General features: G+C 50.0%; 7 protein-coding genes and 1 long non-coding RNA gene across 21 annotated transcripts in view; 4 read left to right on the forward strand and 4 right to left on the reverse strand.

Moving 5' to 3' along the window:
* The first annotated feature begins 7,581 nt into the window (after positions 1-7,581).
* HYI (hydroxypyruvate isomerase (putative)) lies at positions 7,582-10,661 on the forward strand. Of its 2 annotated transcripts, XM_014867474.3 has the most exons (8): positions 7,582-8,126; positions 8,204-8,315; positions 9,410-9,524; positions 9,722-9,800; positions 9,889-9,938; positions 10,021-10,090; positions 10,250-10,384; positions 10,498-10,661. In XM_014867474.3, exons 1-8 carry the CDS (start codon positions 7,928-7,930, stop codon positions 10,569-10,571), a joined length of 834 nt encoding a protein of 277 aa, XP_014722960.1. In that variant the 5' UTR covers positions 7,582-7,927; the 3' UTR covers positions 10,572-10,661. The 2 variants fall into 2 exon arrangements, with proteins under 2 accessions (XP_014722960.1, XP_070366229.1); XM_070510128.1 differs by lacking the exon at positions 8,204-8,315 and having other exon boundaries at positions 7,787-8,126; positions 9,394-9,524.
* SZT2 (SZT2 subunit of KICSTOR complex) lies at positions 10,651-62,009 on the reverse strand. 5 transcript variants are annotated; one of them, XM_044770588.2, is made up of 72 exons: positions 61,879-62,009; positions 52,432-52,557; positions 51,943-52,116; positions 51,480-51,650; positions 46,875-47,006; positions 45,990-46,131; positions 45,498-45,604; positions 41,893-42,103; positions 41,525-41,695; positions 40,837-41,071; positions 40,517-40,646; positions 39,595-39,737; positions 39,198-39,350; positions 38,942-39,056; positions 38,510-38,727; positions 38,204-38,419; positions 37,729-37,807; positions 37,392-37,486; positions 36,952-37,120; positions 36,636-36,750; positions 36,407-36,520; positions 36,019-36,189; positions 35,760-35,854; positions 35,394-35,517; positions 35,126-35,290; positions 34,831-35,035; positions 34,422-34,537; positions 34,043-34,289; positions 33,115-33,256; positions 32,869-32,961; positions 32,635-32,713; positions 32,238-32,531; positions 31,936-32,077; positions 31,658-31,765; positions 31,507-31,570; positions 31,099-31,284; positions 30,579-30,746; positions 30,418-30,490; positions 30,210-30,281; positions 29,827-30,028; positions 28,624-28,723; positions 27,767-27,896; positions 25,810-25,962; positions 25,622-25,724; positions 25,427-25,532; positions 25,229-25,340; positions 24,469-24,587; positions 24,191-24,355; positions 23,841-23,925; positions 23,514-23,678; positions 23,258-23,425; positions 22,744-22,877; positions 22,130-22,296; positions 21,910-22,007; positions 21,695-21,827; positions 21,443-21,573; positions 21,211-21,311; positions 20,961-21,137; positions 20,506-20,773; positions 20,324-20,403; positions 20,112-20,237; positions 19,786-19,985; positions 17,857-17,947; positions 17,543-17,623; positions 17,388-17,462; positions 14,648-14,861; positions 14,087-14,240; positions 13,812-13,934; positions 13,299-13,704; positions 13,051-13,167; positions 11,668-11,736; positions 10,651-11,532 (listed from the first exon to the last, which is right to left on the reverse strand). In XM_044770588.2, the coding sequence occupies exons 1-72, from the start codon at positions 61,906-61,908 to the stop codon at positions 11,389-11,391; spliced, it is 10,287 nt and encodes a 3,428-aa protein (XP_044626523.2). In that variant the 5' UTR covers positions 61,909-62,009; the 3' UTR covers positions 10,651-11,388. The 5 variants fall into 5 exon arrangements, with proteins under 5 accessions (XP_044626523.2, XP_070366224.1, XP_070366223.1 ...); XM_070510123.1 differs by lacking the exon at positions 61,879-62,009 and adding an exon at positions 61,642-61,818; XM_070510122.1 differs by lacking the exon at positions 61,879-62,009 and adding an exon at positions 61,623-61,818.
* MED8 (mediator complex subunit 8) lies at positions 62,000-67,413 on the forward strand. 4 transcript variants are annotated; one of them, XM_014867467.3, is made up of 7 exons: positions 62,000-62,101; positions 63,399-63,580; positions 64,237-64,381; positions 64,914-65,054; positions 65,255-65,336; positions 65,686-65,934; positions 67,032-67,413. In XM_014867467.3, exons 1-7 carry the CDS (start codon positions 62,096-62,098, stop codon positions 67,094-67,096), a joined length of 870 nt encoding a protein of 289 aa, XP_014722953.1. In that variant the 5' UTR covers positions 62,000-62,095; the 3' UTR covers positions 67,097-67,413. The 4 variants fall into 4 exon arrangements, with proteins under 4 accessions (XP_014722953.1, XP_014722955.1, XP_070366228.1 ...); XM_014867469.3 differs by having other exon boundaries at positions 62,003-62,101; positions 63,462-63,580; XM_070510127.1 differs by having other exon boundaries at positions 62,087-62,559; positions 63,462-63,580.
* Positions 67,414-80,126: 12,713 nt separating this feature from the next.
* ELOVL1 (ELOVL fatty acid elongase 1) lies at positions 80,127-85,091 on the forward strand. 2 transcript variants are annotated; one of them, XM_014867470.3, is made up of 8 exons: positions 80,127-80,282; positions 82,871-82,930; positions 83,123-83,313; positions 83,489-83,569; positions 83,705-83,761; positions 83,843-83,948; positions 84,038-84,174; positions 84,354-85,091. In XM_014867470.3, exons 2-8 carry the CDS (start codon positions 82,885-82,887, stop codon positions 84,573-84,575), a joined length of 840 nt encoding a protein of 279 aa, XP_014722956.1. In that variant the 5' UTR covers positions 80,127-80,282; positions 82,871-82,884; the 3' UTR covers positions 84,576-85,091. The 2 variants fall into 2 exon arrangements, with proteins under 2 accessions (XP_014722956.1, XP_014722957.1); XM_014867471.3 differs by lacking the exon at positions 80,127-80,282 and adding an exon at positions 82,172-82,267.
* A 115-nt stretch (positions 85,092-85,206) lies between these two features.
* On the reverse strand, positions 85,207-89,479 carry CDC20 (cell division cycle 20). 2 transcript variants are annotated; one of them, XM_014867463.3, is made up of 11 exons: positions 89,165-89,304; positions 88,808-89,036; positions 88,552-88,700; positions 88,379-88,475; positions 88,070-88,198; positions 87,776-87,972; positions 87,569-87,663; positions 87,193-87,421; positions 86,912-87,037; positions 85,901-86,018; positions 85,207-85,521 (listed from the first exon to the last, which is right to left on the reverse strand). In XM_014867463.3, exons 2-11 carry the CDS (start codon positions 88,986-88,988, stop codon positions 85,343-85,345), a joined length of 1,500 nt encoding a protein of 499 aa, XP_014722949.1. In that variant the 5' UTR covers positions 88,989-89,036; positions 89,165-89,304; the 3' UTR covers positions 85,207-85,342. The 2 variants fall into 2 exon arrangements, with proteins under 2 accessions (XP_014722949.1, XP_044626525.1); XM_044770590.2 differs by having other exon boundaries at positions 88,808-89,479.
* Positions 89,480-93,175: 3,696 nt separating this feature from the next.
* Positions 93,176-107,079, reverse strand: MPL (MPL proto-oncogene, thrombopoietin receptor). Its single transcript, XM_014867507.3, has 12 exons — positions 106,508-107,079; positions 106,227-106,359; positions 105,725-105,903; positions 104,872-105,170; positions 104,307-104,469; positions 103,924-104,050; positions 99,598-99,779; positions 99,310-99,452; positions 97,083-97,242; positions 96,773-96,869; positions 94,586-94,673; positions 93,176-94,379 (listed from the first exon to the last, which is right to left on the reverse strand). Exons 1-12 carry the CDS (start codon positions 106,584-106,586, stop codon positions 94,092-94,094), a joined length of 1,938 nt encoding a protein of 645 aa, XP_014722993.1. The 5' UTR covers positions 106,587-107,079; the 3' UTR covers positions 93,176-94,091.
* Positions 97,205-121,176, forward strand: LOC106847923 (uncharacterized). Of its 3 annotated transcripts, XR_011503442.1 has the most exons (6): positions 97,205-97,969; positions 102,533-102,560; positions 103,872-104,004; positions 104,319-104,612; positions 107,022-107,084; positions 113,713-121,176. It is a non-coding gene; the product is annotated as an uncharacterized lncRNA (long non-coding RNA). The 3 variants fall into 3 exon arrangements; XR_011503439.1 differs by lacking the exon at positions 102,533-102,560; XR_011503440.1 differs by lacking the exons at positions 102,533-102,560; positions 107,022-107,084.
* Positions 121,177-121,349: 173 nt separating this feature from the next.
* TIE1 (tyrosine kinase with immunoglobulin like and EGF like domains 1) overlaps positions 121,350-137,306 on the reverse strand; it is a 19,102-nt gene continuing 3,145 nt past the window's right edge. Inside the window, exons 3-24 of one of the 2 annotated variants that reach the window (XM_014867502.3) lie at positions 136,931-137,248; positions 136,745-136,855; positions 135,137-135,292; positions 134,843-134,974; positions 134,557-134,697; positions 134,209-134,337; positions 133,294-133,439; positions 132,900-133,044; positions 130,545-130,703; positions 130,221-130,358; positions 129,726-130,022; positions 128,931-129,221; positions 128,417-128,607; positions 126,043-126,253; positions 125,771-125,881; positions 125,366-125,556; positions 124,255-124,368; positions 124,072-124,142; positions 123,077-123,117; positions 122,893-122,989; positions 122,709-122,808; positions 121,350-121,805 (exon numbers count right to left, since the gene is read on the reverse strand). In XM_014867502.3, coding sequence (XP_014722988.3) covers positions 121,734-121,805; positions 122,709-122,808; positions 122,893-122,989; positions 123,077-123,117; positions 124,072-124,142; positions 124,255-124,368; positions 125,366-125,556; positions 125,771-125,881; positions 126,043-126,253; positions 128,417-128,607; positions 128,931-129,221; positions 129,726-130,022; positions 130,221-130,358; positions 130,545-130,703; positions 132,900-133,044; positions 133,294-133,439; positions 134,209-134,337; positions 134,557-134,697; positions 134,843-134,974; positions 135,137-135,292; positions 136,745-136,855; positions 136,931-137,248 — 3,362 coding nt within the window. In that variant the 3' untranslated portion in view covers positions 121,350-121,733. The remainder of the gene's footprint in view (positions 121,806-122,708; positions 122,809-122,892; positions 122,990-123,076; positions 123,118-124,071; positions 124,143-124,254; positions 124,369-125,365; positions 125,557-125,770; positions 125,882-126,042; positions 126,254-128,416; positions 128,608-128,930; positions 129,222-129,725; positions 130,023-130,220; positions 130,359-130,544; positions 130,704-132,899; positions 133,045-133,293; positions 133,440-134,208; positions 134,338-134,556; positions 134,698-134,842; positions 134,975-135,136; positions 135,293-136,744; positions 136,856-136,930; positions 137,249-137,306) is intronic. The other variant, XM_070510125.1, reaches the window with a different exon arrangement.

The following is a 137,306-nucleotide window of genomic DNA, read 5'->3' on the forward strand; positions in this document are numbered from 1 at the left end:
CTGATTAGGTCAGGCTCACCCAGGACAACCTCCCTTTCATAACTGATTTGGGATCTTAATTACATCTGCAAAATCCCTTCATAGCAGTACCTAGATTAGTGGTTGGTTGAATAACTGAGAGAAGGTGTGTGTACACCACGGAGCAGGAATTTGGGGAGGCCAACTCTGAATTCTGCCTACCACACCTCTTCTCACTTTTACCTGATTCCTTATTTGAAGAACACCAGTGGGAGTAATGCTTAAGATTTCAGGAGGGATTATGCTGGATTGAGATGGCCTCATGATAAAACCATGGGACTTCATGCATCTCATTGATGGGGATGTGAATTTCTTGCCCAGATGAAGGGTAAGAGTGTACACCGAGGGAGAAAAGAGGTGAACTGTGCCAGATAAGTTTTGTTTGTCCCTCCAGATCTCTTTCCCTCCTTGTTCTCTATCCAAGTACATGGATGGATGCTGATTACATCAGACAGATCTGTGTTGGTTGCATCAGTAGGTTCCTTTGCCCTCTGGGTCTGGTTGGCTTACCTTGTGAACAGGCCCAGCAGGAGATTCGAGGGCAGAGGAGAAAGACTAAGCTCAGGGTATTTATTTTGCAGTCTTCCTCCCTGCAGGCTGCCTCAAGCTGCCTGTGTCCTTCACCTGAGGGCTTCTGCTCCTCTGAGGGCAGCTATCTCTACTGGCCTTCTCCTCCTGGATGTCCGTAAGCACACCTCCATCCCCTTCACCCTTTTAGGCCTAGGAGTGGTAAGAGAGCTGCTGTTACTAGCCCCAGGTTGCTGTGCTATCCCACGTGTCTCCCTTACACCCTGCCTACTCCTTCATAAATAGTCCCTTTATTAAATCTCCTGAATTATCCTAATTTGAATGTGCCATCTGTTTTCTGTTTGGACTCTGACTGATACAAGAACCTATTAAGAGACAGACACAGGAGTGTGGCAGATGGAGATACAAATATTACTTTTATTACCACCACAACTGATACTGGACAATATGGCTGAGGTCTGCCAGGCAAGCAGGTTTGCTAATATTTCACCCCTGAGGTCAGCCCTGGGCGGGCTCGCCCCTGTAACACTTACGCACGGAGGAGCAGAGGAGGAAGTGTGCTTTTTCACAGAGAGCAGGGAGGATGGCACTGAGCTGAGTGTTTTGGCTCCTCCTTTCTGCCAAACTTACCAGCCAGGTGAGTCACTCCCCTTCCCCTGGGGAAGACCATGCAGATGGGGCAGGAGGCCAGGAACCTTCCACACGGGAGGGCAGGCCTCCTTCCACACAGCTTGAGAGAAGGGCAGCGTTCCTCCAACACTTTGAACAGCAAATAACATTTTAAATAAAGTCAAAGATAAGCAAAAAACAGCCAAAGACTTAATATCCAGAGTTTCCATAAAGAACACCTACAAACTGATTAATTAAAACACTAAGACTCCAGTTGAAATGTGGACACAGGTTACAAAGCAGCAGTTCACAGAAGAGGGAATGTCAATGGCAAAGAAACATCTGGAACGACGTTCAACCTTAGTGATAATCAAGAACTTGATTTTTTAAAACGTTTTCCCCCCCATCATATTGGCAAAAATATTAAAAACTGACATTATCTGGTGTTGGTGAAGACGAAGGGAAACAGGCACTCTTACAGGCTGTTAGGAGGAGTGTAAACTGACAAAGCCTCTTGAAGGGCAATTTAGTGATGAATTACAACTTTAAAGATGTAAATCCTTTGACCCAGCAAGTCCACTCATAGGGATAGATAGTGAAGAAATACTTACATTTGTATACCCCAAAAAGGGCACATACAAGGATGCTTATTGTTTGTAACAGCAATGAATTGGAAGCAATCTTGTCCATCAACAGGGGAATAATAAAGTCTTCATATTTTGGAATAAAATGCAGTTAAAAGAATGGCCAAAGAGAGAGAACAGTAACGTAGATTGAGTTTATGTATTTTTTTCCCCAAGGAAAGGCTTTCTATATATATCTGATATATAATGGAAAAAAACAAGTCGCAAAAAATATATACATAACACCACGGGCAGAATTCACGAGTGTAAAAATTAAACAAGGGAAGGATAGGATTCTGTGGTCGGGGCTACTGAGATTTTTCAAAATTCCAAATTAAAAAAAAAAACTTTTTGAACATTCACACCTGTGCCCTTTGAGTCATACGTACACTGGCCGTATTCAACTAAGTTTAAAGTTTGCATGTGGCTGGGTGTGTAATTAGCTAACATTCCATTAGTTAAGACTGCCAAGAGCCTTCGTGTGTTCCTGATAGCATGCATGTGTAAGGCAGGTGGGGGGGGGGGTGGCACGGAAAGAGTTTCTGGATGGGATTCAAGCACCAAGTAATAGAACAGCAACCAAGGATAAAGGGCCAGTTACAGGAATCTCCTTTTAACGATAAGGGTGTAGAATATGGAACAGCAAATATTATCACATTCTTCCAAGAATATAGATAATCGGTCATGCAGGCACAATTCAATGCTGTTTTGTATAATGATGTTATTCAATGTACTGTGTGTGAGACAATTCCGTTTAAATGTGCTGAAATTTCAGTTATAGAGTCCTAATGCAGACAGACCATGGATACGCTGCTAGGACATGCTTGGAGACAAGAGAAAGCTACGAGAGAGAAATTTTATCAAGATTTAGTTTCCTTTTTGACACGGTTACAAGCTATCATGAATGCATGTGCTATGGACTATCACTGGCAAAATTGAGTAAAGTAGGAAAGTTAAATTCCGAAGCCTTAGAAATGCAGGCTCAATGGCTCAAAGAAAAATAGTAATAATAGAGTGACACTTGAATGTTGATATTCTTAAGTCTAGGCAGCAGTAACTGAACACATGGTTGGATATGAAAATATATAACATGGTATATGGGGTCTGATTTGAGCATGCTACATAAAAGTGATAAAAAGACTGGTAGCTCAAATAGGAAGTTAAATAGAAATGAAGATGGTTTTGCATTACAGCATGGTAGGAAAGAGCTTAATGAAGATTGGGTGAAATAAAACACATAGCATAAACACATGACTTTGAAAGATAAAGATTCCCTCTTAGCCACTGAAATACCTAAGTTGCTGTGTGGTCATCCAGCATACCACTATAAGCTTTATGAAATTATATAAATTCGTGAAATGGTATAAATACATAGCCCCAGTGGCCAGTGTTCAGGACTTTAAATTAAATAAATTAAATTTTACCAAGAGAACCAATTATTTCCTGAAATGTGCACAATGCTGGATCTTGGGATGGGAAAAGCAAGTTAGTCGTAGGAGGTCTTGTCTTTGGAAAGAGTTAAGATGAAGTGAGAAGACCACCCTGGTTGACTCCCTTACAGAGGTTCCAAGCGCTGAACACAATGCCCTTCTTGGTTTTTCTTTGCTACTTTGCTCTGTACATTAGCCTTATTCTCTCTGGCTGACTGTCTCCTTGAGGTATGGTTCTCTTAGGAAGGAGAAAAGAGGGAACAGATGTTGGGTATGCAAACTACAATGTCTGGAGGAGTTACTACGGTTGGCCCAGCTTGGGTCAGGTGCCCACTCATGGACCAATGACTGTGCCTTGGAAGAGAGAATCATATAAGATGGCAGCACCCATTGACACCTTAAGGTGAAGAAGTGGTGAAAGAGATCTAGTTCCCACAAACAAGGGAACTGTTCCCAGAACAAGAGATCCTCTACAAGTTATCAATTGCTGCTAACAAATTACCCCCAACCTCAGTGGCTGAAAACAACAAATACTATTTAAGAGTTTCTGTAGGTCAGGAATCAGGGTGTGGCTTAGCTGGGTGTCTCTGACTCAAACCTTGTCTGTCACGAGGTTGCAATCAAGGTATCGGCCAAGGTACAGTCATCTTGAGGCTCAACGACACGACAGCAGATCTGCTTCCAAGTTCACTTATGTGCCTGTTGGCAGGCCTCAGGTCCTTGCTGACTATTGGCCAGAGACATCAGTCCCTTGACACGTAGATCTTTCCATAGGACAGCTCATAATATGGCAGCTGGTTTTCCTCAGAGCAAGTGAAAGAACAGGAGAGGGCACCCAAGACAGAAGCCACAGTCTTTTTGTAACCTAATCTCTGAGGTGACATTGCATCACTTTTGCTGTTTTCTGTTTGTAAGAAGTGAGTTGCTGGGTCCAGCCTGCATTCAAGGGGAGGGGGTGTGAAGACCAGGAGGTAGAGATCATTGGGGACCATTTTACAGGCTGTCTACCATAGGTTCTGAGCCGGCAACGCAATAAAAGACCACTACACTGAGCAGTGACACCTCGAATCTAAAAGGTGGTAATTATAGTCTAATACAAACGAGCCGAGTCTGCAGAAAAACCTTGAGATTAGCATGATACTACGTGGCGGTAGTGCATATAGAAGGTTTTAAAAGTTTGTTTTTATTCAAAATGAAACAGACGCAAAGTGATATTTATAAAATACATGTAAGATATAAAGAATATTGCTAAAATGAAGATACGTGACCACACCATCCAGTGCAAGAGAAACAGGATGACCATTACTTTTGAAGTTTTCGATGCTACCCTGTGCCCTCCCCCTCCAGAGGTCACCATCACCCTGAACTTGGTGCTCATTATTCGTTTGCTCTTCTTCCTCATTATGCCACAGATGTTTGTATCCTAACGCAAAATATTGTTTGGTTTTTCCCTGCTTCTGATACTATATAAAGAGAATCATAATGTATGTATTTCTCTGATTTGCTTCTTTCACTCAAGATGATGTGTCTGAGACTTATCCACTTGATATGTTCACACTAATAGTCAATTTGACCCAAACTTCACTAAGCTCTTCATAGATTACTCTAATGCGAGAGCAAACTTAATTTCATCATTGGAGCTGCCACTTTTCTCTTCCTTTTTATATACAACACTGATGGCTATTCCACAACTCATCTATAAATGTATTGATGGACATTTGGGTCAGTTCTGTATTTCTGCTACATAAATCGTGCTGCTATGAACATCACTGAACGTGCTTCCTGATGTACTGGGCACCAGTTTCTCCAGGGATACACCTGGGAAAGGAGCTGCTGGATCAATGGCATACGAACGTTCAGCTTTAAGAGATGATGCCAAATTGTCTTCCAGAGTGGTTGTAGTGATTTACACTCCTATCAGCAGCGGTTAAACATTCCAGTTGTTCCAAATTCTCTTCAATATTTGATATTGTCTGACTTTTAAATTGTTGCCAATCTGGAAGGTATAAAATGGAATTTCACTGAGGTTTTGATTTGCAGTCCACACATGAGTTGTTGTTGTTGTTGTTTTTGCCACATCAGCAAGTGTAATCCCGTTATAGAATGAGACTGAATTCTATACTCAAGTTTTAGCCATCATTTGTGTTATTATTTGCAAATCGTTGTTACCTTAACTATTTGTCACACCTGTGCAAATTCTTTGATTAAAAGTTGAACGCATGGGCCAGCCCCGGGGCTGAGTGGTTAAGTATGCGCTTCGCTGGCCTGGGATTTTGTGGGTTCGGATCCTGGGCACGCGCCTAGCACCACTCATCAAGCCATGCTGAGGCGGTGTCCCACATAGCAGAGCCAGGAGGACCTACAACTAAAATACACAACTATGTACTGGGGGCTTTGGGGAGAAAAAGAAAAAAAAAGTTAAATGCAAAGAATCAAGATTTGTAGTAATAACTTAGTGTAATGCCTCCGTTGCAAAGTGGCATAAGGTGTAGACATTCAAATGGGTGAATAAAGACAATAACTCTCATGGGCATTGTTCGCCTTCTGTATTTATTTTGATATATTAAGTGAAGGCAAGGGGAAAAGTGAGTCAAGCACATCTAGTTTATACACCATCTCTGCTGCCCAAAAGGATATAGAAGCAAAAAGAGGAGTAGGGCAAATCTTGTTCCTGGTACAGACCCCAGCAGATGGTGGTGCTTTTAAAGTCTTAAATAAGATTTGCATACTCAGAGATTTTCAGCGAAGTGTTAATAAAGGAATTACTTCCCTTAGATATTACTCAGTGCGATCAACATTGGACTACAAACATGCTGAAGTTGGAACTGATTTAATTGCTAAATTTAGTGAGGTCACATCCTGATCAGACTACACCCAAGAGACACGTTCCAGGGCAAGTCAAAGTTCCAAGTATAATGCCAGCTGCAAATGGGCAAAAAATCAGGTGATCTGTAATAGCTGAGGCAGCCTGTTCTTAGAGGCAGAGCTGAAGAAATGGCAGCTGCCAGGCACTTGGGTTAACCATGGGATCAGCCTGGACCGCAGGCAAGGAGTGGGCCTGCCTTGGTATGGAGACAAGCAGCCAGAGAACAGACAGTGGAAGTCAGGTGCTCCTAATGTTGCCCTTCCAGCTTCCTTCCATCAAAGCCATCACAGAAAACACATCAGGATGACTTCTACTCAGGTATTGCTGGAATATAAACCTACATTTTTGAAAAGCAATTGAGCACAGTCACCAAGAACTTAAACACGTTCCTATTTTTTCATCATGTAATTCCAACCTTAGGAACCTGCCCAGTTAGTTTGGTTATTGTGGGTGAAATTAATTCATTGAATTACCTCAAGAAACACTAAGACGCTGCAGACGCAGAAATCCAGGAAGGTCTAAACATCCCAGCCCCGGGAAGCGCAGACCTGGCAGCAGCTGTGGGCTTGGCCAGCCCTGGAAACTCAACAGCACCGTTTTCGCAACGTGCTGCCTCTACTCATAGAACGCAGTTACCTCCTCTTTCCTCTGAGTTTTCTTTACCACCTGGCTCCTGCTTTGGTTTCTACTGCCACAGTCACCTTCCGGCAAGACCACCTCTTACTGGACTCTCCCACCGTTTCCTTGTTTGAACTCCTGAGACCGGGAACCTGATTGGCTAGATCTTCTTTCCAGACTAGGGAAGGAATCGGTCCTCGGCCAGTCAATGGATTGGCTGCCCTTGGGTCAGATGTCCTTCCGTGGTCCAATCAGCTTGGGTAAGAGGGGACAGCCAGCCCACTGCCGCTCAGCGTGAAGAGCAGGGGTGGGGGCAGTTTTCCTTGTCAAGGACTTTGGACAGGTGAACTCTGTGATGGACAGCTTTACAAAAGGAACCCAAGAAAACGAGTCAGAGATGGGGCTAGACGTGCACTAAAGTGCTTTCATAGCACACACACATACACACACACAAATGCTGAAAAACCCTAATGTTCACCCACAGGGTAGTGTGATAAATTCTGGGCTGCCTAGGTAAGGAACAATGAGCAGCTAATGCAATGACTTTGCAGAATATTGAAGAACACGGGGAAATGTTCACAAAATAATAGTAAGTGAAAAAGCAGGCCATAAAACCGCATATACAGTATGATGAGAATTTTCGAAGAAAAAACTGCATGTTTATTTTTCAATTGTAAGGGAAAGTTAACGGGCGAGGGGTGGGATAACCGGTGGTTTGTATGTTCCTTATTTTGTCATACGGCTTTCAAATGTTCCATAATGAGCAGATATTTTTATAATGAGGGAAAATACCAAGTATTTCTTAAAGCCCACGTCCCTTCATTTTAATTGGGCCCTCGAGACGGCCCGGCCCTCTCTTGCCCCCTCCCCCGGCTCTCAGTCCCAGGACGCGGGGCTCCGCCGCGCCGCCCTCTCCCCGCCCGCTCGCCTCCGCCCGCGCCTCTCTTCCGCCTGCCTTGAGACACTCCACTTTTCTGGACCGTCCACGGTTTTTACAACACACTGCTTTCCTAATCAAAAAAGGCCGGCACAGAGAGCTCTTGGCCCGGCTCGCGGCGGCAGCGCGCCCCCGCTCGGGCGGGGCCGGGCTCCTCCGCGGGCCCTCCTGGGACGAACCCCGCCCGACGCGCCCCCCCGGACCCGCCCTCCCGGACCCGCCCTCTCCGACGCGCCCTGCCAGGCGCCCCGCCGCTTCCGCCCCGGACTCTGCCCCGTGCTTGTGCTCCCGGCCGGCCATGGCGCCGCTGCGTTTCTCGGCCAATGTGTCGTGGCTGTTCCCCGAGCTCCCCGGCCTCCCCGCCCGGCTCCGGGCCGCAGGCAGCTCGGGCTTCCGGGCGGCCGAGGTCGGCTGGCCGTACGCGGAGCCGCCGGAGGCGCTGGCGCGCGCGGCGCGAGAAGCGGGGCTGCAGCTGGTGCTGATCAACACGCCCCCGGGTGCGCCGCGGGGCCCGGGGCTGGGGCGGGGAGGGCCGGGTGCCCGAGCTTGGGGCTGAGGCCCGTTCTCTCCGCAGGAGACCGAGAGAAGGGGGAGATGGGGCTGGGGGCCGTTCCCGGGAGGCAGGCGGCCTTCCGAGAGGGGCTGGAGCAGGCTGTGCTGTACGCCAAGGCTCTGGGCTGTCCCAGGTATCCTACCCTCCTCCCCCTCTGTGCCCCAAGACCCTGCCGCACGTTCGTTCGGGGTCTGGGAGGAGAGGACGCCAGGTCTGAGAGGCTCGGGAGTCTGAGCGCACTGGCCCTTCTCCACGCCTCCAGTCGTGGTCGTTTGTAAAATTGCCTTTTGTAGTTTGTCTGTCAGTGTGTCATTCTCACAGTTTGCACCTCTTTCATGCTAATCTCAAACTGGTGTCATTCTCAGTTTGCAACTCTTTCATGCTCATCCCACGCTGGGATCCCATGCTGGGAGCTCAGCCTGACGGGGAGATAGCAAAGTAAACATACGGAGGGATCCGTTTGAGGACAGGTCAATTAAAGGAGGCTGTGGGAGCAGAGCAGTAACTCTGGGATCACGGAAAGCTTCTCACAGGTAGTGATGTTGAACTGGATCTTGAAGGAGTGGACATTTTCTTCCATCCTTCTAGGCAAGGATGCAGTAACCAGAGGCAAGAGGAGGCTGGGTGTGTCCAGCGGTTTGTGAAGCCGGAGATATTGGATGTGGCTGAGAAAGATTGGGTGGTGACAGGAGAAGGTGGAAGGCTTCAAGTGCAGCTGATCAAATAAATGTCAAATTGTGCAGAGGGAAAATCTGCTGAGAAGGAACCAGCAACAAGGGGTCATTACTGGTGGGGGTGGGGGGAGCGAGGAAAACAGATGCAAGGAGTAGAGACAAGCAGCCTGGAATTCTTGAGAAGGGGAAGGGACACATAATTTTTAAAAGGTGAGACTTAGACATGTCTTAGGCTGAGAAGGGCCATGGAAAAGGAGAGGCTGAAAGTACAGGAGGAGCTAAGTGAGGGACTGAGGTCTGCGAGGCAGGAGGATGGGTTGACCTCCGAAGGGATCTGGGAAAGGGCCTGGCCTTGGGCTGACGCAGAAGTGTCTGAGGGCACTGGGAAGCCTGAGCATTAGGGCCAGGTGGTAGGGACTTGAGCCCTGGGAGAGGGCAGGGCTGGCATGGCCAGAGGGCAGCTGGAGGAGGGGCACAGAGGGAGCAGAGAGAGTGAAGGCCCAGGCTTCTAAGGATGGACTCCACAGCCCCCTCCAGTCCCATTTCCCCACAGGATTCACCTGATGGCCGGCCGAGTACCCCAGGGGGCTGACCGAGCAGCAGTCAGGGGTGAAATGGAGACAGTTTTTCTGGAGAACCTGAGGCATGCAGCTGGGGTTTTGGCTCAGGTGAGGCAGCGAAAACACATCTAGACACACACTTAGATGAATGTGTGTGTGCAAAAAGGGTACACAGTGGGGAGAGCAACGAAGCACAAGGCTGGGTGCTGGGCCTAGGTCAGAGGGACTGGTGAGCCACTTGACCAGTGACTAATGGGGGACAAGCCTGGGGAAGAGCTGTACTCACAGATGCACCATGGTGCTAGGAGAACCTCGTGGGACTGCTGGAGCCCATTAACACCCGCCTCACTGACCCCCAGTACTTCCTGGATACGCCCCAGCAGGGTAGGACCCTCAGCCCGTGCTCCTCCTGTCCCTTTGATTCTTGCGCTCTCCTTGAATCTTATGGCCCCCTCCCCGGTTTCTCTCCCAGCGGCAGCCATCTTGCAGAAGGTGGGAAGACCCAACCTCCAGTTACAAATGGTAAGTGGAAGAAAGGGAGTTCTCAAACCTGGGGAGAAAGGTGGGGCCTGAGGGTCTCTGACTGTGGCAGTCTCTGCCCCAGGACGTATTCCACTGGCAGATCATGGATGGGAACCTGACAGGAAACATCCGGGAGTTCCTGCCCATCGTTGGTGAGAGGGGTCCTTTCTTTGCTCCTTCCCAGCCTGCTGTGCTACTTCCTCTGTCCTCCCACTCTTTCGCCGCAACCACCCCCCCCACCCCCCCCCCGCATCTGTCCCTCAGGCCTCAGCAGGAGCCTGGGCCCCACACCCACCCCAATCTGTTCCCAGGGCATGTGCAGGTGGCACAGGTCCCGGGCCGGGGGGAGCCTAGCAGCCCCGGAGAGCTGAACTTCCCGTATCTATTCCAACTGCTGGAAGATGAAGGTTACAAAGGCTTTGTAGGCTGCGAGTACCAGCCTCAAGGTGAGGGGTGGGCTGAGGCTCCAGGCTTGCCCCTGGGGAAGGGAGCTCTGGAGGGACAGGGGCTGTTTTTCTCCTCATGGGTTGAGATGCCGATGCCTTCCCCCTCCCCTCAGGAGACACGGTAGAAGGCTTGAGTTGGCTCCGTTCCTACTGGGATAGGCGGGGCCACCCCCAGGCTGGCCAGTAAGGGCCCGCACTCCACCCACATGCCTCTCTGGGACAGTGAGTGAGCATCCTGAGTCTCCTCTGAATTAAAGACAGCCTGCTGAACATTTCATATGTGTATGTTATTGGGGGTGGGGACACACAGTGTCTAAACCTTCAGTTTCTCTGGGTCACTTCCCTCCTGTTGAGAAGGGACATACAGCTCATGCTCAAGTCCTCCAGTCTGTGCCAGTGTTGCTGTGGAGAGGGGACAGCTTTTGAGCCCACCTCCTCAGGTACAGATGAGGAACGAAAAGTGTGAGAGCAAAGGGATTTGCCTGTGGTCACAGGTGCTTCAGAAGCAGGGCTGGGATTGGAACCAAGGTGTCTCATCTCAATGGCAATGTCCAGCAGTGATGTCCCAGTGGGAAATGAAGACTAGAGGGCTCAAGATGGGGAGTGGAAGGAGGCAGGTGGCTGACAGCAATCAAAGATGTGGAGGCAGGATTCAGGCAGAGGAGCTTTAAGGGGTGAGTGCTTGCCACCTGGGACAAAGAATTCCTGGACTCCACCAGGTGAGCAGGAAGGAGGAGCCCCCTTCTGGAAGGGCCCAGGGGCCTGACAGGAGACGGGCACCTCAAGGAGTTGGGCTGGTCAGTGGCTGTGAGTGTTTAGGGAGCGCAGCCCCTGCTTCCAGGCTGGGGCTACAGACTCCCAAGATATATGCACAAAACCTCTGGTGTCTCTCGGTGTCCGGGCTTGCCCTGGGGCCCAGAAGGGCTGGTCAGTCCTGCTTCAAGTAGGCAATTTTATAGATCCATGATTTGAGGAACAGTGACATTCAGTGGTCTGTCTGTCCCTCAGAGGAGCCGGGTCCACAGGGTGAAACAGGCTGTGTTGATGACGGACTCAAGGTGGTGGTAGGTGGAGACCAGCTGGGCAGGTGGGCTCTCGCTGTCCTGGGGCTGTACCGGGAAGGGCTCTCGGAAAACCACTGTCAGAGACTGTGGGCAACACAGTGGGGGTGCAGTGGTAAGAGGAGGGAGGGTAGGCACCCCAACCTCAGCAGGCTCTGGAGTGAGCATTTCGGGTACAGCCTCCCACTATGCTGACACCAAGCCCCTTACCCCCATTCTCACCGTCTTTCCCAAGTGGGAATCCAGAAACACTAGCACGAAACAGTCAGTGAACTTCTGATTCAGCACAACCTGCAGAAAAGACAAAATGAGACAGGGAGTGAGGTTTGTCTCACCTGAGGAGGCATGGTCCCTCCTTGAGGGCATCCTGGAAGTGGGACCAGTCTGAGGAACGCCAGCTTCCATCACCACACCTGACCCCACCTGCACTCCACGGTCACCCAGAACTTCATCTCCAAATCGAACCTCGGTCCTCATCCTTGCTGGCTCCTGGTCGGCCTGTCCAGCCTCATCAGAATGAGGGGTTGGGGCTTGATTGGAAGGTTCCTGAGATTCATCTAGAGGGCCCACACAAAGCTGGCACTCTGAAGCCCATCAATGGAGAGTTCTCTACCTTTGACACGGCCTGTCCTGTCCTGGGTGTTGTAGCTCTCTGACCTCCCCTGGGACTGTCCCCTTGTCTGTCTGTCCTGATGCTCAGCTCTGTGATCTCTCCCTGGGCGATTTCTTCTCCCAGGGCCTTCAGTGACCACCTGTTCATATAGATGCTGCCTAAATCTCTCTCCTGAGCTCCAATCTTGATGGCCATCTACATTCTAGACCGTGGCCCTGGAAGGTCCTCATGGACCTCAGACTCAACTCATCGCCCTTCCCCCAAACCACTCCTGCTTTAGCATTCCCACTGCCCACAGAGCACCCCCATCTGCTCCCACCCGCCTACAGCTTGACCCTTGAAAAACCTTGAAACTGACTGTCCCCACAAGCACTATGTTGCAGGACCCCTCACCACGGACCAACTCCTACTTCTTCCTCTGAAGTCTTCTCTTGGATGACTCCTCTCCTGAACTCCCGTTCTCCCTGGGCCCACCTCTGTAGTCTCTTAATCCCCACATTCATGCCCAGCAGTGCTTTCAACCTCTAATCTGCTGGGGAATCTGGCTAAAGGCAGGTTCTGCGACTGTAGGTCGAGTGGGGCCTGAGAGTCTGCATTTGGCAAGCTCCCAGGTGGGAGGCTGATGCTGCTGGTGTGAGGACCACACTTTGGATAACAAGGCTTTAAAGCCCAAGAGGTCCTTTCTGGGACTGCAGCCTCTAAGCCAGCTACTGATGAGGTTCTGGAGGTTGGCCCTCAGATCTCTAGCCAAGGTTCGTGTTTCTGTGAGCCTCTGAGGGCACAGTCTAGGTTGTTCTCAGTGAATCACACACTGTGCTTGGTGCTCAGTGCTCAGAGGGTTTCGCATGTACTGTAGGCCTGTTTCATCTAGGCCTCCCTCCAGAGCAGAGCCTGTTTGGACAGGCTAGATTCCTTGAGGGAGACACCTGTCTTCTTTCTGATGAGACTTTCTGCTGGGTCTCCCCTTTCAGAGGAGGGTCAAGGGTACTTACCAGGTACTGAGTTCCCAAGTCTGGGCTCTGGAAATGGCGACAGCTCTGGGGAAAGCGGCTTAGGAGAACCTTGATCAGGCTCTGGTACCAGGAGACCGTCATAGACAGGAAGCAGTCCTGGGGGAGGGTCCACAGGCTTGGATCTGCTGTCCCAGAGCCACCTCTGAGACCCCTGCATCCTCTACCCTGGCTGCTCACAGAATTCCTAGCATCCATCCCAGCCCCTTCTGGAACGCACAGGCCCTTACCAGCTGGGGGTCAATGTCCCCAATGGATTTGGCATGGACTGCTTCCAGGAGCTCCTCCAGCTCGGCCAGGGCCAAGCGACCCCCTAGTCGCAGCCGGTCAGGCCCTGGCGGCTCTAGCAAGAAGAGGCGCTTCCAGAGGGTGTCCCGACGGCAGTGCCCTCCAGCCAGCCTCACCAGCTGAGCCAGCCGTGCCCGTGCCACGCCCACCTCTGCAGCCAGTGGGGGGAATTGGGGAGCTGGTCCAGGGGCCAGAACAACCCCTGAAGCCTCCCCATGGCTACCAGCTGAGCTCCCAGGAGTCTCTGGCTCCGGGGGCAGTCTGGGTGGCTTCCGGAACCGGCGCAGGTCAGCAGTGAGTCTGGGGAAGAGCTCTCGTTGGCTAGTGAGCACCACAAAGAACTGCAGCCTGGGGTGAGGAGGCAGACACAGATGTGGTCACAGCAGGAGAGACACGTGGCCAGAGCAGGGGGGAGGCTGGGCAATGGGCACAGTCAAGGCAGGGGATCTGCTGACCGTAGAACATGCCGCTCGGCCTCTCCTTGCTCCTCAAAAGGTGCAGCACAGTGACAGACGAGCAGAGAGACATCAAAATCATCCTGGTGACGAAGTCCCTCAGAGTCCAGGTAGGAGCCAGAGCTATGCAGTGGGGATGGGAGAGATGTCAACCCTGAGGTTCTAATGAAGCCAACCCATCCTTTCTGGCCAAGAAAACATGGCTCTCCCCACTGCAAGGATGTGAGGCCCTGACCTCAGCTTCACCAGAGTGCACGCTGACCTCTGTGCCTTACCTGTGCCATGCTGACACCAGTGCATATTCATTATGTTCCGGGCCCCCTGGCCGGGCCATCCTCAATGGTTTCATGTGGTAGGAGCTGGCATGGTCAGCCACGTAGTTGTACAGCTGGTGGGCAGCAATGAGTGGTGTGGGGAGCTCCAGTGTCCCTGAGGGGCAAGTTACAGGAGACACTGAGCCCGGGATAGACACACTGATCTGGTGGGTGGGGGGATAGAAGTCCTTAAGGCTCTGAGTGACAGGCAGACTGGCTCAGCCTTTCTGGGGAGCTCCTGTGTTCCTGTGGAACATCGAGATGGGACAAAAATGGCTCAGGACAGACAGAGGGCGGAGTCCACATGACATAGGATCTAAATTCTGAAATGAAACAACTGTGAAGAACTTAAGACAGAGACATGGGGACAGGGTCCAAGTGACATGAAGTGACTTGATAATATGGGACAGGAGATGCAGGGGTAAGATCTGGGCCCAGGAAAGTGGGCCCACCAGCCGTGGCTTGGAGACACTGTGTGGCCTGTTCTTTTTCTGGTTCACTGGCTTGCCCCTGGGCACCAACCTTGGTAAATGTGATTGCGGCCGAAGTGGGGCCCATCAGGGTGGTGGGCCAGGAAGTGTCGCAGGAAGGTGGTGAGGTGGTAGCCGTGCCGCAGCACCAGGTGGGCGCCCAGCACGTGCTGGTGCACCAGGCGCAGGTGGAAGTCATAGCTGAATGAGTGCACGTGCATCAGGTCCCGCACCCTGTCACACTCCTCCGTGAAGAGCATGGACAGCTGGGGAGGTGGCAGCAGGGGACTGGGTTAGGAACTAGCAGCACATTCCTATTTCCCTCCCTCCTGTATGGGAAAAGGCAGCTCAAGATCCACCCTGTTGCTGTGGGCCCCCTCTGCCAGGATAGCTTGTGTGGAAGCCTTCATCATTATATATATATATATATTTTTTTTTTTTTTTGAGGAAGATTAGCCCTGAGCTAACTACTGCCAATCCTCCTCTTTTTGCTGAGGAAGACTGGCCCTGAGCTGACATCCATGCCCATCTTCCTCTACCTTATACATGGGACGCCTACCACAGCGTGGCTTTTGCCAAGTGGTGCCATGTCCGCACCCGGGATCCGAACCAGCGAACCCTGGGCCGCCGAGAAGCAGAACGTGCGAACTTAACCGCTGCACCACCGGGCCGGCCCCTATATTCTTTTTTTATACTGTACTGTAACTCTCTGTTTACATGAAACTGACCATCTTCAGAGATGGGCCTTGTTATTCTGTATCCCAGACTGCACTAAAGTCTGGCACAGATTCATCGATGCCACAGATACTTGCTGAGTGCCTACCACGTGCCTACCTGGTGCTGTTCTAGATGCTGGGATACACTGGGAAGAGAAATGAACCCCTTACATTCTAGTGGTGGGGAGATGAGACAACAAACATTAGAGTAACTGAGTACATAGTATGTTAGGAGATGGTGTTATGGCAAATCCAGGAATAAAGCAGATGTAGTTTTAAACAGGTGGTCAGGGTAGGCCAGGTGTGTAATTACTTCTATAGAAAGTTTTTCCTGGCCCCTCCCCATCTCTCCAACTTATCTTCCCATCAAGCTGCTCACTCTTCCAAGTATATCACATATTCTCTCTATGCTTTCGTACCTGCTCTTCTCTTTGCCTGGAACACTGCTCTTCCTGATCCCTAAACCTGGCTAACTCCTACTCTTGTGTAAAGCTTCATCTGCCAAGGCTAGGCCAGCGTGGGCCTCCTCTAACTGATCTGTGAGTGAATGCCTGAATGAACCACTGATGGAGAAAGAAGGGAAGGCAGAGACACAGAGCTGGTGCTTCTCTTGGTGGAAATGACCATTTCTGAAACTGTGTTAACATTGGATCTGTGGTGCTGAATGGCAGAATATACATGCACTGGGGATTGGGGTTAATAGGAAAAGTAATAAATGACTGGAGAAGAAGTGATAGCCTAGGAGGCAGAATAGCTGCATGACCTTGGGTAAGTCACAATCCTGCAGCTTCAGTTTCCTCATCTACCAGGAGATCAAGTAAAGGTCTTCAGAAAGTTTGAGGCAGTGTGATAAACTGCAGTGACCAAGGAGGAGCTCAGACTCAGAGCCCAGTACTGCCACCGACTTGCTGTGTGGCCTGGGGCAAATTACTTAACCTCCATGAACCTCTGTTTCCTTATCTGAACAAGAGGAGAACTCTCCTCTTTGTTTGGTATATATACTAAGGACTTAATAAACAATAGCAATAATGAAGCCATTTAGAAATCTAAGTCGGGTTAGAGATTAGATAAGCAGGGGCAGAGAGAGCCACACTGGATGGAGATCAGGGGGCAGGGAAGCCAGGACTTCAGGAAGCTCAAGAGAGTAGTTGGGGTGGGTCCTTCCCTCCCTTCTGAGCACTCTGGCCCAGGAAGGTTCCTGCACATAATGTCACCAAGCTTTTCTGGATCACATTATCCTGTGATGACTAGACTAGGTATCGAGACGCAAGTCAAAGGCAACCATCTGTGGGCTGAGTATGAGCTGTCTAGATGAGAGGAGTCTGTGTTGTCTGTACTGGAGGGCGACACACGAGGCCCAGGCAGATCCTGATCTTTCAGAAACTAAATGTGAGGCACAAGGAAGACACAGGCCCCTGCTTAACATGCCTGCAACCTGAAGGAGTGGAACTACCTCAACACAGGGGGCCACAGGTCCCTGACCTCACTTGGTCCTCTGACCCATCCTGAGCACTCTGAGTGCTGAGCCCTCACAGGGTACAGAGGCCCTGCCTTGAGGCAGACAGTGAGGGACACAAATAACAATGAAGTGACCGCAGTGTGCTGTGTGGGTGGGAACCCTAGTCCACGTTCTCTAAGTGTTAGTGACTATGCTGACAATGCCAGGCTGTCCACAGCTCTAGATTAGGCCAGGACTCCCCAGGGCACCGACCTACCCATGTGTCAGATTACCCACTACACTCAAATCTCCTCACTGTCTAACATCTACAGTTCTGAATCGACCACAGCACCAGGCTGTCAGCGCCAGAATGACCACAGGCCAGACCAGTCACTGCGCTGGACTGCCTTCTGCCCTCTTGCTACAGTTGAATATAGTTCTGGATCACCTGCAGAGTGAATACAGCTCTGGACTGCCTGCAGAGTGAGTCTGGTGGATGGTCCAGTCACGGCACCTAGCCAGCCCAGAGCATCAGATCATCACTGGGCCAGACTGCCCATGCATTACTCTTACTGGCCATAGCACACTGGGGATGCACTATGCCTGAGGCCCCATATTCCTCTGTCCCTACCACATACCTGAGAGTTGACAGCTTGCCCCATGGGGATTCGGGAACATTCCAGGGCAAACTGTTTGACACAGAAGTAACAGCCCTAGAGAGAGCATGAAGATGAGGTCAGGAAGGCAAGAGACAGATGGGTCTGGCTCCCCACCCAGTATTCCTCCTGCTCACCTGGAAAGCGAGCTCCATGAGGATGATGCCCCCAGGCAGTGCCCGCTGAAGGTGGTAGGTGGTGACTGGGGAGCCAGTGCTCTGAAGAAAGGAAAAAGACTGGGGTTCAGGGGCAAGGACTGGGGGTTCACCCAGCCTCAGACCAGCAGGGAAGCAGTCCCTTGGGTCAGTGACTTTAATGGTGTCAGGGTGGGATCAACAACTTCAGTCATTACCCAGGGTAATAACTCAGGAAAATCATTCAGGCTCAGTGACACTGGTGTCTGGGGCATCATTGATTTCACTGTCAGGGAAGGTACATGACAACATGTTACCTTGGGGCTCCCATCAGTCTTGGTTTTAGGACAGGAGAAGGAGCCCCGACCATCTGTTCCAAGGATAGCCATGGCCCGCAGCCGGCTGGTGCTGCAGAAAAGAAAGAGGGGCAAGAGGATGAGGCAGGCCAGTGGAGTGGAGGATTACGGCTATCAGACCCAGAATCCATTGCACGTGAAATTGTTTTGCACAAGAAGAGACAGGCTCGGAGAGGGGAAGGACCTGCTCGGGGTCCCAGGGTGAGTAGATGGCAAGGCTAGGACTAGAGTCCAGGTCCAGACTGCAGGGCAGGGCTCTCTTCACAGCAGCTGCTGCTTTAAGGGGAAGTGGGCAATGCCAGGCCTCTCCACCAGTGAGAGGATGAGGGCGGGGCTGGAGAGGCTGCTGTGACTATGGGGAGATACCCACGAGGGGACGGGAGAGGTCTGCTTACTGGGGGCAGTGGGGAGGGAGAGGGGGATGGATGTCTAAAATTTCATTAGGAAAACTGAAGGAGGTGCCTAATGTCCTGCACAGGTACTTTCCTCTTTGGCCTGGGGGATGGCAGTCGCAGCATTCCACAGGCCCCTGCTCTTCATTTCTCGACTCAGAGCCCAGGGGAGAAGAGAGCAGGGAGGGCACTGTGACCAAGGACGAAACAGAAAGGGCCAGTGAGCCCCACTCCTTACACTCAGGAGCTGTAACCGCCAGGACGCTTGCTGGTGGTTCAGAGCCTCTGTGACAAGAAATGTCTCATTTAATCCTCAAGGAAAATGGGAGGAGACCTGACTAGTGATTGGTGATAGTTAATGCTGGTGAGAAAGGAAGGCTCCACTTTAAGTTTTGCTCTAGAAACAAACTTTTTAACCTAGTGTCTTTTGTTTTAAAAAGGAATTCAGATTTCTGGGAAGAATATAACTGAATGGCAAGTATGGAAACTAAGTCTCTCAGAGGAGCTCCTACAGCTTGGGGTCTGTCCCTGAGAAATGAGAGGGGTGGGGTCCTGGAAATGGAGGCCTGTCCTCTCTTCCTAAGGCCTGGAAAAGGTGGAGAGATGGTGACAAAAATGTTATGGAGTTGGAACTGACTTTCGGGGCCAAGGTGGTGTCTTGAGTAAGGAAGTACAATTCACAATTACTAGCTTGAAAAGGTATCAAACTGAAAATAGAGAGGAGGGAGAAAATTAACTCACAAATCTGGAGACATGAAAGTAACTGTAGACTGTGAACCAATATTTTCCCATACAGTCGCTGGGAAGGGGCTGGGAACACAGAATCTGGAGGCTCAGGGGTTGAGAGGAGCACAGAGCAGAGGCCACAGAGAAGGGACTTTGGGGTTTGACACAGGATGGGAAGGGTGGCTGTGTAGTTCTCACAGGCTCTGGAGAGATGGAAGGTAGTGACAGAGGGGCTGTCTACTTCCCAAGACTCAGACCTCTCATCACTGGCCAGCAACTGAACATGACCAAGAACAGGCTGGAGGACAGTGACGCAAGTAGGCCCAGTGCAGGGGGCCTTGGTAAGAAAAGAGACTAACCTTGGCAAGAAAAGGACTTTCCGGGCCAGGAACCGTGTAAAATCTCAGGAGAGGTCAGTGGGGTGGCCAGGACAGCAATCATTAAGAGCCAGGTCCAGAAGCTTAGGAGCACGTACAAGATTCACGTGTGTGGAGGTATACCAGCATGTAAGCACAGATGTACGTGGGCATGAGCTCTGTGAAAATGTCCATAGTTCCATGTGTGAATGTGGCCATGAGTTCTACAAGCTGTGTGAGGTTTATAGGACATGTGTGAAGGCTGCCTGAAAGTGTCCAAGATCCTCCTGTATGCATGCTGGCCCAGTGGGAAGAAGAGGCACAAGGCTCGAGTTGTCCAAATGGGCCAAAGGAAGGGTGTGTGGGGCCGCAAATGCAGTGGAGGAGAAGATGAGGCAAGGACGAGGTGGGCTCACCTGCGGGCGGGTGAGGGGGGCCGCAATGGCACCAGCACGAAGCCCATGCTCTGCAGATACTGCACATACTGCTGCAGGAAAGCCAAGCTCAGCTCCTTCAGCCAAGGCTCCTCACGGGCGCTGGGCGGAGGCACATCCGAGGATTCACAGCTTGCCGGTGCCTCACGGCTCCCAGACCCTGACTCGGGGCGATGGCGCCGCTGTGGGAGTGGAGATTAAGGAAGGCTCTACCCACTGTCATCCACTCTACTGGGGGTGGAGGAACAGAGGTCACTGTGGGGTAAAGGGAGGTCCCATGGGAGAAATCCTGGAGTCTTGAGCCTCACCTGCCCCTCAGGGGGCCCAGAGGTCTCTGGGGGCCCATGCAGCCAGGCAGCCGGGTCGAAGAGCAGGGCTGTTGCGCAGTAATGCACCAGACGAGAGGACTGCTTCAGGGTCTCCAGCTCCCCGGCCTGGGGAAATGGGCAGTGAGGACTAGAGTGGTGGCCAGGGAAGGGTCACAGGATGCTCCTGGAGAACATGGATTTGGGTCACTCACACTGATGGGCATACTGGCTGGGGTGGAACGCTGCTGCCAGGTTACAAACAAGTTCTCCATCTTCATCTGGCGCTCCAGCTCTGGGGGTTGGAGACATTAGTAGAGGCCCCAGGAGCTGCCACCCCTCTCCCTCCCAGACTCCACAGATTGCCCCTGCCCACTGCCTGGCTCGGTGCCCTCACCTCTGCGCTCTGTCATCTTGATCTCTAGGAACTGTTGTCCATGATAGGTGACAGGATCGGGGGGTCTTGGTACAGGGCCGAGCGAGGAGCTGGGGCGTGCAGCCGTGATATCCCTCAGGGCCTCATCAAAGGGGAATGTGTCCAGAGGATGGGGACCCCCACCCCGAGACGATCCACTCAGCCGGCCCTGCTCACGGCTTAGTGGGGGGCTTGCACTCCGGATGAGGGTCTCTGCTTCCATGGTTGGCAGTAGGAATGGGTTTGGCTCCTGAGAGAGATGGAGCCTCACAATGTGTTCATGGCCTTTGCCCTCAGACCCTCTCTCCCACCCTCTGGCCTCCTCTCTGACTCTCCCTCCCCACTACCTCTGCCCTCAGTCTGTGCCTTTCCCCTGCTTCTGAGCTGATACTTCCTTTAACTGACCCCTCAGGAGCCAGAACTAGAGGAGGGAGCACCTTTTCATCCCGCACTGGGAAGTCCAACTGGCCATAATGATGGAAAAGTCCAAGCTTCTGACTGAGGAGGCAGAAGATGAGATGGGCACGCGCATTCTGCCACTGCACGAGGCGAACCAGCGCTCGGCCCAATGCCGCCCCCAGGTCTGGAGCCCAGTTGTAGGTCAGCAGCTGAAGCTGGAAGTCAGGGGCCAGAGTCAGTGGGATGACAGAATCCCTTCTCCCACCCAGCCTCTGGCCCCACATCTACCTTCTTGTCCAAGACCTCCAGCAGCAAGAACCTCTGCCGGGGAGCATTTCGGCCTGAACTCCCATCGCCTCCTGGCTCGAAGCGCTGCACGGCTTTGGCAGCTACAGGGTGGAAGAGGGGCAAAACGGGGGTGTGGGGGCAGATCCCGCTCCATCCCACCCTCCCCCCTGCAGGGTCAGAGACTGCATTATCAGTCACTCTGAACACACCCTCCCCGAGGCCATGCCCTCACCCTGCTGGGTTGGTCTCCTCCACTGCAAGAAATTCCTTCCCAGAAGCAGCAGATGCCGCTCAACCGCTGGGCGGGGACTTGGGCCCAGTTGTCCAAGGGAACAAGGACTAAAGTTCTCTGGCTCTGAACCCCTAGTGGGAGGGAAGGACAGACAGAAAGTAGACCACCCATGGTCCCACTCCTTGGCCATCACCTCCCTGGGCCTAGGCCCCCACCTTTCCTAGCTCAGTCTCCATGAGACCCCAAACTCACAAATGCTGCTCAAAGACACGGACACTGGTGTCTCCAGCCATTGAGGTGACCAGAGTAGTGAACTCAGACAGGATGGATGGAAGGAGGAACCGGGACACCATGTGGGTAGAGATCCTGGACACTGAGGCACAACCTGGATCCAGGGCAGAGACGTCACAGTGGGACAGAGACCAGGCCATGGGACTGAGGATGGGAGAGAGGGGCTGAGGTCTCACCAATCTGAGCCATAAACTCCATCCAGCGCTGAGTGACACGAGCAAACACAGGCTGCAGTGTCCCCACCTCGCCCTCCTCTAGCTGTGTGGTCCGGCGCCTGAAGACACAGGAGTAAGAACCTCACACCCGTACGTGACATGTCTGTTTACACAAGCCCAATATCAACCTGTGACTTCACATCACAACCCCCCACGACACAATACCACAAGACACACACACCTTTGCCTCTGGGCTCCAGGATCCGTGCCTGGTGCCCGCTCAGTTCCACCAGGAGTCCGAACACTTTCAGTTTTGTGACGCCTCCGGCCTCGAGTGTCTTCTGGCCGATCCAGGACAATGTCATCAGTTGTTTTGGGGGAACCCAAGTCCCCACATTCTGTTTTACTCTGGGGGCAATGCAGTGAATGAGGAGAGGCTACTGGGAAGGGAGAAGGGGTGGAAGATGGAGGCATCGTGGAACGGCAACAAGAGCCTGGAGGATTTTGGAGGCCCGGGTTCATGCCCTGGCTTCACTGGAGGCTGACTACTCAGGTTTGGGCAGGCTATTTAACCTTCCCGAGCCTCAGCTGCCTCACTGGTAAAAGCCCTGTTTAACTTGTGGGCTGCTATGAGGATGCAACGAGAAAAGGGGACGTGAAGGTGCTTAATAAGCTGACGCTTTCTCTACATCAGTGAGAACTTGCCACATTCTGACAACTCCTATCCAAGGGACAGAGTAGTTTTATGTAACACAAGATCTGGGGCAAGGCCTGTAGGGGAGAGTGTAGGGGGAGCTGGGAGGCAGGCAAGAAGGTAGAGGCCAACTTCACCACTTCCTCCCATTCTCCCATTACCAGCATATCCCAGAAGCTACGCCGGCCAGCTTTGCTGGGGGGAGTCACAGGTTCCCCAGGGCCAGGGCCAGGGGGAAAGGTGCTAGCTCGGCCTGCAGGGCTCTTGGTTTCCAGCGACCCGCTTCTGAGACTTCCTGTAAGCACCAGACATCACAGACTCCCATCACTAACCATCAATCCCCATTCCAGACAACCTAGCCCCAAGACTGGTATGAGAGTGACCTGCCACCTAACTCCACCTGTTAGTGAATGACAGTATATGCAATTGATAGTGCATGGCTGCATGTGTGTGTGTGAAGTTAGTTTCTGAGGATATATCCCTCTCAAGCGGGTGACCAACTGCATGTGCACATTTCTGCTGGCTGTCACCTTGCTGAGGCAGGGAAGGTAATGGACAGTCGTGAATGTGTATGTCAGATGGGGACTCTGTGATATATTCCTAGACCCCTACCTCTACACCCTCAGTTGAAAGAAAAACTGTCTTGCCTGGATGTGTGACCTGGACCCCGCATACCTGGTGAGGTGTCCTCTGTACACAGCGAGGCTGGCAGCAGCTGCAGCTCCATGATGGCATCAGCCAGGGCCTGGCGAGCTGCCCCCCGGAGCTTCTCCTCCAGCTGCACAATACTGATGTTCCCCTTTTCCCACACATCTAATCGAAGCCGTGGGGCCCCATTCTGAGCTGGAGGAAAGAATGGGGGTCACTTGGGGGTGCCCCTAGTTCCCACAGCATTAACTAAACACCCCCTCATCTGACCAAGCTGTCCTACCTGAAGAACTGTCCAGCACAACTGGGCAGCGAGTAACCTGAGTCAGCTGCTCAAATTCCTCCTCTTGCAGTAGGTCTGGGGGCCCCGGAGAAGGGGGGGGCCATGATGCCAGTGAGATGGGAGCCCCACCCTCGTCCACAAAGGCTAGAGTGATGCAGGCAACCCCTGGGTAGAAATCCACAGGAACGCTCAGGTCTGAGACTTCCAGACCCCTACCCCGCCCAAATCCCCCTCAGCTGCAAGGCTAGGAAAGGCCCTTTCAGCCACGAGGCAGGAAAAGGCTTTCCCACACTTGGCAGTGCCATAGGCCTGGGCCCTTCACCATACCTTTACCCCCTGTGCCCTGTCCACCAGGCTTGTTATACAAGTAGATGTCCAAGTCGGGGAGGCCACTGTGTGGTGGGAGTGGATGCTGGGGAGAGAACAGCCACAGGGCACTAAGACCATGAAAATGAACAAAAGGCATCAGGGGATGGGTGTCCACTGTTGGGAGGGGGGATAAGCACACAGAGAGCACAGGAGACCCAGGTAGATTATCAAGGTGGGGGGCATGAGTGTACACAGGGCCACAGGCAGAGGTACACATGGGGCACCTGTAGAAAACAGTCACACTGTAAGGTGTCTGTGGGGGGGGCATGGGTGCACCTGGGTGTGGAGAGAGGTGGGTGAGATCCCACCTGGAAGTGGTTCTGGCTGTTGCTGTCTGTGTACTTGGGAGAGTGTAGGAAGATGAGCAGGTTCTGCCGCAGGTACCAGGCCAGGGCAGGAAGCCAGGGCCTGCAGGAGGCGGGTAAGGCCAGATGCAGCACCTCTGAGGGGAGACTTCCCGGGGGCTGGATGAACTGCAGAGAGTGGGAAGGGGAGTTAAGAGCTGAACTGAGAGGTTCCAGCCAAGACTGTCCATGCACCTGCGGCTGAGCCATGGAGGGATGGTGGAGTCTAGGAGGGAGCTGACCTCCACATCAGCTGGTGTCAGCTTGCAGTTCCGAACAAGCATGACTGTGATGACGTCCAGCGTGGCCTCATCCAGGCGCCGACGCAGAACCCGCACTAGCTCATCTGTGATCTCAGGACCTTGACACAGCCATGGTAGGAAGGTGGAGACACTGGCAGAGAATCCAGCTACCCCTATATCAGTCCTTAAACCCTAGACTCAAACATTCTCCTACACACTGGAGGCAGCCAGCACTAGGTACTAGTTCTGCCAAGCAACTCATTGTGTGACTGTGGACAAGTCAGTCAACTCTCAAAGCCTTGGTGCCCTCATCCATACAATGGGAATAATAATAGGAGCTACCTCATATGTAAAAGTCTTAGCCCAACATCTGGTACACGTTAACTGAGCCAGAAATATTAGCTGGAGAGTCTGGTTGCCTACTGGACACCCCAGGCTCAACAACTCCCAAACTGAACCCAGTATCTTCACCCCAAACCCACCGCCAGTATCCAGCTAGTGGGACACCTTCTATTCACACAGTCACCCAGACTGGATACCTGGGTGTCAACTTTTAACGTCTCCTCTTCCCCAGGCTGCATTTCAATCAGCTACAGGTACTAGCCCCTAAACCCCACGGGAGCCTGTCCTTTCCCATCCAGCTCCTGCTTGAGGGAAGCCGAGAGCACAACATGAGCTGGAGTTGGAAGGCTCCAAGGAAGTCCCAGAGGATTCTGGAACCTCATCAGGTCACTCTTCTACCCTCTCCTTGAGTCCTCACCGGCCTGCCCTACGCCATGCACCAGCAGCTGGATATGTCTGTCCACTTGGCCCACAGGACGAGCAGCATCTGAACCACGGCTGGAAGCCATGTCCAGGGGAGAACGAGGACCCTGCAGGGTAACTGCAGTCAGGGCCCAGGTCCACTGAGCCAAGTATCAGGGGAGCACAGGGGCATCAGTGTGGGGGTGATACATACCAAGGGTTCCTCAGAGTAGATGGGCTCCTGGCTTCGGGACAGAGCTAGGGAAGGGGGCTGAGCATCGCCTTCCCATGGCCGCTCACTGCAGGATGTCTCCAGGAGCCTGAGAAAGAGTGGCAAGGTCTTTGAACATACCTCCTCCTGCGCCATCCTTGACCCATGCTTTATCCCATCTTCCCAGGGCCCACATACCGAAGATAGTACACAGCCTTCGTTGCTCGCTCCTGATAAACAAACATATTCTTCCGGTTCACCACAGAGAAGGCATTGAGCACCGAGCGCAGGGCCTGGATGGCTGTGAGAGTAATATGGGCTCTGGAGACCCTCTTTGCCAGATTCCCCCCCAACACTTCATCCACCCTCTCAGGCCAATCACATACCCCGAGAGACCCCCATGCTGGGCCCCATTTTGAGGCGTGAATGGACTCGAATCACGGTTCCCCACACAACGTCACAGGAGAAATGACCAGGGACAAACTGCATTGTGGCTGCTAGGTACCCTCGCGGTGCACAGCTCTCATCAGCAGCATAATCTGGGGTAAGGGACACAGTGGCTCAGCAAAGGGGCACCACCCTCCACCTCCACAGTCTTCTCACCTGTGAACTGACCTACTTGTCCTCATTCCCCTGATTCCTCAGTCCTGTCTGTTACCCTGCAGGGGGAAGATGGTCATTTGGGGTAAGAAGGCAGGACCACACTCTAAGGAAGACAGGTCATAACATGAAGGTTTTCAGAACTATCTCAGGGAGATGTGGAGAAGGACCTAAGAAGAGGTGTCAGGAAAGGCAAAGCATGAGAAAATACTGAAGATAATGCCAAGACACTGACCCTGTCATAGTATAATATATACCCCATCTGTGTACTCACTAAGAGTTGCAACAATAACCCCATTAAAACAAAAGGGGTGTAACTGCTTACACACACTTGCTGCAGAGTCGGGGAAAACTATGTTCTGTGCTTTGCAGGACAGCTACCCCAAAGAACCCAAAGGGCGATATGGCAGCAAGCAAGAGCCCATGGCCACAGTCCAGTGCCTTTGTTTGACCGTTTCCAGGTTTCCAGGTTGACAAAGAAGCTTCCTGTAGGTCAAAGGTGGCAATTTGGTTTCCCAGAGAAGCTGCTGTCAGATGTGAGCTGTATATAGGACACCCAGGAGGCTGCAAAGTCTGGAATGGAATGCTGTTGCTAAGGGTTTCGGCCAAACCATATGGAGAGACTAAAAATGAGGAAGGGCCGTATCTGGGTTCTGACTGGTCTTACATCTCAGGCTGCCGGAAGTCATTTTGAAGTGAAAGTGCTTGGCTGTCCTAGCTCATGCTCAATTTGCAGAAGATGCCTTCAAAACCCTGGGAAGTCCACTAACTGCGGGGATTCTGCTTTGATATGGAGTACATCCCAGGACACAGTTTCCTAGAGCTGTTAGGAATGTTCATCTACAGACTTGCTGAGAATATTAAAAATAAGGAGTGGTCTGATTTTACTTCTAACCAGAAGGGAAAACTGCAAAGGAATGGCATGATTTGGCTTTCCTCTGAGTTCGGGGTGAGAGGTCATCAGGAGTAAGAGAAGGGAGAAGTGTGGAGACTTAACTACCATCTCGAGTAGATTCATGTGTTTCCTAACCATTACCAGACATCTCAGAAAACTCAAAAGGGTCTGGAGGGACAGGCAATCACAAGGCAAGTCCTTCTACCAGACCTCAGGCTCTGCCCCTCTGGTCTTCTCTCACCAGTGAACTGGCCTACTTGTCCACACTGCCCCCTGACTCCTCGGCCCGGTCTATTATCCTGCAGGGGAAAGATGGTCATTTTGGAAAACAAAGTAGGGCTGGGCAGAGGCATGCCCTTAGAAAGACAGGTCACAGCCGGTGCCCCTCCCATGACCCCTTCCCGCCTGTATTCTTCAACCTCTCCCTTTACTGGCTCCTTCCCTGTGCAACATAAACGTGCTCAAGTCTCCACCTTATTTAAAAATTCCAGCCTTGCCCACCATCTTCCTTTAGTTCCTGCCATATCTAGTTTGTCCCTCCCTTCACTGCCAAGCTACTTGAAAGAGCAGTTACTCTGCTCCACCTACCTAACATCCCTTTACTTTTCAGTTTCCTCTGGTTTCTATTCCCATCTCTCCACTGAAAGAACTCTCACTAAAGTCACTAACGAACTCGCAACAGCCTAATCCAGCGATCCTTTTCTGTCCTCTCCTCCTCACTCTCCCTGTATTACTTGGCACCAATGACTAAGTAATGGTGACTCTGCCCTCAGCTCCTCACCAAAGTCTGGGATAAAGGAAAGGTTAATAGCACCCGCTGTGAGAGAGGCTCCTGTGTGGGACCTCACCATCACTGGGCAGGAGTAGCCGCTGACGGGAGTGGAAGGGAGTCTCACTGCGCCATAGATCTTCTTCACTCTCAGCCACCAGAAGAGAGTTACACACGTGACTGTCATGAAGGTCCTGAAGGAGCAGCCGCTGGGGAAGAAGGAGCAAGTTATCAGGGAGCCGAAATAGTCCCTCGTAAATTGGTGGTGATGGTGAGGGGTGATCAGAGGTGAAGAGGGAATGCCCATTATCACTGGGGATCAGAGGTCAAAAAGAGCATCAGTAATCACAGGGAGGTCAGAGATGGTGGCTGACAGTCACTGGGCTCAGGGCTCTAAGCGCTGAACCTCAATTAGGAACACTCATCCCTCCCCTTTGCCAGAATCTGTTCACTGTCCTTCAGGTCTCAGCTTCTTCCTAGAAGCTTTCCCTGACATTTCAGACAGTCAGATTCCTGTTATGTGCTCTCATAGCAGTCTCTACTTTTCTTCTGTAGAAGTCTTCACAATTGTAATGGAAATAATGTGTGTAATTTAGTTGTTCAATGTCTATCTCCCCCACTCAACACAAGCTCCAGAGACTCAGGGTTTCCCTGTGTCTTAGCCACTGTTACATCCCTAATGCTAGCACACTCTAACGAGAGGAACATCTCACAGTCACTGGGAAGGTAAGAGAGAATAACCCACAGTACTGGGGTAGGTTAGGAGAGTTCCCCAGTTTGAAGGGAATCCGGGGAGTAATAGCATCCCTCTAACTAGAGGTGAAAGAATATGTCCAATATGGATGAATAACCTATGAAGGTCAAGTTCCTGGAAACTCCTTCCTCATCTGGGCTGTGTCCCATGCCTAGAGAACCCTGCCCCAGGCTGCCCGTTACCTGGTTGACCTCCCTGCAGATCTCCCCAACTCGCCTCACCAGGAGCTGCTGCAGGTGGCGACACTCAGTGCCTGGCCCCCCATCCTCCCGCATCAGGCTCCTAGGAGGGAGGGATGGATCAGACACAGAACTGCAGTGGGGAGGGAGTTCAGGGGGGAAGTTATGGGAGCTGGGGCCAAGAGGAACCATGAAAAGGAAGTAGGACTGGACAAAGGAAAGTAAACCTGCTGGGAAATGGTAAACATGGAATTCTCAATAACAATTCTGGAAGCCTGGGCCCCATGCTGGCCTCACCAGCTCCCATGTGGGCACCACACTGAGGCTTCCATCATGCAGCTTACCTCTTCTTTATTCTCAGACCTTCTTTATAAGAATGGTGGTCTTCCCTTCTCTTAATCCCACCCACCCCTGTGATTAGAGCAATATTTAATAACCAGACGCCTACGTATGAATCCTAGCTCTGCCACTTACTAACTGTAACTTGGGCAAGTATTTAACTTATCTGCGCTTGAGTTTCTTCACCCATACTATAAGGATAATAATACTTTGTAGGGCTGTTATATAGATTAAATCAGTTGATCCAGGTAAAATACTTAGAACAGTGCCTGCTGCATAGTAAGCACTTGTTAAATATTACCTATTATTCCTTACTTTTTTTTTTTTGACAAAGATTAGCCCTGAGCTAACATCTGCTGCCAATCCTCCTCTTTGTGCTGGGGAAGATTGGTCCTGAGCTAATATTTGTGTCCATCTTCCTCTATTTTATATGTGGGACACCTACCACAGCATGGCTTGATAAGTGGCATGTAGGTCAGCACCCAGGATCCAAACCGGCGAACCCCAGGCTGCTGAAGTGGAGCGTGAGAACTCAACCGCTGCACCACCAGGCCAACCTCTGTTATTCCTTACTTGTGTATATCAACTCCTGAAGCTGCTCTGAATTGTGCATGCTATTAATGCTCAGCTAGGAGCCAAAGTCCCCATCCGTTTTTCAACTCCATCAGGAAAACAGCGAGTGACATGCTTTGCTACGAGCTGTGGGAAGTGGTCAGGAGCCCCCCAATCTTAGAATACAAGTCAAACCCCTACCCAAACCCTCAGCCCCAAGAGTTACTTTTTAACAACACTGAAGAGGAACATTATGGGACCAGGGAAAAGAAGGTGACATCAGAGTCAGGGTGCAGAGCCCCGGCTTCTACTTACTGTGCATGTGCATACACTTCTACACGATCCTGCAGTACCCGGACGATGAGCCAGAAGTCAGGCAGGCAGGACCCAGGGAGGCCTGACAGTGAGGGCTGTGGAGGTGCTGGCCCAGGTGGGGTCCGCAATGTGAAGGGGGCCTTCTCACCGACGGTGTCATTGGGACCCTCACTGTCTGAGCCACTGCTGCCACCATCATAACCTGTGTCAAATGTGCTGAAGTTCAACCCCATCCTTAGGCTCATCTGAGCCCCCAAGTGCATCAGGCTCGATGGGCCCCTCGAGGTTCGTCCCTTCTGATGCCTGCTGCTCAGACCTTCCCCTGTGCAGCCCTAAGTCCACTTCCCATCAGTGTAAAGTCCTCCACCTCCTGCTCAGCTTACCTAGGTGGTCAGAGTCCACACTGCCCTGACTGGACATAAGGCTTAGTCCCCGGCTGGGCCCAGGCTGACTCCCTGAGAAGAGAAGGGAAATGCCTGGAGCCTCTCTCAAATCCTGCCTAGGACCACTCTCTGAAAATGGAAGGAGAGCCAGGGACCCACAAGTCCCAGGTCCTGGCCTCCAGACCCTGCTGCCCAAGTCCTCTCTTACCTCCTGGTGGCAGGCTGGGCAGACCCTCAGAATCCTCAGGGGAGCCAGGGGCTTGGGGGCTGGTTGTCAGGGCCTAAGGGGTAGGAAGTCAGGACTGAGTACAGGCCCCACACACCAGCCAGTACCCTCAACATTCCCAGGCCAGCCCAGGAAAGACTCACCTCCCCTTCGATGCCTTCAGCCTTGTCCTCGTGGCTGTGCCAGGCCCAGGCTGCTGAAGGGGACTCCCCGTGGGACCCACCTGGCTGTTGGCCAGCTGCCACAAAGAAGAAGCCACTGTCAGGGTCCTCAAGAAGAAGATGGCCAGGGAGGTGGAGGCGGCGGAACTCCTGGGGAGCAGGAGCCAAGGTCACAGTTTAGGCAAGAGCAGCCCTCCCTACTTCCTCATAAGACCCCCACAACTACCTGGTGAAGCAGACACTAGCATCCCCATTGCTGAGGTATGAGAAGATTCAGTGACTTGTTTAAGGTTCAACAGGCCAGAGGCAAGGTTGGGAGCTGGGTCTTTTCCCACTGAGTTGGGCTGGCGGGCGTGGGGTGAGGGACAAACAATGTGGTGAGAAGCTGGACAGGAGGGGAATTTTAGGGACTCAAACCAAGACAGGGCTTCCCCTTTTGTATCTGAACTCCAGGAAAGGACAGGCCCCAAAGTGAGTAGGCAGTGTTCTGAGGGCAGCATACCTCCTTGAACTGCGTGAGGGAACGCTCTGGTCCAAACACAAAACTCAGTGGCAGAGTTTGGCGAAGGCAGGTGGAGCGTCCAGGAGAGCTATGGATGTGGGCAGCTGCACGGTGCAGGGCAGGGCTCTGGGGGATGCCCCCTCTTCGGAGTGCCCCCACCATCTCATCCTCCAGCAACCAGCGGATCTATAGTCAGAGAGCAATCCAGAAAGGGCGCCTCCCTTGCTGACTGGGGTATCACCTTACTCTTAGACTGAAACATACTAGAAGATACTCTGCCTCAGACTGAGGGAGGCCTCTCTTTGATCCCAGAATACAGGGGGTACTTTACCTCACTTATATATGGAAAGGGCATCTGTTACAGTGCTGAGGGGCTGTCACCCAGCAAGGGGGAGGGAAGGTCCTCACCTCACTCACAGTGGTCTCAACAGCCAGTCTGTGGGGTGCGGCCAAATTGGACAGTCCTGGGTGCCTAATTGGAAGGAAGGTTTACATACCGGTTTCCTGAAAACACAACCGAGGAGGAAGAAGGAACTCTGAGAGGGAGATAAGAAAGTACCTGTCTTCTCCTGGGGGTGGCAGTGGAGGCCCCAGGCCATCATCTGATCTTAAAGAAGATGGTTGCCCTGGGGATCGTGGGAATGAAGCACTGCTCTCAGAAGTTGACCTGAACAGGGTGGGAGCAAAAGTCAAAGGTCAGCAGCTACTGGCCTCTCAGAGCCTCCTCAGCACTCCTTTCTTGGAATCCTTAAGGCCCCCTTAGTCCCCAAGTGCCCCTAGAGTCCTTGATGGTCCCCAACAAGGCCTCAGATCTCCCCACCAAACTTGCTGCCACACCGGTGGTGCTGAGGGTCCGAGGTCGGAGGGAGCTCTACTTCCAGGGGCAAGGTCAGCACGAAGACGTCCAGAGTGACACTGAGGTCCCTCAGGGGCACTCGGCCTCCAATGGGGGGGCCCTCCAGAATGGAAAGCACTTGGCCTGGGAGAGGGAGAGAGTTAGGTGTTGCTGGGAGCCCTGGGGAAAGTACAGATTCCAAGTTCTCAGCGTTAGAGTTATACCCGTAGGCTCTCTGTTCCCCCATACATGCAGGCAGGCTGTACTGGGATCTGTGCCCCTCCCTGGGCACCCCCAAACTCACCCAGGCAGGTGGGCAGGCTGCATACAGGTACTGAGCTGTGCTGTCCACGCAGCCGCACGGAGCACGTGAGGTGTAGGAAGAGTGGTGGCAGGTCATGCACGAGGCTCTCAGGTCCAGTGGGTGAGTCACCCCCCAGGATACTAAAGGAGTCTTCATCAGGGTTTACAGTGTCTGCATCTGACAGTGAGGCGGAGTCTAGCCCAGCAGGCCCCAGGTCTGGTTCACGGCTCTCGCGGTATTCCACCTCCAGTTCTGGGTCACTCTCAGTGACCACACAGCAGGCTGATGTGTCTCCTAGAGATACATGTCGTGTGGTCAGTGGGAGAGGCTGGCAGTGGAGGCCCCTGAATCCTGGCTTGAAGCCAGTGTTCCCACCTCTACCCACTTGCCCACACACCTTCTTCTCCCATGAGCTCAGCCTCTGAAAACTCCAAGTCACTGACTTTTCTGTCTACTGTGTCCCGGGGGCCCTCATCCTGGGCAAAAGAAAGACACAGCTTGATCCAAGGCAGGACAAGAGTCACATCCAGGTCTTAGGGAACCAAGAGTCAGGAGGATCCGGGTGGGCCAATTGGGGCCTCTGGGGCTACAGGTCAGTGGTATGAGGGAGGTAAGGAAGAAAGCTACTCACCTCTCGCCTGCTGGATGGAGGGCAATAGAAGAAGTAGTGGGGATTGGAGGGCACCGTGCGGAAGTGGAGACCACTGATCTCCAAGAACTTCTCCTGTGTTGGGGTTAGAAGAAGACTATCATGTCAGCCACTCCTGAGCAGCACTCTCCCCCTACTCTAGAACAGACATGAACACGTCCCTAAACCAGAAGAGAATGCTGACCCACTGTGCAGCCACCTCTCTTCTACCCTCATCAAGCTTCCCACCTGGATGAGGCTGTGAAGGGCATCATGTGCTTCTCCTCTCAGCTGGCAGACATCTGTTAGAGAGATCTCCAGGCCAGGGTCTGGATTGCCAGGGACACGGGTGCTCTGAAACTCAGGCTCGCTTAGGTCCTCGGTCTCTATGCTGAGTGGTCAGGGTTGGGGGTAGAGGTGTTGAAGTGTTAAGAACCACCAAGTCCTAGAGGAGCCTGCTTTGCAAATGGGAGCAGCACACGTCTGTCTGTCTCTAGGAAGGGTGCTCAGCACACCAGCAGGGGCAGTAGAAGAGGCAAGGAGAACCAACCCACCCATTTTGGCTCTAACCTCCACATTTCTTAATGGCCAGACATTTCTGTGAAACAGAGGAATGAGTAAGGATGACTCCCAGTTTTCTGACTTGGACCACTGGGCGGAGGGTGATATCATTCACCATGGATGAAAAACCCAGGTGGAGAAGTGAGGTTTGGTAGGAAGAAAATGCATTCATTTTGGGGCCATGAAAGGTGGGGATCTAGAGCTGCAGGCAGGGACCTGGACTGGGCATCGTTAGCATGCTCTTCCCTCTGCTGCCTCTGTTTCCCCAGTGCTAATACACTGCAGATGCCAGACACAGAGCTGTCTGCCAGCCTGCCTTTCTTCCCACCTGCTGGGTCCCTAAAGTGAGCTGCGGACTGATGGCAACTGGCAACTCCCTCCCCCTAATCCAGCTCAGCGCTCCACACCAGAAGAGGAGAGCCAGGAAGGGAGACTGCTGCCCACGCCAAATGGGAGAAAGAAGTCTGGGTGGGAGGCAGAAGCTGGTGACAAGCACTACGGCCTCTCTGGTGTGTGGGTGCTACCTTGCACAGCCATCCTCACAGCTCAGAAGGTCCCTCTGTATAGGGACTTGGTCTGTGTGCCCCCATACACATCACTCCAGGACAATCCTAACCTGGACTCAGAAGCCAGGACAGTTCGTTCCCGAGGCTCAGGGCCCTCCTCGATGCTGCTGCTGAAGGGCCCAGGGCTGAGAGGACCAGGGCTTGGGGGTGCATGAGGCAAACCCCGAGTGTGGCCACACAGTGCAAGCAGAAAAGGGGTGATGTCTACTTCTTGCAGCAGCTCCTCACAGGCATCTACTGCTATCAGCAAGTCCTGGGAGGTCACACTCTGTGCTTGCTGCAAGCTCCGGAACAGCCCTGATGGAAGTGGAAAGAGCCATGAGGGTCAAGCTCTGGAACGAGCTCTCCAGTCCCCATCCCTGTAATCTCTATATCTCTCCCTGCTTTGTTCCTCCTCCCTGATGCTCCCGCACACGGCCTCCTGCTCACCACGGACGTAGCATCGCTGGGCATGCTCCTGCAGCAAGGCACAATGGTTGGCTGCCTCCTTGTGCCTGGGCTCCATCCAGGCTGAGGATGGGGATGGTTGGTCAAGGAACTGAGTCCTACGAATGTGAGGAAAGAGAGAGCTTGGTCAACTCCCCTAAGTGACACGCAAAACTTGCCATCAACCTACACGCCAACGGATTGTCAGTAGGTCCCTATCAATTGTATTCATGGCCCAGCAAATTCAACTGACTTGCCAAAAGAAGCCCAACAAGGAGCTAGCAGGAGATGACTGAGAAGCTAAGTTCCTGCCATTGACCATCAACCTGTCTGTCATATCCAAGTGTGTACCTGAGCCTTGGCTAGGGGCCATGGTTCAGGGAGGACCTAGGTCAATACTGGGGGCACTCACCGGAAGAAGAGGTCTCGGGGTGCCTGAGGGGGCTGCATGCCAAGCATTTGCTCCCTCAGCGCTTCCAGGGCACAGCTGTAGATGTAGACAGGACACCGGGTTCGGGGTGCATCTGTACTCTCCGTCTGTGGAGCCTGACGCCCACTGTAAGCCTGGAAGTCCTGACGGAAGGGTGGGCTCAGCTCTCCTGGATTCTGGGCACTATCTGTGGGAAGAGGTGTCACATGGTCTTCCAGCCCTCTATTTGTTCCCATTCCCACTCCTGCTTAACTGACTTTAGAGTCAGCAGCCTTACCGCCAGCTGGGGTGACACTGAGGATGGGGACCTGGGACTTTGTGGCCTTGACTCCAGTTCCTCCCAGATCTTTGAGGCTGGAGGCCCCACTCCATTCCCCAAACTTAGGCTTTGTCTCCTCTTGAGAGGGTCCCTCTAGGCCATAGGCAGACAGATGCTGGACATCTGAAGAGGAAAAAAGATACAAATCAGAGCCGCCAGGTGGGCGGGTGAGGGAGCTCCAGAGTTTGAACCTGAGGGGTTAGTGAGGAAGGTCAGCAGTTGGTACCTGAGAAGGTAGCTGGGAGGAAAGTCAGAAACACATGCTGGGGTGTCACAAGCCTTGCATAGCAGCGCCACTGAGGGGGCTGGGCAGAGATGACAGGCTTGAGGGGTTCAGGAGGGCCTACACTCTGTAAGAGAAAGACAAAATTAGAGCAATCTATAAGGGACTATGCAACCCCTGCTCCTTCCTCCACCCTGGAGTCCGACCTAAGGCACAGTTTGCAAGATCCAGGACAAAGGGGAATGATGCTATTTTGTCATTGGGAGGAGACCTTCAGTACCCAGGGAGATGGAAAGCTGGGGTACGACTATGTGGTGACAGAAGGAGGTCACTATGAGAAAGGGCTCAAGGGGATGAGTCAGTGCTGACCTGGTTAGGAAGAGCTGAGTCTCCAGGGGCCTGGGTGCTGCTTACTGCTTGAGCCTTCAGGATCCCGGGGCCCCTCGCTGGTGGCCTCTCTGCATCTACAGTCGGGGTAGAGATGGGTGAAGAGGGCCAGGCCAGCAGAGAGGCAGGGCTCTGAGGTAAAGACAGCGGGAGGCGAAAAGCCAAAGACAGAGACTACCTTGTGGGTGGGGGAAAAGGGCTGGGCCAGAGTCTAGTATGAGGACAGAGGTGGGGAGCTCACCTGGACCGTGGCAGGTCCGCCGCAGCACCTCACTCAAGAAGGCAGCCTGGTCAGTGGTAGTCAGCGGGATTTCCCGGTCACTCAGCTCCTGCCCCAGGCAGCTGTGCAGCAGGCACAGCACCATGTCGTTGGTGGGACAGGGCCCCTCGGCGAGAGGGACGCCCTCTGGCTCTGCCCGACACACACTCCACTCAGCACCAAAAGCCTCCTGCTGCCCAATGCCCCCGACTCAGCCCTGACCAGCACAGCCCCACCTTCAGCCTCCAAGCCTCCTCCTGCCCCCAGCACTCATCTGCTCATTTGCAGACTCATCTGCTCTCTGTTCTCTAATACTCCCAGGCTTGCTGGCCCTCTAGGTGTGGGGTGAGTGAGTACAAAGTTCACCCACCTCTGGAAAGCAGAAGGAAGAACATCTGGAGCTGCTGGCACTGAGGCAACAGTCCCATTAGGTCAAAACAGAAGGGGATCTCATGGACACAGGTGTCTCCTCCCTGGTCCAATCCTAGCAGGGAGGCAAGGAAGACAAGACTCACGGTGAGACTCAGATTCCCTGTTTGTGGTTGCTTTCTGCCCACCCACTCCCCTGCTCCAACCCTGGGGGCCCCTTCCCCGCTGACCATCAGAGACTCTCAGCTCTGGGGGCAGGGGACTCCATTCCTTGCTCTGGCACAGCTGTATCAGGTATTCAAAGCTCAGCATGGAGCCTATGCAGGCAGCGTCCCGAGGGTGGAGCTAGGGGAGGAATAGCAAAGGTCAGGGGTCAGCCCCTTCTGGCCCAGAGTACCCAGCCTCCAGCTCTCAAGGAAGCCCATACAGTTGCAGACATTCAGAACCCAGAGGTTCAGAGGGACCAGGAAGCCCACAGGCTGTGGTACTCCCAAGGGGATAGTACCCAATCTGGTAAGGGGTGGGGGTCCTTCTGAGGTCACTCACAGCTTGAGGGATCTCAGAGTATGTCAAGTCCTGCAGGTGCTTCCAGCTCTCAGGGCCAGGTCCCACTCGCCCGTACTGCGGCTCCACCCACACCTCAGTGACCAGATTGAGCTCTGAGTCTCCTTCCAGGGCCTCCACTTCCACATCGTTGTCATCATCTGTTGAGAAGCTAAGGAAGAAGGGCCCTGAGCCTGGGAGAGAGCAGAATCTAATCCACAACCCCATGGCAGGCAGTCACTCCATGGAGGGGGGCAAGGTGGTGGCACACAGGACAGCCACAGTTGCACGTGGCCTTCCTGGACCTGACTGCCTTATGAGGCATCTAAAAATAGCATCTCCTACCCCGACACTCTCCAGGCATGGGAGACAGAACTTCAGGGGACAGTAGGGAGAAGGGGGAACGTGGAGAGAGGCAGCTCTCAGAGAGGGCTCAGTCTCACCTGTCTTTGGTGGAGGTAGAGTGTGGGGGGAAGAGGATGTACTGGACAACGCATGTGTGCCTCTCTTCAACTGCAGCCTGCCCTGGGGGCTCGTTCTGTGGGTAGATTGGGAGATTTTGGGCAGATTTCAGCCAAGGCAGAGATCGCGCCCCACCCAGCTCTGGCCTTCAGAACTTTAGTCCCCTCCCCACATTGTCCTGGGACTGGACATGGCCTTGGGTCTTCTGGCCACAGGGTCCCTGTGAGGCAGTTTCCTGCAGTCACAAACGAGCCCAGAGGCAAGCGTCCCTCTGATGACGGACCTTGGTGGGGAGGTGTCATGAGGTATGGCACATACCTGAATTGGAAGCTCCAGGACCATGTTGATGATTCCTTCTCCACTGCAGGCGAAGTGGAACCCTTCAGAGAGTCGGACTCTGAAGCCCCATAAAGGAGGAGTGGGGACAAGATGAGATGGGGGAAGAGACACTCAGACTACATTCCCCTGGCCCCCACACCACTTCCATATCTACCTTCCAACAGCCATCCAGAAAGACCTGTCTGCAGGAGGCCCTGCTCAGACTACTGGTCCCTCAAGAGTGAACAGGTCCAATTAGGACCTGAGGTCAAAATAAACAGAGGAGGGGGAGAGGAGGAAGGAGAGGGCAGCAGCATGCACTGTTCTATGCTGGACACTCTGCAGAACAGCAGCAGCAAAGGGAGGGCTTAGAGAGGGGCGCTCTCTGGCTTAGGCTTCCTGTCAGCATCCAGACTCAGGGCCTACACTTGCTTTCTCCCTGCCCCAAGTTTCCTGGCAGACTAGGGCGACGTACTCAGTGAGAATGGAGAGGAGCTGGGCAATGGCACTGAGCGGCAGGGCAGGGGCCAGTCCTGATGGGACACTCCAGAGCCAGCGTTGATGGTAGAGGTAGCGGGACAGCGACGCTAGGCTAGAAGAGGCTGAGCGGCCTGACACCAAGGGCAGTGGCCCTGGTGGCTCCAGTGTCAGCAAGAAGGGTGCCCGGTAGTCTAGAGGTAACTTCTCATACCTGGGAAACGGAGGCAATGCTCTACTCATACCAAGCTAAGCCACAGCCCTCCCACATGCTCCTGGCCCCATCCCCACCCTCTGTACCAACCTGATGAGTAGCTTGTCCAGTGGCTTATGCAGGACCACAAGGCAGGGCCGGTCAGATAGGGCTTGCTGTGGCCCCAGCATAGGCGGGGACTTGGAGGGAGAGTTACCCCCACCAATGCCCCCCAGCCCTTTTCGTTTCACCTTGGGTGTTGGCTCCTTGCTTTGCACCCGGTGGGGGAAACGCAGTCGCAGGATCTCTTCCCGTAGGCCCGACACAATCTAAGAGAAAAATGTGGTCAGACCCTCCTCCTTCCATCTCCTTTAGGTCTGGGAGAGGGTCCACAGACAAGGTGAGAGAGGCCTTGGTCTTCGGGCCTTACTTGGTCTAGGGCCTCATCTCTCTACTGGCCCTGCCCCTCTGGGGTTTAGGGAGGAGGAGCTAGTCTACACTCCAGGGTTCCTTGGTCTGGAACTCAGTCAGGGCCCAGCTCACCTTGTGCCGGGCCTGTGCTGGTGTGCCGATGGGAAAACCCAGGCGAAGAACCATGCATGGCGCCTTGGAAATGATGCGGACCATGTAGAACGAGGAGGGGGGCTGGTCTGGGGCACTGGGAAGAAATGGGAGTCAGTGAGCAGCTCTAGGCTGGGAGTAAATAGATTCAGGAGGAAGTAGGGATGACGTATAGGGTTAGAGGAAGAGACATGGGATGAGGCGGCAGGGAGGAGTGAAGGGACTTCACTCTGCCCACCTGGAGAGCAGCTTCACGTAGGAATAGCCCTCGACTAGCACGAAGCTGCTCCAGTCGCGAAGCAGAGAAGTCAGCGAGGAGTGCGAGATCCTGCACTGGACAGTGCTGTAGCGCCCATTGCTGCCTGGGGTGTGCAAGTGCTTGGGGATTGGTCTGGGGAGAGGGGTGTGGAGTGAGGTCAGACCTCCCAGTCCCAATCTTGGGGGAAAAGAACAGTTGCTACCTCTCTCTTCTAGGCCCTGTCTGAGGATATGCGGGCTGATGAGCAGGAAGACTAGGAAAGGGTCATAGTTTTTCTTAGTCAAGATTGGTAATGGCTCATCTGCTGCTTCCCCATCACTCCCTACCCCCTCACCCCTGCTCCCCACCCCAACTATGGCCCTAGGAGGATACCCACGTGTCATGCTCCAAGATTAGCACTAGGCGATGCATGTGCAGCCAACGCTGCCATGAATTAGCATCCATGGACAGCACTGGCTTCCAGTAGGCAGCAAACTGGGCGTGAGATGAGTCGGACCCACCGTGTTGAAGGGAGAGCACCTGGGGACAGGAATGACAGGTTATAGGAGCACTCATGGAGAAGGAGGGTACAACCTCCAAACAGCAAATAGAATCACGGGGTTCAGGGGGTCGGAGATGGTAGTGGTTTAAGGCTGAAGGAACCTATAGCCCAGCCTGGGATGGCAGCAAAAACTGTCTCCAATACAAAGGCTAGATTAGGATGAATGAGTCCAGGGACAGGCTGTGTGGCCTTTTAAAGTTGAATCCAGACAAAGGACGGGACTTGCCATGTTTCTATCACTGACTTTGGAGGAAAGCCTTTGAGTGACGGCAGGACCTCAGAATGAAGCATCTGCACAATGGCATAAACTCCCTGCCAGTCAGTGCTAACCTGATAGCCATGGGCTGAGTGTGAAGAAAGCAGGGCCAAGAAAGCAATGCTCTTCAGGAAGTGCACAGTTCACGGTGGTCAGCCATAGTGGGAAATGGGCGAAGGTGGTGGGGAGGCCAGAGTGTGCCATGTGGAGATGGGGCGAGGGGCTCGCAGTTGGCTGGGATACCACTACCTAGCTATACTGTAGGTCTTTGCCTCTGACACCCGGGATCTGCTGAGGACAGCCTGTCTCTATAGATTCTTCTCCTCCCCCAGGGGCTTGAAAGGAGGGAGAATTGCTCTCAAGGCTAAAGCTCAGGGTTCTGGTTTGGGTGCCTCAGACTTGAGAGGGAAGGACAAAGAGGGTGGTTCTGGGCTCCAGTGCGTCACTATTCCAAGTTCGGGTGGGCACAAAATGGGAATAATGAGTACCAGAGCCACTCACCGGGGTGGTGGAGCCGGGAGGGATGTAGAAGAGGGGCACTCCACTCTTGGTGCTATCAGGAAGCGTGAAATGTTCTGGGACTGAAGAGAAGGACTGAAGGTGGGCTAGCATCTGGTCCGTCTGGTTAATGCTGCAGAAAGAGGGCCAACCCTAAGCCATACCTGACTTTGGTGGATGCAGAGGAGGGGAGCTCCAGGGGGACATGGGACCCTGGACATGAGCCTGGTGCTCAGGGTGACTCTCTCCAGGTCCCAGCTTCACACATCTGTCCCTCCATGCAACAAATGGGGCCTCACTCACTGAGCGGTGACCTGCCTCACCTCTGCAGCGTGTTCCAGAACCGCCGGATAACGTGGGTGCGATACAGCGAGCGAATGGGTTGCCTTAGTGCACAGGACACATCATGCAGAATGTCATAGCCACCTTCCATTGTCACTTCCACCCGTGTTCCTCGAGGGCCCTCGAGCTCCAGGGGCCAGGGCGCCACAGCCACGTACTCGATGCGCATGTTGTGTTTCCACAGCAGCACCAGCTTTACTTCCAGCTGGGACCCTCCTTCAGCGGAAGCAGGAGGGCTAGTTAGGGGCAGAAGGCATAGGACTCCAGGCCTGGGACTGAGTCCTATCTGAAACCCCCATCTGCCTTATGGAACTCTAGCCTGGCCAAAGGTTTGAAGCATGGTGCCATAGATTTCAGGCTCAAAGCCTACCAACTGTCACAAAGAGAAGTTTAGGAGTAATCTGAAAACAAAGCCAAGATCAGGACACCACACAACCATCAGCTGACTCACCTCAGGCAACAGAGGATGAAATTGGGAAGCTAAATGCTAAGAGAACTAAGCCCTGAAGGCAACTTGGAACTCACTTGTCTCAAATGACAAGCAGAATCTTTCACATTGTGACACCCTTTCATGTGTGCTACAGGTGTGTCTTTTACTTCTTTCAACAGGTCCTCCCCACACAAAATCTGAGAGACTTGTGGGATACAGCAAGGTCTAGTGACCCTTACCTTTGGCCAGTGTGACTTCTCGGACACTATAGCCCTCTCGAAGCCGTACAGACACGGTGCTGACCAAGTCAGCTGGCACCTCCTTCTCAGTGTGCTTCTTCCGGCGCAGGGCCAAGGCAGGGTTGCTGCTGGCGGAGACCAGGTGCTCATTAAACAGGCGGTGCTGGGAGCCTAGAAGACCAGTGAGGATGGGGAAGGGGAAAGTGGTTATCTGTTGGCTGATAGGGATACAGCGGGGGAGGCTACACTGAAATTACGGGAAGAGAGCAGTGCCAGAGTAGAGAGCCCCAGTCATCCTTTCAGTCCCCATCACCTCAGGGTCCATTCTCCACTCCCTGTTCCCACACCTGCCCCAGCCTGCCCCTCACCGCAATAATATTCAGGGTTCAGGGCTTCCCCACTGCGCAGGAAGGAGTAGAGGAGGAATGCCCGGTGGTAGACAGTCAGACCCAGGTTGCCTGGCTCGGGCTCAGGACAAGTGGACAGGTAGGAGCCAAATGTTGCCATTGCGATGAACTTCATCAATTCCACATTGGGCACGTGGCCAAAACTGCAGTCATAAGAGTAAACTCCACCCACCTGGAGAAAGTGAGCAATTAGAGACCTGGCTCCAAAAGAGGCATCAGAGTAGGAAGTACAAGAGAGGAAGAGATGGGGCTGGGTGGCCGCTCCCATCCCCTGGACCACAGAGTGGGAAGTGGGCCAGTGCTCTCCCAGGACAGACCACTGCTCTGCAACTTTCCTTCCCTGAGCCCTTCTGTCTGAAGCCCATGCCACTGGCCACACCCTTCTTCCTTAACGTCAAATACCAGCCTGCTCCCATTCACTTAAGACTCTGGCAACTGGTTCACTGGCTTCATGTCATCATCCCAAGAGATGTCAGTGTCTCTCTTACAAAGTGCTTCTCAAACTTTAGGATGCATACAAAACACCTGAGGATTTTGTTAAAAATGCAGTAGGTGTGGTGTGGGGCTTGAGATCTTGCATTTCTAACAAGGTCCCTGGTGATGCCAACGCTGCTGGTCTGTGGACCAGATTTTGAGTACAAAGGCAAACTACATACGACCTGTGAGCCAAATCCAGCCTATCACCTATTTTTGTAAATAAAGTTTTATTGGAACACAGCCATGCTTATTCATTTTCACATTGTCTATGGCTGTTTTCACACTACAAGAGCACAGCTGAGTAGCTGTGACAACTGTGTGGCCCTCAAAGATTAAAATAATTACTAGCTGGCCCTTCACAGAAAATGTTTGCAGACCTATTCTAGATGGTTCCTTCAATTTCCTGGCCTCTCAGTTCCTTAACCTGAGAACTCCAGGTTAAGTCCTCCAGGTTAAGAACAATCTCCGGGAACTTTCTCTATTCCACTCACCTGCCCACTGGCTACACGCTGGCTCTTGGCTCCACCTGGAACTACTTCATCTTTGCAGTTTCAACTGCCACATCCCACTGATTACATACAACGTACTCCTTTAGGTTTCGTCTATCCTCCTTCTCCTGCTGCTCTTTGATCTCATTAAGACTGCCAGGGCTTGAACCTCTGCTCTCTTCAAGTTTATCCACATCCTCCTGGCTCTCCGTCCTCAATCCAGCCTGCACCCTACGTTCAAGCAACTTCATAGGCATCATTCTCAACTCCCTCGTCCTCTTCGCTTTTTTCTGCTTCCATCCCAAAACCCCAACTAGGATCAGAGCCTCTCTACTCGGATCCCCAATGGGATCCCAATGGATCCCAAATGGAGAACACTGCACAGCTGTGTAGGTTGGTACCACACCAAAACATATGACACCCAACCCAGCTAGTTTTTCAGGGCGGTCCCAGTACTGTGTCTTCTTCCCAACTCTGGCCTCCCTCCCTTACAGTACTCATCTTCACCCTTTACTTCAGAGAGAAATCAGAGGCCCTTGGCAGAATTTATTGACATCTTCACTTCTACCTTCTAGTCTGAAAGAGTGACACTCCTGCTCTAGAGTCCCCCAATCTGTTTCTTGAGCCCATGGCCTCCTGTCAATTTAGGGACTTCATCACACTTCCTTTTCTTTCCCTTATTTTCAAACTCTGCTTCTCCATGGCTCCTTAGAAACATGCTTAAGTCTCTAGCTTAAAAAAAAAAACAACGGGCCAGCCCAGTGACACAATGGTTAGGTTTGCACACTCCGCTTCGGCGGCCCAGGGGTTCACCAGTTCGGATCCTGGGCATGGACCTACACTGCTTATCAAGCCATGCTGAGGCAGGTGCCCCACATATGAAGTAGAAGAAGAAAAAGAGGAGGATTGGTGGCAGATGTTAGCTCAGGGCTAATCTTCCTAAAAAAAAAGAAAAGAAAAAAACAAACCAAAACAAAACACCCCTCTCCTTCCACCCTGTATTTCCCTCTGGCCACCATTCTCTCTCTCACTCCCCACTTGACCTGAACAGCCAAATTCCTTGTGTCAACACTTGTCTCTACTTCCTTCTCTTCTACCCACTCTTCAATCCACTGCAGTCATTTCCCTTGCCATCTCTTCACTGAAAAAGATCCCCATGACCTCCTAATCACCAAATCCAAAGGGCACTTTTCATTCCTCATTTTACACGATCTTTCTGCTGCATCTCACATTGTTAACTACTCTTTTCTTCCCAAAACTCTGACTTCTGACACCAGAATCTCCTGGTTCTTGTCTGATTATTTTCCTTCTTTCTCTGCTGGGCCCTCTTCCTATGAAAGATCTTTAAACACCGGTGTTCCCCAGGTTCTTTGAGGACCCTCTTCTCTTTTCAATTACCATCTGTAGGCTGACAAATCCTAACTCTCTCTCTCTTAACTGGTGCTGTCTTCTGAGTACCAGATCTGCATCTCCAACTGCTAACTGCTATGAATGGTAGCCATTTATTACCTGATTATGTAGTATGCTAAGCACTTTAAATGCATCATCTCATCCAATGAGGTGGGTACTATTATAATCTCCATTTACAAATGAATCCAATCAAGATGTGAAGTAATGTGCCCAATGTCACACAGAAAATAAGTGTAGCCAGGATTGAGGCCAGGCATGCCTAACTCCAAAGGCAATATTTTAACTGCTCTCCTTTTGACCCACAGTCATCTCAAACTCAATAGGCACAAACCTGGATTCATCATCCTGTCCTCACTCCACTGAAGCTGTTTCTGTTCCTGTTTGCTCCAACAGATACCCAGTAATCACTGAAGTCAGAAACTTAGAGACATCCTTAACTCCTCCTTCTCCCTTACTCCTCTCATTTTGCTAATCATAAGTCATGTTGACGCTACCTCTTCATTTTCTCCATCCTATCACCTTCCCTCTTACTCTTAATTCCCCTAATTTAAACCTTGATCCCCTCTCACCTGACTATTGCAATTAATAGCTTCCCTGCCTCCACTCCTTCCCTTCACCCAGCAGCAAGAATGACCTTTGTAAAACATAAACCCAATAGGTGATTTTCCTTCTATATATCTGCATCACTCAGAATTATGCTGAAACTCCTTAATATAGCAGAGCCAGCTTTTCATACTGTGCCCTATGCCTACCCTCCAGTCTTATTTCCCATAGCTCTTTGCCTGCTACCCGATTATCCATCAATCCAAATTGGCTGTAGTTCCCAGAATATGCCTATTCCCTCCTTTACTTAAGCTAGTTTGAGCTGGATTTTCTGACCCTTGCAACCAAAACAGTAATAACTAATCTAATGGAGGAGGTGGGACTGGAACTGATGGCTGGACTTCAAATTCTGCATTCTCTTTACTATAACATGCTATCTCTCATATCCTAAAGAAAGAGGACAAAGATGAGAGTCCTCTCCCACCACCACCACCACCACTTACTCTGTTCTAGACAGGACACCTCCCCCTCATCATGTAACTGCCATTGGCTTTACTTGGGAAATCATCACCCGCAAGAAAGTAACCAGCCATATCCCACTTTGTGAGATACCACACTTTCCTCTCCTCCTTTCTAGAAAATCCTCACCTGCACAAAGGAACAAGCCACAGTGCCACTGCGAAGCTGGTTCAGCAACGTCTCACAGACAGCAACATCAGGGACGCTGGTCACTCCATCTGTGATGACAATGATACCTGGAGGAGGAAACATCCGACTCAGACCCGGAGACACTGACCAGATCAAAGTCATAGGGAGGTACCCAACTGATGGGGCTCTGAAGACCTCAGTGTCTGCCAACCATTGTGTTTTATCATCTTCAAACACTTCCCCCCTCCCACTTCTTCCTTTTTAGTGTGGAATCCCAGTCTCTTCCTAAGTGATGTCCTTGGAGCTCCACCTTCCACTAGGGTCCCTGATATACACTAATACACACTTACCTTTTACAAACAAGGAAACAGATCCTCTTCCCTGGGGCCCACCAATCCCCTGGAACCTCTACTTTTGCTGATAACCCCCTCCCCACACAACTTTCATGAATATTCCTATTTCCCCAATCCCACCAATATTCCATCTACTAACCTGCACTAGAGTTTGAGGGCAGCAACTGCAGTGCCAAGATGCCCTGACGAATCATACTGACCAGCCCAAGATCAGCTGTCACCATGGAGACTCCTACCTTCCGGCCCGGGGGCTCCCCTGTGTCTGGGGACTGGTCGTCTACCTGGCCCAAGTTATAGAAAAGATAGAATGGGACAGACGGCATTGCTGCCTGATCCATAGCAAAGCCAGAATTTACAGCCCAGCACTGCCCAGGCCAGACAAGCCTAATCCTGTGAGGACCTCAATCCCCCTACTATGCAGCCAAGGCCTGACTATGCTCCCTCCCCCAATGAGCGCTTGAATACTGACCCTCAGATGGGCCAGGAGTCCAGAACCAGACGAAGCACAGATGGTCTTGGAGCAGGGCTTCCCCACCTTTTGTCAATAGGGCCCCTTTTCCATATTTTTCTATTACTATTATGAAATATTTTATACTTAAATTAAGTCTTCAGACACATAGAAATGAATTTGCCTGGCTACTTCTAGGATACCCAAAAGAATGAGAGAGTGCATTCTAGCAAGCCAAGCAGTTTTATCCCTGATTGAACAAAATACTAGAGATCCACACCACCCAAGATCACCTTCTCAGATCCATTGAGGGAGTAGATCCAGGACTGAAAAAACACAAGCAAATGGCCTTCACATTTTCTCCCAGCAAGAATTTGTCTTGAGGAGTGTATCTGAGCCCTCCTCCCACAGGGAACCTGCTGTGTGCACTCACTAGCACTTCTATCCTTAGCTCACTCTGGCCCCAGCTCTTAGCCCTTCTTTCCCTCTGTACTTGGCTTGTCTTCCCTCTCTCTCCTCCATCCCTTAAGAGTTCCTCTTTCTAAGCGGGCTCTACCCACTTTCTCTCCCACATACCTTGCTCTGGGGGTCATACTGCTGCTGCAACATGGTGGCCACCTTATCCTCAAAGAGACAGAGTTGCTCATATACCTGCTGCAGGAACATGTCCCGCTGGGAAGGGTCCAAAAGGCAGCCCTGTACCAGCACCTGAGAAGCATAAAGGAAAGACTAAGACATGAAGGTCGGGGGACACTGGGCAGTACCCCGCTGGTCCCCCTATTTATTCTCCACAGCTCCCTCTAGGCGATCCTGAGTTCCCACCCACGCAGGCTCTAAGGTAGGCTTATTCCACAGCCAGTTCCTCTCTTATCAGATCATCTAGTCTATCAGTCCTCAGCCCAGGTATGCCATATCCCTGCTCAGGGTCCCTAGGTCATTAGTTACCTTAATCTGGGTTCACAGCCTTCCTCTGCTTATAGTCCTCCACACTGGGCTTCCCCAAGCCCCCGCATGGGGGCGCCATAAACTCGTCTAGCTCCTTCCATCTTGGGCTACCAGATGGCTATAGACATTGTCTATAAGCTGCCCTACCTCAGCCTGGCAAAGCCTTTTTCATTCTGACTCATATTGTTTTACTCTGGTTGATTTTTAAGCACTGCACACAGGGGCTGTTCTGGACCTTTTCTCTTTTTTGAGCTCAAAATCTTCTTATTCTCCCTAAGAAGGCTCCTTCCTTCCTTTTACCCTCAGCAGATAACTCCCACGCCCCTCTTCACAGAGAAAGGCAACCAATCAACAGGAACTCCCTGCGTACCCTACCCCTGAGGGTGTACTCTCTCCAACCCACTGAAGATGCCCTCAGTGCTTGCTAGATGTTTATGTCTCTCTGTGTTCTTGTTCCTCCTTCTAAGCTCTGAAGAAAACATTCCTCTTCCTCCTCTTTTTCCCTAAAGCTAATCTCTCCATCTAATCTTGGAACTTTCGTCTCTCTAATATCTTCATTCTCTCTCCTTGGGGTTCCTTTCCTTCTACTTCCAACATAAATAAGTGGCCCCATCCTGAAAATTTTACACAGGCCTGGTAGCCATTGTGGTAACCCTCGGGATCTCTCCTCTCTCTCCCTCAGACTTCTACAACCTGTCTCAATGCCTACTTCTCACCAACCCCTGCCCTCCTGTACAACAACTACTTCTTCACTCCCTATTGAGAACTGGGGGAGGGGGAGGGGACAGCCAGAAGAGGGGACAGGGGGACTCTGTACCACTCTACAGACCTGATTGTAACAAGAAAAACAGAATCAGAGGAAGAGTAGGAGCTGGGGCTATAAAAAGGTGAGAAAGATGTTCACAGGTGTATTATTTAGAAGAGTGAAAATTGCCTTGCCAACCTAAGTGTCCAATAATAAGGGTTTGGCTAAATGTATGATGATAAAATATGATAAATATTAAGTCAAGCAGCCATTAAAAATAACATTTTCAAAGAACATTTAGTGACATGGAAAAACGCCTACATTATACATTAAAAAAGCAGGATGTAAAACTGTGTGCCTGGAATGGTCCTGATGTTTCTCCTCACTTTGGATGGAGGGGTGGTGGTGAATATGACAAAGGCATACCCAGAGACAAGAAGGAAATTCCAGAAAATGTTAATAGTAGTTATTTCTGGGTGGTGTATTATCAGTAGGTTTTGCTTTTCTTTATATTTTATGTATTTTTCTTTTCTTTTCTTTTTTGAGGAAGATTAGCCCTGAGGTAACATCTGCTGCCAATCCTCCTCTTTTTGCTGAGGAAGGCTGACCCTGAGCAAACATCTGTGCCCATCTTCCTCTACTTTATATGTGGGATGCCTACCACAGCATGGCTTGCCAAGCGGTGCCATGTCCGCACCTGGGATCTGAACTGGTGAACCCTGGGCTGCCGAAGCGGAATGTGTGCACTTAACTGCTGTGCTGGCCCCTTTATGTACTTTTCAAATCTCCTTCAATGGACATGTATTATGAATGTGATTTAATTTTTTTTTAAAGAGCAGCAGGATACATCTTGAGGGAGCTATGGAGACAGTGGGAAGCTGGCTCAGGGCTAGCAAGTGGCCCTGGGGGCTTAAGCGACTAAGTCCTCTCCTCTACGGCTGCTGTCCTTGTTCAGGCCTCATCTCCCCTCTCATACTATAATAATCTTCTGCCTCTTCTTCCCCATCCAGACTTTGTCCCTCAATCCATCTTCCATACCGGCCACAAACAAGTGTGATCTTCCTAATGTACAAATCTGATCTAGTTACATTCATTTAAAATCTTCAATGGTTCCCTACTACCTATGGCTAATAGTTTTAACAGCTAACATTTGCATGTTTTCTATGTGGCTGGCACTGTTAAGTGCTTGACATGTACCAATTCAATCACCATATAATATTGGTACTGATAATATCCCCATTTTGAAGAAAAGACACAGATGCACAGAGAGGTTAAGTAACTTGCATAAGGGCAGAGCCAGTAAGCAAAAGCAGGCTATATGATTCCAGAACCAGTGCTCTTCACTACCACACTAAATTCCCTTATACTGTAGTCCCCCCTTATCCACGGTTTTAGTTACCCATGGTCAACCATGGTCCAAAAATATTAAATGGAAAATTCTAGGAATAAACAATTCACACATTTTAAATTGCGCACGGTTCTGTAGCGTGATGAAACCTGGCGCTGTCCTGTTCTGTCCTGCCTGGGACATGAATCATCCCCAGCACATCCATGCCATACGTGTTACCTGCTCATCAGCCACTTAGTAGTCTCGGTTATCAGATTGATTATCACAGTATCACAGTGCTTGTGTTCAAGTAACCCTTATTTTACTTAATAGTGGCCCCAAAGCACAAGACTTGTGATGCTGGCAATTTGGGTATGCCAAAGAGAAGCCAGCCATAAAGTGCTTCCTTTAAGTGAAAAGGTGAACATTCTCCACTTAATAAGAAAAGAAAACAAGTCGTATGCTGAGGTTGCTAAGATCTATGGTAACTTTTACTACAGTATATTGTTATAATTGTTCTATTTTATTATTAGTTATTGTTAATCTCTTGCTGTGCCTAATTGATAAATTAAACCTTATCATAAGTGTGTAGGTACAGGAAAAAACATAGTATATATAGAGTTTGGTATGATCCGCCATTTCAGGTATCTACTGGGGGCCTTGGAACATATTCCCCAGGGATAAGGGGGGACTATTGTAGAATAAAGTACAGGTCCTTATCCAGGACATTCAAGGCCTTTCATAATCCTGCTCCCTCTTATCTCTCCAGTCTCCTCTTTACCACCATCCCATCCTCATTCAAACTTTACTGGGTCAAACTGAGTAACACGTAGTTCCCTAGAACACCTGTGACTGAGAGCAGTTTCACAGCTCTGTGTCTTTGCTTTTGCTCACCCCTCTGACTGGAAAGCCCACTACCCCTTCTTTGAATGGTTAAACTCAATTCTTCTTTCAAGACTCAGTTCAAATGCCTCTTTGTCCAAAAGTCTGCCCTGTCACTGCCCCAGGCTTGGCTGGGTGCTCCCTCTCGGTGCTCCTATAGTGCCTGAGTCATAACTTATCAGTGTCCTTAGCACATTCAACTGAAATTACCTCCTTTGATATCTATCTTTCCCACTAAACTCTCAACTCCCCCCATCAGGATAGGGACAGTGTCTGATTCATCTGTGTCTCCAGGACATGGCCCAGGCCGGGCATAGATCAGGCTTCAGTAAGTGTTTGCCAAACTGAACCAAGTCAACACTATGATTACCTAATACCCATGCCTTTCCTGCCTTGGCTACCAGTACCTGCAAAGCCTGGCCTATCGGGGGATGTAGCCCACAACCAGCAGTCCCAACAGTTACACCAGGAGAGTACTTTAACCAAGGCTGAGGCTGGGATCTAGGCATGCACCAATTGCTTGTGGTATATTTCACACCCTCAGGTGCTATTCCTTGCATCCCTGTCTCTCAAAGGAAGCTTGATAGCTAATGAGACAAGGTAGCTATCAGGGACCATTTCAGCGTAAGCCCCTACCAATGAGTTGAGGTTAGTTAAGAGCAGATGAAGGGAAATTGGGCCAATGCTTATCTAAGCCAAAAACAGATATTCCAGTAACAGACTTGGCCATTCTTCAAAAGGAGTGTCTGGTAATAGCTTGCTTGGGTGTTGGATAAACCCTATAATTATCTGTATGGTCAGCCTTACACCCAACAGTTCACAAGGCCCTCAGAGAAAATGACCCTCCTCTGTCACTGGAAGAAATTATGTTTCCAGGTATTTGTTATATTTCAAAATCATAAACCTATTCTAAGAGACCACCACCTGGGGGTAGCACCAGGAATCCAGACACCAGCAAATCTTCTGATGGAACTAAAGGAGGAGGGGGGAGTAAAGAAAACAAATGCCCAGTAGCTAGAACCACAGACTTACAGGAGGAGTGACAGAGGTATTTGTCCAATCATGCCAACTCACCTAAAGCTTATGGGAAGGCCCTTTAAGACCAGAGCAACTGATACTTCTCAAGAGGAGAGAGACTCATGGAGATGACTAGGAAACAGGTTCAAGAAGCCAGCAGAGCTGGGGACTTTGGGCATGGATAGTAGAGATAGGATAAGGACCTGGTCAGCGGACAATCAGAAACTAGGTTTGAAGGTATAAACTTGGAAAAAGGATGCAATACCTGGTGAGACTGCAGGCCAATGATTGAGGAGTAGGCCTGGATAGTTACATAGATCTCAGGTTGGAAGTCGATGCAAGATCCAGGCACTCGGAAGGGCCGAAGCAGCCCACCTAGGCAGCGGGAGAGGGCATGGAAAACTTCATCAAACAAGATCTCCCCTGTGGAATCATCCTGAGGGCAATGGAGAAAAAGAACTCTTAAGGGTAACCAAAGGCAGCCCTGAGCAGAGGGCAGAAATAAACAGCTTCCATGGGTCAGCAGAACTCTTAAGTTTGATTGCACCCCCAAACACAACGCCACAGATGGGATGGGAGCTGTCTTAAAACATTCACCATTCCTTTACACACCTGTCTGCTTTCCACAATGGTAGGCTGAGATCATTTTTTACTCTTCCCAGGCCTCTCCCGCTCCTCCTTACCTCCCTTCCATCTTTGCTTCCCACTGTCTCCCTCCAACTCCTTACCACAATGCCAGTAGACGGGCTAAGGTCCAGCTCAATGACAAATCGATACTGCCAAGCCAGGAAGGTGACCCGGGTGGAAGGTACAAGGAGGAATGGTCTTGGGACCACTGGTTCATCTGGCTGCCACCCAGGGGGCAGGACACTGAGGACTTCCAACTCCTGTTCAGACTGAAGCTGATGATTAGGATGGAGAGAAAAGGAAAAAAGTCAGGGAAGAGTGACCCTTTCTTTCCAGGATCTGACTCCCGTATCCAAAATGACACACCATTGATTCCATCTCCAACAGCCCAATCATATACTCTCCCTATCTGAAAAAATTATTAAACAAAATTTCCCCTGTGGAAGCATCTTGTGGGCAAAGTCACTTGCCCTTCCCAGAATTAGACCCCTCAGAGTTAGTCTCCCCTGCTGTCTGTTTCCAGCACCCTCCTACATAAAACAGATGCTTCTGGGCCAGCCCCTCACATCCTGTGTGGCGCTGGGCCTCACCAGCATCTCCTGGGGTGTGGCCTGCACAGTTTGATGCAGGTGGTTGAGGAACCAAGCCAGGCGAACATTTCGGGAGATTCGATAATCCTTTTTCATCAACAGGAACACCTGCCCAGCTTCTTCTACCTGGGGACAAAGAGACATTAATAAATCCATAAAAATTCACTGAGTTCCCAGTACATACAGATCATGGTGCAAGTAACTTGTCCAAGGAGCTCATGATCCCTAAGTGAGAGGCAAGGCAGCAGAGGTGAAAAGCTTACCCCCACCTCGGCGCAAGGCGTTTCCAAGGATTAATTCTCCAATCTCTGCTCCCATTCCCCCTACATAGACCTCAATGTAGGTGAACTGACTTTTGTATATTTCAAATGTTTACGTGAGTTTCTCCTATGAACTATAAGCTCCTTGAGGGCAGGGATCGTGTCTTGCTCTATTTTTGTGTCCCCGTGCTTGGTAAATTGCTTACAATAGAGCACTCACTCACTAATGTCAGACAGTTCTCCCTAATAAGCCTGGACAACAGCAGGCACTGAAGGAATCTTCACTGGGTGAAAGGCAAGCCTGACGAATACCTCAAAATCAAACTTCCATACTTCTCAGTTGTCAATATTCTAGCTCCTTTCCTACACTGCCTCATGTGCAGTCAGTTTGACAACAGCTTAATAAGTATCAGTTCCCTTGCCTGTGTCCTTGTCCTTCCACTATACAAGCCCTGCCAAATCTTGACTCAGGATGAATTCGACATCCTCCCTTATCCACACACATACCATGCCAGCTGCACTTTGACAGAAAGAAACTTGTTACCTGGCCAGTGGTGCCACCTCTAGCAGGTCTTTACCAATCCTTTTGCCTCTCTCTGGTCAGCAATCTCTCCTACTCCCCTCAGAAGGTTTTCCAATCTCTCAACCCCTGCAGTCCTGGGAGATAAACTTGCCTACTGTCTCACAGAGACAAGAAGGATCAACCAGTCTGAACTTTCCCAGTGTTTCTTCCACGTTAACCCTTATCTGTAACATTCCTTTACTCCCTTACTCTGGCCTCAAATGAAAAGATTACACTCCTCCTATTCTGGGCAAACTGCAAATTTCTCCTCCTGTGTTCCTAGTGAGAGGGAAACGCTAGGTTGCGAGGACGGAAGAGAGTGGTAGAGGAGAAATGAACAGAAGGCAATGATTGCCTCTTGAGAAATGCAGTGCTGGAAGGAAGTGAAGTTTGCTTGTTTTTGTTTTTAAATGGGGAAATACGCATTGAGAAGAGAAGGAAAAAGCCCTGGAAAAGCAACAGTGAAGGGTGCATGATCTCAGAGAAGAGTGTGGCGAACAGAGATGTAACAACTCAAGATGAAGAAAGTCTTTCTTCTTTTCTAAGACAGAAGGCAAGCATAAAAAGATACAGAAACAGATACTGGGAAACGGCAGGGACGAAAGTGGAGGCAGGAAGAGGGAGGGAACTCCTATTTATTGAGCATCTCAAATACGTTCAGTAGTACAATGTGGAGGTTAAGTGCAAGAATTTCAGATTCAGACAGCCTAGGTCTGAATCCCAATTTGGCCTCTTATTAGCTGTGAGATTGTGGAAAAGGTACCTACTTAATCTCTTTAAGCCTCAGTGTTCTCCCTAAAATGGAGATAATCCTAGTACCAATCTACTAGCGCTGTTATGTGGATTAAGTGAAAGTATGCATATGAAGCACTCAGCACAGTGCCTGGCACTTAGTAAGAATATAATAAAAGTTAACTGTTACAGGTTATTAACAGGCACAATACTAGGACCTTTACACAAGTAAGTTCATTCAGTCTTCACACAAAACACTTAGCAGAGGAAAACTGAGGTTCAAAAAAGTTAAGTGACTTAACATAATTAGTAGGAATAGGGTCAGAAGTCAAACCCGGGCCCAATGAGCTACAAAGCCCATCTACTGAGTGTGACAAATGGATAAAACTGGGGACTTTGGAGCAGAAAAGATTTAAAGTTGTCACAAGAAGGAACATGACGGGGGTTTACAAGCAGAAAGGATGCTCTGAGATAATCAGAAAGACAAAGACAATTGAAACATCGATCTGATGTGAGTCAGCATTATTTGGTTATGTCTCTATGCCTCTCAAATCACAGGCTGGGAAACACTACTCTCTATTATACTGCTTCCCTATGCTGTGCTGAGGTAGGCCCTGGTGACGATTTTTGATTTTACCCTAAGAGTTAGGTCAAGCTACCGAACTCTTTTTCCAGCAGGGCAGTAATACATCCGCATTTTTAAAAATTCCTGCTCTGTTAGCTCAGTGACAATCTTCCTCAAGCAAAAAAAAAAAGAAGGAAAACTGGCAACAAATGTTAGCTCAGGGCCAATCTTCCTCTCACACACACACACAATATCCCTCTGGCTACCATATGATTCAGAAAGATCCCCTAATGACCAGGGGAGATGATAGTGGCCTAGATCAGAGCTACTCAAAGTAGCCATTCTGTGAACTGTTTGAGACTGGTCCCCGATGAGACAAGGTGTTGTGCTGGAATGTAAAATCACCACTGCCTTTTGTTGAGAAAGTCTTGCTATGAAGAAAAAAAACAGTCAGCTTGAACTAACCTTTGAGACAAGTGAGCTTGGTTGCATTTTAAGGGATCTTTAGAAAAAGACAGACAAGAACTGGTGATTAACTGGAAGTGGAGAGGAAAGTAAAAAAAGAAAGGTGTCGAGAATGTCTAAGGTAGCATCAGTAAGTTGCAGAATGATTAACAAGTTAGCTAGAAAAATTTGATATAGTTATTTACCATCATTTCTAACCACCATCCCCCTCAAAAGGTCCCATGGAACTGTATACTCTTACTGCCAAGCTCCTAAAAACAGAAAAGGGGTCTATTTATTGGCAAAGAAGGAAATCGCAGCAATTATTCGTCCTCTTTCTCTGATCCTTGGTCTCAGAGAGGGATACTCATAAACTGGCAACTTCTCCCTCTGGATTGACTGAGCTGGTGTGGGGCGATATTAGTGACTGCTCTTGTTTATGAGTTGACTGTGCTGGATCCCTGCCAAGGTGCTTATCTAAAAAAGGATGGGTTGGAGCTCAGAGTATTATCAGAATAGGAAGGATATCCCAATTCAGCAGTCCTTTCTGTTTATCACTCTATCCCCAGAGCCTAGCGCACTGCCTGCCACATAGAATGCTCAATACAATTTTGCCGAATAGGTGAATTCACTCTGTTTTAAGCAAAGCAAATGTGGCATTTAAAACTAATCATAATCAGTACAACTCTTCTCAAGGTGAGATCATCTTAACACTAGTCTCAATATTATTTTCCTTTTGTTATTCTTTGTAGTTAGTAAAGACTTTTAAAAAATGTCAGCCTGTTTCAGCTATGCAAGGAGACCACCAAGGAAAGGAGTTTGGGCCCATACTGAGCCACGGTTAAAGGGGGAGAGCAAAGGTCCACGGGTCAGCACCATAAGGACACTTGGGGACACTTGGTCACTCCATCTTCTAAGACTAAAATCTTGGCAATTCTGGCTTTAGTAAGTAAACTGGTCCATGATTCCCTGCATTAAGTTAGGTAACCCTGCTAGGCATTCTCAAAGCAGCCTATACTTCTTCAGAGCACCTACCTAGTTTATAATGAAGAATTTGTGTTCTTTTGAATGTTTGTTTGCTTCCCCTACAAGTCTAGAAGCTCCAGGGAAGTAGGAGCTGTGTCCATCTATTGTTCTTTGCTGTATCCCTAGCAACTAGCACAGTGCCAAGAATTTGCTGAACGAATGTATGAGTGAGGGAAATTGCTCTCATAAGTTATACTCATTCTCTTCTCTGTTTCAAGCTATGTTGTTAGTTTCTTACCAGTGATTCCTAATTTTTCATTTATCAACATGTTTTTTTTTTTTGTTCAAAAGTCCCCATCCTTCCTCATCCACTTTATGGAAAAACTAGCTTATTCTATTGTTTGGATTTTTCCTTTGCTTCCCTGAAAGTTGTTTTTACCAGATTTTCACTAGTATATTCTTTCACGGTATTATCTTTTTGTTGACTGTTCCTGGAATCGGGGGAGGGGGATTCTGGTGTGACTTCTAATAGATTTGTTTTAGAAGGAAGAATGGTGTTATGGAAAGAAAGTGTGATCTGACAGCTGAGACTCTGGGTTGAGCTTTAGTTTCCTTCTCTATAAAATATCATCTCCTACCCCAATGTGTGAAAGCACTTTGTAAAGTTAAAAGTGCTCATAAACGCACACATTAGTAATAACAAGGTGAAGTCCTGCACAGCCATTCACTTCAGCTTTTTGTGCTCATGCCCATTTAGTTGGCATAGTTGGAAATTTCCTCAAACTGTGCCAGAATCTCTCTTCTTGATATTATCTTGACCTGTTCTTGAAATGTGTTCTCCTGAAAAACTCTAACCCACTTTTAGTTTTACCTCCTTTTTCCACAAAGGGAAAGTCTGACCCTTTGCCAAAGGAGAATCTATCAAACATCTGCTATCAGCTCTGAGTCTTTGCTTCTCCATAATAAACATCTCCAGGTTCTTTAAGTGTCTCAAACAGCATGGTTTCAAGTTTCCTTACTATTTTACAGCTTAGATCACGTGCCTTCGAATGAATTCTGGCTGGTCTACTTTTAACCTTAAAATGTGTGGGCCAGAACGGAAGACAACACCCAGGTGAGGTCACAGACTCAAGAGTCTCCTTGGTTCCCTTTACCTTTTTGGAAGCTTTACCATACTGTTGACTCAGGAAACCTCTGTGACTTTCTCATTTGTGCTGCTAAGACATAGCCCCCATTCTGTCCTCATGCAGTTTTTGGACACACAATTATTCAATTAGTCCTATTACATTGGATAAATTCAGTCTATTATTCTGTTGTGAAGCTTAGAGTGCTGTTCTGTCTTCTAGTAAACCTCTTTCCAGCTTAACTTCCCTGCTAATTTGATCAGGATGCCATCAAGTCCTCATTCAAGTCCAAAAAAGACAAAGGCAAGGTGAGTACACATTCATTTATCAGTTAACAGATTCATGGACAGCTTGCTACATGCTAGCATTGGGCTAGGTCCTAAGGATACGACAGAAGGCAAAAACTGGCATTCTCTGCTCTCACAAAATTTACCCTATGGAGAAAAAAACATGAAAGAATCACTCTAATTCTTGTTATTATTACAAACTGAGGAAGTGTGCCATAGACTAACATGGTTCTACGGCAGCATGTAACAGAGGAACTCGACCCAGGCTAGGGTCTTAGAAGAAAGTGACACTGAAGGTTGAGCAGGGTTTTGCTAAGTGGGCAGGGAAAACTTTCTTCAGGTCATTAGCTAGTAGGCCGCTTAACTCTAGTACTGTATAGCTTCCATTTTTCCACCTTGTCTCAAAGCTTATTTCGAACAACGGACTGACTGTCCAAGGCCAAACTCAAGTCTAGTTCATCAATCAGTTCTTACAGAACCCACTCTCTTGAAACCAGGAGCAGCTGCCTAACTTGAGCTTTCTCACAATATGATCTTTCAAAGTCAACAACTACATTTCCAAAACGTCCTCTTTAAGTTTTCTTTGCATTCAAGATGTAATTTATTAGAACCAGAAGACTTAAGAATTAATTTAAGAAGCTAGAATGGTATTTTTCAAAGTGTGATCCTAGGACCAATCACATTGGAATTACCTAAGGTGCTTATTAAAATGCAGATTCCTGGGCACCAGTGCAGACTAATTAGAGTTGATGGGGCTTAGGAATCTACATTTAACAAGCTCCCCAAGTGATTCTTCCACTTTAATGTTTGAGAATTCCTGAACAGGTTGTGTTCCCACAGCATCCACACTCACATGGAATTTCAATTACTCCAGATTGAATCCCACCCCTCCCCCGAGTCTGAAGCGCACCGTAGCAGTCTGGCAAAGAGAAAGCAGGGTTTTGGAGTCAAAGACTTGGATTCAAATCTGGTTCTACTACTTGCTATCTAGGTGAGCTTGGACAAGTTACTTAACTTTTCCAGGCCTCAGTTTCTTCATTGATAACATGCAGATAAGAATATCTATTTCAGACTCAGTCCCGATGGCCTAGTGATTAAAGATCGGCATGCTCTGCTTCAGCAGCCCAGGTTAGGTTCCCAAGCGTGGAACCACATCACTTGTCATAGCCATGCTGTGATGGTGGCTCACATAGAAGAACCAGAAGAAACTGCAACTATACACAATTACGGACTGGGGCTTTGGTGGTAAAAAAGGAAAAAAAAGGAGGAAGACTGGCAACAGATGTTAGCACAGGGCGAATCTTTCTCTGTAAAAAAAAAAAAAAGAGTATCTACTTCATAAGGAGGTTGTTGCAATTAAAGAGGAAAGTTAGAACAATGATGAAGGCAGCCTATCATTCTTTGGAACATTTATTGAGGCCTACATACCATTTATAACAAGATGAATAAAACATTATCAGGCACTGTGCTGCATACCACGTATATCAAGATGAAGGAAACACTGCCCATCTCATTAACTTGTTTTTTGTACCTGTCCCTTTGTGGTTAAGGTACAAATTACTTTTTGAGCCTTTTCCAACCCTTGTGCTGTCTTGTTAAGAGTCCCATGAAATAATGCAGATTTTTCTTCCCCCTTGAACTGTCTGAACCCTCCTTACCACCGCACTTACGCCAAAGTCCTCAATCTCTAGCACGGTCTTAACTAGAATCTTCTCCAGCCTCATCTCTCACCAACTCCCTGAGTTAGAGCACCTAGGAGCAAATGCTGGTTCTGCTGCTTATGAGTATAAGGCCTTGGTGAAGTTACTTAAACTCTCTGTGCCATAGTTTCCTCATCTGTGAAACAGGGATAAGAACAGTGCCTATTTCATGGGGATTTTACAAGTCTTACATGATACTTAGTAAGCACTCCGTGCTAGCCATTCTCATTGTCACAAGGCGCCCACGCGAACAGCTGCTCCCTCTCGGGTCTCTGAGGGCTCTAAGCTCCTACTCACCTCAGGGTCTTCACTACTCCCTTTGCCTGTAACGCTCTCTGCCTCCTCTCATGGCCAGCTGCTCATTGTTCAGGCTTAAACGTCCTTCCTTTGAGAAGGCCTCCTGATCCCCCTCACCCCACCACTTCTCAACAAAGTAGGTTAAGAACCCCTGTCAAACACTCACTCACTCTGTATTTTTCCTTTGCAGCACTTATCATAATTCAACGTTTGTTTACTCCATTAAAATAGGGAACATGTCTGACCTGCACTGCTCTGTATCCACCCTGATACTTGGCACAATCTGAGTCCGTAGCAGCACTCATAAAATATTTTAAGTATTTGATGAATGAATGATTTTTTAAATCTGATTATGCTCAATCTCTCTCTCGGGATTGTAGCAACCCCTAAAACTCACTTACTCTTCTGCCCAGGGGCAGAACTCTTCACTCTTTACTTTCTGAGAGAAAATTTTCAGAAATGAAAATCAAGAACTTAACAAATGCTTAACTTGTGGCTGAATAAGACTCCCAGGAGTGTGCGTCTTGCCTCCAAGTCACTTCAGATCTGCACTGTTCAATATGGCAGCTGCTACCACATGGGGCTGCTGACCACTTGAAATGTTGCTAGTCCAAATGAGATGTGCTCTAAGTGTAAAATATACACTGGATTTTAAAAACTTGGCACCAAAAAACAATGTGAAATATTTCATAATTTTTTATATTTATTACATGTTGAAATGCTAATATTTTGGAAATAAATACAATATATTAAAATTAATTTCACCTGTTTCTTACCTTTTTTAAACTTGGCTACTAGAAAAGCTACATATATGGCTTGCATTTGGTTTCTGTTAGACAATGCTGTTTTAGGCTATCTACCTAAAAGGTATGTTGTACTTCACCACAACATCCCTCCATTTCCTCTCATTTTAATCCATAGTGAAACATAATTCAAATTCTTTCATGGAGTTCTCAATATTGATATTTCTGATGCATGGGCTATTCCACTACCCCTGTGAAAAAGATTGTTTCTTTTAAATATGACGGTTTCCTACAACCATATTCAATCTTGGGTCTCATCACACCAAATTCTAATGAACTGGAGATTTGCCATCCTGTGGCTAGTTTACTATTTATACTACAAACTTTATGGTTAAGAATACAAGATCTGGGGGCCGGCCTGGTGGCGCAGTGGTTAAGTTCGCACGTTCCGCTTCTCAGCGGCCCAGGGTTCGCTGGTTCGGATCCTGGGTGCAAACAGGGCACTGCTTGGCACACCATGCTGTGGTAGGTGTTCCACACATAAAGTAGAGGAAGATGGGCACGGATGTTAGCTCAGGGCCAGGCTTCCTCAGCAAAAAGAGGAGGACTGGCAGTACTTAGCTCAGAGTTAATCTTCCTCAAAAAAAAAAAAAAGAATACAAGATCTGGAGCAGACCACCTGTTTTGGAGTCCTAGCTCTACTACTTATTAGCTGTGTAACTTTGTTACTCTGAATATCTCTGTGCCTCAGTTTCCTCAACTGAAAAGTAGAGATGATAACAATGTCTACTTCATAGAGTTGAGAGCATTAATTGATACTGGTGCTTAGAATGGTGCCTGGCATGTGATAGCATTCAATAAGTAATGACTATAATTTGTGTCATTATCCATATGCCTCATCCTTCCCATCTACTCAAATATTCTCTTGTAATACTGGGTACCTCTCCTTGTGACATCGTTCTTTCCAAATCTGAGAGATTTTATGCTCAGACCTTCTAACTCCAAAATTCTGCTACTCTTCAGCTGAGCAGCTCTTGGGGAACCTCTCTCACTTTTCAGTTTGATCTGTAAATGAGAGTGGATATTGCCACCTTCCTTAACACAAGTTTGAGTAACACAATGCAGTATATAAAGTTCCCTGCATGGTCCTTAGCGCCTAACGGATACCTCATCCGCATTTTCTGCTTTAATACATGTGATCCTCACAACACACCACAACGTAGGCACTCTATGAAGAAGGAAACAGGATCGAGGAAGTCAAGACTTGCCCTAAGTTGCACAGATAGCTAAACAGCAGCACCAATATTAGACCGAGGTTTCACTCCCAGTTAAATGTTTTTTCACGAAACCAAAGCTGCTTTCCAAAAGCCTGAGCGCTAGAGCTAAATTAATTCACGCTATTTATGGCACTGCAATGCTTGAAGAAATGCAGAAACCGACAAAATCAGTCTATTGCCGTATGCAACATATGAAACTGCAACAGAAAGTCAAAACACAGGTTTTGTTAATACCATTATTATGTCAAAGAACCTGAGAGCCCTAAAGTCGGCGACGTGGATGAAATTTCAGCAAACAAAACAAAGCGACGAAGTTTCTCTAGCCCCCGAGTTGACTGCGGACCGCGGGGAGGAGCTTCAATGGTCGGGCCTTCGGGGCTACGCGGCCCGGCCGCCCCCAGACCCGGAGGAGGCCACGGCCGCGCTGGTCGCCGGGCCCCCCCCCTCGGATCTCGGGGACGAGCGCTGCGCCCGCCCGCCCGCCCCTCACCTCCGGCTCCGGGCGCTCCGAGGCCATCATACAGCCCTCCAGCGCCGGCCCGGGCCAGAGAAGACGTTCCACTCGTAACCCCTGACCCGGCTACCTCGCTCCCGGCCGGAACCGGAAGTGACTGGGAGGGCCGAGTTCTGAGTTCTCGGATTGGTGGACGAAGCCCTTCCCGAGTGGCTGGCTGACTTGGAAACCGGAAGTGGAAGCCGCCGCCGCAATGCAGGTGAGAAGCTGCTTGGGCCTCTAGACCGCTGTCTGGCTTTGGGTAACGGGACCGAGAGGGGGCTGGCCGAGGAGAGAGTGAGGAGTTGGGGCTAAGAAGAGGGGACAGCGCCTGCGGCTGACTGATGAGGGAACGCAGGATGGGCGCCGAGGCCGACTGGAGAGGGAGTGGCGCGAATGGGAGATGGGGTGGAGCCCGGCCAACAGGAGACAGAGATGCGGCCAGGTCGGGGGCGGGGAGGCAGCACTGACTTGCTGGGGTGTGGGAAAGGATCCGGTTGTAATTTGGGAAGGTCGAGATGCAGTCCAAAACAGACGGCTCAAGGAAGTGACGGGCTGGCACAGGCCCCGACCTAGGCTGTTGGATGGACGCTGTTGGATGCATACATAGCAAGGCATCTGTAATTGGAGAGAAGCCAAGGGTGAAGGAATTGTGGGGCCGCATGGCTGAAAGCTAAGGTAATTATAATCTGAGGCCGTGGGTGGAACAAGGATCAAGGTTCCTGTCCTACACGTAGGCGAGTTTGCAAGACAGTTTTGCATCATTCTTCTCAGCCTGTGTCTGATAATTGTTAAGGATGAAGAAATGAAGTGAAGGTGGAGACCATAGACAGGAAGGAAATGCTTTGCAGATCCCCACACTTTTAAAATCGTCTAGTGCTTAGGACCACATGCATTTTTTTGTCTTTCATTTGTCACTTAGTTTTTTGCATCTGGTAGTCAGTAAACGGTTATAGGTTGACAAAGCTTGTGAAAGGGGCACGGGAATATTGGGACAGAGATAAAATGAGTGCAGACTAATTCAGCAGGGAGGAAGTTGAAATATCAAATGCTGAGGGCAAATGAAGAGGGGGAGGCAGTGGTGGTGCAAGGCTGGTATTCAGAGAAACCTTCATGTGTAGGTAGATTTCCCAGAGTGTGTCATTGGCAAGAACAGGCAGGCTCACAAGGCGAGTTCTAGAACAGAGGAAGCTGGAATACCTGTGCTGTGGAGGTACACAAAAGATAATAAATCCCAGGCATTAGTTCTGGTGCAGACTTCTCAATGAGCGAGACTAGAGTGTGCCTAATGAGGGGAAAAGCCAGGCACAGATTAGGATGTGATGAGAGAAAGGAATCAGTTGGTAGGAGGAATTGATGTCAGGTAAATGGATTGACAGGTCTAAGGGTTGATGCTGTCTATAACCCAAATAACAAAGGTAGAAAAAAAAAAAAAAAAAACCTGGTTCTTCTAGGCCAGTGAGAATCCTGAGTTACTTGACTGGTAACAGTTACACACTGTTATTCTGGCATTTCAGCCTTCCTCTGTATGTGTCATACTCATTGTCATCTGGGTAACCAACCTATTCCTGTTGGTGCAGAGGGAGGAGAAGCAGCTTGAAGCATCATTAGATGCACTGCTGAGTCAAGTGGCTGATCTGAAGAACTCACTGGGAAGTTTCATTTACAAGTTGGAGAATGAGTATGACCGGCTGACCTGGTAAGGGTTGCCAGAGCAAGCTGGGGAGGGCTTCATGAGTGGGGAGCCAGTCCTCTTGGTGGATAGGACATCTCCAGTGATGTAACCATTTATCAGTTTGCAAACTTTTTTGTATTTGGAAGGAGCTGGGTTTCCCAACATTGGAGTTTGGCTTTAGGGCCTCCATGGCAAGGAAGTAGAGAAGTGCCCAGTTTGCCAACCTAGGTTCTTTCTAGCTTTTGATTCTCACTCCTTGACTTTTCTGGGAGGAGAAAAGTGCATCCTCCCCCTATAGTAGAAACACAGTATTCATACTGGATTTCTTGGCATGGATGGTGCTGAGTCTTTTAGGTCCAACCCACTCTGGAAGTATGGATCCTATTTCCAGGCTGGAAAGGAGGCTTTTATTCAGTTTCTGAATTTTTAGTGATAACAGTGTAGTCATGGTTCCTATTTTGCCAGTGTTCCTCACCCCATTCAAATAATGAACTGCCTTTTTTCTCCTTCTATGTGAGAAACTTCCTAACCACGTAATCCCTGTGAGCCAGTCTGGTTCCCACCCAGCCCAGCCATAGGGTTATGAGTCTTTTGAGGGTGAGTCTGGGTATTCTTAGTCTGCAGGACTCCTTTGAGGCTACTTTACTGGGAACATTCTGACACCTTCTTACCACCACCAGGCCCTCTGTCCTGGATAGCTTTGCATTGCTCTCTGGACAGTTGAACACTCTGAACAAGGTCTTGAAGCATGAAAAGACGCCACTGTTCCGTAACCAGGTCATCATCCCTCTGGTCTTGTCCCCAGACCGAGATGAAGATCTCATGGTAAGAGGAGGAAAAGGGTACAACTTGGGAAATGAAGTTCTTAGATGGGGATGTAGAGCACAGTTGTTGGTTGGTTATTCTAGAAGTTCTGAATGTGGAGTAGTATGTGGCAGTAAGAAGCAAGGGCTGCATTTTGGGGGCCTTGCTTTTTGTCCTTCTGGAGTTGGGGGAGCCACTCCCAAATAGTGCTGAATTAATCTGAGGCCTGTGTCACCAAGGCAAAGACCCTTCTCCTCCAACACCTATCTTGAGTGAAAAGTATGTTCTTTTGTGACTTTTGTCTATTTCAGTCTTAGATTCAAATGTGCTAGAGCGAGGTTTTCCTCTAGGTCTAGTAGAGATAGGGGTGTGAGGAGACAGAAATAAAGGATGTTACGTAAGGGGAATAGTGTCCTAGGAAGCCAGATATTATAAGTCTCAGGTTGTGTTTTCCCTGAAAATGCACTGTTTGCCTGTGGTAGGAACTATATATCAGACCAGACTGAATCTTCTTGGAGTGCATGGTAGGATCAATAAAATCTTTGTATTACAGCGGCAGACTGAAGGACGAGTACCTGTGTTCAGCCATGAGGTGGTCCCTGACCATCTGAGAACTAAACCTGACCCTGAGGTCGAAGAGCAGGAGAAGCAGCTGACAACAGATGCTGCCCGCATTGGTGCTGATGCAGCTCAGGTTGGACTGAGTCATTGCCCTGTGGCTCCCCACCCCTGAGTCCCATCATGAGAAGCTAGGCATTACTGTTCCTGTCTGGTAGGAGTGCACCTACCAGACGAGTTGTATCTAAGTTGCCCCTGAAAGAGCACAAGGAAGAAACTTCCACGTGATCGTTTCTTGCTTGCCCTAATCTCTGCACAAATTTATGTGTGTTACAGAAGCAGATCCAGAGCTTGAATAAAATGTGCTCAAACCTTCTGGAGAAAATCAGCAAAGAGGAACGAGAGTCAGAGAGTGGAGGTATGGAGGGATTGGTAGCGAAATGGAGAAGGAAAAGGGATAAGCTCCCTGGAACAGGAGTCGTGGTTTTGGTAGTAGTGAAGCGAGGACATAAGCGTATGCCTCCATTCTGTTAGCCTTTTGTGTTTAAGGCCGGCCCTGGAGCAAGTGGAGGAAATGGGCAAAATGAGAAGGGAGGATTCTAAGATAGATGTAGGAGTCCTCTGGTTCTTCCTCTGGGCTGCCAGGGGGTCTACATGCTGCTGAAATCAGAGCTCCAAGCCCTGGTATGCATTCTGGTCTTCCTGCTGCTAGGTTCAGTCCAGGGCCAGAGGCGTACCTCAGGGTCCTCACTTACCTTTTTCTTCAGGTCTCCGGCCGAACAAGCAGACGTTTAACCCTGCAGACACCAATGCCTTGGTGGCAGCTGTTGCTTTTGGGAAGGGTCTGTCTAATTGGAGACCTTCAGGCAGCAGTGGTCCTGGCCAGCCAGGTCAGCCAGGAGCTGGGACAATCCTTGCAGGAGCCTCAGGATTACAGCAGGTGCAGATGGCAGGAGCTCCAAGCCAGCAGCAGCCAATGCTCAGTGGGGTGCAAATGGCCCAAGCAGGTCAACCAGGTAAGGTGGCAGGATTGACATGGTGGCACACCTTGAGCAGGGGGAATAAACTGGATTATTAGGGCCCCCAATATCCCTAAAGCTGGAGATTTTCTCCCTTTCTTCTTTGGACTGTGACCCAGAAAACAATTTTTAGGAGTAAAAATCTCATTTGAGACTCTGTGACAGGTACCAGAGAATGAAGAAGAACTTTGAATAGCAGAAACTACTCTCTCTTTTCACCCCCATCCCAGACCTTTGTCTCAAGTACCCTTCTGTTCCATTTACTCTGGATATTAGGTGTGTTGTAAATGTCTTTTCTTAGAGAAACCAATGGTTAGACCTTAATTAAGACCATTTGGTAGGTGCATTGGGAATTGACAAGCAGGCAAGTTTCCCAGTGCTACATGTATTCTTTTCTCTGATCCTATCTCTCCTGCTCAGTTTTGGTAATAACGAGAACAGTTTGGAGGAGTTCAGATGCAAGCATCTAGAAGAGGTATTTTCTTCCAAGCTGTCTAGGTAAAAGGACAATTAAAATAAGAGAGAACAGGGGGCTGGTCCCGTGGCCAAGTGGTTAAGTTCGCGCGCTCTGCCGTGGCGGCCCAGGGCTTCGCTGGTTTGGATCCTGGGCACAGACATGGTGCTGCTCATCAGGCCACGCCAAGGCAGCGTCCCACATAGCACAACTAGAAAGACCCACAACTAAAAAATATACAACTATGTACCAGGGGGCTTTGGGGAGAAAAAGCAAAAATAAAATCTTAAAAAAAAAATTAAAAAAATAAGAGAGAACATAGTACTTTTTTTTACCTGTGACATTACATGGAGGTCACACAGGTTTAGCTATGTTTTCCAGGGGTAGATAAGCAGGAGACGGCTGGGGTGTGTTCTGACCCCTTCCACGATTCTCCCTGACCACCCCTTTCCTCCTAGACACCTTCAGGGAGAGAGCGGGGTGAGAAACCACACCTCTGATCCTTGCCACCCAAGGTCACATTCCACAGAGGTTCTGAAATGACAGAGGAGGTGGCAGAAGGGAACCTGAGAGACCACACTTCTGCTTTATCATGAAAGTCTTAGCATGCTTCAGGTATCCTTCTTCGTGTTCCTTTTAGGGAAAATGCCGAGTGGAATAAAAACCAACATCAAGTCGGCTTCAATGCATCCCTACCAGCGGTGAGTGTGGACGGCAACCTCCACTCCCAGATGCACTTTGCACAGTTGGGCAGTGAAATTGCCTTTTGCCCAAAGCTGACCTAAATGGGTACAATAAAAAGAACATGGGCTTTCAGCAACAGATGTATCGCAACTCCACCGCTGACTGGCTGTGTGACCTTGGGCAAGTGACCTAATTTTTCTGAGCCTGTTTTTGTGTTTATAAATGGTGATAATACCTACCTCATAGGGTTGTTGTGAGGATTAAAATGAGAAAATGAATGTAAAACACTTAGCACAGTATATGAAATAATGGGTATTCAATAAATGATAGTTTCTACAGCCAGTTCTCCCTACTGCCCTCTTCAATCCTCTATCCAGAACTTACCCTGATCTGATACTGCTTCATGTCAGTGGTGAGTTGATGGACACAAGATCATGGACTGCTCCGCTCTGTTTGAAAGCCTGTGCTTATTTTGTCCTGCCGGAAATGGTGGCAGCCTCTCTGTCGTTAGGGCACACTGTCTCTGCATACCCTCCTGCCCAGGTTCCATTGTGGCTGTCTCTCCAAGCTGCAGGTGACAAGGCTTCTGGGCTGGGACAAACTGTCCACCTGCAGCTCAGGTGAAGCTGGGGCCTGCTGTACTCTCCATTTTCTGAGAAGCCAATTTAGTTCTTACCTGGAAAATAGTCACAAAGTCCCTTATCCTTTACTCCACGCTGTACACATGAAGGAAGATGTCAAAGGCCCAGTAGGTGGTGGCTTCGTCAGGAAGTAGCTCTGCCAGACAGGACTGTGTGAGAAAAGGTTCTTAGACATGAAAAAGCCCCTTCTTCCCTGGACTCATTTTTCTTATTTTGGAGGGAGGGAGGAATTGCACTTCACACTGTCTTTCATCAGGGTTTGGTTGTCCTCATAATAGTGCCTATGTCCTGGACTCCAGACAGGATGGCTTTCCTCTAGTCCACTGAGCCTGTGGCTCAAATAAGAGCCAGATCGATGATGGGAGGGGGCAGTCCCCAGTAACTGCCTGCTTTTTATAAAGCTGAGGAGCAGAGCGAGTTTGAGTCTCCAGCCTAAGCTGCCTTTCTTAGTGCTCTTTTGCAGGCAAGAGCAGAGGATGAGTCAGCAGAAGTGGGTCAAAGAGTTTCTCTGAATAAAGTTATTTGAATTGATGGCCACTGTGTCAGAGTTGTCTGGCAGCAGTTTATGAGAGAGCTGTATAGGGATCAGAGACATTCAAGGGTGCTGCAAGGCAGTTGTAATTTGTTTTCCATAAGAAGTTTTCTTATCTTTGATTATCTTTGATCTAAAAGTCCTGAGAGGTATGAGAAAGGTCTGCTCATCCCTTCCAGCTGTTTTTTTCCTGTTCTCTTCTGTCACACACTAGTACTTTAGCATTTGTTTGGTGCCAGGCAGAATTCTGCCAGGCTGTGGCAGCAAAGGACTGGAAAAGTGGTCCCAGATGTCGTATCCATTCCTGTTCTGTCAAGACAAATGGTATCCACAAAGCTCACTGACCATAGCACACAACAGCATGGGGAGTCCTGTTGTCAGCTCAGACGCAATGCCAGACCTTTCCCTCACTTCAGCAGTCCTGCCCTCTGCTCTCAGCCCACTCAACTGTTCCTTCTTATCTCTTCCCTTCCCACTGGAAATGTCAAAGCTAACTTTCGTATTGGATAGAGTTCAAACTATGCTTCTCTAAAACCCCTGGAGCATCTTTTCGTGGCTGCTGTCCTTTCTTTCCCCAGAACATTCGCTGCTATTGAAAGGCACTAACCTGAAGTTGTCCCAGGCTAATACTGACTTCATTCCCACCATGCTGTATGAAATGGATTCCTTGTCCTCCTAGAGTGGAAATGCTCTCCTGCCCCAAGAGAAACATGTACAGGACATCACCTACATCTTGAGGCCTTAGGCAAATACTCTTTATTCTGGAGGCACTCACTTTTCTATATTCTTCACTCTGGAAGCACATGCTCTCATCCACCACCCCCCCACCCAGCCATATCCTTGGGAATACACAAACCTATGTAGCATTGCCACCTTTGGGCCCATACAACCCAGTAAATGCCTCAGTGGAGAGTATCTTCCACCCCTAACGCCCTCATCGCCTCAGGAGGGAGTATGTGCGGAGTTTCCTTTGAAGAGGACAGGACCTGCTCACTTGTGCAGGTTTAGGATTTGTGGAAGATTGCTTTCTTGCTCCACTCTGGTAATATTTCTCAGTTTCTGATTGCTCTATTTTGCCTGGGAACTGTGCTTTCTTCTACTCTTGGGACCCCTGGAGAATGAGATTAGGCCACTGTCTCCCAGGTTTATGTCTCGGATGGAGAAAGAAGCGGCAGCTGTGACACCTTGAGATCTTACTGCAGCACAGAGTTCATCCTGCTGAAGGCGGAAGCTTACTGAATCAATGTCAGCATGATGCCCATCGCCTAGGACCTCTCCCTCTCCAGCTCTGCCCTGAGGCTGAGATTCCATCTTTTTGAACTTCCCTTTTGCTCATTGCCCCAATCACCCTATTCTCCTATTCTGGTGTCTATTGCTGCCCTACCTAGCTAGCTCACCTCACTTAACCTTGTATGTGGGAAATAGCCAAGGTAGATAGGTTATAGCTAAGTGCTCCTTCCACCTCCATAATGGGTCCTGGCATTAGGACTGAGCTGGAGGGGGTGTATTGCCCATCTCTTGTCCTCCTGTCGAAGAGAAGAAGCTGAACTCTGCAGGAATGCCCTAGTGCAAGGCTGGTCCCTTTTTCCACCCCCTTCTAACCTCCCCCAGGCAGCTGGGAACAACCTCTCCCTTTGTCTGAGCTTCTTGTGGAGAATAATCCTCCTTATGGACAATGTATTCTCTGTGCTCTGTGGACACAGGAGCCGTGTGAGCTGATCCCAGCACCAGGCAGGACGGAGGCTGAATCTTTCCAAACGCCCACCCTGGGTCAACTCCTGATCACTGTCCAGAGAAACTACTAAGGGATGTACATTTTCTTCCATCAGTTCCAGATTTGGGGGGATAGTATATTGAAGTTTAGTAGTGAGCCAGGAGTAGGGCCAGAGGCTGTGGTCCCTTTTTGGTTCAGTCCTGAGGGTTCACTGTGCCAACCTACAGAGGCTTGATGTGGCTCAGGCCTGACAGCCTCGAACACACAGGGGCTGACACTTGGGAAGGAATTGCAGCCCTGCAGACGGGGCTCTCTAATTGGGAGAGAATGCAAACTCTCCAACCTGTCTGACAGGGCTGTCCTAGCACCCCTTCTCTTCAACGTGTGTTTTGTCCCACTGGACAAACTTCCTCTCTTCCCTTTAATTTCTCTCTTTCTTTGTTCTTGAGCTCCTGTGTGTCACTGAGGCAGATCTGGGATCTCTAATGTGGTCTCTTGCTGAGTTCACATGCTCTCAAGATGTCACCTACCATTTGGACATGGCAGCTTTCCCAAGTGCATTATGGACAAGGCACCTGACTTCCCTGGGCCTCAGTTGTCTCACCTGGGTGATCCAGTGATCCTTCTCAGCTTTAAAGTCTCCAGCAATGATTCTCAAGCCTATTTGTCCCCAGGCATTTTTTCATTTTCCTCATTGCATGACTGTGTTATCTAAAAGAGGCCAAATTTTTCCTAGATCATTCCCAAAACCCCTCAAAACCCTACAGACTGTTCCTATAGTGCCCTGTCTTGTCACCTGCAATATAACATACCAACATCCCTTAGACCACTTCCCTGAAATTGTTTTCCAGCTTTCACTAGTTCTCTTGTGAAAACTCATCAAAGAGGTGGTAAGTTACCAGAGAGATCCGTGTTTTGTATGTCAGAAGACTCCTTCCCACTCTCAGGCATCCGTGTCCTCCCCTGGGCAAGACGCTTGTACCAGAGAGGCTCCTCCAGCAAGAGCAGTAAATTGTACTTTCTCCACGTGATGATAACCCTCCCTTCTGAATCAAATCCAAGAGCCCTGGGCTGTCCCCTTCCTACTTTCCCTCTGCCATTCCCCTGCTTTCCCTTGGTCTCACCCAAATTTCTCTAGTTTGTGGTCATTTTGATTTTTCATCTCGTCTGCATCCCCACATGTAGACCATCCTTGTTTTTTTTACTGATTTCTCTGGGCTGCACCCATTTTCATGGCCCTGGGTAGTGTCCTTTCAGTGTCTCTTCCATGTTAATCTTTCTTGACCCTAAATCCCCACTCACTGACTCACAGCCACGCTCTTTAAATAAAGAGCCTACAATCACCTCCCTTTTTCCACACTTCCCATTCATTCTTCAGCTCCACAGTTGGGCTTCACTTCCACCATTTCTCTGGAACTACTCTATCAAAGATCACTGTTGACCTAATGACTAAATCCAGAGTTTTTGCAATCTTCATCTTCCTTGATCTCCATAGTTTAATGATGCTGACAAATTTTCTTTTCTCCCCCTTGGCTCCTACCTCTCTGACCATTCCCTCTCTGCAGCTGTTGGCCTTCTATCCCTCCACCTGCTTCTTGAATGTTGTTATTCTGCAGGACTCTGTCCTTAACCATCTTGTCTTCTTGACGTCTCTGTGACCACAACTTATGGGTACATAAGTCAAACAAGTTTTGTTTTCAGCCCAGACCTCTTTGCCGAGCTGCAGATGCCTATGGGGCACCTCTGCCCATATGGTCCACAGGTACCTCAGGTTCTGAACGTCCATATCCAATCATCCTTCCCTCCAAACCTGTTTCTGTTTGAGTTTCCTGAGCGTGATCTAAGCCGGGTCTATGGAAGCCGTTCTGAACGCTTCTGCCTCCATGTCCCAGCCTCCCGTACCCAATCAGAAACCCAATCCTGTCACTTCTGTCTCCCCAGTATCCGTCTATCCTGCCCTGCAGTTGAGGCCCTGGGCTTCTCATCCTAAAAGTATTGTTCAGACTCCAGTCTCCAGTCTTTCCCCCTTCTGACTGGTCTTCCCTATGGCTGCCAGATAGATCTTCCTAAGCTGCAGGTGTAAAAATCCTTTTGATAGTTTCCTCCCCATGTTTCTAAAACTGGGGTCCACAGACCTGCCAGGTTGATAGGGGCAGTGCTCCAGGCATACTGAAAGTCATGGGATAAAATCATCCTGGAATGCCCCTTTTACTTGTGTGTAAATTTAATGTAAAGGGGGAATTCAAAATTATCATGCATGCATTATTAAGAGAAAATAGACCTCAAAGAATTCCTACTAGTCTGAAGGGCTTCAGACTAAGCCACCAGATTCCCTGGGGATAATTATGTCTTTCTTTTTTTTTTTTTTTTTTTTGCCATTATTTACTTCATTGGAAAAGTTTGAAAAACAGCTCAAATTTCCTGAAAAGGCAAATAAGGTTCTGTGTGATCTAGTCTCTGACTTCTCCTGACTTATTTTCTGTATTGTCCTGCCACCTATCTCTTCCCTGGCAGTACAAACTGCTTGAAGTTTCCTGAATGTGACAGACTCTGGCCTCCATTCCTTTACTCCTCCTGTTCCCTCTGCGTGGAACACTTTGCCCCGTCATTCTGTCAGATGAATCATCAAATCATCTGTCAAAACTCTGCTCAGTAGTTACTCCACTGTGAAGCTTTCTGAAACCCCAGTCTGTCCACAACTCAGTGCCACTCCCACCAGGTCAGGTCACTTACCTCCTCTTCATGCTCCGCATTTGTACCTTGTACGAACTTACTCTAGCTCCTTCTGCCCTTTATTGTCAGTCAAGTTCAAGCACCCTGAACTGTCAGGGTTTGAATCCCAGTCCTTCCACCTCAGAGCCGTGTGATCTTTGGAAGAAAGATGTGTGTCTGGCATACTATAGCATCTGGCCCATCACAAATAATTACTATTATTATTACTGTTATGATTTAACTGACTTTAGAGAGATAGTGTAATGTAGCATTTTGGTTAAAAGAGCAGGTTCTGGTGCCAGACTGCCTGGGTCCAAATCCTAGCCATGCCACTTACTAGTTGTGTGGCCTTTGGCAAGTTAATTTGCCTCTCTGTGCATCAGTTTCCTTAGTCATGGATATGAGAAAGTAATCGTGTCTACTTCATAGGGTTGCTGCCAAATTTACCTAGATTACTACATACAACAGGCTTAAAGTAGTGCTTCACAATAGAAGCAGCTTACTAAAGATTAGCTATCCTTAGGGCAGTGTCAAGAACTCTGCCGTCAGTAATTGTTGCTTAAATCAATGATTGACCAACCTCTGTGAGGACTTAACCTCTTCCTTCCTCTGCAGCTTGTCTCTGCTTGTGTCTGTGCTCGTCTCTTGGGAGCTCGGCCTCAGGAGGGACCCTGCATGCACATTTCATCCCCCCTGGTGTCTCCTTAGCACCTTGTGCAGAGCGGGCACTGGAACATTTTTACATTGGCTTGCCTGATGTGATAAGTCATTTTTTAATCTACTTTTGTGAATTTTCTTTCTTCCACTTAGCTGTCACCTATACTCTTCCATTAAAGCCCAGTTTGGTCTCTTAAATTGTGTTATTTGGTTTTGAGACCAAATGACAAGCTCCCTCACCTGAAATGTTCTTTTCGTCTGTTCTAAACTGTACCTCTTCCATGTCCAAACTAGCTAAAGACTCATTTCTACAGGCTACCTCCATTCTGTCCCTACAGGGGGCTTTCACCACTCATAGATCTCTCTGTGCAGCTGTGCTGCATTCTCTCCTCCTTTGTCTGTGCTTAGTAGGTCTGGGCTCAGGTCTTCATGGGGGCTGTGTGTGCTTCACTGGGTGTCACAAACCAGAGCTCCATGCTTGCCTCTCTTCCCTTCACACTCACCCCCAGTCCTTGGGCCTTGTCTTGTCATGGCAACTCCAGCGTTCTTGCCACTAACATCAGGACTCTCAGCTGTAGCCAGTACCTGGGGTCAGGCACTGTCTCACACCTCCATGGCTTACACGTACTCTGCCCTCTCTTTTTCCTGCTCCAACCCCCTTGTTCACCTAGTGAACAAATCGTCCTTCCGGTGTCACCCAGTCCTCTAAAGTGTTTACCACCTCCTCTCCTGTATACTTGTGCATTCTTACATTGTACCTGACCTGGACACTTAGCCATTGTGTGATCTTAGGCAAGTTACTTCACTTCCAAGAACCTCAGTTTCCACCTCTGTAAAATGAGATTATAGCACCAACTTCAAAAGGGGGTCTTCAACTGAGCATATTTAAAATTAAACTTAACCTTTAAGTAGCTCTTAATATTCTACAGGGTAAAGTCCAAGTTTCTTAGACGGGCATATGAGGCCCTTCAGCCGTATAGTTGGCGCTCAAATGCTAACTACATTCTCCTTCCTCTTCTCTCTCCTGAGCAATCTCATTTATATCACATGGTATATTAGACTGTTTTGATTGGAACACATTACAATTAAACTAGCTTAACCAATAAGTTTCATGCTCCGCTTCAGCTGCCTGGGGTTTGCTGGTTTGGATTCCAGGTGAGGACCTACACACTGCTCATCAAGCCATGCTGTGGTAGTGACCCACATACAAAATAGAGGAAGACTGGCACAGATGTTAGCTCAGCAACAATCTTCCTCAAGCAAAAAGAGGAAGATTAGTAACAGATGTTAGCTCAGGGCCAATCTTCCTCACCAAAAAACGACGACGACACAACTAGCTTAACCAAAATCAAAAAGGGGGACCCAAATGCGGATGGGGCTTGAAGGGTGACTGGCTCTAGGTGGGCTTAGGGGTTCCAGTGTTGTCTAGGCTCTCTGTCTCTGCATTTCTCTACAGCAGTATAACTCGTCTTGTGGAAGAACTCTGTTCTTGCTTGGATTCTGTGCCGTTAGGAGCTTGGATTGGGAGAAGTCGGGAGAACACCCATGATTAACCGGCCAATGGAGTGGGGCAGGAATTCCTTAAAGGAAATGAAAGCGGGGGGATGGGAAAGTGTCTGACTACATTAAAACTAGAGCTACCACAGTCCACTTTGCGTGGTGTCATCTCTCTGCAGAGGATCCTCCGATTTTTTTTCTCAAGCCCTGTCCTTTCTCCTAAACTTACAGTACTGTGTTCCAGATTGCCTGTGGAATGTGCCACCTTACCTCAAACTCAGGATGTCTCAGACTGCTTTCATTTCCTCCATCCTGCTTCACCTGAGTTACCCAGCTTGACAACCTTGCTGTCGATTCTGGATCTTCTATACTGGCTCTCCTCTTCTTCCTTCTCTCTCCCATTGCTCTAGGTCAGGCCTTCACTGTGTCACACCTGTGCCTCTGAGCTCGCCTCCCTTCCTCTGCTTTCCTCTTAATAATATGCCTTACTGTCACGAGGTTTTTCTTTGTAAAGGACAATGGTGATCATACCAACCCCTTTCTTAAAAATCTTCAGGGACACTTCAATACAAGCAAAACTCCTCATTCTTTCATTCAAAACACTTTATGACTTGGGGCCAACCTACTCTTTAACCTTCTGGCATGCAAAGGCCTTTCATTCACCGTATCCTTTCATCAAACAGAATCACTTGCAATTCCCTACACCTGTCCTCTGCTTTCCTACGTCCATCCCTTTGTCCACACTTTTTCCTCAGCCTGGAACACCTAGGTTGCTTCCACCTTACTTGCTCTGTGACTTTGAGAAAATCATTCACCCTTTCTGATTTCGTTCTTTTCCTCTGTTAAGTGGTGATCATAGTGCTTACCTTACAGGACTGAACCATAACAGCGATGGAAAGCAGCTGGTCCCAGGCTTGCCACAGGGAGTATTGAAGAGTAAGCTACGTTTCCTCTTTTCCCCTTTTGGCCCTTCTCACGCGTCTTCCAGATCTTGCTAAGAACTCTCTTTCCTCTATCTTGACAACCTCCCCTGGTTTGTCCCCTACCAAAAGCCTCCGTTTTCTCTCTCCAGAGCTCTCCCTGCAGGTTCTCTCACTCCCTCTCTCCCCCTGCCTGAGTTTCTTTAGTTCAGTTCAGCAAACACTAAATGATATCCTTAGTGTTGGCATTGGCTACCCACTGCCAGATCAGACTTTGTCCCTGACGTCTCAGGGGTCCAGGCAAACCCCCCAGTTCCGGGTGATATGGTATGTGTTTGCATGCAGTCTTTCCCTTCTGCCAGCTGGACATCTTTGCTGCCCAAGTTTCTTCATCCAAGGTCTCAGCCTTAGGCAGAGGACACTAGACACCTGGCTAAGGCCGAGGGACATGCCAAATAATTAACTGACAAACCCTTCACCCTCATCTTTGCTCCCCTTTCCTGACAGACTCAGCCCTCCCCTCAACTCTTCTGTGTGAGTGCTGTGTAGAAAGTGCCCTTTATCCTTTTTGGGATGGGGAAGAGAGAAGCTTGACACAGCCCCCAGGAGGTTGCTTCCATCCCTGCCTGCCACTCTGTCGTTCCTCAGCCTAGACCGTCACTTCTATCATCCTTAGCCCATTCCCCCATGTCTCCCGTACTCTGTTCCCTCCTCTGCTCTGCCTGCTTGCTCACTCACCCACTCACACACATACAGGCAGGCATACCTTTTCCCATTTTTCCCTCATTGCCATTCCTGCTTTGATCCCATTTCCCATTGATTTTTGTGCTGAAACTTAAAAGCCTCAAATAATCATGGCAATAGAGTTGTTGGAGTTTCTACGAATGGTGGTTTTCAGACTAAACCCTTGGAGAAAGTAAATCAGTGGTTTATCTTCTGGGGAAAGAGGATGGAGAAGGGCCCCTTAGCACTGAGTGAGGAGTGAGTCAGGCAGGGTGGGACTTGGGAAGTTGTCACCTCACTTCCCATTTGTCAGGAAGGCTCCAAGAAGGAAGGGGAATTTTAACTGTTGGACTGGGTAGTCTTCCCCCTTCACATCTGGCCTTCATCCTTATCAAGACTGTGAGTTCCTGCACCCCTTCAGTGTCTCCACTTTATCAGCCTGCCCCAGGGGTAGGTACGCTTAACCAAACCCTCTTCCCTCCAAGGCCTTCCACCTAGCTTCCCTGCAGGTCCCAAATGGTCCCATTTCTTCCCAGTCCACTGACACATTTACCCTTATTTTCTGTACATTTCAGTCTGTGAGGTGTCCTCCTTAGCCAAAAGCTGATCCCTCCATATGTATGCTGGATCCCGTTGTCTCCTTCCACACAGCACGTAAACATGCTCAGGCCTCTTCCCATTAAAAACAACCATTAGAATCAATGTGGAGGTGAGAGCCAGGCACTGATAGTTTAAAAGCTCCACAGGTGATTCCAGTGTGCGGCCAGGGCTGAAATGATAAAGGGAATAAAATCCTAGCTTCTTACTGTGGCAGAGAGGGCTCTTTGTAAACTGACTCCCACCTACATTTCTCCCTTACCCATATGCTCTCTGAGCTGGAGCCACACCAAACTACGTAGAGCTCCCACATTTCTTGCTTGTATGCCTTCACACACATGCTTCCTTCTGCCTAGAATGCATTTCCCTGCCTTCTGGAAAGTGTCCTTTAAGGCTCAGCTTGGGTGTTTTTTCTGTGAAGGCTTCAAGAACTAACCCCCATCCTGAGGAAAGTGACCCCCATCAGTGCTTTCCTAATCCTCTGAGTCTGTCTCTACGGTAATACTCACCACGTGCTACTACAATTGTTAATTTATGTGTCTGTCTTCTCCTCTAGACTGTGAGTATTTTTCAGGAACCCAAGGACCATGGAGATGCCACTTGGTAGGACTGGGGGCTAGGTGGTCTATATCAGACATTTGAAGACGCTTTCTCCCAGGATTAGGACAAGAACGGAACAAAGTGAGTCTTTGGGCGTGTTCATTCCTGTAGTCAGTCAACATTTATTGAGGACTTGCTGTGGTCATCTGCCAATGTGGTCCAGGTGAATAAATAGGTAGTTGAAGTTTGTTCTCTCTACAGTGTTTGACCTCGGGGACTGTTTGATCATCTATAATAGTCTGCTGTTCAGCTCTAGTTCATCTCTGGATGGACACTTAATCCAAAACCTCTCGCGAGTGCTCTCAGAACAGTGCTTTGTGCACAGTAGGCATTTAGGAAATATTTGTTAAATGAATGCTCATGAATCTACTTACAAGGATACACCTTCTTGATGTGTGGATTGCTTCCCACCTGCTCTAGGAAATGTTGAGGTAGGAACAGTGCTGCGCACCTCATGTGGGTTATCTCCTTTAGTCTTCACAGGAAGTCAGGAGATAGGGACTGTTGTTGTTCCTGTTTTGTAGAGGTTACATAAGGTCACACAGGCACTAACTGGAAGATTTAAACTCAGGCCTTTGGAGTCAGGTGTGACCCAAAGTCACTAAGGCATACCTAGAACACATTAGGCTTCCAATAAATGTTTACTGCCTCATTGGATACTGCCACCTCAAAGGAAGCAGAAAGGCTTTTGAATAATTACTTTCCTCCCCGCTTGACTCTGCGTCCCTCAACCTCTCTTCCCTTTCTCACATTGTCTCATTCACTCTAATATTCACTCAACAAACATTATGGAAGGTCAAATGAGTCAGACAGTGGGCCCCATGCTAGAGATACAGAGACAACTAAAATGTGGCTCCTGCTGAGAGGAACTTATAATGAGGGGAGATGCAGATAAATGCATGGCAGTAAGACTGTGGGAGCAAGGGGAGGGAGTGATTTACTGCCTGGGAGAGCTGCTAATACCTTGTGTTGAGCCAGAGGACAAGGCTAGGAGGGGTGGGTGGTCTGAAAGATGCTGACATCCTTGGGGAACAGTTAGGGCATAGGATGTGGCCCAGGAGAATAGGTAGAATGGGAGGCTGAGGACCAGATCAGGTAGGCCTTAGTGTACAGTGCTAAGAAGTTGGAGCCTTTTGAATAACTGAATTCTCCTGCTATTTCCTTTCAAGGGCAGGTACCTTAGCCTTACCTCTAAGACTAAACTTCCGTATAGCTACAGCTTACCATTTTGAATATATTACTTCTCCCAAACCACCACTCTTCCAAATTCCCTAAGTCTGTCCACATTTATACCATCCAATCCTATAAGCAGTTATTGGATCACTATATACAAAGCACTGTTCCAGGAGCTGCTGGAGATAGAGGTTTCATCTCCCTAAAATCTCGTCCTCACCCCCAATAGTTCAATCTAGTTGGTGAGTGTGTGGAGCTGGAAGGGGAGAGTGTGGGAAGCCAGGTAGACAGCTAAGTACATATAGAGAGTCTGACTGCCTCAGGGAAATTTCCACAGTGTCAAGCCTCTCCAGTCTCATCAGTTTCCAAACCTTCTTAGCTCAGGCTGTCCTCTCTCACCTGGATCTCCCTCCAACACCCTCATTACACTGGCTGCCAGAGCACAGTGATCAGGTGGGCAGTAAACCCCACACAGGGACGGCATCTGCCTTGTTCATTGATGTGTCACCAGCACTTACCACAGTCTTGCACATGGTAGGTGGTCAGTAAATAAATATTTGATAATACAAGCCTGGTTGTAGCCTCCTCAAAAATCTTCACTGTTTCTCCTCTGCTTCCAGGATAAAATCAGACTGCCCCATTTGGTCTTCAAGACCTACTACATTCAGCCACAGCCAGCTTCACTTCCTCTTTTTTCCTTTCCCTGCCTTGGAGTCCAGTTTAGCCAGGTGCTTCACGCACTGTTCCTGCCCCAGGCCACTTGTATTCTCCCACCTCCGTCCTGTGAAATCCTCTCAGCGGCTCCTAATGCTAGGGCTCATCCCAGTTTATAGGCTCATAGAGAGGGCTTCCAAGCCCAGCTGCTCCCTGTGGCTGAGACCTCCCTGCTACCCTGTCAGCCCTTAGCACACACATACTGCCTCCCGCCCACCCCTCTGGTCTCACCCTCTAGAGAGGGAGCTCTTTGAAGGAAGGGCTGAGCCCTGGAACTTTTCCCAGGGTCCTAAACTGGGTGGGCCTGCCACAAACACAAGATGTGTTGGTGGATTAAGCACCAGAGGGCCCAGAATGAGGCCATTCAGCCGCTGAATGTCAGGAAGACCCATGGCCGGGGCAGGCTGCGGCGACCTGACAGAGGCGGGCTGAGAGATGCCGAGGGAAGGGGTGGAGAGTCAGGGCTGGGTGTGCTTCCTGCCCTGGGATCTGGCGGCCCGCCCCTGCTCCCGCCCCTCCAGCCTTGCCGAGTCGGGGCTGGACAGCCCCTCCTGCCTCAGCAGTGGTCCAATCAGCAGGCGCCCCCCAGCTGGCCCGCCCCCTCCCCCTCTGGTGACAGAAAGTCGGCCCAGCAGATGAGGAAGTGGCAGGCAGGCTGGCCCCGGGGACTTGTCTCTGGCCCTGCTCCCTCCGAGCCTTCCACTGCTGCCTGCCTGGCCCCATACTGGTGAGTCTGGACCTTCCATGGCGGGCTCTCCATGTGCCCGGGCCCCCTGCCTGGCTGGCCTGGCCCTGCCCTGCCCTGCCCAGGCTGTGGGCGAGGCTGTTCCTGGGGAGAGGGTGGGAGGTCCCAGCCCTCTGGGGCTGGGCCTCTCCAGCAACCTCCCTCCTGGCCCTAGCCCCCATTTGCTTAACCCCAGGCCCTCCTCCACCACCTCCTGGTCGTAACCCCTCTCCGCCTCTTACTCACTCCTCCTTGGCGCCCTTCTCGTCCCTCCTCCCCTCGTCTCCCTCCCCTCCACCTTCCTTTGCCTGTCTCCTTTTCCCTTCCATCCATCTTAAAGGAAGGAAGGACCCGACTGAGTTCCTCCACTGGGGACACACCCAGATTCTCTAGCTTGGGGAGAGGTCCCTTCCAGAAGCCATGAGCCACTCCTGACCTCCAGGGTGCATGCGTGTGTGGGGTTGGGGGGTGGGGGGAGGGTGAACTTGGGGATGGTGGTTGAGAGAGAGCTGGAGAGATAACAAGCTGGCAAACTCACGTGGGTCAGGGAGGAACTGTGTGTTAGAGCACATGCCTACGCTGGGTAGGCCCTACTGCAGAAGAGGCAAGCAGGTCTGGTTGTGAATGAATGAATGATGATTGTTATCCGCGGAAAGAGACCTGGACGCATGACGGGGAGCAGGTGTGGGTGATTTTATGTTCATTCACCTCTAAGTGGGCTGTGTGAGTTTATGTATGTGACCACATTTATCTGTGACTCACATACGTATGAGTAAGCGTATGTGTGGAGCTGAGTGTGTGCCATAAGCATTTACGCATGGTGCTGCAGGACCTGTAAAGGAGGATGTGTGAGGGTTTTGGGTGTGTTTGTCAGTGTGAATGTAGTTAGGAGCGGATCTGAGTACTAGAAACTATGCATGTCAAAGTCCATGGAGGCTGGTTTGGGTGGTGTGTCAGAGGAGGGCAGTTGTTGCCAGCAGGGTGTCTGTGGGCTCTGTGTGTACATCTGTGTGCTAGCCATTGGTGAGTTTTTTGTTGGGGGGCGGGGACCTGTGTCAGAGGCAGGTGTGTGTGTGTCTGGGAGGACTTGGGGCCTGACCGTGGTGGGGCAGTTGTGGGTTGACGTGGGGGTCAGGGGAGCATCTATGAGATGTGTGCCCAGTGAGTGTGTGTGAGGGGTGCAGGTGCAGCCTCGAGGGATGTGTCAGAAGGTATGTTCTTCACTTAGTACCTGCACAGGTTGTTCTCTGGACAGAGGGAACCTGGCAGGCTAGAGTGCAGGCAACTTGTAGAGCATGTACTGCCCTGGCTGTTCCGGAGAATGCCTCGTCCCCTGGGGCCGTCTCAGAGTCCCAGGCTCTCTGGGTCTGGGCCAAGGCTTTGCGTCCCTGGGAGCCCTCCCCCGACATTCCTTCAGGCTCTAAGGAGGAGAGGGCTGAGCTCGTTAGGACCCCTCTCTGAGGGAGGGGAAGATTCCTGAGACCTCCCCCACTCCCCTGCTCCTCACATGCCACTGACTTCCCCGCCCTCCCTGGGAGAGAAGGGTGATTGTGCCCGTTCTGAAGTAGGACAAACTGAGAATTTATGGTTAGCTTAGGAGAGGATGCTGGGTGTGGGTTTTCAGCGGTTTTCTTTGGGCCAAGGCTAGGCCTGGGGCTGGAGCCCCTGGGAGGTTTCTGGCTCAAACCATAGAATAACCTTACCTAGCTCACCTGGCTGGTCCAGGGTGGATGGGTGGTGAGTCCTGCGCTTTCCTTGGCTTTCTCAATCCTGGTGGGTCCTGCTCCTCCGGGCACTGACCTGTGGCCTGGACCCACCCTCCACTCCATGCGCAGTGCAGCAGGGGCGGGCAGAGGGCGGGGCTGCTGCCAGATCTAGTCAGACAGGTGGAGCCACCAGGGCAGGAGTCTCAAAGAGCCCGGCTCCCCAAGAGGAAGGGTGAGGCAGAGCTCCGGAGACAAGAGCAGGAAAGGCGAGGAGAGCTGGAGGTGAGAGCCGGAGAGAGCACTAGGGAGCGTCCCAGCAGGGGAGAGGAGGGACCCTGGGGAGATGAGAATCCTGGAAGGATAGGAGGGACTGGAAGGTGAGATGAGCATCTCGAAAGGGGAGAGGAGAGGTTGAAGGGGAGGATCCCTGGAGAGAGGAAAGACCCAGAGCTGGAGAGGGAGAGACTTCGGAGAGGAAGGGAGAGGCAGTTCATTCTGGAGATGAGTTCCCTATTGGTGAGAGGTAAGACTTTCCAGAAAGAGACCAGAAATTGGAGTGTTCTCTTGCGGAGGAAGAGGGGAGGGGAGGTCAGGAAGTAAAAATCTCTGGAGAGGAGCAGAGAGTGAGGAGAGGAAAGTAAGGTGTGGAGAGGAAGGGCGGAAGAGCCCTTCCCAGGCAGGCAGGATGTGTGGAAAGCAGGTGCCCCTGCCAAACTGCCTCTTCCCACCCCTAGTCCCCAGCAATTCCTTCCTCTCACTGTTCTGTCCTTTCTGCAGTGAGGCATCAGGAGTTGTCTCATCTGGTCTGTGTCCTGGCTGTGTTTCAGGGGTGGGATGGGCGGGTACAGTTGGCCTTGTCTGACACCCGTCTCCATACCTCCCCAGAGTCTTCAGCCAGGATGGAGGCTGTTGTGAACTTGTACCAGGAGATGATGAAGTGTGCAGGTAAGATGCTGTCCACCAGCCCTTTCTCCCTCCTGCCCTAAGATGCCTGGATCTGGGGCTGTCTCCTAATAGAGAGCCCCTATGAACCCCATGACCCTTTGTGTACATATCTGTACACCTCATATCTGTACACCTGGTGGCAACCTTTTGGACCCTGCGACCTTTCCTGACTCTTCTGACCCTTATTCACAGATCCCCGGATCCAGGGCTACCCTCTGATGGGGTCTCCCCTGCTAATGACCTCCATCCTCCTGACTTATGTGTACTTCGTTCTCTCACTTGGACCTCGAATCATGGCCAATCGGAAGCCCTTCCAGCTCCGCAGCTTCATGATCGTCTACAACTTCTCACTAGTGGCCCTCTCCCTCTACATTGTCTATGAGGTGGGCCCCTGGATGCCTAGGCTTTAATCATTGCCAGCAGGATAAGGGGCAGGCCTTAGGGCCAGAGCATGGCATCTCCTTTGCAGAGTGGCTCAGATCCATTTCTTCAGTAGAGAATGGGAGGGATTCAGGGGAAGGAGGGTACTCTGGTGGTCTAATCCACATCCCTTCCTAGTTCCTGATGTCTGGCTGGCTGAGTACCTACACCTGGCGCTGTGACCCTGTAGACTATTCCAACAACCCCGAGGCACTGAGGGTAAGTAGGGGCAGGGGCTGGGTCATAAGCAACCTGGGGATAGGAGCAGTTTGGGTGTGGCCTGTGCTCATGGGCCAGTTTAGGGAGGCTCTTGGAGTAGTCTGAGGGTCCTAAGCCTGCCCTGACTTCTTGCAGATGGCTCGAGTGGCCTGGCTTTTCCTCTTTTCCAAGTTCATTGAGCTGATGGACACGGTGAGTAGTTATATGTGAGGACTTGTGGGGAGAAAGGAGAGGCCCTGGGTCTGAACCCTCTTCCCCTCACTCTTCTCTCAGGTGATCTTTATTCTTCGGAAAAAAGATGGACAGGTGACCTTCCTACATGTCTTCCACCACTCAGTTCTTCCCTGGAGCTGGTGGTGGGGGGTCAAAATTGCGCCAGGTGAGTGTTGAAGGCCACTGGGGGATGAGGGGTGGGCACTGGGGACCAGAGGCTCAACTCTTCTGACCCTATTCATTGACCACTCGCAGGAGGAATGGGCTCTTTCCACGCCATGATAAATTCCTCTGTGCATGTCGTCATGTACCTGTACTATGGATTGTCTGCCATCGGCCCTGCGGCTCAGCCCTACCTTTGGTGGAAAAAGCACATGACAGCCATCCAGCTGGTGAGGGTCCGGGGCCTGGCCTATAGCCATCCCAACATTCTTAGTTTGGATCCTACCTTTAGTCAGCCTACCTCACCTTTGACCCCATCCTTCCCTACTCATCGTCAGTCTCTTTCTCTACACCCTCTCCCCATCAAGTCCTCTCCGTTCCCTCTGACCCTTGCCTTTCTCTATCCTAGATCCAGTTTGTCCTGGTCTCACTGCACATCTCCCAATACTACTTCATGCCCGGCTGTAACTACCAATATCCGGTCATCATCCACCTCATCTGGATGTATGGTACCATCTTCTTCGTGCTCTTCTCCAATTTCTGGTATCAGTCTTACACCAAAGGCAAGCGGCTGCCACGTGTACTTCAGCAAAATGGAGTTCCAGGTACCGCCAAGGTCAAGGCCAATTGAGAAACATGGCCTAGCTAGGCGCCCACCTAAGTGCCTCAGGACTGCACCTTGGGCAGCATCCATCAGTGTCCTCCCCACCTACACCTGTGACCAGGGCTTATGTGGTCAGGACTGAGCAGGGGACAGGCCCTCCCCTCCCCACAGCTGGTACACAGGGACCACTGCTTCCGTTCCTCACCTACTTCTGGCCAGCCCCAGGGACATGGCCTCATTGCCCTCTGCCACTCCAGAGCTGGGGACTGAAAGGGCTGGACACTTACTTCCCCCTCTCTGCCTTAAACTTGGGAGAGGAGCACTCAGGGCTGGCCCCAACCAGGGTCTTGTGGCCTTTTTCCTCACACTAAAGAGGTCAGCAATAATCTGTCACTGTGGACTCAGGCTCTCTCCTTCTCCACCCACACTGAAGCAGGAGCTTCTTGGCCAAAGGTCAGGGTGGGTGAGGGGCCTGGAAATACAGCCTGTGGAGGCTGCTCACTCACTCACTTATGTCTTCATTAAAAGTGACAGAGGAAACCACCAAGGCTATGTGTGTGTTCATGTGTGAATGGAGGAGGTGGGCAAGGAGGTGGACAAGGCCTGCTCGCCCTGTCTACAACAGGGTGATTGAGACTCCCACAGGACAGACATTTCTAGCTCTCTGATCACAGTAGAGAGGAGGCCCTGGGAAGGCTGCTGGGATCAAGGTCATGCAAGGAGCAGAGAGGGAGACATGACTTTATTAGAAAAATAAAAAACAAAAACAAAAAACTGAGGTGCTGAGTTGGTCCTCAGCGGATGCCTTGGTGGATGAGGCTGCTCTTGGCTGCACTGGCCTTCTCCCGCTCCCGCCGCCGTGCCGGGTCCAACTCAAAGCAGCGCCATAGCCGCAGGGTCTCATCCGCTGCTGCCGATGCCACCGTGGCCCCATCTGGGCTCATGGTCAGACTCAGGACCCGAGCTGTGTGACCTGGGTCATGAGGAGGGAAAAAGTAAGAGCAGTACATATGAATGTAGACACATCTACAGACCTCCATTTGAGGGCCACCTACTTTTCTTAAATTTTTATAACAGCTTTATTGAGATAATTAATAATTCACATACCATAAAATTCATCCCTTTCAAGTATATAATTCATTGGTTTTTAGTACACTGTCAAAGTTGTACAATAATTCCATAACATTTTCATCACTCCATAAAGAAAGTCACTCCTCATTACCCTCTCCCCGCAGCCCTTGGTACCCATTAATCTGCTTTCTCTCTCTGTATTTACCTCTTCTGGACATTTCAGATAAACAGTCATATAATATATGGCCTTTTGTGTCTGGCTTCTGTCACTTAGCACCTACCTTTGAGTTCAGCCACCTTGGCCATGGTTGGGTACTTCCAAATAACCAGCTGGTTCTGTGCAAAGCCATGGCCTGAGATGAGCTCCTTGTAGTGGGGAGACCAGAGGATGGAGCACACCTGCAGAGAGGGGATGGTGTGGGCACAACAGAACCAATGCTACTCAAATCAGAACTGAGGCCATTATACTGTTAGGCACCCTGCCAGATGCTGTGCACTTAGATTTGAATGATCATAGCCTTTTGAGAGTTAGAATCATATCCACTTTACAGATGAATCAAGCAGAAAGAAGTTCAGCAGGTTGCCTAAGATGACATGCAAGTTAAGTTAGTAGGTGAGAGAGCCAGAATTTGAATTCTGGCTCCAGAGCCCAACTGTAGAATGAAGGCTGCATGTTGAGAGGTGGAAGCTGGAGTGATTGCAGGGAGATCCACCAGCAAGGACCTTCAATATTGCTCTAATGGAAGAGTTATATGCTGTGGGTGATGGCGAGCCACTGCAGGGTTTAGGAGGACAGTAACAGACCACAGCATAGAGGACAGATTGGAGGAGATAAGAAAAAAATGCTGAGAGACCAGTGCAGCGGGCCTCCACTGGGAAGATGAATGAGGCTGAGGGGAGGGGACATATGTGAACGATACTCTGAGGTAAAACTGGTATATCTTGGTAACTAGGTGAGGAGGATGAAAGATTCAGATTTCTGAGTAGGTTCTGTCCCTCTCCAACAATGTCAGAGAAGGGGGAAAGGGACACATTTCAGGGATGCAAGGGGAAGTGACAAGTTTAATTTGGGACATATTAGGGTGGTGCCACTTACAGGACATGGAGTTGGAGATAAGCCACACTGTTGGAAATATGGGTCTGGAGCTCATGAGTGAGAGCCAAGTTAGAAGTTTGGAAATCATCAGTGTATACAGTTGGTGAAGCTATGGGAGGAGACCTGGTTGCCCAGGAAGACTCTATAGAGTAAGAACACATCTGGGAGTGAGAGGCTGGACTGGGTAAAAGAGTACCTGAGAATGGGCATCCACAGCACTCAGACAGGCCCCAGAGCAGACGTTCCAGATGCGAATGTGTCGATCACTGGTACCCCCTCCAGTTGCCAGGACATTGGACTGCCAGGGACACCAAGCTACAGCCTAGGTGGGATAAAGGTAGGGTCAGCAGGCACTACTAGAGCTAAACAAGGAGCTATAGGGGTCACAGATTAACCCAGTCCAATCCCATCTCCCCTTCGTAGTCCCCAGATTTTGGGTGAGGGTCTGCAGAGGCCCCAACCCAGCCCCACTCTCACCTTGACAGCCCCTTGATGCTGGGTGAATGTCTGCAGGGGAACCCAGCCACTCTCTCCAGGAGCACTAGGCCACACATTCACCAAGTTATCATTGCCACCACTGGCCAAATGTCGTCCATCTGGGGCCCAGCACAGCCCACACACCTCCTGGCTGTGGCCACTCAGTGTGGCCACATGGTGTTCTGCTACCCGAACATCATGGTGGTGGATGTGGCCAGAGCGAGAGCCACTGGGGGAGAGAAAAACGGAGTCAGGTTCTGTGGCAGTACCAAACAACATCAGCAGAACAGAGCTGCTTCAGTTCAGACATATAGTCAGGAGAGAGTGGGCAAAAATCATAGACTGATTTTGTCACAGACTAGCAAAAACCACTGACCTGGACAGGATATAGCTATTCCAACATAGGGAGCCCACTCGGGCAGAGTGGCTGGTCATGTTTCGAAGCCGTTTCTGCTGTTGCACATCCCAAAGCTAGAGAGAGAGACCACCAGGATCAGAGATCACGACTTGTCATTAATATCCTCCTGCTGGGCAAGCCCCCCGGGTTTGGGAGACAGAGCTACAGCACAGGGACTAGTCTCACCTGAACCTCAGCATTGCTGGTGCCCACAGCCAGGTAGTTGCCTTCTTTGATCCAGGCCACAGAAGATACATAGTCCCCAGGCTGCTCCATTTGCAACAGCTGCAGGATGTCACCAGAGGTAGCATTCCACAGGTACACACTGTTATCCAGTGCCACAGCCAGTACATTCCCGGAGCTCCAATCCACAAGGTTCAGGTCTGCCAGAGAGGCAATGGGAAGAACATGAGCTTCCTTGCTTGCCTGGTCCCGGGCCCTCTTTCTCCATCTATCGGGCAAGGAGAAGGCTGCACTTACAATAGTCATTCCGGATTTCAGGGGCATCCAAGATCCGGTCTGGCAGGGAAGGAATGTAACGGCAGGTCTTGCGGCTGGAGCCAGGCGTGGCCTTCTGGCTATAGAGTACTTTTAGTCTGTTCTGGTAACCTGTGGCAACCGAGTGGGTCTACACACTGAGAGAATTGACACCTCCCCCTGTCTCTAGCCTGGAAAGCCAGATAAGCACCTCCCTTCCCCCCAGTCATTGGTGGGAGAAGCAGACAGGCATCTCCCCTCAGGCCTGGGGATGGGCTAATACCTCCAAGAACCAAGAACTTCAGGCCTTACCCTCCGGGGCATTCTGTGGTTTTCCACTGAGCCGAAGGATCTTGGCTTCCTCCACATCAAAACCGTTCAGATTCAAAGCCCAGGCTTTCTGATGTTCCTGGCACATAATGGTAGTGGTGAGGCAGGATGGCATTACCCAAATGGGTCGGGGTAGACCCCTCTGGGATACATACCTTCTTGGTGGGCGTCTGGTTGTTTTCAGGCTGGTTCTCCTTGCTCAGGAGGAAGCTGGCCACCTCCATCTGGGAAGCACTGCGATGGGGGATATAGCGGTCCCCGCCAGGTTTGCTGGGGGTGGTCTGAACCTTGGAGCTGGATTTGCCTGGGGCAAGAGAGGGAAGCCAGACAGTCTGACCAGGCTCCCGGGGGAAGGAGGCATGAAGGCTGCTCTCATCCGTTCCCTCCCCGCGTTCCCCGCACCCCACTGACCAGGAGTTCGGCCCGGGGTCCTGCCGGCACTGTGGGATCTGTTGGCGGCCCGCATGGGTGAAGGGGCCGGCCCCGCGGCCTCCTTAGCTTTGCGCTGCCAGCGCGCAGGGGGTGCATTGGGGATGGGTGCGTCCAGCTGCAGCAGCGAGTGCAGGTCACTCTCGAACACGAACTGAGCCATGGGGGCGTCTGGAGGGGAGGGGTCCTTGGAGCGGGTGCCCGCCAAGCCCTGGAGAAGGTCAGGCGACCGTGCTCTGGGACGGGCGGCCACGCAGTCAGGGCCACCCCGGCCGCAGCCCCTCCGGGTCCGGCACGCCCGGCCGCCGCCCCACCTCGCCTCGGCCCACTCGCCCTCACCGTCAGCTCGGAGCAGGTTCCAATCCCGGACCGGCCCTGGCAGCGCCGGCCTCTGCGTCTTAAACTTTCCGCTCCGAGCGCTCATTGGCTCCTTCAAAACGCAACCGTCGCAACCGTCGCCCTCGCCCATTGGCCCCTACGGCACAGGGGGCGGGTCTTCCGGGGCAAGTCACAGATCTCACGAGAGTCCAGTCGTGGAGCGTGATTTGAAGGGTGAGAAAGTTGTAAAGCTAGTCCCAGAGAATCGGGACCTGAAAGCGAGAGGGGCGGGGCGGGGCGGACCTGGGGGCGGGGCCTGCGCTCCCTCGGCATTCCCGGGTCGCCTCCATTCATTCTTCAGCTTCCCCTCACCCACCCTCCACACTTAAAGCCTCCTTGTGAGTCGTTTTCAGATACAGAAGGACAGATCTTGGTGGGGTGACCTATAAAGCACTTGAACTGCTCAGAGAAGGGAGAGGCAACGGGCAGGCGGCAGGCGGACAGGGGTGGGGCGGAGGGCGCGGGGGTGGGGGGCAGCATTTGAGAAGCTTGGGAGCAGAAAGGAGGCCGGAGTGCATCTGCTGTTTGCTTGGTACCTGTAGGAACACTGCTAGGAAGGAAGTAGCACCTGTGTTTATTTTTTTAAGTTGTTTTGTTTGTTGTTTTACAAATAGGGGAAATGAGGCTGAAAGACAGGAGGAATTCCTTATGGAAAAGAAAAAGGATCAGGATTCAGACCTGCCTATCTGGAAGCTAAGATGGGCCTGCCCTATGAGTGACACTGTGGCTTACCCCCGTGGGGCTTTAGAGGTGTCAGGAATTTTAAAGACCCGCTAGTCTAATCTGCATGGTGCACCCTCCTCATGTTAGCAACATACCCATATTTTACAGATGAAGAAACAGAGGCCCAGGGAAGGGATTTGCCCGAGGTCACACTAGTTAGGAATCCAGGTCTGACTCCTGTTCAAAACAGTGCTCTAATAATGACTTGAATGAATTGTGTGAATATGCTTAGAGGCAACAATAATAAAAGTACTACTGGATATCATTTATTGGCCATCTGCTAACTACTGTGTTTAAACAGTTTACATACGTTATTAAGTTTAATCCTTAATCCCATAGGGCAGACACTCTGTCCCGTTTTTACAGAAAAAGAAACTAGGTGAGAACGAAGTTAGAAATTTGCCCAAAGCCACACAGCCAATAATAATAAGTAGTAGAGTCAAACTATCTGACTAACGCCTGCCATCCTAACCATATGCTATCCTGTCCCAGGGAGAGCCTGGAAAAATCACATTTTCAGTCACTAGCCTATGATCGACCCTGATGATGACAGAGAAAAATCTCGGTTTCACTTAGCCCAAACTTAATATTGTTATTATCTTTGACTTTGAAGCATTCATGTTCTCTATTTTCAATTACCTTGAAAAACAAGGAGTTGGATGTGCTGGGGTTGGAAATAGGGAATCCTGAGCCCCAGAGAACAGAGAAAAGGTAGTCTGAGTCTGGCTGGCAGGGCCTTAATAAGGTAAGGTGTTTGGATTTTATTTGCTGGGCATTGCAAAATAAGGGAAAGCGTCTGTGTAGGGAAGGGCCAAACAAAACATATATGAGGGCAGAGCATGGCCAGCAATTTGCAGCTTCTGGGGTAAGGATGACTGCGGAGAAAAAGAAGGATCAGGTAAGCAAGGGTACAACCTCAGGGAATTCGTACATTTAAAAATAAAAGAATGAAAGAAGCCAATGGAGATTATACTGACATGGACCTTGAAGTGGGAGGAATTCTAATATGATGCAAAGTGGTCAAGCAGAATGATGACAGAAAAGGTCAGATTTAGCCTTCAAGAAACAAATCATCAGTGACCTTGGAGACAGTGGGATCAGGAGAGTGGGTGCTCAGATTCCATTCGGAAGGGGTTGCAGAAAGAAGGGTGGGGAGAATGTGGAGGCAGCAAGCAGGGGCTACTTTTCTGAGAAATTTTGGAATGAGAAAGGGGCAGTGCATGGGAGTTTGAGGGAACCAGCACCAAGCAGCCTATGCATGCTTGAAGGTGAAGGCAAAAGAGCCAGGGGAGATGGAAGAGACCAGGCAAGGGCCAGCTGATAGAAGAAGGTGCCAGGAAGAAATGGGATAGAAAACATAGGGAGCTTTTCCAATCTAGGAAAGAAAGATCACTTCCTCTTAGGCTGGAGGGAAGGAGAACAAGGCTTTAGAGATGGATAATTAGAGGCTGAGGAGCTGGTTAGATAGGGGGAACTCCCACCTGAAGGACTTGAATCTAGTGAAGCAAAGGGCATGGTAGGAATAAAATATAGGTGATAGTCAGGGAATAGCTTAATTAGGATAATAATAAAAATAGCTCAATAAACACTGATTATTTACTATGTGCCTGGCATCGTGTTAACATTTTTTAATCCTCACATAAGGAAGTAGTGGAAGAAAAAGAGATCAGGTTCTGAAGAGTCAAGCTAAAGATTTAGAGGTAAGGAGCGAGATGAATAGGAAGATCAATCTGGAGGCAACCGTCAGATTGGATTTCAGGAGGACTGGAGGCAGAGATATTAGTTAGAAGGCTGTAGTGATAGCTCACTGGAAATGGAGAAGAGAGGGCAGAATTTAGGAAGTAGTTATGGAATTTAGGACATGACGGCTGAGTGAGTGTAAAGGTGAAAAGTTCAGTGCTTTGGGTCTCAGTCCTAGTCTTGAGTCCCCAGGAATAAAGTCGGAGCCTTGAACATGGCTGGAGGGAAGGAATTATGAAGAATGAGTATACTTGATGTCATCCATTTGTCCCATCCAGATCCACTCTTCATCCTTTTCCACCCTGCCCTGTGCCCTGTGAGGCTGATTCATGTGGCCTGCATCAATGGATCCCCTTTGGCTCTAGTTCTGTTTGGGTTCCACCAATGGGAGGATATTATGGGTTAAATTGTTTCCCCCCCAAATTCATATATTGAAGCCCTAAGCCCCAGTACTTCAGTTTGTGACCTTATTGGGAAATAGGGTCATTGCAGATGTAATTAGTTAAGATGAGGTCATTTGGGTGGGCCCTAATCCAATATGACTAGTGCCCTCATAAAATGGGGAAATTTGGACACAGAGACACACAGGGAGAACACCATGTGAAGATGAAGGCAAAGATGGAGGTGATGCTTCTACAAGCCAAGGAAAACCAAAGATTGCCAGGAAACCACCAGAAGCCAGGGGAAAGGCATGGTACAGATTCTTCTTCACAGTTCTCAGAAGGAACCAACCTTGCCGACACCTTGAACTTGTGGCCTCCAGAACTGGAGGCAATAAATTTCTGTTGTTTAGGCCACCAAGTTTGTGGTAGTACGTTAAGGCAGCACTAGCAAACTAATACAGAGGAGATCGGGGGCGGGGGGGGGGGGGGGTTGGTGAGCATGAGCTATTTATTCCCCCGGCTCCCTCCCTGCCATATCCCCACAGGTTGGCTGTATCTCTCTACTGGAGGCTACAGCTCCTGCCAGGCAGCCCTCTCTTACAGCTATTCTCTCCATATCTAGTAATCACTCTCTCTCCTTATCCTCTAGATGCTCTGGGATGGTACCAGCTCTCAACTGTTGTTAGCCCTGGGGTACTGCACTGTTGATGGTTTTCTTAAATCCTGCCTATCTTTATGAATATGCCCTTTATTAAACTCTCCCAAGATACCCAGTTTGAGTGTGCCATCTATTTCTGCCAAGACCCTGATGGACACAGTGGGTATGTTTGGAGCCAGCAAAAAATACCATTTGTTTGAGAATTTGAATGGGTCAGCGGAATCCGTAACCAAAATGACCTAAGCACATTTACCACTGCATATGAACGGCTTAAAGGATGAGGGAGGTTGGCATGGGGTTAAGGTGGCATTGTACAGAAAGATTTCCTTCATTTAGAAAACATTTATTGGAGGCCTACTACCATGCATTAAGCACTACTCTAGGTGCTGGGGGGAAAAGACCATTAAGTCATAGCCCTTGCCCTCAAGGAGCTCACAACCTAGTAGCAGGAGACAGATGTATACACAGTTACTTGCATAAAGCATCACAAGTGATTTAGTAGAAGTCTGGGCTGGAGATGAGAACTTTAGAGCGGTCACATATAGGAAAGGCAATGACAATGGACAGATTGGAGACTGGGTTAAGAATGGAGTCATGGGGGACTGCAAAAATTAAGGAGTGGAAGAGATGCCAGGATAAGAGATTAGGAAAGAGTAATTATGATAGTTTAGATATATCAAACACTTACTATGTCCTAGGCACTGTGCTTTAGATTATCTCACTTACTCCTCTTCACAACTCTATGGGGTTCTGTTATTATCCCTGATTTATAGATGAGAAAATTAAGACTCAAAGACTTTAAGTTCTTTGCCCAAGGTTGCACAGCTAGCAAGTGGGAAAGACAGGATTCGAACCCAGCTCTGATTCCAGAATTTATGCTCTTAACTTCTAGTAAATAGGCTCAGAGATGCAGGAGCAGAGCCAGGAGAGATGGTGATGTTATGAAAGTTAAGAGAGGAGAGAATTTAAAGGAGAAATAAGTAGTCAACATGACAAATGCCACAGAGAGATAAAAAAAATTGAGGATTAACAAGATCCCATTGGATCTTGCAATTAGAAAGTTTGAGGCAAACTTGCCTGAGTAGTTTCATTAGCAAAGTGGTAGCAGGGGCACAGATTGAAGTAGTCTGAAATGCAAATGGGAAGTGGGGAAGTGCAGACCTCTTGAGGAGCTTGGCATTAAAAAGGAGAGAGGAAGAAGGTGGAAGTTAGAGGAGCTTAGTCAAATGAGCCTTGCCTGGAGGATCCTGGATTTATGTCAGCAGCAGTATTGAAAGATCAGTGTGGTGAATCACAACCACGAGGGCAGACAGAGGGGGATGCAAGTGAGCTCTGAGATGTTTGTGTTGTGGGGTGGGGTGGGAGGGAGGTTGGGAAGAGAGGGCTAGAGGGTTTGGATCTGTCCAGGGTACTGGGAGCGAGGGACCTGCCAACAGCTTAGTGGCAAGTAGGAATGGTTGGCGATGTGAGTGGTGCAGTAGGACCCGGACTCAGTCATGGGTGGGCACACAGACAGGGACATGGTCCCCAGGCAAGAAGGCTGCAATCCTCGGTAGTCTATCTGGGTCTGGGAGGAACATAGTGGCAAGGGAGCCTTCTCTGAGGACTTAGGTATAACTTCAAGGAGGCTGGGTTCCACTTCCTCATAGGCATCTGAGACTGGAGCCTTGGGCTGGGAAAGATGAGGGGACAGGAGTCTAGATTAGAGCAGATCCTGTGGGAGGAGGGCCTGGATTGTGTAGGAAGGAGGGTTTGGCTGGGGGTAGTGCCCAGGGATGGTATACTGGAGGGCAAGGGCCTTGGAAAAGTTGTGTTGTGGGGCAAGGGTCCAGCTTCAGGCAGGGCTGATGGTGGGTGGTGGGGAGGGGGTGCACTCACCGGACTCAGGGCTGCAGTATCCCTAAGGTACTGGCCTAGGACCCGGTGCAGGTCTGGAAGTGAGGGCCACACGGCATGCCTCATGCTCCTTGGGGAGAAGGAAGAGAAAGAGACTGAGTCATGAGAGTGAGTTGGGAGGGAGGAGGAGGGGACTCAGGTGGGGCAGTGGTGGGAGGCAGGAAGGTGTGGGAGTAAGGTTTGGTAAGAGTGTAGTTAAGGCAACAAAGTAGGGTAAAGGAGCATAGGTGCAAAGGAAACCTCAGGCAGGGGAGGGAAGTCAGCTGTGGGGAAGTTCCAAAAATGTCCTCAAACATTCCTGCTTCAGGGCCTTTGGACTCTCAGTTCTCTCTGCCTGGAATGCTCAATTTGTTCCCTCCCTTCATTGAGGTCTCTCCTCAAATGCCATCCCGACAGAGGCCTTCCCTGACCACCTTGTCTAAAATATACCACCTCCCTTCCCCAGCACCCTCTATCTCCTGCTCTGCTTTATTTTTCTTTATAGCAGTTGACTTATTGTATATTTATTATATTATTATATATATATATTTGCTTTTGTCTGTCTCACCCCACTAGAATATAAGCTCCATGAGAGCAAAGAGTTTGTCTAGTTGCTCGCTCCTGTATCTCTAGGGTGTCAAACAGTGTCTGGCCCATAGTAGGTGCTCAAGAAATTAGTGGAATGCATGAATGAAGAAAATCAGTGGGGCTTAATATTAAGTTACTAGGGAAGGTAGTCTCTCTGGGAAGAGTATGGGTTAAGGTACGTTGGCGGAACCTCCAATTCTTTAGGCTCATATTTCCACATGGAGGGACTTTAGCTCAACATTTCAGGCCTCTTCCGTGACCTCACTCATATCTTTCCGTGGGAGAAGGAGTGATTTATCTGGCAAATTGGGGAAAAGGAACTGTGTATGTCTGCTTCAGCAGCACCACCTCCCTCCTCTCCCCCAATTTTGTTGTTGGATCTGGGTACCTGCGTAGAAGCTACATTCATCTGCTCATACATATGAGTAGATTAAAAGTTCGAAGAAAGACATGTTCAAGGAGAGATAGGAGCCCAGAAGAGGGGCATCTAACCTGGCCTAGGGCCATCAAAAGAGGCTGCCTGGAGGAGGTGCCTTCTGAGCTGAGTCTTCCAGAATCAAGAGATGTTACCAGTTGATGGACTGAGGTGGTAAGGATTCTATCCTTTATGTTTATGACTTCCAATGACATTTCTCCTCAGCCTTAGTCTTCCCACATAAACAAGTCATTCATTAATAACATTTATTTAAGGGCATGCTATTTGGCAGGCACTGTACTGAAGATCTAAAGATGACCGAGTAAGGTAGAGGGAAGAATATAAAGAAAGAAATGCAGTAAAAGGCTACTGGTGCTATGATAGAAGTCTGTACTCTGGGGCACAAAGAGAGTAGCCAATAGGGGAGAGTTAGGAAGGGTTTCCTAGGAGTTGATGAAGAAAGTTATTTAAAGATAAATGGGTATTAGTCATCCAGGGAGGATATTCCTGGCAGAGGGGACATTATGTGCAAAGGCACTGAGAAATAAAGCAGCCTGATTGGTGGAGGAAATCACCAACGGTCTGGCAAGACTGATGCACAGGATGGGCGGGCGAGGGTGGAAATACTGGCAGGGGCCAGATTTTGCGGAGTCCTGCTTGTCATTGGAGAGTCTGGATTCTACCCTGGGGAGCTAATAACGAGATTTAAGGAGGGGAGTGACAAGTCCATGTGCGCATCTTAGAAGGATAATTCTGGTGGCTGTGGGAGGCTGGATTGGAGGGAGAAGAGGCTCTGTTTCAGCGCGTCAGGTAGTGTCTGTAGGGCTAGAGAAAAGGGGCCCTTGTTTGAACGAGGTTTAGGAGGTGGGATGACCAGACCAGACCAGACAGGAGAAGCAGGAGGGAGGCGCCTAAGTGTTTGGTTTGGGTGATGGGTGGACAGTAGCCTTTACTGAGATGAAGAGCCAGGAGGAGGGGCTGTTTGAGGTGTCCAGTATGGTGGGCATGTTAGAGTTAAGGAGGCGGTGCGACTCCCAGGGGAGACGTGCGGGAAGCGGCTGAAGCCACAGGTGTGGACATGCGGTTGTCCGGAGGGCGGGTGTCATTGAGTGACCCCGGGATGCTTGTTTAGAGGCCTCCGGCCCCGCCCGATCGCGGCCCCGTCTCCCGCCTGGCTTGGGCGGTACCTGTAGTGAGCAGGAAACTGCCACCTCAGCAGCAGCAGGCCCAGGAGGGCGCTGAGGGCCAGCACCAGAAGCAGAGCCGTCACCAAGGAGATCCAGGCTGTGGGACAAAAACATTCAGACCTTGGCATCCCCTGGCCGGAGCCCCGCCCCAGATCCACCAGACCCCGCCCTGGCTCCGCCCCTCGCGCCCTGGGGCGCCACTGCCGTTTGCGCAGCCGCAGACCGGTGCGGCCGGAGCCCCGCCCCTCTCTGATCCGGCGCCTGTCCACTCGCGCAGCCGCGTGCCGCCTTCGCCCCGCCGGGCCCTCACCGGTTTCGGAGGCGGTTTCCACTCTCACTGGGTCGGACCAGGCGCTCCATGGACCTTGGAAGGTGGGGCCGTGGAGCCTGGCGCGCAGCTGTAAACGGTAGCGAGAGCGCGGGCGCAGCTCCAAGGTCCCTCCCTGGGCCCCGAGAGGCGGCTCCAGCACCTGCGCAGAGGAGAAGCGAGCGTGTGGTCAGGCTTCCGGGGCCGGCGGACCGGCGTCGAGGCCTCGAGAGCCCGGCGTCTGTTTGACCAAAATCCTACCGCTTCGAATCCCCACGGATATCCCTTAAAGAGCCTTACTTTCAGAAAACACACATCCCGGCGGAAGTTTGCAAGATAGAACATCCCGACGGAGAGCCTCTCCCCTTGGTGGCCTCTCCCTGCCCAAGACACACCCTGTCTGAGAGAACGGCGTCCCCCCGCCCCCACGCTCTGACACACAGACCTCATCTGCACGGAGAGCTACTAATCCTGACCCATGTGTACAACAGATACATAGGATACACTCCGACAGAGATCCTGGTGCGCACACACTGATCAGGACACACGGACATCCTGGCAGAAGTGCTCACCTGAACTCCAGGTTCGGCAGTGGGAACGCAGACACACTTAGATACTCAGGCCCGCGTGGACCGTTCACAAAGAACACGCATTTAGCAGAAGATGCCAGAATTGTGCTAGTTGGGGGGAGTGCAAGGACAGAATCCAAGCAGGGGGGACGAGCATCATGTGTACAAACAGGGAGACTTTATTAATCATTTAGCAAACATTTATGGACTGCTTGGGATATGCCAAGCATTAGGCTAGGCCCTGGGGAAAAAGAGAAATGCAACGTGGTCTCTCACATGTCTAATGAGGAAGACATCCCAACAAGTAAATAATTACAACAGGTAATTAGTGTTGTAAATAATGTAAGTAAAGCATCATGGGAGCACGAAGAAGCATGTAATGTGGCATGAGTTGCTTGGTTGGGAGTTACAGAGTAGTTCAGTGTGCTGAGAGCGTGGATGGGCAGGCTGGATGGTCAAAGATGAGGCTAAGGCGGTGGTAGTTAGGATATGAGGACGTTAGTACAATAAACTCAACTTACTTGTTGGATTAATGGGGGAAGGGACAAGGGAAAAGGAAGAAGAGTAAAAGATGGTTCCAGGCTTGGGTAATTGGGTAAGTGGTGGTGCCATTGCCAGAGACAGGAAACAGAGAAGTAAGTTTGAGAAAGAAAGGCTGTATGGTTCCATTTTATTAAGTTCAACAACAGTCAAAACTTATCAATGGTAATGTTAGAATAGTGGTTACCTTGGAGGGAGGAGTGTAACTGTAGGGGGCATGAGGAGCTTCTGGGGCACTAGAAATAACCTATATGTTGATCTAGGTAATGGCTCCATGGGTGTATACACATGTACAAATTAGTCAGTTGTATATTTAAGATTTGTGTACTTTATGTAACTTGTACTTCGATAAAAAAGTAAAATAAGTTTGGGGAGGAAGATAAATTCAGTTTTGGATATATTGAGTCTGAAATGCCCCTGGGGGCTTTTAGGGAGAGCTGTTAGTAAGAAGTTGTATATACATGTGGCAAATGAGAATAAAAATAGAGAAAGAAACTAATTAATGTATATTGAGCCCCTTCTGTATGCTCATACTGTCAGGCAATGTGCTAGATATTTATATATTTAATTTTTACTACAAGTCTAGAGGATAGATAGCTTTATTCCCATCTTACCAATAAGGAAACTTAGACTTCAAAAGTTTAAGTAATTTGCCTATGGTGTAGAAGTTCCTTTCCATATCCAGATTGGAATGGTAAGTTTGGGATTGTTAATGTATAGTTGTTAAAACCACGGAATTGGAGCATTTACCTAGGGAGAGCATATATATTTATCTAGAGGAGAAAAGAGCCTAGGAAGGGACTGTAGGGAGCACAACACATTAAAGAAGGGTGGAAAAGGAGGAACCAGGAAAGGAGAATGAGAAGGTTCAGTCAGAGAGGTGGTATGAGTATCAGGAGAGATGGAGATCCCAAAGGCAAAGGGAAGAGAAAATTTTAAATGGGAGTAGTCAGCAGTGTGAGAGGCCAAAGAGAGATGAAGAGAGCAGTTGAATCAGATAATTATAGATGTATAGCCCCAGGCACGGATACACAGACACCTTCGCTCCTGATCACGGACATGGTGAAACTCAGGAATACGCTGTGCGGTGACTTTTGTGAGCATTTGTTCCTTGACCGTACCTTCCAGTCCTGATGGCTTTCTCCTGTGTATCGGAGCTGATAGCAAGTCTCTTGGGCTCCCCAGGATGACGGGTGCTGCCACTCCAGTTCCAGCTGCCCGCTGGAGACCTCCCTCCAGTGAAAGTTTGGAGTGGGGATGAGCACTACAGGGACGTCAGCAAGGACTGGCCTAAGCCCTTCTGTGCATGAGACATCATGCTCCCAGGGCCATGGGTCAGAAGTGGGACATGGGGTCAGGTGCAGGAGGGGTGGGAACTATGTAGGAAGAAAAGGGAAGAAAGTTCTTACCAGCCTGGTGGATCCAGAAAGGGGAGCCCAGGTAGCTGTGAACAGCACCCTGGGCTGTGGTCACCTCCACAAGGGTGTGGATAACACTGTCATTTCGTGACTTGAAGTGGCAGCTGGCGAACTGGGAGGGCTTTAATCCTCGATCTTTCTCCTCCTCTTCACACTTCTCCCAGATGGGCTCCCTAAAAATCAGCCCCACAGAGTCATTGAATCAGGCCTGCCTCAGAGACCACTCCTGGTACTCCCCATCTCACCGGGGCCATGGCCTCCACAGATTATAATCTAACTCCTCCCTTGGATGGGCCTCCAGGGCTTTCTCTGTTGTGAGGCCATCGTGTTTTGTCTTCTGAAGTTTGCTTTGGTGCCCAGCCTCTTTCTCTTAAGGAAGGAGGTAGATAATACGTGAATACCACATGGGCTATAGAGGTCAGGTCTGGGCTCGTTGGTGTATAACTTTGGGCAAAATACTTGATACATCTCTGCCCCAGTTTCCTCATTTGTAAAATGGGTTAATAATACCTACTTCACAGGATTGTTTCAAAGATTAAAGAGCCTTCATCTTTCTGGAGGAAAACGTCCTTATGTTTTTCATCTCTTCTCAAACACCAGCCCCTTTCATCACCTCTACGTGTTATTTTACTGTCAGATTATTACAACAGCCCCCTCACTGGCTTTTCTGCCTCCATTTTTGCCACTCCCTTCCGTTTCTTCTCCACATGGCTACCAGAATTTGCTTCCAAAACGTGGATCTGATAATGTCCGGCATCTGTCACAGATCCATGCATTTATTTTGGTCTTTATCACTGCCACATTAGATCAAACCCCCATTATCTCTTGCCTGGATTAAGGCAAACTTCTCACTGGTGATCCTGCTTCTACTTTTACTTCTTCATAATTTCACAGAGAAATATAGCTTTTAAAAATATAAATCATACCATGTCACTCTTCTGCTTAAAACCCTTCAACGGCTCCCCATCCCACTTGGAATAAAATCCAAACTCCATACCAGGGCCTACAGGACTCTATATGATTCAGTTCCTCTCTACCTTCCCGTTCTCATCTCCTACAATTCTCACACCAGTTGACCACCCTTCATCCACACGAGCCTTTTTTCTGTGCTACAAAGATGCCAAATGCGCTCTTTTTGCGCTTCACCTTGCCCTAGATTGCTCTGACTCTGGATCTTCACGTGACTCATTGCTTCTTGTTACTTAGGTCTCAGCTCACCTGTCACCTCCTTAGTGAGGCTTTCTCTGACCACTAGTCTAAATTAGCACCCCCTCGTCCTCTTACTTAATCTTTATCATGTAACCTTGTTCCGTAATTTCTGTATTTGTTTGTCACCCCTTTCTTTCCCCAGACTAAAAAGTAAGCCCCAACAATGCTGGAAACTTTTCTGTTTTGTCACTCTATCCCCAGTGCCTGACACGTAGTTACCCTCAATAATTGTTTTTTTTTTTTTTTCCTGAGGAAGATTAGCCCTGAGCTAACTGCTGCCAGTCCTCCTCTTTTTGTTGAGGAAGACTGGCCCTGAGCTAACATCTGTGCCCATCTTCCTCTACTTTATATGTGGGACGCCTACCACAGCATGGCTTGCCAAGCGGTGCCATGTCTGCACCTGGGATCTGAAGCGGCAAACCCCGGGCCACCGAAGCAGAACGTGCGCACTTAACCTCTGCACCACTCGGCTGGCCCCAATGATTGCTTATGAACAAATGAATCATGTCTCCTTCCTGATTGTAACCCCTAAATGGCTAGCTATTACTAAAATCATTTATCACTTTATGTATTCATATGTTTAGTCATTTATTCAACAAATAATTGATACTGTGTGCCAGACACCGTGCTTGTCCCAGTGAATATGTAGAGGAATAATCCCCAAGGAGCTCTCATTTCAGTGGAAGAGGCAGAAAAACAAACAAATGGTATTTTTCTATGATGTCTACAGATCCTCAGGGAAGATCATCTGACCCAGGCTGGGAGGGTCAGAGAATACTTCCTGGACAAGGCAGTGCTTGCACTGAGTCTTGGACTATAAATAGGACAGACAAAGGGGATAAACAGGGATCCCAGGCACATGCTTGTGCACAGATAAGAGCTATGGTGCTTCGGGGGAAATTCTAAATGGTGCAGAATGCTTTTAGCATAGAGGGCCTGGTGATGAGTGGTAAATGTGAGATGGCAGACCAAGGTCATGGATGGCCTTGTGGCCTTTCTAAGGAACTTGAACTTAATCTTATAGTAATTATGGAGACATTTAAGGATTTTAATCAGGGAATTGTCCTAATTAGCTTTATTCTTTAGGAAGATCACTTTAACTGCAGTTTGTAGGAAAGAATTTGTGAAGGTGGACTAGAAGCAGAGAAATCCATTAGGATACTGTTGTGGTTTCCACGTGCAAAGTGATGAGGATCTGAAAATAGGCTTGTGGCAGCAATGAGGTAGAGGGAAATAGATGGATTCAAGGGATACTGAAGAGCTAGAAATAATAAGACTGTTTCTGATTGGACCTGGAGGGTGTAGAAATGGTGGAAGTCCAGGGTGATCTCCGTGTTTCCGGCCTGGAAAACTGAGTTGATGGTAGGATGGACAACAATAAGAGGAGGAGCAGGTTTTGGTAGAGGAAATGATGACTTCAGTTTTGCCACCCTTTAATCCATTCACAGCACCTCCATATTATGGAAATCTGTGCAGTTATTAAAAGGAATGAATTACATCTTTTTGTAATGATCTCCAAGACATATTTTTAAGTAAAAAAGTAGGTTAACAAAACATATCTATAATGTGATCCAATTTATACTGAAAATTAAATATTGTCTATAGACATATGTAAATGCATAGAATAATTGGAAGAATACATTAAAACTGTTAATAGTGGTTTTTTTCATTAGTCACTCATTCAACAATTTTTTTACTGATCTTTACTATGTTCCAGGCACTGTGGTAGAGGTGAGAAGACTTCGGTGAGTAAAAATAGACGCTGACTTTGCCCTCATGGATCATGTGTGGTCAAGATCAGCCTTTCTCAACTGGAGTTCTGAGAGAGAATTCTATTATCAGTCAAATAACCACATAAAGTATAAATGTAAAATTGTAACTATGAGAAGTACTTAAGGAGAGGTACATGGTACAACAAGGATATGTAACAGTGCTATTGGACCTAATGAGGAAGGTCAGGGGAGGGTTCCCTGAGGAGGTGACATTTGAGTTGAGATCTGAAGGATAAGCAGAAGTTAAGTATAGACAGGAGGGCTGGGTAAACAGCACGTGCAAAGACCCAGATGCAGGAGGGAATATGGTAGACAGGAGGGAACCAAAGAAGGCCAATACTGGGGCATAGAAAGCAAAAGTCACCATAGTGTAAGATGAGCTGAAGGCATAGTAGGGGCTGAGTCTTTTAGAACTTTATAAGGCCATGATAGAGTTCTTTTCTCTATCGTAAGATCAGTGGGAAGCTATTGAAGATTTTTAAGCAGGAAGAGTTATTTTTATTTTTTTGGTGAGGAAGATTGTCCCTGATCTAACGTCTGTGCCAGTCTTCCTCTATTTTGTATGTGGGACACCGCCATACCATGAGTGGTGTGTAGGTCTGCGCCTGGGATCTGAACCCGTGAACCGCAGGCCGCCAAAGTGAAGCTCCCAAAGTTAACCGCTGTGCCACCGGGCTGGCCCCAAGGGAGTGTTATGTTTATTTTTGCACTGTTAAAAGATCACTTCAGTTCCCGTGTGGAGAACAATTTGGAGGATTCAAGAGGCGATCAGTTAATGTCTTCTCAGTAGCCCAAGTGAGAGATGATGATTGCTTATAGTACAATAATGGCAGTGATGAGCAAAAGTAGACAGATTCCAGAGATATTTAATAGGTAAAATCAACAAGCCTTGGTTATAGATTGGACTTGGAGGGAGTGACAGATCAGTGAGGTGTTTGGTGGAAATTCTTGAAGGCCAGGTGAAGTTTTAATTGGATTTGATAGAAGGTGGAAAGTTGCAGTACATATTTGAGTGGGGAAAAGCCATGCAAAGTTTGAATTTAACAAAGGTCACTCTGTCAGCAGCATGGGGGATAAATTGGAGGTGAATGAGAATGTAGGCCGTTGCAGTGGTCCATGTGAGATGATTAAAGCTGAACTAAACCAAGGCATTTCCAGTGGGAATGGAGAGAGGGTGAGAAGATGAAATACCCGCTGGAGGATGACAGCATGGACACCATTTGGTTTGGGGACAAGGGATGGGAATGAAAAGGACCAAGAACAATCTCTCCCTTCTTTTTGCAGTGTTGTGCCCTTCTCCTATGACATCAAGCGCAATCATCGGTTCAGCTCTCACCTGTCTCTGGGGCAGCACCGTGCTCTGCTGTGGTAGAAGAAGCCTTGGGAGCTAGCATTGTCTTGTTGTTGCCACTGACAGGTAACATTCTTCAAGTCCAAGGTAAAGCATTGTAGTCCGATTTCCACTGAGGTCAGAGAAGGAAGTCCCATCAGGGCCCATGTGCTCCTACTTTATGGGACATCCAGATCATCTTTACACACATAACTTAGAATATTTACTGCTATTCTTTGTTCTCTCCCTGAACATAGTTCATTCTGTCCAGTGGTAAGTTTGAGGTCATCAGGAAGGACCATGGTTCCCAGAGCTTCCATATCCAGCCCAGGCCTCCCCAGAGATCTTTTATGTCTCTTCCCCATCTTCCCATTCATTTGTTGACTCACCTGCATCTCCAGGCAAGTCCACAGTCACAGGGAGGGACCAGGATCCCCAGGAGCCAAGGAGGGAAACCCCATCAGGTTGGCTACGCAGCTGGAGCCAGTAGGAGTTACCAGGCTGGAGCCCGGAGATGAGGCAGCTTCCACCCGTCACTATCAGAGATGGAGCCTTGGAAGAAGAATCCCAACCTCAAAATCTGGGTCAGCCTCTCAGCCAAGACAGCCTCCATCTCTTCTATTTGAAGCCCCACAGCATGCCTATGGAGAAACGCTCAGTTCCTCTGGATGGATATGCACACAGACGGGGGCCAGGTTGGTGGGTTTCAGGTGGTGTTCAGGGCTTTTAGGGAAATTCCCATTAACCTGGAGGCCTGAAGCTCTCAACTTTTTCGGTGTGAATGACCCAAAATTGGAGATCTCTAAATAGACATGGCTCCTGAGGGCTAATCAGAGCTTGTACTAACTCCCCAAGGGCTAACCCAGTCTGGAATCCCCAAAGTATGGCCTGTCCTTTCTTGGGGCAAAATTGGGGTTAGGAGATAGGAGGTGGAGCAGAAGAAGGCCAGGATACTTCTCTAGTTGGGGAGGTCTGCTCTGGTCCATCCTGTGGGGGCATCATGGGCTGAGCACATGGTGGCGGGTCCAGAGCTGGGGCTGGATTTGGCCTCCGCAGAGCTGGGCAGCAGGTATCTGTGGGCAGCAGCTGCATGACTGTGGGACCAGTGGAGTTCCTGGGATCCTTGGGGCCATAGCGGAGTTCGTACCTCAGAAAGTCACTGATTTCAGGAGCGGGGGCCTTCCAGCTGATCTGAAGTTCCCCTGGCTGGCTCCCGCCCATGGCCTTGATGATACTGGGGGGAGCTGGCTCTCCTGAGGGCAAGACAGGGCACATCAGAACTCTCTTGAGTGCCACAGTCTACAGGTCAGTCCATGGTCCGCTAGAGAAGGGTGTTGGAAGCTGGGTTGAGGGTAGCCCCTGAGTTCTAAACCATCATAGGCCATGGCTCACTTGGAGGGCAGGACAGGGCAGGGCTGGAAGGCTCCTTATCCTGTTCTCCTTTTCTCAGAACAGTGACCTCATTGCAGGTTTGTTAGACTTAGTGCTCCTCAAGAGCAGGGATCTCTTTTTATCTCTGTACTCTTGTCACCTAGCACAGTGCCTGGCACATAGCATGTATTCTGTAGCTGTTGAATGAGTGAGTAAGTGAATAGGTTATTGATGGGAGGACCAGGGTGTCTCTGGGGTGAAATGAAGTCTAGCTCTGGATGCTAAGGTGGGCAGAAATGACAAGGGGGTCTTGAGGTGCCTCTGGAGGTCTGGTAATGAAGGGCATCCAAGTTGTCCTGAAATTGCACAGACCATTCTAGGAGCTGGCCTGGGAGCAGCAGATAGAGCAGTAGGGTGACAGGAGGATGGTCCTTACCTACACTGTCCACAAAGAGCACCTGCTGGGTCAGAGTCTTGTTCAGAAACACATTCTTCACCCAGAGGTGCAGTGGAAAGAAGAGGCGAACTTCATCCTGGGCTGGAAACTTGCACTCGTATCGGGTTCCAAAGGGGAGCACACTCTGGGAAGTCAGGGGGCAGGCACGGGGCTTCTCCCTGTGGGCATAGGGGAAGTCCATTCTTCCTGCGTTACCAAATGCCCAGCCATGAGGACCCAGGCCTGGGCCCAAGACCAACTTCTGTTTCCATTAGTACCATTTTTCTTCTCAGTGCCTGGGATGGGTGGGAATAGGGGTTGTGTAGGGGCTTAGGATGGCTACATCCATCCAAAGCACATCTGTTCATTAGGTGGCTACTTAGGGCATGTGCTTGCAGTTGTCCTCTGATAGGGGCCAATGGCAGGGAAGCTACTGGAGCAGGGGTCAGCTGAGGTCAGGACAGGGCAGGTACAGGGGAGTGGGGCACAGCCCAGCACATACCCTGAGTAGGCATACAGCAGCTGGTATGTTCCAGTGGGCGTTGCCTCTTCCTCAACCCAGGAGCAAGTGAGGTCCTCAAATGTTCGAGAGAAACATTTCAGGGGCTTTGAGTGCGAGGCCAGCGAGGAGGCATCTGAGGAACAGCTGGGGAGTGGGCTCTGGGTCTTCCCAGGCATGTTTAGGGGAAAGAGGAGGGGACCAGTGGGAACCTTCTACCTTGCACCCCTCCCAGGGCTCCCTCTCCCTGAGCATAGGTGATCTCCACCCTCCACACACCTCACCTGGGCTGGTGACTTGTGCCAGATTTTGGGGGGCCAGGAGGAGGCAGGAGGTAACCGTCAAGAGGGCCCAGAAGGGCATCTTCTCCGGCACTGTGTGCCTGCCTTAGCCCATCCTCCCTTCAGGAAGCCGGGCCCCAATCCCCTCCCGGGCCAGCCCCTCAGGTTCCTGTCAGATACAGCCCCACGTCCTGTCCCTGTCCCTGCCCCTGTGGGGCCCATCCAGACCACACTGGGGCCAGGGGCCAGGGGCCAGGGGAGGGGGAGTGGGAGTGGGCAGGGTAGGAGGAATTTGAAAGAGAGGATACAGGCCTTTTGGTGGAGGGAGATGGGGGTGACATTTTTGACCACGTACCAAAAGGAGACTAAGCCTCTGTGTGTGTCTCCGTTAACTCTTGTAGAAGGGCGTCTGATGAACGAGAACACCAACATTTCTGAGCACTCACCCTGCTGCCGTGTGTTAAGCACTTTATTGACTCAGCTAATCCTCACAATAGTCTTATTATTTCCCTTATAGAGATGAGGAAACTGAGATGCAGAGAAGTTAACCATTTGCCCAAGATCACATACCTACTAAGAGGTAAAGCTCAGGAGGTCAAGCTTCAGAACCCAAGCGCTTAACAGCCGTGCCATACTACTTACTGGAGGTGTAATCAGCCGCTAAACGACTGTCTGCCTCACAACCATGACAAAATGGTGGCTATTTCCACTTTAATAGGTTCTGTAACATGCACGATGAGCACATTCTCCCTGGGACTGGACGTGTTCCCTCCATTGCGGGCGGCCTCCACAGCTACCTTTAGTCCTTTGCTACTCAAAGCGTGTTCTGTAGACCAGCAGTAAAAGCATTACCTGGGAGCCTGTTAGAAATGCAGACTCTTGGGCCCCATCCCAGACCTACTGAAACGGAATCTGCACTTTACCTAAATCCCCAAATGATTTGAATACACGTAAAAGTTTGAGAAGCGCTGGTCTTCAGTACTTTTATCTGGTTGGCTCAGAATCATGGGATGGTTGGCTTCATGTCTTCAGGTCATACTCATCTTCTCCACTTCAGTAGTAGAGGAGTGAGTATGATCCCTTCTGTGAAGCCCAGGCCTGCTCCTGGGAGTGCTGTAACTCTGGGTGGCCTTTATGCTAACTCTCAGAAGCTGCAACTCTTGCATGGTGTTGGGGGAGTGCATGCCACATGAACTCCCACATTTAGCCCCTCTGGCTTTGCTGGGGCTCCCATTGCTGGCTCTATACACTACGTGTCCTCAGTATCACCTTTCTGTCTTCCTCTTGAATTAATGTTATAATAGAGAGAATTATGGGTGTGGGGAGGGGGGGTAGATCCTCCTGTGAAGTCTTATTTTCTCTGCAAGAAGTCCCTGAGCCAGGTTTGTCCTGATTCCTGTCCAGCTCTCTTACAAGGACCAGCTTCCTCTGCCCAATAGGGATGACTTTGGATGCTTCCCCCAACCCCCAATCAAGGGCCATCCAACCTCTCTCAGGTCAAGTGAGGGGGGAAACACAGCTTTGATGTCCATACAGTCCCATGGCTTTGATGCTGTCATATGCTGATGACTTCAAAGTCCATATCTCTAGCCGTGACTTTCCCCTGGGCTCCAGATTTGGATCCCCAACTGCCTACTTGGCATCTCCACTTGCATGTCTAATGGTCATGTGATATTTAAGATGGCCAAAATCAAACTCTTGATTCTGGTCCCCACCCCTAAACCTGTTTTTCTTCCCCTCTAGTCTTACTCACCTCTGTAAATGGCTCCACCATCTATTCAGTTGATCAAACTCAAAACCTCAGGACTCCTTGATTCCTATCTTTGTCTTACCTGACATTCAATTCATAGCAAGTCTTGTGAGATATTCTTTCAAAATGTACTGAATCAGAGCACTTTTTGCCACCTCCACTGCTACCATCGTGGTCCAATCTGGGTTACTGCAGCAGCTTCCTAACAGCCTCCTCTCGTACCCCCTCAGTCCATCTTCCAGGTAACGGAATAAGATGTTTAAAATGCGAATCAGACTGCACTCCCCTTCTTAGAACCCTCTAATGATTTCCTGCTGCACTTTGAATAAAATCCAAACACATCCTAAGGGCACGCAAGGTCCTGCCTGACTTGGCCCCTGCCTGCGCAGATCCCATCTGGTACCACCATCTTCTTCACTCTCAGTCAGCCACAATAACCTCATTGTGTATCTCATCTTAATCCTCATCAAACTCAACCTTCCTGCAACATGATCTTCTCCTACTTCCTTGGGTTCTACAATGTGTCACATTCTCCTGGTTTCCTCCTACCTCCTGGAACAGTCCCTCCCAGTTTCTTTCTCTCTTTGCTTTTTCTCTTATATAGTGCTGTTCCTCAGGTGTCCTTTCTTCACCCTCTATATTCCCTGAGTTCTCTCATGGCTTCAATTCCATCTATATACCAGTAACTCCTAAGACTTTACCACTCTCTTAAATTTCAAATTCTTGGTTACTTATTGGATGTCTTGATTTGTTGTTCCAAAGGCCCTTCAAACTCCCCAAGTCTCAAATAGAACCATCACTAACTCCCATACATCCTTTTGGATCTTCTCTTCCTATGTTCTTTATCTTACCCTAGGTTACCTGGGCATCTAAGCCTGAAACCTGAAAGTTATCCCCAAATCTTCATTCTCCTTCCACTCCTGCATCCAAGTCTTACCAAGTCCTGTGACTTCTACAGGGATGCAGCATAATAGTGGTTAAGGATGCAGAGCCCACAAGACAAGGGGCTTGTCTCTAGCTGTCGGAGAGTTGAGTTGGGGGCTTTCTGCTCCTGCGTGGAAGGAGGTCCAGCTACCTGTCACTTTCTCATTTTTCTCCACTTCCACACAGCGGGGAAGAGGTCATCCCCAGTCTTTTCCTTCTTTAGCATTTCAAACAGGAGCTGGAATGGACCTAGGGGAAAGGTCTTAGGTCTGCTGACTCTTTCAACAAAGAGTCCAGCAGGTTCCTTAAGGTCCAGCCCCGGTCAGCAGGCTTAGGCTTTTCTGTTGGGATATAAAGCCAAAGCCCGGGCTCATACAAGCCTGTATTTGATTTGATTCTCTCAGCTGTTGCTGAGAGAACTCGAGGGGTTGCTGGATGACGACTGGCTCAGGCAGGGGTGTGCTGGTAAACTGCTCTCTGGGGGCGGAGAGAAGGGAGCCCTGTTTTGTAGCATTTGCTGCTTCTTGTGGTGGAAATACTCCACTATGGCCAATTTTGAGCTACTAACATGATGTCACTGAACAGTGATTGGGAAGAGAATTGAGCTCTCATGAGCCCGTCCCTGTGCTCTTGCCCTCTATCTCCAAATTTTCCTGGGTTTCCCAACACCTGCCGTTTTTCTCTAGTCAGAAAGTCCGGGATAGGTAGCTCCAGGCTCTTGGAGTCTCCGTCTCCCCATCTCTTTCCCGACATTGCCAAACTTCTCTCCAAAATGATTATTCAATTTATGCCTCTAGCAGTGGGTAGAGCACTGTATTTTCCCCACACCTTTGTCAGTGTTGTTTTCAGTTTGCCACTCCGATAGTCGACAAAAGATATCTCCTGACTCAGTGCTTTTTCTGAAGCTCAAATTCACTTTTATTTTTTCCCTCATTAAAATCCTTTCATGGCTCCACAGGATCCTTTGGACCAAGACTCATCTCTCGATACTGGAACACAAGCCCTTTACCTTTCATCCTCCGTTCCTGGAGCCTCTCCCTCACAACGCTGCCTCCGCCACTTCTCAAACTCGGTCCCCTCCCTGCCGCAGGGCCTTGTTTCCTTGCTTCCCCCACGCAGGACCCTCCGACCTCTCAGCCTGTTGGAACTTTCTTTGTGATTCAAGGCCTGTGCCCAAATCACTACTTTTGGGGATCTTTTCTTATCCCCTAACAATACATAATGGGAAAAAGCCCCCTAATTCCAAATAGAGAAACGAAACTTCACATTCCTTTCAGAGCCCTCGTAGCTCTTTCGTGATCAGAAACAACTTGGTGAGCCTTTGGGCCTTGATTGGAGGAGTTAGAGAGCTAAATTTGCTGAATATGAAATCACTGAGAATTTTGGAGCGTACTGTGCTAACTCCACAGATAAAGGAGGAGGGTAGTAGGAGAAAGAGAGCCAGCTGAGGAGAAGAAACTCCACCAGTGAGAAATTCCAGTAGAAAGACTGCTGGAAGGAAGTTTCAGAACAGTGGTGCCTAATACTCAGTTTTAAGTTTACTTTCTGTTCTGTGAATGCTTAGCTTCCCTGGAGCATCCCCAAACATTCAGTAAAAGTGTCCTACACACAAAACCGTATGTTCACGGTGTTTTAGGAACAAAGGCAGAAAGATAGCCATAGCTGTGGAGTCGAGAGAGGCTGGCAGCCACAGCAAAGGAGCAACCCAGTGATCAAGAATTGAGCAAGAGGGGCCAGCCCAGTGGTGCAGCAGTTAAGTTTGCACGTTCCGCTTCTCTGGACCTGGGGTTCGCCGGTTTGGATCCTGGGAGCAGACATGGCACACCGCTCGGCAAAAGCCATGCAAAGCCATGCTGTGGTAGGCGTCCCACATATGAAGCAGAGGAAGATGGGCGTGGATGTTAGCTTAGGGCCAGTCTTCCTCAGCACAAAAGGAGGAGGATTGGCAGTAGTTAGCTCAGGGCTAATCTTCCTCAAAAATAAATAAATAAGTAAATAAAAGATTAAAAAAAAAGAATTGAGCAAGAGTGGGGATTCAGATTGAGAGGTGATCATGAGGACATAAACCCTTAGAGAGTCCTAGTAAAAACAGAGGAGGGTGTGGACTTCCTAGAGGATGTGGAATAGGGACTGAGCTATTCCAATGGGACATAAATGGAAAAGATGACCCTAAAGCATGCAAGCCTCGAGGCCATTTGGGTTGCATACACAATCCGTCCTTCAGTCCCTCCAAACTTTTGCGCCTCTGTTGGGGTCCTTTTATAAGTAAACAGCTGTGCTATGGCTCCACCTTACCTAGACAGGATATGAACCCTGCCAAGTGGGGACTGTCATCTTAACTCACTCCTTCGAGGGTAAATGTTGAGTGGGAGTGGGCCTGCCTCTTCCTGCCTGATTCCCTATCCTGCCCTTGTCCCACCAGCTACCATTAAGGAACACTTGCTCTTTGCCAGCACTAGGCTACTGAATTGTCTCGTGTCATCACTCGATGACTCTATTAGGTGCCCTTGTCCTTACTTGAAAGAAGAGAAAGGAGAAACTGAGATGGATTAAATGAGTTGTCTGAAGTCACTAGTAAGGGCTGGAGCTGAGATTTAAATTCAAGTCTGTTTGACTCCAAAGCCTGTTCTTTTAACTACTACATAGTCACTTCTGACTAGGTCCACTGTTTCCTCCATTTTATTCATTTATTTAACACTATGTGCCTGCACAGGGCCTGGTGTGAGCCTCTCCCACAGTGTGAGGCTGGGTTCAAAACAGGCATTAGGAGAGGCTTAATTCAAGTAAATGGGAAAAGGCCTAGTAGGTGCCTAGCAATGACCCCAAGCGAGAGGGCTGCAGGGGACCCAGGTTGGTCAGGCCTCCGTCCTCCTGAGAGGCCCTTACTGAGCCTCTCTGAGCCCCGAATCCAAGGCCTGCTGAGGAAACATGGGGAACAGCCCACTACAGCCAGACTCTGGTGGGCCCGCCCCACCCCGGGAGAGGGCCGGGAGTGAGATAAGAGGATGCACAGCCCATGGGAGGAGCCTGAGCTGCCCAGAGGGCCATGCAGGAAATCACCCCTTCCTTGGGGGCGAGAGGGAATGACTCAGGGCTGACTCGTGGGAGTTCCGTTTTTGTGGCCAGGCTGGGCTGCAGTGAGGCCCCTTGGAGAATGTGCTCGGGTTCACCTTCCCCAGCCTCTAGCTTCATGAGGCTTGAGATGTATGTCTTGGCCTTCCCTACTCCCTTTTCCATTGTTTCTCTGGAAACAAGTTTGTGTTGCTGAGCTGGTCTCTTGTTCCAACCTCCCCAACCCAGCCATCCCCTGTGAGAACGTAGACATAGGGTGAAACAGTGAGGACTGAAGCCAGCGGGGGCCGGGCAGGCGAGGCTCAGGCTAGGTGCTCTGTGCCTAGACCGCCTTGTCTGTAGTGGGGCTCTGGGTCCTGCGGGGCCACAGTGGAAGTGTGGGGCTCTTCTGCTGGGGGCTGGTGCTCTTGAGGCTGCCCTTAGCTCAGGACCTAGCATGTGTCTGCCATCAGCATATTAGTATTGAATTTGAAAGTTGTATTACACTGCAAACTGGTCCTTTTTCCCCGTGACAGAGAAGCAGCATAGCATTGCGGCTAAGAGAGAGACTCTGAGCCAGAATATCTAGGTTTGAATCCCAGCTTGCCATTTACCAGTTGTCAGACTTTGGCTAAGTTACTTAACCTCTCTGAACGTGTTTTCTCTTCTGTAAAATGATGATGCTAATAACAGTACCTCCCTAATACAGTTGTTGAAGATTGAAGGAATAAATATGGACAAAGTGCTCAGAATAGTGCCTGGCAATCAAATGCCATGTGAGCAGTAGCTGTCTTTGTTCTTTTGGTGGCTGGCTCCATCACCCCAGTCATCTAAACAGAAGCTTGGCAGTAATCCTAGACTCTTCTGTTTCCTTCCACTCCCGTATTCAACCCCTGTCCATTCTTTCACCTCAATATTCCTTCTGGCTCATCACCGCCACACCATTGTTTCTCGCCTGTACAACTGGAATAGTTTCTCATTGATCTCTTGCCTTCAGTCTCTCTTTTTTTAATAGCTTTATTGAGATATAATTCACATACCATACGATTCACCCATTTAAATTGTACAGTTCAATGGTTTTTAGTATATTCACAGATATGCGCAATGACAGTCAATTTTAGATCATTTTTATCACCTCAAAAAGAAAGCCAGTACCTTTTCGCTCTTTCCCTCCCGTCCTCCCATCTTCCTCCCAGCCCTGAGCAACCACTAATCTGCTTCTATCTCTACAGATTTGCCTATTCTGGACATTTCATATAAATGAAATACAAACAAATAAAATATGTCGTCTTTTGTGACTAGCTTCTTTTACTTACTTAGCATGGTGTTTTCAAGATTTGTCCATGTTATAGCAGGTATCAGTACTTCATTCTCTCTTTTTTTTTTTGGAGGAAGATTAGCCCTCAGCTAACTACTGCCAGTCCTCCTCTTTTTGCTGAGGAAGCCTGGCTCTGAGCTAACATCCGTGCCCATCTTCCTCTAGTTTATACGTGGGACGCCTACCACAGCATGGCTGCCAAGCAGTGCCATGTCCGCACCCGGGATCCGAACCAGCGAACCCCGGGCCGCCGAGAAGTGGAACGTGCGAACTTAACCGCTGCGCCACCGGGCCGGCCCCTTCATTCTCTTTTAATGGCTGAATAATAGCCCATTGTATGGATGTACCACATTTGTTTATTCATTCATCAGTTGATGGACACGGGTTGTTTGCACTTTTTGGCTACAACAAAGAATGCTCCTATAAACCTTCTTGTACAAGTTTTTTGTGGACATATGTTTTCATTTCTCTTGGGTATGTACCTAGGAGTAGAATTGCTGGGTCTTTTTTTTTTTTAATTTAATTTTTATTGAGTTAATGATAGGTTACAATCTTGTGAAATTTCAGTTGTACATTAATGTTTGTCACTCATGTTGTAGGTGCAACCCTTCACCCTTTGTGCCCAACCCCCACCCCACCTTTCCCCTGGTAGCCACTAATCTGTTCTCTTTGTCTACATTTTTAAATTCCTCATATGAGTGGAGTCATACAGAGATTGTCCTTTTCTGTCTGGCTTATTTCACTTAACATAATTCTCTCAAGGTCCATCCATGTTGTTGCAAATGGGACGATTTTGTTCTTTTTTACGGCTGAGTAGTATTCCATTGTGTATATATACCACATCTTCTTTATCCAATCATCTGTTGATGGGCACTTAGGTTGCGTCCACATCTTGGCTATTGTAAATAATGCTGCAATGAACATTGGGGTGGGGGCTGGCTCCGTGGCCGAGTGGTTAAGTTCACGCGCTCCGCTGCGGTGGCCCAGGATTTGGATCCTGGGCGCAGACATGGCACCGCTCGTCAGGCCATGTTAAGGCGGCGTCCCACAACTAGAAGGACCTGCAACTAAGATATACAACTATGTACCTGGGGGGGGGAGCGGTTTGGGAAATAAAGCAGAAAAAAAAAAAAAGGTTGGCAACAGTTGTTAGCCCAGGTGCCAATCCTTAAAAAAAAAAAAACATTGGGGTGCATGGGACTTTTGGAATTGCTGACTTCAAGCTATTTGGATACCTACCCAGTAGTGGGATAGCTGGATCATATGGTAGTTCTATTTTTAATTTTTTGAGGAATCTCCATACTGTTTTCCATAGTGGCTACATCAGTTTGCATTCCCACCAGCAGTGTATGAGGGTTCCTTCTTCTCCACAACCTCTCCAATATTTGTTACTATTGGTTTTGGTTATTTTGTCATTCTAATGGGTGTGAGGTGGTATCTTAGCGTAGTTTTGATTTGCATTTCCCTGATGATCAGTGATGATGAGCATCTTTTCATGTGCCTATTGGCCACCTGTATATCTTCTTTGGAGAAATGTCTGTTCATGTCTCCTGCCCATTTTTTGATCGGGTTCTTTGATTTTTTGTTGTTGAGTTGTATGAGTTCTTTATATCTTATGGATATTAAGCCTTCGTTGGATGTATAACTTGCAAATATTTTTTCCCAGTTAGTGGGTTGTGTTTTTGTTTCAATCCTGTTTTCCTTTGCCTTGAAGAAGCTCTTTAATCTGATGAAGTCCCATTTGTTTATTCTTTCTATTGTTTCCCTTGTCTGAGAAGACATGGTGTCCGAAAAGATACTTTTAATACTGATGTCAAAGAGTATACTGCCTACATTTTCTTCTAGAATCCTTATGGTTTCAGGTCTCACCTTTAGGTCTTTGATCCATTTTGAGTTTATTTTGGTGAATGGTGAGAGAGAATGGTCAATTTTCATTCTTTTATGTTTGGCTTTCCAGTTTCCCCAGCACCATTTGTTGAAAAGACTTTCTTTCTCCATTGTATGCCCTCAGCTCCTTTGTCGAAGATTAGCTGTCCCTAGATGTGTGGTTTTATTTCTGGGCTTTCATAGAATTGCTGGGTCTTATGGGAACTTTATGTTTAATGGTTTGATGAGCTGATAGACTGTTTTCCAAACAGGCTGCATCATTCTACATTCCCACCAGGAGTCTATGAGGATTCTGAATTCTCCTTGTCAGCACTTGTTACTATCTGACTTTTTGATTATAGTCATTCTAGTGGGTATCAAGTTGTATTTTCATGTGATTTTGACTTACATTTCCCTGATGACTAATCATGTCAAACATCCTTTCATTTGCTTGTCGACCATTTGTATATCTTCTTTGGAGAAATATCTGTTCAGGCCCTTTGCTTATTTAAAAAGTTGGATTGTCTCTTTATTATTCAGTTGTAAAACTTCTTTACGTATTCCAGATACAAGTCCCTTGTCAGATATGTGATTTGAAAAAATTTTCTCCCATTTTGTGGATTGTCTTTTTACCTTCTTGCTAGTAGTGTCCTTTGATGCACAAGAGTTTTCAATTTTGATGAAGTCTAATTTATCTATTTTTTATTTTTTTACTTGTGCTTTTGGTGTCATATCTAAGAATCTCCTGCCAAATTTGAGGAAATGAAGATTTATCCCTGTGTTTTCTTTTAAGGGTTTTATAGTTTTAGCTCTTACATTTAGGTCTTTGATCCATTTGAGTTAATTTTGTATATAGTGTTTGGGTAGAGGGTCCTACTTCATTCTTTTTTTAAAAAATTTTTTGCTGAGGAAGATTCACCCTGAGCTAACTTCCATGCCAATGTTCCTCTATTTTTTAGTGTGTGCGCTGCCAGCACAGGCATGGCTGCTAACAGAGCAGTGTAGATCCGCACCTGGGAAATGAACCCAGGCTGCCAAAGTGGAGTGCACTGAACTTAACCACAAGGCCGCAAGGGCTGGCCCCCACTTTATTCTTTTGCTTAGGGCTATTCAGTTGTCCCAGCATCATTTGTTGAAGACTATTCTTTCCCCATTGAATGGTCCTGGCACCTTTGTTGAAAATCAGTTGACCATACATTTACACAGATAAAGCACATGGGTTTATTTCTGGACTCTCAATTCTATTCTATTGATTTATCTTTTTATCCTTATGCCAATACCATACTATCTTGATTTTCATTGCTTTGTAGTAAGTTTTGAAATTTGTTGTGAGTCCTCCAACTTTGTTCTTCTTTTTCAAGATGGTTTTGGCTATTCTGCGTCCCTTGAAATTCCATATGGATTTTAGAATCAGCTTGTCAATTTCTACAAAGAAACCAGCTAGGATTCTAATAGGGATTGCATTGAATCTTTAGATCAATTTGGGAAGTATTATCTTTTTTTTGTTTGTTTTGAGGAAGATTAACCCTGAGCTAACTGCTGCCAATCCTCCTCTTTTCGCTGAGGAAGACTGGCCCTGAGCTAACATTCGTGCCCATCTTCCTCTACTTTATATGTGGGACGCCTATCACAGCGTGGCTTAGCCAAGTGGTGCTATGTCCACACCCGGGATCCGAACCGGCGAACCCTGGGCCGCCGAAGGAGAACGTGCGCACTTAACCGCTGCACCACCGGGCCGGCCCGGGGAAGTCTTATCTTAACAGTATTAAGTCTTCCAATTCACGAACATGAGCTGCTTTTCCATTTATTTAGGTATACTGTAATTTCTTTTGATGATGTTTTGTAGTTTTCAGAGTATAAGTTTTGCACTCTTTGTTATATTTGTTCCTAAATATTTTACTCTTTTTGATGCTGTTACAAATGGAATTGTTTTCTTATTTTCATTTCCAGGTTGTTCATTGCAAGTGTATAGTAGAAAACTGACTTTTTAATATTGATCTTGTGTCCTACAATCTTGCTGAACTCATTTATTGCTTTTAATAATTGTTCAGTGTATTCCTTAAGATTTCCCATATACATGATCATGTTATCTGCAAATAGAGATAGTTTTACTTCTTCCTTTCCAGTCTGGATGCTGTTTGTTTCTTTTTCCTGCCCAACTGCTCTGGCTAGAACCTCTAGTACAGTGTTGAATAGAAGTAGGGAGAGAAGACATCTTTGTCTTGTTCCTTTTTTTTTTTTTTTGAGGAAGATTGGCCCTGAGCTAACATCTGTACTCATCTTCCTCTATTTTATATGTGGGACACCTGCCACAGCATGGCTTGATAAGTGGTGCATAGATCCACGCCCAGGATCCGAACCAGCAAACCCCAGGCCACCAAGTGGAGCACACAAACTTGACCACTACGCCACTGGACCAGTCCCCTATTCCTAGTTTTTGCTTTTGTTTTATCATGAAAGCATGTTGTATTTTGTCAAATGCTTTTTCTGTGTCTATTGAGATGATCACATAGTTTTTGTTTTTTATTCTATTGATGTGATGTAGTACATTAATTGATTTTTGGATGTTAAACCAACTTTGCATTCCTGGGATAAATCACACTTGGCTATGGTATATAATCCTTTTTCTATGTTGCTAGATTCTGTTTGCAAGTATTTTCTTGAGAATTTTTGTGTTCATATTCATAAGATATATTGGTCTGTAGTTTTCTTTACTTGTGATGTCTTTCTCTGCTCTGAGCATCAGGGTAATGCTGGCCTCACAGAATGAATTGGGAACTATTCTCTCCTCTTCTATTTTTTTGTAAGAGTTTGTAAAAAATTTGTATTTATTCTTCCTTAAATGTTTGTTAGAATTCACTAGTGAAGACATCTGGGCATGGGCTTTTCTTTGTAGGTAGTTTTTTTTTTATTAGTAATTCAATCTCTTTACTTGTCATGTGAGTATTCACATGGCCTATTTTTTCTTGAGTCAATTTCGGTAGTTCCTGCCTTTCTAGGAATTTGTCCATTTTATTTAACGTATCTAATTAATGGGCATACTCCTCGTCTTCACTCTTGCTCCACTATAATCCGTTCTATGTGTAATAGCCAGAGTGATCTTTTTGAAAACGCAAATCTGATCATGACACACCCCTGCATCCAGCTCTTCTATGGCTGCTCTCTGCCTTTAGGATAAAAACCCATGTCTTTAATGCTGCCTGTAAGGCCCAGCACGTGCTGGCCCCTGTCACCTCTCTGGGTTCATTACCCTCACAGAGCTGTGTTCTCCCTTTGTTCCAGCCACGTGGAACTCTTTGCAGCTCCTGAACATACCACATGTGACAGGTGCTGCTTCCTTTGCCAGGATCTTTTCTCATGGTGAGCTCTCGCATCTTCTTCATGACCCAGATTAAAATGTCACTTTCTCTGGAAAAGCTTTCCTGGCTCCGTCTCCTTTCTATGTGTTCCCCAGGCCCCCTCCCTCTTTTATAGTATGCACTGCGGTATTTTATTGTTTGTTTATGTATCTGTCACCCCACGGGGACATCTTTGTTTATATATCTGTCTCCTTCAGGGACATTTTATTTATGTCATAATAGTTTATAACATTGTGAAATTTCAATTGTACATTATTTGTCAGTCACCATATAAATATGCCCCTTTACCCCTTATGCCCCCCCCAACCTTCTTCCGCTCTGGTAACTACTAATCTGTTTTCTTTGTCCGTGTGTTAGTTTATTTTCCACATATGAGTGAAATCATATGGTGTTTGTCTTTCTCTGTCTGGCTTCTTTTGCTGAACATAGTACCCTCAAGGTCCATCCATGTTGTTGCAAATGGGACGATTTTGCCTTTTTTATGGCTGAGTATTCCATTGTCTCTCTATATATATCTCATCTTCTTTATCTATTCATTAGTCAGTGGGCACTTGGGTTGCTTCCACGTCTTGGCTATTGTGAATAGTGCTACAGTGAACACAGGGGTGCATAAGTCTCTTTTAATAGTTGATTTCAAGTTCTTTGGATAAATATTCAGTAGGGGGATAGCTAGGTCTTATAGCATTTCTCTTTTTAATATTTCTGAGAAATCTCCATACCGTTTTCCATAGTGGCTGCACCAGTTTGCATTTCCACCAGCAGTGTATGAGGGTTCCTTTTCTCCACATCCTCTCCAACATTTATTGTTTTTTGTCTTGGTAATTATAGCCATTCTAACAAGAGTAAGGTGATATCTCATTGTAGTTTTGATTTGCATTTCCCTAATGATTAGTGATGTTGAACACTGTTTCATGTGCCTGTTGGCCATCTGTATATCTTCTTCGGAAAAATGTCTGTTCACATCCTCTGCCTACTTTTTGATCAGGTTGTTTTTTGCTTTGTTGAGTTGTGTAAGTTCTTTATGTATTTTGGAGATTAACCCCTTGTTGGATATATGATTTGCAAATATTTTATCCCAGTTGGTGGTTGAGGGACAACTTTTTAATCCGCACATCCTGAACCTGGCAATTTCTCCGCAGTGGATCTGAAATTTTATTCTAGCACATTCCATCTCCCTCATCCTGCATAGTCTCCCATTTACTCCAGTTAATTTCTTCTTCCTAGGCTTAGCCCCGTACTCCAACCAATGTCTTTTTGGAATACAGATTGTGATAATCACCACCCCTCCAACTTCCTGCATTTGTATGTAATATCAGCTGACACCTACTGTATGTTTACTATGTGCCAGGCCCAGTGCTATGAAAAATGTACCTGTGTGGTCTCATTTACTACTAGCAATAGTGAAGTCACTATTACTAACCCCATTTTTCTGAGGAGAAAACGGAAGCTCAAAGAGGATAAGTGACTTGACCACAGTCACACAGATAGTAGGTGATATAGCAGGGACTTGGACATGAGTCCATGTGATTCCAGAATCTATGCTCCTAACCACAGAAAATATTTGCAAATCATATATCCAACAAGGATTAATCTCCAAAATAATAAAAAATTCATACAACTGAACAACCAAAAAACAACCTGATCAAAAACTGGGCAGAGGATGTGAACAGACATTTTTCCCAAGAAGATATACAGATGGCCAACGGGCACATGGAAAGATGTTCAACATCACTAATCATTAGGGAAATGCAAATCAAAACTACAATGAGATATCACCTTACCCTGTTAGAATAGCTATAATTACCAAGACAAGACAGTGCCATACCATGCTATTCCTTCTTTGATTTCATCTGATTCATCAAAAAAATATGTGAGGCAAGACAAGTCTTGTTTCCAAAGGACCAGCAGGAGAGAAATCTGAGGCCAGCAGTGATAAATCCAAAAGCTAGGTAAAGCTGAAGGCCACACAGCATGGGATAGTAACATGGGACTAGCTTTCAGGACAGAGAACCTCCTAGAACACTATGAGACTCTGAGGAAGACAAAGGAATCCCACCATGGCTGGCTGAAGTTGGGAGTGACCCCTGCCTTCCTCCTTTAGAGCCCACAAGCTGGGCAGTAAGGTGGCTACCAAGCCAGGGAAGGCTGCCTAGAGACAGAAGGAAAAGTGGGAGCTCAACACAGGCCAGAATCTGTCTGGTGTTGAGGTGTCGGTCTGAGCTGAGGCTGGGTCATAGCCGATCCAGACATGCACTGTTTGGACAAAGCAAAGAATCCTAGGCTGATAGCTACCTAGAGATGTAGGGAGACGTGCTGGGGATGGAGGCTGGAGAGCAAGGAAGAGACCAGGGGGATATTGGTCTTCCCATTATGACAGAGATGTGAGGGGTGGTACATGTGTAAAATGGGTCTTCCAGAACATCTCTCATCATGGAGAGGCAACCCCAACAGAGGGCTTGGGCCTAAGACAATATAACTAGGGACAGTGTTTCTTCTCCTGGAAAGTCCAGTTTCTCCCTCTTTGGTTCAACTTTTCCCCTTGATTGGCCAGCAATAAAAGGTAGACATTGGATAGAGGTTCTCAGAGCATTTATTTTTTCTGATTATAAGGCCAGGAGTGGGGAGTGGCTGGGTGCTGGCTTGGGTGGAGGAGCTGAGGTAGGATTTGTAGGGGGTGCGGTGGGTAGCAGAATGAGGAGCACATATGTGAAGCAGCTGAACTAGAAGGAAGGAGGTGAGGGGTAGCTGTCAGAGTAGCTGCAGGAGGCATGGGAGCAACTGCAAAGGATGAGGACCCAACTCCCCTAAGCCCACCCTATCCCTGGATCCCCTCTTTTCTTCCTTAAGTTAAAAAAAATTCCTTGAGGCAGCTCAGGTCAGAGGCTACACGGGTCAGAAGTCACAGACTGGAGAGCGGAGTTTGCTCTGGCCAGCAGAGCCAGGTTCTGACTGGACGGCAGCTCAGGCCTCCTCAGCTGTAGCGTCGATGCCCGCATAGGTGAAGTTCTCGAACAGCGACATGTTCACATAGGCCTGGGGAGCAGAGCAAGCTTTAGTGGGGGCCAGGGATGGGGGTGCCTCTGGCCTAGAGGTCCTTGACTTCCATGTGGTTGGGGCGTTTGAGGAGACACTGATTTGTTCTGGAGACTCAAGATGGCCCCATGGTCAAGGGCGTCAGACCATAGGTGGGGGGCACAGGTGAGACCCTTGAAACAATTGTTAGAGAGGAGTTTTTTCATGCCCTCATCCAATGAATTGTTTGCTCATGCATTCATTCATTCATTTACTTATTCATTTATTCAAAAGGCTATTTTTGATGATTTACCCATATATATGGTTATTTGATCATTCCTTCATTCTTAAGATAGTTTACTAATTCCTATAGTTATTTAGTCATTAATTAATTCATATGAAGAACTTATCATATTATGCATTCTCATGTATTTTTTCATTTGTATTTACTTGATAATTTGTTTATTCACATGGTTATTAGATTCAGTTAAAGTGTTTATTTGTATGATTATTGTAACACGCATCCACTAATTCTATTCATTCATTCAATTACTGTATCATTCATTCATCCATCCATCCACCCATTTGGTTGGTTGACCATTCATGGCTTGCACTCTTGCCAGATGAGAAGAGGTGTCCCAAATGAGAACAGGCTGATGGCCCCAGTGTCTGGGACCTGGGACTAGGGGGAGGGATTTCCTGCTGGCATTAAGCAGTGGCCTTGGAAGAGGTCAGAAGGGCCTAGTGACTAACCTAACAACCTAACACGAACTGGAAAGGAAGGCTGCATCCTGGGGCTGGCCTAGCTGTGTTGGCAGCCAGTGGTGGGGACAGGGACATGGAAGCTGCTGCTTTCTGGCTCCTATAATAGGGCACCCCTTTGAGCTTAGTGAGCCCCACCCGCTTCACCCTGGGTCTCCTCACCTTCCTGGCTTCCAGCATTCGGCCCAGCTGCAGTGCAATCTGTGCAAAGGGAGGTCGCTCATATGGACGGTCCCGCCAGCACTGACGCATCAGCTCGTACCTGCAGAGGGGGCGGTGCTGAGATGAGGAGTCAGGGCTACCTAGGGTGATGGGGGTCACAGGGCTCAAGGCTGAGGTGACTCACACTTCATCATCACAGTTACGAGGCTGCTCCATTCGGTAACCCTGAGGCAGCTTCTCATAGAGTTCAGCACAAGTCATGCCACAGTAGGGTGTGCCCCCTGCCGGAGGGGACAAAAGCTTTCTCAGCCCACGGGCCCCAGGTGGGATAACATAGGGGCACTGAGGACTCAGGGTCAAGGACTCACCAAGGCTCACGATCTCCCAGAGGAGGACCCCAAAGGACCAACTGAAATGAGGAGGGTGCACTTGGTTACCTTGTAGGCCCTGTGGCCCAGCAGCTTATCATCTACCTACCAGGTGTGCAGCCCCTCCCAGCCCCTGCATGTGTCTACTCTGCAAGTGTTTGGCCTTGGCGAGATGGAGACATGGAGGCACTGAGAGGTTAGCTAGCTTGCCCAAGGTCTCACAGCTGGTAAGTGGTAGAGCCGAATTCAAACCCTGGCAGTCTGGCTCCAAAGCCTGTGCTCTTAACTGCCTCTCACACTGTCACAACCTCCATGCAGGTGATTGTCAGGTGAAACCAGGGTGGGAATTCTAGTGGGGGCAGGGAATCTAGGGGGTCTTGGGGCAGAAGCAGGAAGCAGGCAAGTAGTGGTCAGAGGGGTGGTTGGTATGATGGCCAGTGAGCCAGGCAGGCCAAGGCCAAAGGGCTTGGGGCCAAAGGGCAGAGCCAGGACTGGTGGGTTGGGCAGGCCAGGTTCCCTGGAGAGAGGAGCAGGGGTGTGTCAAGATGGCCATCTGGGCGTGGGGAGCAGAGAGGAGGAGTCTTGAGGGTCACGCTCTGGTTAGGTCCCCAGGTGGGGATGACCTTGCCCTTCAGAGAGGAAGCGGAGAGCATTCCTTGAGTGGTCTCCCCATCTACCCAGGCATTACCACCAGCATTCCAAAATCTTTCCAAGGCATCCCCCAGTCTGTTAGACAAAGACTGCCCTAAAGTACCCCTACCCCAATACTACCCCGAAACACCTACCAAGACAAAACTTCCTTCCAGTTAGCCCCCTACCCTCCCACTAAGATGCTGGACATTGCCAAGGTATACCCAAGATAGACCTGTGTCACACCTGGAACACACTCTAGGGATGCCAAAGTCGTGCCTTAGACTACCTGAGACATGTATGAGATGCCTGCGTGCATCCTTGGGGGACCAAGCCCTCCTGCCCCTTCCCAACCCCACACTCACACGTCACTTTTGGTGGTATAGACGCTGTAGTTCAGAGACTCAATGGCCATCCAGCGCACGGGGAGACGCCCCTGGGAGAGAGTGGGTTTGAGGGGTTGGGTGAGAAGGAAGGGCCTATTTAAGGAGTCTTGGGGGGCAGGGGCCAGGCATGAGCCCTGAGGGGCAGGACTGGCTGAGACTTACCATAGTCTTCTTCACATAAACCTCCTCCCCCCGAGAAAGGCCAAAGTCTGCAATCTTGGAGGCCAGGTTCTCTCCGACCAGCACATTTCGGGCAGCCAGGTCCCTGTGGATGAACTGCAGGCATAGTCAGAAGTCAGGGAAGACTGGGGATGAGTGAGTCCAGGACTCCTGGGCCAGTGAGGGGTCTGGCCCCATGGCCAGTCTTTGTGGGACCCTCCATGCCTTTGGTAGCCCCTTACTCTTCTCCCTACCCACCTAGGCCTTGCCCTGGATCAGCGACTCTTGCCTGAGAAAAATCACAGTGCTGGCTGTCATCCCTACCTTCCTATAACCTGGGCCATAGCCAACTCAGGCTGTATCCCTCTTTCTGAGACAATGGTGGGCTTTTCCCCAGTGACCACACTGCACCTTCCCCTCTCACATGCTGCCTCCCTGCTCTCTCCCAACCTCTCCCCTCTCCTCACTAACGAGAAAGGAAATGCTCTTCTCTTGCCCAAAGTGACCTTCTCCTTTGAGTTCTAAATCCTCCCACTTGGCCCTCTGCCTCTCTCCATCAACCCCTCCCTCTGCAATGGCCTCTTCCCCTCTGCTTTCAAAGATACTCAGGACCTTCCTAACTTTAAAATGCCTTCCTTCAGTCTCATGTTCCCCTCGCTCAGTCTCACGTTCCCTTCCTGCTACTCTCCCCTCTCTCCTTTCATTCAAGCAGAATGTCCTTGGACTGGGGCTCAGGCCTCCATCCTCTGCTCCACCCTCACCCTCTCCTGCTGGGTCTCACCCACTCCCTCACCATTAGCATCACCATCTGTGTGGAGACAACTCCCAGATGCTTGTCTCTGGCCCAGACCTCTCTCCTGACATCTAGGCAGGCATCTACAACTGCTAACTCAACACCTCCACCAAGATGTCCCCTGGATGCTTCACCTCCAACACCTCCTCCAGACCTGCTTCTCGTCCTGTGCCCTTACCCACTCACCCAGGCCAGCAACTCGGGGTCATGTCCTCTCTATTTCTCAATCCCACATCCAATTAGAGCCTGCTGATTTTATCTCCTGAAGTCGGGCCAGTGGTCTCCTCTCATCTCTCTAGCATGCCCCCAACACACACACACCTGCTTCTCACTCAGGTACTGCATGCCATTGGCAGCATCACTGGCAAAACGCAGCAGCTGCCGGGAGCTGAGGGTGGAGGCCGTTCCATGTTCTCGGGCAAAAGCTGGGTCCGTTTCCAGGACCCGGCTCTTCCGCAGAAAATCTAGCAGGTTCCCGTAGGGGGCATATTCAATAGCGATATACAAGTAACCTGGAGGTGAGGAGATGTACAATGGTGGTTTATTACAGGCAGCCTGGGGTGGCAGCAGGTACCCAATGGTAACATACAGGGGCCTGAAGCATGAAGGAGAATTGCTAGTGAAGTTTAGGTAACCTGAAGCTCCCAGCAAGCTACTGATGTGGAGGAGGTGGTGGCTGATGATGCAGGTTTGGAAGAAGGGGTAGGTGATGAACTGGGGGCTCACCTCGGTTCTCACAGGCCCCCAAGAGGTTGATGATGTTGGGGTGATGCCCCAATTTGCACAGAACTTCCAGTTCTCCCGCAAAGTCACGATGGTCATTTTCAGAGGCATACTCTGTGCAAAGAATCCAGTATCACTTGCCAGAAATAACTCTGGAGAAAGGGCATGGGCTGGTGAGGGCTGGGGTCAGTTACTGGAGGGAGCCAGGTGGGGCCTGGGATGAGTGGGACAAAGGAGAGGGTTGGGGCTGGGTTCAGGGGTCACTCCCAGTGGACCTTTCAGCATCTTGATGGCTGCATTCATTTTGAGCCCGTCCTTCTTAATCATGGCTCGGATGACTTGGCCGAAGTTCCCCTCCCCGATGAGGTCCTCAAAAGTGATGTCCTCCCACTCCAGCACTGGGTAATTCAGGGGCTCAGGCTGTGGTTTTGGTCGCCGGGTCAGCGTCAAGGTGCCTGAGCTGAACTGCAGGATGGTTTCTTCGCCCTTCACAGGATGGGACAAGTGGGCAGACAGTCCAGGCAAAAGACATGGGGACAGCAGGAGGCACAGATAGGCAGACAAAGAGTGGTTAGACAAATGGACAGAGACCCAGACAGAGGGCACCCTGGTGGCCAGCCAGGGACAGACATACAGAGAGATGACACATACTGAGACAGAATCATGGGAGTTGGTGCCATGAGTGGGCCATCAGGTGGACAGGTGTCCACGGCCACAGCCTGGGGTTCAGGTGTGTGGGGTTCTGGAAGAACAAGGAGTGAGTCAATGGAAGGATGACATTTCTAACATTTGGAACAGAAAGGAACTGGAATGAGCTTGATGGAAGCAGTGAGCTTCCCATTATTATACTCATCCCACAACCAGGCTTCTTTGTCCCCAGGGATGCTCTGGAGAGGATTCCAGCCTTGGGCAGGGGGCTGGGGTACATTTATTGCTAAGCCCTGAGCTGCTGGGTGCCAGTGGAGGGGTTTTCTTCTCCACAGCAGTCTGCCCTCTTGGTGTCCATCTATGGACCACCCAGGACCTGAAGATAGAGCGTAACAAAGAGGAATGTCCACTTTCCACATTGAGCAGGAGCTGGGCCACTTGGGCAGAGCTGATGGCAGCAAAAGGAAACAGCTGAACAGGACTAAGGGGCTGCCAATATGAGAACCGGAAGAAGGTGAAGACAGACCCAGTGGTGGGGCTCCCTAAGTGAGCTGAAGCCAAGCTTGATGGGTGAGGGTTCGGGACATGGGTCACATGGATTCACATGAAACACGGCAAGCTGAAGGCACACATAAAAATGCACATGCATGTTCTAGTGGTGGCACTGTATACAGGTGCATCCAGCCAAGGTACACATGCACATGTGCACATGGAAGAACACAAGCACAGGGACACATGTTATCAGGGATACACACATATATACCCACAAATGAATGCACACATGCACTCATATATGGCACACACATTCACATTACACCCACCCACACGCAGACATATGTAGGTATATCTTGATGTATGTTAGGAAAATATATATGTTTAAGGCTGCTTTCCCACCTCCTTCCCTCCACACTGGTACCCATTGCCCTCCCCCCACCACAGCAGTGGCAGCCTTCTGTGGCACTGACCTCAGAGGGAGGGCCAAAGCAGTCTGGAACAAAGGAGCCAATTGAGTCTCTGAAGGGAGTATTTTCAAAGCATGACAGAGACAATAGCCTTGGACACTAGGATTTCTATCACAAGGATCAGCCCTTGAGAGAGAAGAGGGGTTTTTTGAAATGCCAAAGCTTGGGTCTAAATATAAGAGTCCAGGCCTGGAGGACCAAGGGCAGAGTTTGGATCATAAGTGACAACAGTGGGGAAGATCTCCGAAGAGATAGGACCGGCGGGTGGGAGAGAGAGATGGGAGGAGGTGACAAGGTGAGGTGATGCTGGGTCCCTGGAGAGGAGCCAGCAGTGCATCCCCACTCACACCCCTGAGTGTGGGCCTGTGTGCTGGAAGGGCGTGGACTACAGAAGGACAGAGAGCTCAGACTGGTTTACAGGGAAGCGCAACTCCAGAGTGGTGGAAACAGCTCGGTGAGGGGATGCGGCAATGGATCTGAGGGCCACAGAATATGCTGCCTTCCGCGCCACACAGGGAGGCACCCTAGAGTCCTTAAGTCTCCCAAAGGAGGCTCTGGGATTCACAAGCATGGAGGATGGAATGAGGAGCTCACAGAATGAGTGGGCTGTGGGCAGGAGGCCACAGAACGCCTGAGGACATCAGCCACAGATGTGTGCAGATGGAGGCTGTCTCCCAAGTCCAGGAGGGCCTGCCAGGACAGAGGCCAGCATGAAGCCCAGGTGCCCCTCCACGACATCACCATGCTACCTGGGCTTAGATCCCCCCTAGGGAGAAGGGGGAGATCCCGAATTGACCACGGTGACATATCGAAATTCCTCTGAACTGGTAATAGTAAATGTTTCACCACTAATATAAACGGGCTCATGAGCTGAGTTCAGTTCTAGAGAAATAAAGAAAAATATACTTTGTGCCCTTGAGTGTCATTGAGTATAGTCTATACCCACCACATAAAGACACACACACTCGAGGTGTACAAGTACTTTGTGTGTACACAGGGTCTGCACATATGCGCCCTGGGGCGGGCACAGATGACTGACCGATCCTGATTGGTAGGTGAAGGTACGTCGGCGATGCAGGCAGCTTCTGCGGATGCACACCAGGGTGCAGAGGGCAGCCAGGATGGTGAGGCAGGTGGCAGACACGGAGCCCACTGTAGCCAGGATCAGCTGTTTATCCAGGCCCTCTTCAGCTGCCCGGATCTCTTGGACTGGGTCCCCGCTCTGCAGCCCTAGACACAAAAAGAGGGGCAGATCAGGGGGTGGGGGTTAGGGAACCCAGAGGCCACCATGGGCTTGCACAGAGGGAGAGGTCAGAGATCCCAGTACTGGGGAGGGGGATGTGAGGCCTAGGGACGGGGGGTCACTGGAGTGATGATTTTGCCTAAGAGAGCAGATCATAAGAAGGGGAGGGTCAGGGCCCCCAGTACCAAAGCTCATGTCACTTGTGGGGAGGGGCCCAGAATGCCCCAGCTTCAAGGCAGGATCATGTGGAGGGAGAGAGCACTGAGACCAACCCTAGGCCCAGGAGTCCCCGTGGGACCTGCTCTCTCACCATTGCCCAGAGTGGACTCTTCTACCATGTTGCTCCAGTCACCAGGACCCTGGACACTGGCCCGCACACGGAAGAGGTAGCGTGTGCTGGCATTGAGGCCGCGGACAATGGTGCTTGTCTCCTCGGGCCTGTCCACATCCATCCACAGTGGGTCTCCTGAGCCCCCAGCCACCTGTACCTCCACGATGTACTTGGATATAGGCCCAGCCAGAGCCTCTGGGCGCTGCCACATCAGCTGGATCTCAGAGTCTGAGAGGGCCTGGGCCTGGAGGTGTCGGGGGGCTGGGGGCCCTGGGGAGATGGGGGTGGGAAGGCATGGCTCAGACAGGACCAGGCTATGTAGCTGTGGGGTCAGACAGGTCCACTCTAGCTGGGTCCTCTGCTCTGTGGACCCTAGAATGGGAGCCACCCTGCCAACCTCCACCCTCCCTGCTGGCCTAAATTCCTTTCTCTATAGCCTCCTCCACCTCTGAGCTTCTGCTTCCCCTCGTTCTCCTCATATCCCGTATCTTCCTGGTGTCCCAGATCCTCCCATGTCCCCCCCATGCCCTGTATTCCCTCAAGTCTCACGTCCTCCTTCCCATGACCCTTCTTCTGCACATGAACTGTGACCTCCCCATGCTCTGCTCCACCGCATAAGCTCCTGGTATTCTATACCTCCCCCGTCGCATGTCCTCCCTGTGTCATGTCTGCCTGATATCCTGGGTCCTCCTTATGCCCATGTTTTCTGTCCATGTCCACCCAGTCTCCTAAACCCCTCTCATCCCGAGCCTGTGACCCCCTTCCCCAGCATACCACTGGGGGGCAGAAGCACGCGTGCGGGGGGCGAGGCAGGGCCCAGGACGGTGCAGTGGTAGAGCCGCACATCCAGCTGGTAGTGGGTGCCAGGCGTGAGTCCCGTCAGCAAGGCGGTGCGGGCCTGGGGGGACGAGACGTTCTCCCGCCGCTCCTGTCCCCGTGCCCCGTCCCACAGGCGCAGCAGGAAACCATCGCCCACAAGTGGCCCAGGCACCGAGGGCAAGGACCAGCTTACTCGCAAGCGGTCAGGGCCCTCCGCATGCCAGCCCTCCAGCCATGGCTGCAACAAGGGCTCTGAAGCCAGAGGTCAGGGGTCAGAACTGTCCAGTGGATCCCTGGGGCAGGACAGGACAGTGATCCCTGGTGGACGGGGTGGGACAATCTCCAGTGGGAAAGGCAGGGGCCCCTGAGGTGGACAAGACATGACAACCCCTGAGTGTACAGGACAGTGGCCCCTGGAGGGACAGGAAGGGACAACTCTTGGTTTCTCACCAGGACAGTCTGTGGTCATGAGGGTGGGAGGCCCCCAGGCTCCCTCCCCCCCATCCCCTGGCCGGCTCAGCTGCACACGGACACTGTATCCCGTCTTCGGCCTCAGGTTCATTAACGTCACATTCTCACTGGGGTCCACTGGGGGTGGGGTGCACAGCACACATTATTCAGTTCCAACTGCTTCTAGACCTGCCATTCTCCCCTCAGCCCTCTCTTCTCCTTACGCCATTCTCCCTCCCTTTCCATTCTCCCCTTCTTCCCTCCTATGACCAACACCCCTGTCCTGCCCCAGCCCCCTGCCACCCCAGCTCTCTTCCCACTCACCTACAATGGCTGACCAGTCCATGGTGCTGTCCTGGGGCCGGTAGTGCAGGCGCACAGATGCGATGGGTCCGTCCCCAGAGAAGGAGACCAGTGGGGAGACCACAAGCTGGCGGCTCTGCTTGGCCAGGAGCCGAGGAGCAGTCCGGGCCACTGGGGGCACTGCCAGGAGACTCGGCATAAGGCATGGCCAGACAGCCTACCCAGTCCTCAGGAAAATGAGAGGACTCTGGGCTCTGGCCATCAAAGACACCTCGGGTCTCAGTTTGGATTTGGAGACCCTCTGGGCTGGGGAGAGACCAAGTTCAACAGATGACCAGGGCCCAAGGAGGACAGAGTTCTGCCCCCTGGGCAGCTTGGGGCACAAGGTCTTGGGAATAAGGACATGAGGGTATCCCAAAGGATGTTAAGTGCGGGAGTGACATGTCCAAACAGGGTTTAGGGGAGCGCACTATGCCCATGCAGTGTGGGGGTGGACAGAGCGGCTGAAGCCCAAGGCAGGGAGAGAACATGGTGTCAGCCTGCTCTCCACCCTTCCCCCATCATTCATCATTTTCTTAATTAAAAACAAAACAAAAAAAAACTAGCCAGTGATGAAGCACCTGCTCTGTCCTGAATGCTTCATATGCATGGTCCCCAATTCTGAGAACCACATTTCAGATGGGGCTCATTGCTCCTGTGTTATGAATGATGACACTGAAGCTCAGGGACACTGAAGAACTTGTCTAGGGACATGCAGCCAGGGGGAGATAGAGCCAGGGTTTGAGCTAAAATCAGTCAGTTCTACCCCAAAACAGCTTTTGTGTTCCTGCCCTGCTTCCTCACTCCATGGTCACTGCCCCTGTTCTAGTCTTAGCTTTCTCTCCAGATTATTGCACTGATGCCTTAACTGGTTCCCTTGCTTCTTCCAAACATTTACTAAGAAGATTTTCTAAGAAGAATGTATGGACGGATGGATGGAAGCAAGGGAGGGAAGGCAGGTGGGTCAAGCAGGATGGAGGGTTATGAGCTGAGGGGGTGGAGAGGAACAGTGGCTTCAGACAGAAATGAGCAGGTCATGAGGAGGTGCTGATTTGGAGAGAGATGAAGTCCCAGTTTGGATCCTCTGGAACCCCCGGTGCCCATGGCTCATGCAGGGGGTTAGCTGATCAGGAGGCAGCTGGGCCCCTGAATCAGACACCAGGTAACTTCCACACTGACTTCAGAACCAGATCTCACTTCATGGAGGTCCCACCAAATGGATCTGGGGCTCAGGAGAGGGGTCCAGGCTGCAGATCATATCTGGGAGTTGCCAGGGGGCCAGTGAAATCTTCGGAGTAAATCACATTTTAAATGATAATAAATGTCAACATATATTGAGTGCATACTCTGCATCAATGCTGAATGCTTCAATGCATCATCTAATTTAATCTGCACAGCAACCCTATCAAGTGAGCACTGATATCTCATTTTCAGAGAGAGAAACAACTAGCTACAAGGGGCTAAGTAACTTGCTTAAGGTGATGGAACTAGGAATTTGTAGAGTGAGGATTCGAATCCAGCTCGTCTGGGTCCAAAGGCTGGGGAGAGAGAGGAGAGAAAGGCTGCAGGTGGAGCCCTGGGGCCATGCTCATATTTCCTGGTGGTGGAGGGGCTGCAAAGTCATGGGAGGGGGCTGGTGAGCAAGCGAGAAGCAGAGTCTGACAGTGAGAAAGAGGAAGGTGAGAGAGAGGTCTGGGCTTCTGTGGGGAAGGAGGGGACGTCAGGAGTAGAGGGAAGGAGGAGTCAAGGGGCAGCAGAGAGTGTGAATGGCCAAGGCCTCGTGGTGCTGGAGGAAGTGAAGGGTCACCCAGACCCCGGTCGGTCGGGTGCTCTGCTCTGAGCAATCCCAGCATGGGTGGCTCCCTCCTCATTCCCCTGGAGACTCCAACGCAGCACCTCTGGGAAGGTGAGCAGGCCACCCTCTGCGCCCCACAGCCCATGCGCTCCCCTGTTCTAGCACTGAGTGCCCTGGGATGTGACTCAGAGTCGGGAGGCAGCATCCAGAGGCACAATTAAAGGCACCCTGTGTGTGTCTGCCAGGAGGGGTTGCAGGAGGTGGAGAGGGGAAGCACGGCCAGGCAGGAGGCTGGGCAAGGCTGGAAGGTGTTGGGCTTCTGAGGCACGGGATGTCCTTTCCAGATGGGACTGAGCTTGTCCCCAGCCTTGAGGGTGCCCAGCCCAGGCCTCTGGTTGATCCCAAGCCCTCTTCTTTGCCTGGTGCTGGGCTGTGACCTTAGATGCCCTTGCCCTTCCTGCTACAATGCCCAGTCTGAGCAGCATTGACTGGTGCCCACTCTGCCCACTGTCCATCCTCCACAGCCCCAGGACATCACTGACCTTTGACGTTGACCCTGAAGCGTCGGCTGTCTTGGCCACCAGATGTGGACACCCGGCACTCCCAGAGCCCACTGTCCCCGAGGGTCAAGCGGGGCACCTCGAACTCAGCTGTGGTCCTGTCTGGCTCCACAATGGCCTTGGTGGACTGAGAGAGACCGGGGAAGGGGACAGACCACAGACAATGTGCCCTATGTGGCAGAACCGCATGTGTCTGTCTGGATTGATGAGAGGACAGAAGCCAGGTGGCAGCCCCTCAACAATCAGCCCAACCCTATGTGAGCCATGGCCAAGTCAGTGGGTAGAGCCCATAGAAAGCCCTGAGGGGTCGGGGTTTGAGGGGTCAACTGTGGAGCTGGCGGGACGGGGCCCTGGGTTAGGGCTCACCGGGGCTCACCTGGAGGACGGTGCCATCTGGCTTGCGGAGCTCCATGCTGCCCCGGACCGGGAAGGGGTTCCCCGCGGCCGCACAGTTGATTCGGGGCATTGTCTCTAAGTTGAACTCCAGTTCTGAGGCCACATCAAGGATCTGGGGGATCCGGTCTGGGGAGAGAGAGGACACTCATCCCAGAGCCCCCACAGGGGCAGACACTGACCACCATCTGCCCAGTCACCCGAGTCTGAAAGCCAGCAAAGTCCCACGTGACCCTCCAGGGAGTCACCCGAGTCACTCCTCCCCACCTCTGATAGCCGCAGAGCCCACCTCCCGCACCCTGCCACCTCCTGACATCGTCTCATACTGCACCCAGGCCCCTCCCGAGCCTCACAGCTGGACACCGGGTCAGGCCTCCTTCGTTTCTGGGCCCTGCTACAGATCCCCCGGGGTCTCCTGCTTCCATTCTCCACTCAGCAGCTGGGGCCCTTTCTCGAACACACGTCTGACCACCTGTGCCTCTTCAACAATTCCCTACCACCTCTGTCATATTAAGTGCAGACTCTTTGGCCTGCCATTCAACGTTCCCAAGATCTGACCTCTTCTGACCACTTTCCCAGCCTTCCTCCACTCCACTGTCCTGGTACCTGAGCCTGGGTTCTCAACCCCTGGGCCTTTGCCTATGCTCTTTCCCCGGCCATCTCTCTCATCCTTCATATCCCATCTCAGACCTCACTGCTTCCCAGAAGGCCTCCCTGACCCTCTCAGACTGCTCAGGGGCCTCCTCTGGGCTCCCACACACTTGGGCTGCTGCCCACCCCTGGACGGATGGTGGGCTGAGTGGTGAGAACTCCTTCCAGACTTTGAGTACTAACAGGGAGACATGCCTGGTGAATGCTGACTTGTCTCGAGGGGTCTCACAGCCCCTTGTGCTCATACCTGACTTCTCACAGTGTACTCCATGCCACCCCGAGGGGCAGACACAGCCGCTGAAGCGGTCACAAGTGCCGCCATTCTGACACTGGCACCGGAGGCGGCAATCGGCCCCAAAATGGCCAGGGGCACAGGCTGGGAACAGAGGAGGTGTGGTTACAGGGGCACAGGCCAGGGGGTAACAAGGGCACAGCTGGGGTCTGGGTAATGATAGGCTGGGTGGAGAGGGCACTGGTCAGGGGAACAGGGATCGTGGAGGGCTTGGTGTGTAAGTTCAGGCAGGAGCGAAGGGTCCAGATCAAGCTTGTGGCCCCGGTCCGGGTCAGGGACCATGGAGAGTGGGTTAGTCCTTACCTTCCTGGCACTGGCTTCCTCTCCAGCCAGATCCACAAGAACAGCCGTAGGGGTCCGGGAGGCAGAAGGTGAGGCCCCGGCAGCCTGATGTGCCTGGGCACTGTTCTTGGCAGCTCTGCCCAAAACGGCCCTCTCTGCAGGCTAGAAAGAGGGCATGTGGGTGTGGGGCCTCTGTCGGACCCCAGGGTGTAGCAACTACCTGGTACTTTCACCCCCCAAGCTCCATCCCCATGGTTTGAGGGTCTTCCCCCAGCCAGGCATCCTCTCCTGCCTAGGTCCTCCTTACCCTGCTCACAGCGGGTGCCAGTGAATCCAGGGGGGCACACACACTCGCCATCCTGGTCATGGCAGACACCTCCATGCAGGCAGCCTGGGCATTCCTTGGTACAGCCTGGGCCCCAGCGCCCAGCCTCACAGCCTGGAGGAATGTTCTTTCAGCAGCTGACCCTCACCCACCTGACCACTGCTGCTGAGGACTAGGGCAGCCCTGGGGGCCTAGGGGATCCAGGGGACCCACAGGAAGTGCCCACAGGGCTCCTCGTTTCCCATACCCCCACCACCTCTGCCCTCTGCCCCTGACCTCGCACGATGAGCCGAAAGAAGGCACTACCCAGTGGGCTGGCTTCTAGGTAGGTAGCACTGTAGATGCCACTTGATGGTGGCTGCACATCTGGGAACCGCAGCAGGAACCGGCCATCCTGGGCCTCATGCCAGTCCAGGGTAGAGAAGTAGGATCCTGGGGGCATAAACAGGTCAGGGGCCTCAGCACCACATGAAAGCTGGCACTGCCCTCTGCCCACCTGTGCCACACCAATGTGCACTATGCATGGTGATCAGACTTGGGGGAAGGAACCAGTGAGTGTCTGTACTCAAGCCAGAAAGCCAGGAAGCATCCTCTTCTCCACGTTCCACCAACCACTGGGTAAACCATCAGGTCCTGTTCAGTCTAACTCTTTCTCATCTCCTAGAGCAGTCCGCTTCTTTCCATGCCCTCCGCCACCACGCAGTCCCAGCCTCCCACAGCCTCCTAAGCAATCTCTGCCTCCAGTCTCCCCCTTTCCCACCCGTCCTCCATTCAGCAGGCAGTGTGATTTTTCTGTAACAGAGTCCTCTGCAGCTCCCCTCTTAAACCCTGCAACAGTTCTCCACTGGCCTCAGGACAACACCCAGCCCCTTGGCGCATCCTATTCATCTGTCTGGCCACTGCTCAGCCTCTCTACACGTGCCCGACTCCTAACATTCCTGAATTCCCGAATTGCTTGTTTCTCTTCTAGAAACACCACGCTATTCAGAGCTTCCTGCTTTTGCTCTTATTTATCCTGCTTCTGGAATGCCTTCCTTCCTTCTTTGGCTAATTCCCATTCCTCCTTCTGGGCACAGTTAGGGTGTCATCCACTGGGGGATTCCTCTCCCTCCAGAACATGCAGACCCTAATATTAGGGTCCCTGTCCTACCCCCTTCTTGCCTCTCTGCTCAGGACTGAACAGACTCAAGGGAGCCCAGGTCTACCTGACTCTCCACATCTCTTATCAATTTGTGGGGCCGGAGCCCAGGAGGCAAACACCTTAGCCAAGAGAAGGGTCCTCCTCCCTCAGGAGCCAAGGGACACAAGAGGCAGCCCAAGGGCTGGGCGTCTGAGGGCTGCGGCAGGAATCTTGGGGCCACTCCCTCCCATGGGGTGGCCAGAGGGCCTGCAGGGCCGGGGCGGGGGCAGGCCTGGGCCGAGATCCCCAGGCCCCCACATGTGAGTCTGGACAGATCTTTGGAAGATGTTAGACTTCCCCCGCCTGTGCTGGGACTTTGTCACCAGTTTTCTTCTTCCCCCTGGGGACTGCTGCTCCCTGCCAGGTGGGCTATATAACAGCACCTGCTAACTCCCAGGGGAGAGTCAAAGGCGAGGGTTTAACAGAGTGCTGACTTGGGGGTGACAGGGAAGGAGGTAGCTGACTGGGAGGGGCCGCTCCTCTGTGTGCAGTAGGAGGACAGCTCAGAGCTAGAGAGGAGATGGATGCACGTGCTTCCCAGGGTCCAGGGCAGAGGACAGGCCTGGAGGTGGGCCGGGGGGTAACAGGTGTGTCAGAGTCATGGGTGTGTAGAGGGCCAAAGCTGGGGGTGCTGAGGGTGATGGAGGGGTCCGGGTGTCAAACCTACAGGTTTATCTGCCCACCCAGCTCAGATGCCCGCTCACCGTTGCTCTTCCAGATCACATCCATCTGCTTCTCCTTGCGCACACGTGCGGACAGCACTGCCGTGTCGCCTTTGTTCACCGTGTGTGTGACCTTGTCCGGGTGCAGGTGGGCTGAGGGGTGGAGGCTGGGGTCAGAGGTGAAGGCAGCCCCCCTCCTCCCCCTCCTTACCCCCGGGCCAGACTCACCTCCGGGGCTGTTGTGCACGTAGATGACCGGCGTGCGCCGCGCCCCCGCGCCGCCCACGCAGGAGAAGACGCCTACGAGGTCGGAGGGTTGCGAGAAGCCGCGCAGCGTGACCTGGTGCGAGCCGTTGCGGGCCAGGTGCGGGGGCTGCCAGGGCGGGGGCGTGCGCACGATGCGGTCGTCCTTCTCAAGCAGCAGCGGGGCGCCCCAGGCGTCCGAGCCCCTGCCCACCCCGGCCTCCCCGGACACGCAGGTCAGGAAGAAACGCTGGGGTTCGGTGAGGCGCAGGTCGGCCAGCAGCGTCAGGTCCACGGCCGCACCTGGGGCGGGACACCAGAGCTCAGATCAGCTGGGGTCCCCAACCCCTCCCCGCTGCTC

This window comes from Equus asinus, chromosome 5 (genome assembly GCF_041296235.1).
Source record: "Equus asinus isolate D_3611 breed Donkey chromosome 5, EquAss-T2T_v2, whole genome shotgun sequence".
Classification (NCBI taxonomy): Eukaryota; Metazoa; Chordata; class Mammalia; order Perissodactyla; family Equidae; genus Equus; species Equus asinus.

Excerpts from the sequence above, each read along its gene's own strand:
- MED8 (XM_014867467.3), top strand. Across the intron at positions 65,055-65,254 it reads TTGGTGCTGATGCAGCTCAG|AAGCAGATCCAGAGCTTGAA; the intron begins GTTGGACTGAGT and ends TGTGTGTTACAG. Across the intron at positions 65,935-67,031 it reads GGCCCAAGCAGGTCAACCAG|GGAAAATGCCGAGTGGAATA; the intron begins GTAAGGTGGCAG and ends TGTTCCTTTTAG.
- MPL (XM_014867507.3), bottom strand. The coding sequence starts at position 106,586 with ATGCCCTTCTGGGCCCTCTTGACGGTTACCTCCTGCCTCCTCCTGGCC. Across the intron at positions 104,470-104,871 it reads AGACCTCCCCAACTAGAGAA|GCTCCATCTCTGATAGTGAC; the intron begins GTATCCTGGCCT and ends TCTTCTTCCAAG. Across the intron at positions 94,674-96,772 it reads CAGTTTCCTGCTCACTACAG|GAGCATGAGGCATGCCGTGT; the intron begins GTACCGCCCAAG and ends CTTCTCCCCAAG.
- HYI (XM_014867474.3), top strand. The coding sequence starts at position 7,928 with ATGGCGCCGCTGCGTTTCTCGGCCAATGTGTCGTGGCTGTTCCCCGAG. Across the intron at positions 8,316-9,409 it reads AAGGCTCTGGGCTGTCCCAG|GATTCACCTGATGGCCGGCC; the intron begins GTATCCTACCCT and ends ATTTCCCCACAG. Across the intron at positions 9,801-9,888 it reads CCTGGATACGCCCCAGCAGG|CGGCAGCCATCTTGCAGAAG; the intron begins GTAGGACCCTCA and ends TTTCTCTCCCAG.
- CDC20 (XM_044770590.2), bottom strand. The coding sequence starts at position 89,294 with ATGGGCGAGGGCGACGGTTGCGACGGTTGCGTTTTGAAGGAGCCAATG. Across the intron at positions 87,422-87,568 it reads AATAGCTATATCCTGTCCAG|TGGCTCTCGCTCTGGCCACA; the intron begins GTCAGTGGTTTT and ends TCTCTCCCCCAG. Across the intron at positions 87,038-87,192 it reads AGCATCAAGGGGCTGTCAAG|GCTGTAGCTTGGTGTCCCTG; the intron begins GTGAGAGTGGGG and ends TATCCCACCTAG.
- SZT2 (XM_044770588.2), bottom strand. The coding sequence starts at position 61,908 with ATGATGGCCTCGGAGCGCCCGGAGCCGGAG. Across the intron at positions 35,855-36,018 it reads GCGGACCTGCCACGGTCCAG|ATGCAGAGAGGCCACCAGCG; the intron begins GTGAGCTCCCCA and ends CCCCGACTGTAG. Across the intron at positions 25,341-25,426 it reads TCTACTCTGAGGAACCCTTG|GGTCCTCGTTCTCCCCTGGA; the intron begins GTATGTATCACC and ends GTTACCCTGCAG.
- ELOVL1 (XM_014867470.3), top strand. The coding sequence starts at position 82,885 with ATGGAGGCTGTTGTGAACTTGTACCAGGAGATGATGAAGTGTGCAG. Across the intron at positions 83,762-83,842 it reads TCATTGAGCTGATGGACACG|GTGATCTTTATTCTTCGGAA; the intron begins GTGAGTAGTTAT and ends CTCTTCTCTCAG. Across the intron at positions 83,949-84,037 it reads GGGGGTCAAAATTGCGCCAG|GAGGAATGGGCTCTTTCCAC; the intron begins GTGAGTGTTGAA and ends GACCACTCGCAG.